This window comes from Mustela nivalis, assembly GCF_964662115.1.
Source record: "Mustela nivalis genome assembly, chromosome: 14".
NCBI classification, from domain to species: domain Eukaryota; kingdom Metazoa; phylum Chordata; class Mammalia; order Carnivora; family Mustelidae; genus Mustela; species Mustela nivalis.
Window position 1 is genome coordinate 22,895,647 of NC_139033.1, and position 144,179 is coordinate 23,039,825.

Below are 144,179 nucleotides of genomic sequence, written 5' to 3' on the forward strand. Positions count from 1 at the left end.
GTCTAAAAACATTAGGAGTGAGAAATCACAGTCGTAAACTTCTGCTGAGCTTGGCAGTGGACCTGGTTTTGCATGATTTAATGGGCAGGTGGCAGGGGTCTGCTGGCCAGGAAGTTGACAAGAAACCTGGTCTGAAATGAATGACATCTGTAGGGCTCTGGAAAAGGGAATCCAAACCACATCCCAGGGATGATGCTGCAAGCCTAGGGCACATGAAAATTTCGTAGAAAACAGGATGGTACCGGGGGACTCCTGGTCCAAAATCACACAGCAGGACAAGAACCATGTCAGCAAGCATAGTCAGCAGATATGACACACGGGAGAATTCATACCCGGGAACAAGTTTACTTTAAAAGAATAGGTTTAAAACTCTCAATAAAATAGAGGAAGGACTACAGACCATAAATTAGAAACACAACATTATGGTAAAACAAATGATTAGAAAAGTCCTAAGAAAATGTAGTCATTGAAAAATCCAGAAATTGAGCCTGCAGAATCAATGGTAATATCAACCTATTCTCATATAAGTGTTCTCTCAGCATTGTACATATATCTAAATTGATTTCCTTCTCATACCAAGCCTATGAGATTAGTATATGCTATTTTATTCCCATTTTTTGTATGGAGAAACTGAGGCACAAAAGTGAAGTGGCTTGCCCCAGATCACACAAAGTAAGTGGGAGAAGCTGTGATTCACATGCAAAAGTCTGGATCCCAGGTCTCAACCCTGCACCAGCAGGTTTTACCTCCTCTCAAGTTATTATAGAAGAATAAAGAGAGAACTGAAGGGGAAAACTGGGACTTGGGAATTGGACAAAAGAGCTAGAGAAGATTCAGAATGCAGCTGAGAAATATACAGAAATAGAAAAGAGAGGGAGGGAAACATGGAGAACACAAAGAAATGAGCCATTAAGTCTGGGAGCTCCAAAAGCAAACACAGAAGAAGAAGAAGAAAAGGCAATTATCAGAAGGGTGATCAGGTTGGAACTGGCCAAAAAGGTCATGGCTATTCCTGTTGAGAAAATAGTACTGGTCCAAGCCGAGTAAATAAGCCTATACCCAGATACACCTTAGTGCAATTCCAAACGTCGAAGCACACGAAACTATCTTAAAAACTACTGGGAAGGAAAAAACCCAGAATATCATCAAAAAGCGAAGGAAATTCACATGTATGAACTACAATACATGCCCGAGGAACATGGAACCATATTTTTTTTAATTTAAATTTATTTATTTGTTTGACAGAGAGAGAGAGAGCATAAGTCAGGACAGGGGCAGAGGGAGAGGGAACAGGAAGCCCAAGGTGGGACTTGATCCCAGGATCCTGGGATCATGACCTGAGCTGAATGCAGATGCTTAATGACTGAGACACTCAGGCATGCCTGGAACCACATTTTAAAAGTGCTGGTAGAAAAATATGCCAACCCAGAATTCAGTACCTAGCTGAATATCATAAATAGGAATATAAAATTCTATGTATAACTGAAGACAAAACTTTTTCACACGTGATAGGTTCTTCCAGTCACACACACACTGAAAAAACTACTGCAGGACGAAGTTCAGACAACACGAAACTGAATCCAAACAAGGAAGAGCCACACACAGAGCAAAGGTATGCAAAAAAATTGGTAAACATTTTGACAAACCTGTCAGAAGCACTGATAGCAGAAAATAACATCTATTTTGGCAAGGTAAAAATAAGACAATGAAAATGCTGAGGACAAAAACATGAAAGACAAAGATGGCAGTTAAGAGTTAAAGCTTTCTAAATGTCCTCATCTTGTTTAGGGGGAAGATAGAGAAATAATTAAGTTTAAATTCCAATAACTCAGTTTCATTTCTAATGTTTTATTGCTTAAAATAGATCTTGAGCAAAAAATGACAAATTTTTAGCATTTGTTAATGCTTCTTATATTGCATTATGGGTGTTTGTTATATTGCCTCTGTACTCTTTTCTATTTTGAAATTTGTGTAATTAAAAAAAATCCCTTTCACATTAACTGAAAGGCAAATTAAGTCTTCTAGACAATTATTTCACACCTTCCTCTCCCCACAAACTTTCAACACCTCCTCCCCCTTCTCCCTCTCGGCTGATGACCTTGTTTCTCACTCCACTGAGAACACTGAAATGATCAGAAGGGCATTCCACAGACTCCCCCCCTGTCTCTGCACTGCCAGCCACGGTAGCCCACTGCCTGGCAGGTGCAGCCTGTGGTCCCCGTCAGGGATGTCTCTCAGCTGATGGAATGACTGAGTGCCCCTTGCCTCCCCAGGACAACACCCAGCACCTAGCCCCCCTGCATCATCTCCCCTGTTATTTATCCATTAAAAGCAAAAGCAACTTTCTCTTGCCTACACGTTCCCACCTGCTACTGCTCCATTTCTCTTCTGTCTTTTGCTGTAAAACTTGACATAGTTGTTCCCACTGCCACCCCTCATAACCCTCCTCCCACTGTCTTTAAACAGTTCAGCGCGCCCTTAATCCCCACCGCTGTACTGTTCCCGCTGTGCCCATGCCCGGGGGTGACCTCCATTTGGTGAATTCCAAAACTCGGCCTCCATTCTCACTGAATGTGTGCCTGTCCCATATCCCTCTCCTGGCTTCTGGTGGCTTCGAGCAATCCTTGCTGTTCCTCAGCTCATAGACCCATGCTGATCTCTGTGTCCATCAGCACATGACACCCCCTTCTCCCCCACCCCCTCCCCCTCTGTGGGTCTTCCTCTCCTCTAACAAGGACACCAGCAATAGGACCCCACTCCACCCTACCCCTCATCTTGCTTACACCTGCAGAGACCCGGTTTCTTAATGAGCTCACTTTCATGGTACAGAGGGTAAGATTTGAATATACGTTTTTGAGGACATAATTCAATTCATAGCATATGGCTCCTAGATATTTTAAATTTAACTTGTCCAAACTGAGGTTCTGGTTTTCCAATTCAAACATGTCCCACTGGCAATTCCTCTTCCCATTTAATGTCAGGCCTACTTACCAGTTATGTAAAAATCTTGGCATCATCTGTCATTTCTCTCTTTTCTCACATCTCTTATCTAGTCTTTAAAGAAATCACACACACACACACACACACACACACACACACACACACACATACACACATACACACACATATACACAGTATCCGACACCCTTCTCAACACCTCTATTGTGATTACCTCAGTTCCAGACCCAGTGTTTGTAGTTATTACCACACATCTGACTGTGCTCCGGAACTATAGTGTATACAAGTGTCCTAATGGCCAACTCCCACTCCCTGCAATTTTTCACTATTATAAACAGCCTTGCAATGATCATCCTCATGCTAACATTTTTGTGCCTGAAAGCAATTATTTCCTTCAAGTTAAATCCTAGAAGTGGGACTGTAGAGTCAAAGGTAGCATATTTTACAGTTTGTTTTATCTCGTGCAATTGTTTTTTAGAAAGGTTTTGTGAACTGGTCCCTTTTAAATGATCAGCAATTCATTTTGCTTTGTACTATGGATCTCAATTTTTGAGAGAAGTCAAGTCATTTGCTTCTTCTATTTACTTTAAACTAATATTTAGTGTGTGCCCACCAGGCACCAGACACTGCTGCAGACACAGAATCCTGCCTTCTGGAGCTTTAATTCTAGCTGGGAAGACAGACTATAAATATAAGCATAGCAAACAAATGAACCAGCATGTCATACAAAAGAAAGTTATCGAATTAAGTGCACTCAGCATTCAGAAGGTGTCTACGTTCTCCCTTGTCTTGCTTCCTGGTTGCCTCGAATTCAAAGTTCCCAGCCAACTTCTCTGCCTCCCTTTGTACGTGTGGACATGGCTGCAAACCTAAAGAAACTCCCACCACCCAACCCCTCAGGCACCGTCTGTTACCTAGAGCCCATCCTTCTCTACTCACACTCCCCTGCACTCTCACGCTGGCACACACACTGCTGGCTACAGAGTCCTGTGAGGCACAGTCATATCCCATGCCTTCAGACTCATAGTTCATGTGCTGTGACCTGGAGTGAAAGCCTTCTCTGCAAGGCAGCACTTGCCCCCAGAATCAGCTGTCGATCAGCGTGTCACGTGTGCTGCCACAGGTGCCTGCCTTGCTGGGGGGATTGCTGCTCTTGCAATTCCTAGTAACCTCCTGAGCCTCAGTGGTGCCTGCCACATCACAGGGGAGCCACCAAAGCAGTCGAGATGTGAAAGTGCATCTAGGCTCAGGAGGAAAGAGTGTGGGTGTGCGTCTGTGCAGTCCTTAGGACCCCAAGACAGCCCCATGATCACAGTGTGTCTTTCCCTAGAAAGTTCATGTGCTAAGAAGGCAGAGGACCCTGATTGAGGACAAGGGGTGGTGGTGGGTGGGGTGAAGACGCAGGTGGACAGATCCTGGGTGCTGAAGGAGGACTGTGGGGTAGGGGTGACATTTAGCAATGTTGTGCTGGGACTTTTTTCCAGACATGGGTACGTGAGCTGAGACCACCAGAAGCAGTGAGGGGCCAAGCCCAGGAGTAAATGACTAATCCAAACTGGCCTCCATATACCAGACATCTGGTCTGTGGGCTTTTGAGAGCTGGGGATGTGGAAACTACTGTTACAATATCAGCACATCGACAGAAAACAAAAACAAAAACAAAAAAGCAAAAACCCAAGCTTAAAGAAACGATATTGTAGGAAGCAAGCTAGTGAGCCACACCCTAGCGAGGTTTCCGTTTCTGTGGAGGAATTGGCCAGGGAAGCCGTGATAGGGCAGATCAACCCATGTTCTTCAAGGGGATGCTTCCTGAGACCTCTCAGGAACAGGGACCACAGCAAGTGAGTATCACATCACTAAAATGTGTCAGGCATGGGGCATAGCACACCAGACTTCTTGCAGTCACACGGGACAGTGGGGAGGAAGGGCAGAAGAGTCTGTTTAGTGCCAAAGGTCCCAGAGGACATCTAATGCCACGAGGCAAGGGGGTTCCCCATCTGAATCATGCCCTGGTCGGTACAAGCGGGAGACCCAGGCACCATGGCCCTCAGCCTGCATCTCTGGGCCAATTTTTAGCACTGTGGTCCAGGGGACCTTTTAGACATGCAGGGAGGGGGGGACAGCAGTGTCTGTTCCATTTACATGCCAAGGTGAAAAGAGAGAGAAAACACGGCTGTGTCAATCATTTTCATCCAGAAACAGTGTCACACGGGGAGACTAAATTACACCTTAGTGTCAGAACAACATAGGCAGTGGAGGGCCAGCCTGGGAAGCTGGCCATCAAGATTTGGGGAGAAATGTCCTTTCTACATCTCCAAGAAGTGGCTCCTAAGTCAGCATCTCCAGCACAATCCTCAAATAAGATTGTCCCTGCCCAGAAGAGGAACTTCAAGGGCAATGTTCCTCGGGTTTGTGGTCAGAAACTCTGATTTATGTCTCATTCACACCCTCCCAAGTGTTGAGACTTGGGAAAACAGTCCCCTTGGGTAAGGGTTGTGTTGGAGTCAGGAGTGAGAGAGGGCATCACCGCTGTCCTGACGTAAGCAACCGTGGTGTAGAGATAACTTTTCAGTCCACAGATTTGAATCTTTGTTCCATGACTCACCACCAACCCAAGTTGTTAAGGTGGTAAATTCACGGTTGTGGATTGCTGTTTGCAGGAATTCTTCCCCCCATAAAATACAGCATACAAGGGTTATAAACACACAATACAGATTATCAGACTATAAAAAGGCATAACAATACAATATGATTCATTGCTGGCATGGGCACAATATTTTGCTGGAAGATTAAAGACTATGTGACTTAAATAACTTTTATTGTAATGCTTTCAACAGATCTTCTAACAGGGAAAACAAACGGATTCTGCCTAGTGATATGACTGGTGAGTAGTACCCAGTAAAATCCCGGGAGGGCTATTCATCTCTCCAGTCTAGCTGAGGTGGTTGCGCTTTGGTGCACGTTTCCCATCCAGACCCCGCAGCGTCTGGGCCCCGCGGTAATATACCCGTCTCCGAGGATGCGCGGGTTTGGCTAAATCTAGCGCGTGTCCTCCCAGTAACGCGCCTGACGGCGAGTAACTGATGCTCCCAGTCTCCTGCACAGACTCTGTTGGTCCCGTCCAGGAATTAATTTGCAGTAATCTGGTCCCCAAATAAATAACTTTGGTCTTTATAGGGCACTTTGAGTTTCACAAGGAGCACTGTGCAGCGCGACTACGGGCACTTTGCGCAGGACCGTGGGGAGACCCTGCTCGGCGCATCTACAATGGAAATGCAGGGGTGAGGGCTGAATTCATCAGTCTGTCCTGTCTGCGGAGCTGGAGGAGGGGCTTTCGGCACTGCCCCCGAAGAAGATCTGGAAACAGTGACAAGTGGGGAGTCCTGATGTCCTTCCTCCTCGGGCTTGACGGACAGGCTGCTGGCAGTGCGTCCATCAGATCAGAGATGCGCTGTGTCCGTGGAGCGGCGCCCTGTCTGCTCCAGCCCCTGGATTGGCTGAGCCCGGGAACAGGGCGAACGCCGAGTTCCCCAGAGTTGCTGGCAGCCTCCTGCTCTTTGTTCTGCAGAATGTGAAAATAGTGTAAATAGCAGCATCTGCGGCTGCTCCTGCTGCTCCGACCGCCAGCCAAATCTTCTTTCTGTTCTCCCTGTCGAGACATCCACATGCTGCACACACGCGTGAACTGCCGAGCGGGCGCAGTGTGCAGACCTCAGGAGCGCGGCGAGGACACGGGCCAGTGCGTCTTTCCCCCAGCAGGACCATGTCAGGAGGGTGGGGGGCAACTCCTGCTCCTGGACTGGGCGTCCCCAGCCCTGGGTATCAAACCACGGACCATGCTGGCATCTACCAGGTGACCACAAGATGCGCGCTTGCCCCTTCTCCCCCCAGCATCCTGCAGAAGGGCCACACCTCATTCCTCAGTAGCTGTGGGAACCCCAGTTGAATTGCATGCTTTGGAATTTTTCAAGAGAGGATGAGTCTTCTTCACTGGCCCTCTGACGACACTGAAAGGAGCCCTGGCATGAACGACTCAAGGAATTCTGCTGTCCGTGGCCACCAAGAAATATCACATTTTTTCCAGAATCTTTCCATGTGGCCAGCCCCAAAGTGTTCATTTTTCTGGGATGTGATAATTTCCTTTCTCTCTCCCATCTCTGTTAACTGACAAAAGAAAAGACTGTTATTTTCAGTATGTCAAAAGAATCTGCATTGTTTTCCTATCTAAGTGACAGATGTCACCGGACTGTGAATTGTATCCTAAAGTTCTCAACAGCCTGATCAAAATGAATGTCGTCTTGATTTTAGAAATAAGTTGTCACAGGGTTAGTGAGATAGCTTTATATTATTATAACTTCCATAGCTTCCCGAGCCTCACTCCAAGACAGCCTTAGCATAAAAATGCAGAATTCCCATCTATATTTATCCCTTGTTTTTTTTAATGTGTATCTTTCTAGTACATGTCAACCCCAAGGACATAAAATGCTTGTCTCTGAGGAGCAGGCTGTAATTGTGTTTAAAAAATACACACCAGTAACTCTTCTGTGCATAGAAAATTCTGCACACTGCTGGTGAAGTATGTGTGCGCAAAATGGCAATCTGTACTGTGGTCATTAAAGGTTAAACCTGGCATAGACCTGAAATGTTCTAGGACTAAAGCAAGTAGAGGTGTATTTTCAAGCTAGTAGTAAATGATAGTCCTCAGAATTCCAGCCAGGCACACCTGGCTGGCTCAGTCAGTAGAGTATGCAACTCTTAATCTTAGGGTTGTGAGTTTGAACCCTACTAGGGCGTAGAGATTACCTTTAAGGAAATGTAGCAGAATTTTAAGAAAGTCAATGCAGTCTCTTCGTTAAACTCCTTCGTTTCTTTGTGTGTGTGTGTGTGTGTGTGTGTGTTGTTGTTGTTGTTGTTGTTGTTACTGTTCTGTATAATTTTCTATAGTTTTGCCATCCCAAGCTAGTAAGGGTTTGGATTTTTATGGTATATATGTTATAGGGGTAGAAAATTAGAAATGGTTCAGGAAATCATATTTTTCATGAATTCTCAAACAGATGGGAGACTGCTGAGGAGAATGAAGGGAAAAGCAAAGATCCTGAGAGACACAAGGCCAAGAACGTTCTTGATGCGGTCAGCCTCACCCCTGACAGACCAAGGCCACTGCCGCCTTGCCCAGAGGCTCTGAGGAAACCCCACAGCCGACCAGCAAAATATTTATTGATTGACTTACAGATCCTGGCTGCAGCACCAAGTCAGCCAGACTGTAAAATGTTTGCTTACGTAGGCTCTGCTCCCAGCCACTATGAAGAGATCTTTCTGCTCTCATGATCAGACCATGAGGACTGTTTCAGATACTTTTTCCTCTCCTGTTTCTTGCTTCCTGTAGGAAGCGAGTCCTGAGAAGGGGAATCTCTCCTCTCCCAGAACTTCAAGTCTAGAGTATCCCTTCTAGGCTGTAGGTAGACCAGTTGGGAGATACACCCAGAGACCCACTGGCACTGAGCCTAGAAGTAGGGTATAGGGCGGTAACCAAACTCCCTAGACCTGCTCTGTCCCATGTCTACAGGACAGAGATTATAAATGTGGTTTCAGAGTGTGATGGGTCAACTTTACATGTATATGTCAACTTGACTAAGCTAACAGATGCCCAAATAGTTGGCACATTGTTTCTGGGTGTGCCTGTGAGGGTGTTTCTAGAAGGGGTGAGCAATCCAATCAGAAGACAGAGTAAGAGCACACTCACCAATGCACGTGGGCAATGTCCAGTCCATTTAGGTCCTACATCAAACAGAAAGGCAGAGGGAAGGTGAGTTCTTCTCTGTGTGAGCTGGAGCACCCACCCACTGCGCTTGGACCTCCATGTTCCTGATTCTCGGGCTTACAGAGGCAGATGGCACTCTGCCACCATCTCTCCTGGTTCTCCAGCTTGCGAATGGTGCATCTTGGGACTTCTCAGCCTCCACATGAGCTTACCTGTAATAATCTTCTCATATATATCTACACATGTCCTGTTGGTCCTGTTTCTCTGGAGAACTCGGGCTCCTCTGCAGAGACACTGGCCAGAAGTGCAGCCGTTCAAGGATGCTCACTACTCCTTTGCCTGACATATTCTCCATAGCTGACCTGACTGGATTTAATAGAGAAACAAAGAGGAAGAAGAGGTTGGTTCATGTAAAAAAGTCAACGTAGCATGGGTGATGCCCTCAAGAGGCAAGCAAGTCCTTTACCACCAAGACGCTAGTGTTCCCATGGCCACCTAATGACAGCAGAACAGACAAGTTGACTATTGCGGAATTAGATGTAAAGACAAAATCTATCAGTCTGACTGGCAAGGGTAGACCAAGCAATGGTTATAGAAATGACTCGCTTTAGAGGGAAGTGTGCACCAGGAACTCATGGAATGGATAGGGGAGTATTTGGGGGCAGCAGGGTAAGGAGATGATTAATGGAAACTGGTATCTGTTCGTGTCAGCACAGAGATTGTATGTTTTTCATTAAAAGTAGAAATTAGAGGGTATAAAGGGTTCAGAGAAATCCTCCTTGAACCTTAGACCCCGCCCCAAAGCCCTTCCTATTAGAAGACTTCCCAGTATCACCCATTTCCTGGACTACGCTCCCTAAACCCTGACTGTCTCAGCATTCTGTCCCCACCTCACTTGCTCAGGGTCATGTGTGTGCTTTGTCCCCTTGCCAGAGGTAGATTCCTTGAGGAAGAGACTCCATCTTTTCCACCTTTATACTCCCAGAGAAAACTAACTCAGGGCTTCACATAAGAAAGCTACTCCACAAGTGTTGATTGGTATCAATAATAATTTGTAATGATATGAACAAGTTTTATAATATTTTGAAATATTAAAACACCTCAACATGAACTTAGACACCAATAAAACATTGAAGAAGAGATTCTTCTCAAACATGATCAATCATAGAAGATGATGTTGTGGATTCTAATATTCCCCCACCCACTACATTCTGTAACTACATCCCAAGGCTATTTCCCTGCTCCACAGTCCCAGTAGAACTGAATAAAAAGGGAATGAAACAGGGGCGCCTGGGTGGCTCAGTGGGTTAAAGCCTCCGCTTTCGGCTCAGGTCATGATCCCAGGGTCCTGGGATCAAGCCCCGCATCGGGCTCTCTGCTCAGCGGGGAGACTGCTTCCTCCTCTCTCCCTCTGCCTGCCTCTCTGCCTACTTGTGATCTCTGCCTGTCAAATAAATAAATAAAATCTTTAAAAAAAAAGAGAGAGAGAGAGAGAATGAAACAGAGAGACAACACTGCATAACCAAAAAGATAAGATACATGCCTGTAAGAGAGTTTGCTTTGCTCCTAGAGGGACACACTGTCAGCTAGGAGAGGGGGTCATGGGGTACTGAGAGAAGAAGGGAGGTCTTGCAGAAGTCCACCAGGAGCACTGTAGGCTGGATGCAACTGACGTAACACCAAACAGTGCAATTTGCCACCAAGAGCACCTCCAGTTGCCTGCAACTTGCTTGTCGAGTCAGCCATGTGTTCATTGGGAATCAGGTTTGTTGGATGCTCTGGGCTCTGGACACTGCCGAACACAGACCCACAGGGCACCATCCCATAGGGACCAGCCTCTTTTCCTAAGTTCCAGACAATATAAAGTCCCAGAACTGAAGTCTGGAACTTGGACATCTCATGACTTGAAGGCAGTATGAGGGAAAACTTCAGCCCAGCAAAGACGGAAGATGGGACTGACTAACAGTCCAGGCTCATGCTAATACACACTGAAATTACTCTATTAGGAGAGGTGCATGAATAAGGCTCTACTGTCTGGACAGATTCCCATAAGTGTGAGATTTCTATGATGTTTATAAATTCGTAAGTTTTATATGCTCATCCATATATAATGAATATATGTTTGTGGATTTCCCAAAAACCTTCAAGTGAAATTGAATCTTTAGTAAGAGGAGCTATTTTCATCTTGTATCCATGGCATTCTTCTTCTACCTCCTCCTTCCATAAGAACAGTTATAGAGAAAGGATGTATAGAGTTCTAGGCTGTAGTTCAAGAAAAATTCAAGAGAATGGGTGCTACATGGGTGGGCAGCTCGGTGAGATGTAAGAGTAGGGAGGTTGGACCATGGACCACCAAGAGCATACTTTGCCCAACTTAGACCAGGCACATGGTCTATCACACAGATCACCTCAATTGAATCAGTGTTCCAATTAGAACAAATCAGTTCATCAAACCCAAAAGTACTTCACATGACTTTTTAAAATCTGGCCAAATGTATTAGATTAGTATATGTGTGTGTGTGTGTGTGTGTGTGTACATGCTACATGCATACACATATGTATGTATAGCATCAAAGCATCTTGCTTTAGAATCATATTTTATAGTTTAAAAAATCTCAATGAGACTGAAAATACTCTGTATGATACTATGATAATGGAGATGTGACATCATACAGTTTTCCAAACCCATAAAACATACCTGTCATCAAGAGTGCAGCATAATGCACATTATGGACTCGGGGTGACTTTGAGGGGGGCATATGCAGATTCATCAGCTAAAACACTTGTACCATTCAGGTGGGAACCCTGATAATGAAGGAGGCTGTGTATGTGTGGGGGAAGGGTGCATGTGAAAATCTCTGTACCACCCTTCAATCTTGCTGTGAACCTAAAACTACTCTAAAAATATAGCCTTTAAAATATTTTTTTAAAACATCTATGGGCATATGCCATCTAGTCTGGTTTTCATAATCCCCTCCTCAGGTGGTCAGCTTGTATACCACCGATGTCTTTCAGAGATTAATAAATAAGAGTAAGTGGTCTCCTGAAATGGAAGTGACAGGGCACACCTCAGATATTCCAAATACATCATGCCCTTTGTGCCTTCCCTGCTTGCAACCGTTGGTCCAGGTAGAAAACCCCTCACTATGGACATAGTGCAATCAGAAGAACCTTCTGGAAAAAGCTGTAGAGATGTTAGTGATTACAATAGGGAGGGAAACCCAACGAATTACAAAGGAGTTATGTGTCCAGACTGGTATGTATACAATGGGAGGTTGATACTTCATCACTTCAATAACAAAGTTGGAATAGCTTCCCATCAAAATCAAGGAGCCAGATCCACACCAGTGCTTCTCTGTGGATGATAAATGTGCTACTTTAAAACATAGTTTCCACACCCTCTTTGCACATAAATATTAGTCATGGCAGGACCATGATGGTTAGTCAAGAGACTCGTCACCCACCATCCAGGCCAAGAGAAACAAGGTGTTCTGTGTGCTTTCTACTCACAGAGGAGATAGGTGGCCAACTGAATTGTATTTCTAAACTTTTTGTTTAATTATAGGTTTCCAGAATAAATAGGTAGATATTGCATCTACTGATTGAGAACTAAGGCCTAACATAAAGATATTGGTTATCCAGACTGGACTGATTTCAGGAAATAAATGTATAGCCCATGACCATGTGGACTCTACACAAAACATTTTACTTGTCTTTGAAGACTTTTATTTCTAGGCCAGGTCTTGTGTTACATAAATCTCCCACATGGAGTAATTCCTGCCTCCCACAGGCCACTGTGTGTCTTCTCTGTCCTCTCCTTGGAACTTCATAGATGGCAATTATACTGTTGTTTTACCCACAGTTCGAGAGTTTCTTTTTAGGTCACTAGTTAAGATGAGGCCAAGGCCATCAACAGGGGAAACCTTCGTAAAGCAGCTGGTCTGCTTTCCAGAGCCACATGGTGGGGCTTCTCTGGAGGGCTCCCTGAGCTACCTGGAGGAAAACTGGGGCTCTCCCCTGATCACTCAGCCACACCCATGGTGATTGTTGGCTGGGTTAGTGTTGCTGGTACTGTCCTGGGGCCAGAATCTTCAGGTATTCTCAATACCTGGGCCCTGAGACTGGTTTTCCCTCCAGCCAGCCTGTTGTATGATTAAATCTGTGAGCCTATCCATTGGCTATGCAGGCCAATGCATTCCAAATGGACCCAGAGAATCCTTCTTGGACCTGTTTGTGGGGGACAAGTGCATTTCCGCTCCAGTGTTTAGCCAGGATAAAGAGCTGGAAGTGGGGGACGGAGCAGAAAATTGAGTCCTGTTTAACGGGCAGCAGGTGGACCCTGCAACGGCAGGTGCTCTTTATTCAGTGTTGCCAGCACTTGTCCAGCTCCTCAAGAAGATTTCTATGTGCCACCAGAAGGTGTGACGTGGCTTTGTGAACATGGAGAGGACCACTTTCTAGCTTAGTGAGCCAGAGGTTGATCAAGAATACAACCACGGCTCCACTCTGGTCCTCCGTAAGCCATAATTCACATGTCAGCAGAATGAGCAATATGGGGGTTTTCCAGGATAAAACTTGATGTTTACTGAGCAGTTATTATCCTCTATGCATTCATATGAGCCTTTCATATGTCTTCATTTTAGAGCAACAACAACACTATGAAGTCACTTCTATTATTTTTAATCCTACTTGTACAACTGTGTGTATGGAAGCACAGCGACTAAGTTGACACAAAGGGAAATATCTATAAGCAGCAGAGCTGAGACTTGCACCCAGGTGTTTCCTTGCCTCTACGAAACACACTGGAAATGGAAAGTTGCGTAAGTGACTATTGTTCCATGGGGCCAGAGGTGGGGTAAGGACAGCCCTGGGATACTGAAATTATTTCTCCATTTTATAAGTGACAAACTGGGGAATTTGTCCCATTCTTGTGAAGCCTGTTTCTGTCTAGTCAGACACCACCTGGTCTTGTAGAGTTCAACTGTCTTGTCAAGGTCAGTTATCCACCAATTGGGAGATGGTGGGATACAGGGTCACAGAGAGGAGGAGGACTGGTCAGAGCGGAGGCGGGGCTGTCCGTGCACACACCCCTCCAGGTGTGGGGTCAGGGCTCTCTTTTTGGTGCCACATATGGAAAGCTGAGCCCTGAGCTCTCAGCCTGCTATGGGAAACAAAGGAAATCACACAGTGCTTGCTTATGAGTCTTCCTATGGCTGCCATGACCCGTCATCATGTACTAATGGCTTTAAAACCACAGAACTGTGTTCTCTCACATCTGGAGGCCACACTCCCTCCAAAGGTGCTGGCAATCCCAGAAAATCAGCTGTGGCTATATCTCTCCTACCTCAACCTCTTCCTCAGAGTCTCTGTGTGTCTTTTCTTCTTAGAAGGACACCAGTCCTTGGGTTAGGGCCCACCCCACTCCAGCATGACTTCACCCTAACTACATCTGCAAGGACCCTATCGCCAAACTAGCTCATGTTCTGAGGTTGAAGGTGGGCAGGAAGGTAACATTCAACCTAGTAACCCACACATGATGACGATGTCCTAGCTTCCTGAGATCAGCAACAGAGAATTCAAGAAAGGGAGGTGGAGATGACTCGTCACCAGAGCAAGCATTACGTTCAAGAAGCAGGGAGGACTAGGGGCCATTCAGGAGGATCAGTCTTCCTTCAGGAATGTCCGAAGTGATCGTCCTGGCTGTTCTTGCTCAAGGAGAGCAGTTAGCTTGCAGGGAGAGAGTAGGGTTTAGAAACGGAGTCACTTGCAAATTCTGCCAGGCCACCTCCTCCCTGTAGGCACTGACAGCTGTTCCTGGGCTCCCCACACAGCCTCGGCCATGGCCTCTCCACTCCCAGGCAAGGTGCAGTGCAGCCTTGCAGCCTGCCCACTGCTCCTGCCAATGCAGACGCCATGTGCAGACCTCAGGTGGGTGCGGGAGAGACTGTGCTGAGTGTGAAACATGCATGCAAGAAACTAAACCTATCAACTATAAAATGTCAATGAAGAAGTGAATACATAACAACATTCATATAATTAATGATGCTTTTAAGGATCAAATTCCAAGAGCAAATATACGACATTTTAAGACAGTTTATCAGTTTGTATTTCTACCCCTCCAAATTGCCTCCATTCTGGAGATTTTGGCGGCACATTAGTCAAATTTCTACCACCAAAAGATGAAAGGCCCATGGAAAGGGAAATTTTAAAAAAAAGCTAACTGGCTAGAAATAGAAGGGAAACCACAACCACTGAGTTGGAAAACAGTAACACAATTTGTTAGTTATGGAAACATATAACTATGTCACTCTATAACACACTCACTTCCTTCATTAAAGAAATACTTTGTGGCTCAAGTAACAATATTATAATTTTTTTTATTAGGGAAAAATGCCAATGTTGTACCAAAGCTCCAAGTCCTGTTTAAAAAAAAAAAATGTCTTAAATTCCAGTTTAGTGGAAATTACTAAATTTTTCTACAAGGGTAACACAATGAATGAATTCATTTGATTTCCTTTTCTTTCCATCTAAAATACACCTAGAAGTCATAAAAATAAATTTGGGGCCAACATTGTCAACTAAGAAAAATGAACTCATAATACAATTCTGCCATTATTAGAACTTTAGATTCTGTGAATTCTGAGTCCTTCTGCCTGGGAGCCAGTGTCCTCCTGTCCGGAAGCCCCACCTCCTCCCCGGGGAGGAGCGGCTCTCGGGGCTTCTGCGCGGTCCTCGGCGAACGCGCCCTTCCGTCCGCTCCTTTCCCTCTTCCAGCATTTCTCCCCCGTGAGCTGCACCCCCCGCAGGCCGCGTTGCCCCTTCCCATTCCCAGAGGCTCCAGAAGCCTTCTCCTGACACTCGCCTGTGTTGGAGGAGGAATTCTGCGAAGGTACGGAGGGAAGACAGCCTGAAGAGACAGGATGAACTGGCTGCCCCCAGCCTGGGAATGAAGGCCTGCAGCCGTCACTCCCTCACGGTGCCTGGGGAAGGCTCCCAGGCAGCCTGCAGGGAGCTGGGGCTATCTGGGTGCAGTCCCGGGTCCAGCAGACTCCTGGGAGCTACCCGAGACACAATTGTGGAGCACCTGTGTCGTGCTGTGCCCACGGGCAGAAACAGAGGCCCTTGCAGTCTTCAAGATGAGCCCACTGTGGTGAAAGCAGGCTTGCAAATCCATTGTGACCCTGAGGGATGAGATCAGATCTACAGCAGGGAAGAACACTGAGGGAACTCCTCTTCCTCTAAGGCCACCAGTTACATTGAATTAGGACCACCCCAGGATCTCACTTTAACTTAATTACCTCTTCAGTGACTGTCTCCAAATGCAGTCCCATTCCGGTGTCTTGAGGTCCAGGATTGAACAGAGGCATTGGTGTGGGGTGGGGGGTACCAATTCCACCTGTGACTCCCACCTCCCTCCCCGAAGAATGTGCTTTCTTTTGTCACAGAAATCCTGCTGTTCTTAGATTTCTGTTTATTTGCTTGCTTTTCATTCTGGAGACTCCTGGCTTGGTCTGTCTGCTGGAGGAATTTAATCACCGACCTTTTAAGACCATTTTTCACCGCCTTCAACGGAGTCGCCCCCGCGTCGAATAAGTGCTCTTCATTTCATGTTTTTCCCTTTACTTCCCGTTTCAAACCTGGGTCCGAAGCTCTTCCACATGGCACGCAAAATGCTTGTGCGCTGCAGGCTCCAGGCCCTTAAATTTACAAATTATTGTCTCCTTGAAAGCAAGGCTAACCAGACCTGGTTTCCAGGCATTCCCGATGAGCATGACGCCACAGACATACAATAAAAAATGCCCAGCGAGTTCCAAGCCTTCTATGGAGTGCTCGGAAAGGCAGCCACTTAGGTTTGCTTTTTAAATTTTTTTTTTTTTTCTTGCTGAGAAGGATCATACAGACTCAACCCACTAAAAAAGAATTGTCGTAAAATCTCACACCATTGACTTGTAAATGGAATTGAATCTGTAGTGTCTACATAATGATACTATCAAAAAGGAAAAAACTATCACATCCATATAACAGATGAGATATGAAATGACTACCATGGCAGATGAACACCCCAGAGGTATTTTCCTTTATTCTGCTCACTGCGTTTATATCCCCAGTTTCTCTAATTTTAGTTATTTTTTTCCTCAGGTCTCAAGACAAGAGAAAAAGACTTTTTTTTTTCTTTTTTTTTTCCTCCTAACAAATTACCCCATACAGAAGTCAATAATATAAATACTTACGTTTCTGGGGTCAGGGCTGGGGCTTTATTAAAACTGATTTTTCAAAATGTATTTCTGTTGTTAGTGCTGCTACAGGGAAGCCGTCCCTTGAGATGCTCCTCCTCCCTCCCACAGCCGGAGCCTGAGCCGTGTGCGGGGCGCGGACCCCGAGGGGGTGGGGGATGCACGCGGGGCGGCCGAGGGTGCTGGGGTCAGCCCCCTGGTCGGGTGGTCCTGGAGCTGAGCATCAGAGGGAGGTCTTCCCAGGTCCTTCCACCCCTGCTGGGCTCCTGCGGCCTAACTGCTCAGTCGCTCCATGACCGCCCAGGGTCATCAGCAAGCATCCTTCAAGAGAGTCCCACTAGAAGCTAAAAGGCAGTGTCCCCAGAGATGAAAAGTCATCCGAAACATGGACACAAGGTTTGCTTTCTGCTGCCAGAGGGATCTCTTCGGAGAGTGGAGACCTTGACCCAGACCCTCTGCCCTGAACCCCCGGGGTGGCAGGGGAGGGTGTCCCACTTAGTCTCATTAGGGCCAGCGCCTGGCCTGGGCTGTGGTCCCAGGTTCTGAGCCCGGGGACACCCCAGTCACACAGCCAGCACCCCGTGCGCTCTCCCTCGCCCTCCGTGAGTCATCGGGTTCCCGCGGTCTCCAGGCTGGAGGGGCCTGGTGAGACCCTGTGCCTGGGCCTGTTAACTACCGCGGCCTGGGAACAGCTGAGCCGGGGCTCACTGCCGCGCAGTGCGGTCCGCGCTCCGACCGTGGGGACCGTGGCTGGTGAAGGGCAGGCAGAGTTTCTTGCGGGGAAGCGGCGCCGGGGCTGCTGTGCGCTCCCGGCTCCCAGGGCGCGCGAGGCCAGGGCAGCTCCAGTGCGCAGCGGGAGCGCGGGCCGCAGCAGGAGCCCGTCCACACCGCGCGGCGCAAAACCAAGTGTGTCTAGAGCAGCGAGGAGGCCTCGGCCACACCATCCACAAACGAGTAATAAACACGCGGAGAATGAGTGTCCCCACGGCGTAAGAGCGCGCGTGCGGGGACACCGGTCCCTCCTTCGGGTTTCTCGTGCCTTTGCGGTCCAGCCCGGCTCTGGTGCGGCTTCGGCGACACCTTAATTATATTTATGCACCAAACCTCTCTCTGTTCGTCGGGGCTTGAAGGTGGCTCGTTTTCCTTGTAGTTTTCCAAGAGAGTTGCCGGGGAAAAAAATAAAAACTAAAACCACATATGCCTTAAGAAGAGCTTGCAAAGTGATCATATCTTTTTCCCAACCCCCCCCTTTTTTTTTGGAGTAGAAAAGCAACACATGTTCATTGGGCAAAATTTAGAAAATGCAAAAACTACAAAGAAGGTAAAATTGATCCGCTATTCTTCCTCCCAGAAATGGCCAGAGTTGTATTCTAGAAAATTTTTTCTTATGTTTATTATAGATGATCTAAAACAACAATAAAGGTAAATGGGAAAACAATTTTATTTTATGAAGTTGAGATCGTTCTGTATACACTACCGTACACTGTGTTTATAAACTTATGTTGTAAGAATATTAATATGGCACTAAGTATTCTTTGGAAGTGTGCTTTTTAACACCTATGAAATAGATTTTAATGTGTGTACTATAATTTCTCTGTTTCTCTGTTTTTGGGTATTTCGACAATTTCTGGTTTTCTCTCATAAGTCGTGCTGCAATGACTATCCCTGTACATAAACCTTTGAACACATTTCTTGTAATTTCTTAAGGATGCATTCCTTAGCGGTGTGAAATTATTAAGCTAAAGAGAGACAACATTCTTGAGACAACGTCTCCATATTGCAAATTTACCCTGTCCCCCGACATGTGTGAAATGTCCCTCTCTCTGCTCCCTCACCAGGAAGGAGGGTTCCCTCAAAATTTACAATTTTTTCCAATTTATGCCTTTTTTATAGGTGAACATATGATTTTTGATTTAATTTAATACTAAAGAGATGAACACTGTTAATATATAATGTGTTGAATTTGGACTTGCAATTTGCATGTTGCTGTATATTAAAAAAAGGCCGTTAATATTTTTTTTTACAGATTTAGAAACTGTCTTTGTGTTATTGAGGTTAACAGTATTTTACTGTCATCAAGGCAATATTTTTTCCCAGTTTCTAAGTTGTCATAATTTCATTCATGACATTTGTTGATATTTGAAACAGCCTTGATGATATAAATCGTTAGAGCCAGATCTATTACTCACTTCCTTTCTTATTTGTTCTACTTCATTTATTCTTTGGAAGTTCTTCACCCTCTCAAAATAATTTTATATAGTCATCAGAAAAAAAAAAAGATCTTGTGTTTTGATGTCTTTTCATATTTTTAACTTATTAATGTCTTGAAAACATAAGTCAGCATATAGAGCAAAGAGAAACCCTACCTTGGTTTTCCCCTCAATTAGCCAAGTTAGCGGCACAACTGTTTGAGCAATCCATTGTTTCCACAGATTTCAACAAAATCTGATATATCCTAGGGTTTTTTTCTGGATACTATATTCTCTTCTATAAATCTGTTTGCATATTGTTATAGATTAATAAATTCATTTAATTGTTATATTAGTTCTACAATATGATTTGTAATATATATACTATATATAGTATATAAATATATATTTATTAATATATAATATATACAATATATAATATTTATATTATTATATTATTAATTAGTATATATTTATATAATATAATAAATCCAATATATTAGCTTTGTTGTTTCCCATTTTTTTAAATATATATTTTTAAAATCATTTTCACAAACCGGTGCAGGTCTTTTGGAAAAGTTTGTCAGTTTCTCAAAGTGTTAAACCTAGATTTATGTATGACTAACAATTCCAATCCTCAGTACCTACCCAAAGAAAGAAAGCATATGTTGACACAAGACTGGTATGCAAATGTCTATAGAGCATAATGCATAATAGCCAAAAAAAAAAAAAAATAGAAACAACACAAATGTCTATTCAACTGGAATGAAAAAACAGGATGTGGTAATCCCACAGAACAGACATTATTCAGACAAATAAAGGAGTTCTACACCACAATGGGAATGAACCCGGAACATATTATGCTAAGTAAGAAAGTCAGACATGAAAGGCCGCATAGTCTATGATTCCAAGGACAGGAAATGTCCAGAACAGAAATCCTCAACAACCGGAAGTAGGGTAGCGACCTCCTAGACAAAGTGCCTGCAGTGGGCATGCCCTCCCTCCTGCTACACGGTGGGGACAGTTAAACAAGTCTGTAAATACGCTCGACACCATTGAATTGTGCACTTAAAATGAGAGAATTTTATGGTATGTAAAGTAGACCTCAATAAAGCTGTCAAGAACCATTTTCACTATTTCTTTTTCAGATTATGTTAGGATCATTTGTTGAGTCTCCCCCCAAATTCCTTCAGTATCACACTAAAACTTAACTGTGGAAAACTGTTATATTTGAACTGATAATTTGCTATCTAGATACATCATATGTATTCTATTTCTTTTTTGTTATATGAATGGAATCATATGGTAGGTAACCACCTGGGTATCCCATTAAATTCTCTTTTTATTGCTTTAAGGGTCACATTCTCCATTTACTTCACCAAATTTTTTCTTAAGGTTAGACTTACTCATTTTCTTCTTATTAATGTTATAAATGGTTTTTTGCCATAAATATTTCAAGCCTCTTATTACTGGTGTATTTTTGAAAGCATTTTTATATTTATTTATATTTATAAATATATTTTTATATTTATATATAAAAATATTTATATATAAAATATTTATATATAAATATATTTATAAATATATTTATATGTATTTAACTTTATTTCACTTTTATTTAACCTTATATCACTTTTTTAATTTCAAGGATTTTTAGATAATTTGGTATGAGAGGTATACAATTGTAGAGACTTAAGACATTTTGTTCGAATATTTTTTTTCCCCATCCTCTGTACCAGCTGGAACTTCCTGCATGAATTAGGAGTTTGTTGTTGATAACAAATGAAATGGTCTTGTTCTTTATTTTAATGCGAATTTTTCCAGTGTTTCACCATTAAATATGATGTTGAGTTTTGGTATGTGTGTGTGTGTGTAACTTATTTATTTTGAAATGATTATAAATTCACGAAAAGTTACAAAAATAATATGGTGGTCCTGCGTACCCTTTGCCCAGCTTCTCCTGTCAACTACATTTTCCCAAACTATCACATGACATTGAAAGCAGGGAATCTGCATTAGTACTGTGCGCACACGTGTGTGTGTGTGTGTGTGTGTGTGTGTGTGTGTGTGTGCAATCCCTTGTCATCTGTCATGTACTCGTGTGTGTAGATTTGCATAACCCCCCTTGCAATCGGGACACAGGACTGCTCATCACCACACAGACCTCCCCTCTGCTACCCCTTAGAACCAAACCGTTCCGTCCTGGACCATCCTTAACCCCGACAACCTCTACATTCTCTGCGACCCGCTATCGTTTGAGTATGGTATATGTGTTATATAATGTATAACTTTTCAGTTGGCTTTTTTTTTTTTTTTTTAGATTGTATTTATTTGCGAGAGAGGAAGAGAAAGAGAGAGCATGAGCAGGGTGGAGAGGGAGAAGCACACCCCCCGCTGAGCAGGGAGCCCTATGCGGGACTCGATCTTAGCACCCTGGGATCATGACCCAAGCTGAAGGCAGATGCTTAACCGACTGAGCCATCCAGTAGCCCCTCAGTCCAACTCACCAAACCATCTTTGAGATCAAGCAAGTTGCTATGCATCAGTAACTTCTTTTTATTGTTGCTCTATTGCCGGGGGGGACGGATGGAAGGTTTTCCACTCACCCACGGTTGGAAATTTCGGTTGTTTCCAGGGTGTACCTATTACCTGTCAATTGCCACCTACTGAGTTTTTGCATAATTACAAGATTCTTAAAATAAACATTATTGCTATCATCATTAACTCCTAGATTTAATTAATGGCCTATGGAGTACACAATTTGAAAAGCCAAATCATTAGAGGGTTTAAAAGGAGCTAAAAAAACAAAAAAAAAAACAAAAAACTTGAACAAAACTGTCATTTAATACATGTACACGTATTAATTAAGAGTGACTAAGTAAATCTTCTCTCTTGGTGACATTGAGCATAAAGACAGTAAAAGACAGAGTAAGAATGAGGAAGAAAAGAGGGAGGGAGACCTACAGGCCTGGAGAAACAGGAGGAGGAGCGAAAAAGAGGCCGTGTCCCAGAGTGGGACCCCACGCTATCCAGTTTCTTACCAAAGGTGAGGTCACCCTCAGCCTAGAGAATTCCGTCCTGGGAAACGTCCCGGTGTGTCCTGGTGGGTGAAGGATGGGGTCTCAGTTTTCAGTCAATGAACACTCCGGGATTTGGAGGTTTGAGCCACCTCATTAATGTTACTTTAACTTTATTTTTGGCGCAAGAGTGGATTTCTTTTTTTCATTCGTTTCTGATATTTGCTTAACAGAGACAGAAAATGAGAAATTTCCCTGAGGTGAGGAGGACATTTGAGACAGGGTAGACAAAAGACTTTTCCTGCTCCAAAGACCATCCAAGACACAAAGACAGAAGTTAGAGGCCATCGCTCAAATAGAAGAGAGATTTTAAAAGCCCTGATTATCTCAGGAACATACATTGGAGGACCTTCCACAAATATAATTCAATCTGAAAGGCTTTTTCAAGGTTAATGAATATCAGTGAAAGTTATAAATTAGATGTTTTTAAATGTAAACTTGACTGTTTTTAATCAAGTTAAAAGAGCTATTTCAATTTCTTATGAAAATGAGTGCTAAGATGATCTTAAGTCCAGAATAATCGCAACATCTAAATTTGCACAACGCACTCCCCCTCTGCAGTGACGATTTAGCATGACCCTAACCATTAATCCTCCATTAATACTGCATTAATAATCTCAGTACTCACGGAATATGGCCATGCCCACAGAGAGACGGGCTCTGTATGTGCATGCCCACGCTGACAGTCTTTGTGTAGACCTGACCTAGGAAATGAATTGGTAATGAAATCCAAAAACAGTGTCAAAACTGAAATCTGCATTTCCTTAACTCAGTCAGCTGTAATGACAGGAGGCTCTTCCACACCATTTGGGTTCACTCTGGCATGCCCATTTTATTTGGGTTCAAAGTGAAAAGAGAACTTCAGGGCCAATGGTGGGGTCTGAAGGCAGAAACAAGGGTTTCTCGGGGGACGCCTCTCTGGTTAACATTCCTTGCTTTTCATGCAGTACATGGAATAATTACTGAAATAAAAGAAAGAAGTTCAAGCATTTACTAGCTCCTAGCTCCTAGCTCCTGGCCCTGTGCAAAGTGGTCCCCACGGCCGTTAGCAGAGTGCCAGCATCTTCCATATCTCATATCGTCACTGTGAGGATGAACAATACACTCCTGGAAATGCCCAGCCGAGCACCTGGCTTGGGGCAAGCACTTAAGGCACATTTGTTAGTTTGCCGTTTCATCGTCCTTGCCAGAAAGAGTTTCCACCAGCTGGGAAAGCACTGTATCATGCACGGAAGAGTAGTGCTTCTGTAAATAAAACTCAGTGCTAGAATCTCTGGTAGAGACAACAGAGTTCGTACCGAGCCCCACTGATCATGATGTTGACCATCTAGCACATTACAGACGCTGGGCTGAGCACCGCACGGAGAGAGGACACACATCTCAGTGTGTTGTTGGAAAGACACTGAGGTCCTTCTAAGGTAGGATTGTCACCTGAAGCTTAAGTGACATGAAATCTGCTTCCAAAAGTAGTCATTCAGGTCCCACCTCCAGTTCTCCTTTGTCCACCAAACCTGAGGAATATTTAAAGATGAACGGCGTAATCCTAATAATTAATCATTATCGTCATCATTTTAGTTGAAAAAAGCAGGATCACCTCTACCAAAATGCAAAACAGCTTTTGAATCCAACGTTCCCAACCTCCCCACTTTTACTTTGTTTGCAAATCCGGGACACTAACACATCCTAACTGATTTTATTCCTGCACTTTGTTAAAGGGATTTGACCCCAAGCTGGGACCTCATCTGCCCCACACTGAAAGCACAGAAAACTTCACCAGCCTGGTTTTGAACTTACAGAAACACTAGCTCGTAACGGAGACGCTGGCAGACCCTTAAGTGTAGCAACGTGAATGACACCAGCGACAGTAAATATGCGGAGTGATTCCCAACCGAAGCCAGGCAAATAGTTACCCAGCTGCTACAGAAATAGCAAGACAGAATTAAAAAAAAAAAAAAAGAAAGAAAGAAAGAAAGAAAGAAAGAAAGAAAGAAAGAAAGAAAGAAAGAAAGAAAAGAAAAAGAGAGAAAAGAAATTAAATGAAATGGATATTAGCTGGAAACATCTGTGTTCACCACAGAGCAAAATGCATATTCAGCAGCCGGTTTATTGGCTCTTTAGAGGATGTGAATGGTGCGTTGTAAATAATGACCCGCCTGTAATAAATTCCCAGGAAAAAAGAGAGGGGCCTCTGTGTGCTCCTCCTACAATTCGCATTTCTGGGTCCCTGCTGTGAGTGATGATTCACAGCAGTCACAAATTCCTGTTTTCAAAATGCTATTGTATACTCCAGGGCTTTCATTAAGTTTTACACTAGCTGGGGAAATTTAAAACTTGAGAGCGCGCGGGGGAGCCGAGCGGGGCTGCCCGGCGGCGGCGGGGGCGCTGGACCCGCGGTCCAGGGCGGCGGTGATGGATGAGAGCGGGCGCGCCGCCCCGTCCGCGCGAATGGCTGCGCGTCCTTCCTGCCCCTGGAAACCCGTGACAAACGGAGACAGCGAGGATCGGGGACTTCCTTCTGCCCTGGGAAAGGAAACAGGCCAGCGGGGATGGCCGCTGAGTTCCGAGAGGCAGCTGGCAAGGAGCGTGAGGAGCAGGGCGCCGCGGGCGGGGGTCCACGGGGGCTCCGTCGGCCTGGGCCGTCCCGCGGCGACGTGCGAGAGGCCGCGGCCCTGCTCCACCGAGTCCACCGAGTCCACCGAGTCCACCGAGTCCACCGAGTGCGGCCCGCACATACGAGACTCGGGGCCGCGCGCCTTGCGCGCAGAGTCCACCTGGTGAGTGTGCGCACGTGCCCGGGGCGCGGGGTTTGGTGTGGGGGAGCCTGACACTCCGAGAAGAAACCGTCCGGGCCGGGCGCAAGGTGGCCTCTCCAGCTGAGCGTCGGCGCAAAGGAATAAATGCCCTCGTCCAGCTCAGCCACTTTTTTTTTTTTTTTTTTTTTTTTTTTTTTTTTTTTTGGCTCTTGATTGTCTTTCCTAAAAGTTTGGTGGGAACAAGGACAAATGAACACCTCGGCGGTTTTCTCGTTGAGATACAATCGGAGTATGACATTATACGGTTTCAGGTGAACAACACGGTGTCGATGTCTGCATAAACCGTGAAACCCAGTGACTGTGGAAGACTCAAGTGCGCGGTGCTTGTCGCCTGGCTCGTAGCCACCCATCGGAGGGGACCGGTCCCCCACGCAGCCGGCCACCATAGGACAGGCTTTCCATTCTGTCAGACTCTTCCCTGCCAAATGGCCTGCAGCCGAGCAAAGTAGACCCCCGAGAAGACCGTCCGGTCTGGAGGCTCCAGCGCTCGCAGTGCTCAGGAGCGCAGGGTCTGGGGCCTCCTCTGCCCACACGTCTGAGGAACCAGCTCTTCCCCAGGTCTCAGAGCTGCTGATGCCCGGGGCTGGGGCCCGCCGCGATCCTGATGCCACCGACCCTACGGAAGCATCCCTGTGTCCCCAGGGTCAGCCAGGCCGCGTGAGAAGGGTTTTTTCACCGAAGGTAGCTGAGAAGTGTGTCTGCGGGTGTCCACACCGCACCGGGACAGGCTTCGCGCGTCTCTTCCCAGATGCTCTGACGGATCTGCACACAGCAAACCCCCAAGTCGTCTTCTACAACAAACACAGTTACTCCTCACTCCGTGTTTTCTCTTCTATTGTCTTTCCAAATAAGCCGGCCCTTTCCAAGTAAGCCAGTGGTAGAACCACAGGCAGCTCTTTTAAAGATACATTTCTGTGAGAGGAAACTCATACAGCATTCCAGTAATTCCAGAATTTCTATTATTGCTTTTTTCTCCAAGGGGTACTTAGGATTTTCCAAGTCAGGCTTAAAGTGAAGAAAGTTCACTTTATAGCCACCATTTCCTGTTTTTAGCAGTCACAGAAGTGGACATGGGACTCGCCTCCACTGTTCTGTCTTCCACACTCAGAAAAGGGGGTCTGAGGCGGGTCTTGGTAGCCTTGACCTGCCCTGGCTGAAGTGTTGTACCTTGTGAAGGCCAGCTGGTGTGCAATGAGGTGAACCCCCAGAGGCAACTGGGCAGTGGCCTCTGCTGATTATGGAACACCTCAGTCTTTAAAAAGAGAAGCATCTCAGCAAAGATGAAAAAAATCGTTGAGGAAAGCTCTTCTCTTTCTGGAAAGAGGAGGGAAGATTCTCAATACTAGTTATCGAATCAATCAATCAATTTAAATCAGCAAACCTGCCTTGTGCACCAATTATCCACAGGCTATGTGCTAGGCTTTATGAGACAGTCTCGGTGACTAAGGCATGGTCACCACTTTCTAACAGCAGAAAGATGCCTGCATGTCACAATTAACCATAAAACAAAGAAAAGAGGGATCCAAAAAAAAAAAAAAATGAGTGGATATAATATGGACTTTAGAATACTAACCGAAATGGGTAGAGTAAACTCAGACACTGTGAATCCAAGGACATGAGAGCATCAATTTAATTTATTTTTATTTTTATTATTTATTTATTTTTTTTAAAAGATTTTATTTATTTATTTGACAGAGAGAAATCACAAGTAGTCGGAGAGGCAGGCAGAGAGAGAGGGGGAGGGAAGCAGGCTCCCCACTGAGCAGAGAGCCCAATGCGGGACTTGATCCCAAGACCCTGAGATCATGACCTGAGCTGAAGGCAGCAGCTGAACCCACTGAGCCACCCAGGCGCCCCCATCAATTTAATTTTTGAATCTGAAAGAAAGGGGAAATGGGAGAACGATATTATCTCACATAGCCAGTAAAGTGTCGCCCAATGCCTCCAAAAAGTAGCAAAGCTAAAAAACAGTATCGAGAAGGGGATAGATCCATCTGGAATAACAGATCCACGTTAGTCACCTAAGGAAGGCAGAGACATTTTGGATACAGCCCTACTGTCCGATTGAACATGCACTAATGTTATTCCCATGGGTCGGATAAAACAAAAAATGTCCCGTTGGTTTCTGGACAGACATATGGGAGGGCTCCATCCCTCGTGGGTGGCCGCTGTCACAATATGGGTCGTGCTGCATTGCTAGCTCCCAGCACAGACACGAAAACAAGTGCATATCACGTCTGATGCCCACGGTCGTCCTTTGAATGGTAAGGCCCTCCGTGGGCTAGGTGCACGAGCCTCTCAGCTATGCCTGGGCTACCGTAGTCCACATATAACCCATGTCCATGTTCTCATCGAAGTGGATCCCAAAACTAAAACAAGACAGTAAGCCCTGCTTCTGAGTGAACCCAGTCAACAAGTTTTATAAAAACAGAAAGAGAAAATAAGGTCCTTGGAGAAGCTCAGTTGAGCACCATCCAAGTGCTGATCCCTTTCTCAAGACCATCCCTGCCTGCAGAGCCCTGTGCTCAGCGCACCTGTTAGATTCTGCCTCCTGCAGATCCAGACCTCCCGTTGAGACCATCCTGCCCACATGACATCTCTGTTTCAGAGTGAGGCACAATTACTTTAGGCTGATTCCTAAATCAGACCAGTTCAGATGAATATATCAAGAAGGCTTACTAGTTAGTATGTTGCTAAAAATAAAAATAAAACATGGCAAAAAGCACTGTGTGAATAGTAAGTCTAATTCTATAAAAGAAATAGATATTTGTATGCTTATTGCAGTATCATAGGGTTTTGATTTATTATCAGTGTTTTCACTCGGGACGATCAGGTTACGAGTGCTATCTGGTTTTTGACTTTGTTTCCTTTTCTTTGTTCCACAAGTTTTCTGCTCTAGAGGTTGAGGACATGATCTGTATATAAAGCAAGTTCTTAAAAGGTAAAATTATAACAACAGATAGAAAATGAGCATGTGTTAAATATTTTACTTAATCAATGAGAAAACAAACTGGATATCATAACTGGTACAAAGAAGAAATTTTCAAAACATAAATATTTATGAAGTGACAGAATGTTGGAATAAATGTGCAAATGAAAGCAAAACTGGTTTTTCCACAAGGAGAAGATATGATTCAATTGAACCTCTTTAGAAAGAATTTGTGAGTCTATAGAAAGAATTATTTTGCATTGCTATCAGTATCTACAACTCAGAAGTTTTAAAGTAATTCCCACAGAAGCAAAATAACTCGGAGTTCTCCTCTAGACTCCTTTAGAGTATTACACTAAATTTTTTTCTAAATTCAAAATTTTTCACTAAAACACAAATTTTCCCCTACACTATTTAGTTCACTTCTCTTCCCAGATCTTAAGTCTTCCCAGTCCCAAAGGAGAACTACTTGATAAATACTTAAAGTGTGAGTAAATGTATATCTTTTATAATTAGGATAATTTTATTTCAAGGTTTTTTAAATTTTTAAAATTTTATTTATTTATTTAATAGTGCAGCCTTATCCTTGGAGAGTGCATAGAATTGGGAAATTCAAAAATTCCCCTCCCAGGAGAGTCACAGTACGGTTGTTCAGGCTCTGCACTGAGCAACCATGGGAGGTATCGTACACATTGTAGTCTGTAAATATGGCTCATGTTGTTCAGAACGCCAGGCGCTGGAGTCAGGAATGTGTGTGAGGAACAGAGGGAGAAGAGAAGCTGAGAGCATAGCTTTGGTTCAGGAAACAAGTTGGTTCTCCCCACTCTGTGTGGGCTGGGGCATAGCTGTTCATTTACTGCTGTGTCCCCCACCACACAAGGTAACCAGGAGACATGGTGAAGCAGGGCAGAAAGAAGTTCCCCAGCAGCACAAGGAGAAACATTTTTTGGAAAATCTTTTTAGGATAGAAAGTTTTGTTTGAGGGAAAAAGAACAGCAGACCACCTCGTTTTAGAGAGGTCTATCTGCACCTGCCCGCTGCCCGCGTGGGACATGGGAGCGATTACTCACTTTCACTCCTCTTGCAGAAAAGCCATTTGCTGACGTGATGTTAACACGTGATCACTTTTTAAAGCATCCTATGGTTTGTAACAGAGCCGACTTCCAAAATGATTCTTTTCCTCAGGATTCTATTTCATGCCCTAGAAAGCCAGCATTCCCTGGAAGCCCCTCCTCCAGGCACCTTTGGGCCCAATTACTTCCACTGGGGTGGGAGCCACATTCCGTTGTGACTTTCATTACCCTGTTTGCGAGCCTCAGCTCTGCTGCTGTGACTCTCCAAGGGTGCATTGCACTCTGGGAGCCACCAGCCACGTGGGGATTCAGGGTTCTGTCACCCTGGGAGGCCTGCGGCACAGCACCAACCTTCCCTCCCCAGGCTGCCTCACTCAGAACCCACTCCACCGGCACCCTACAGGCAAGTTGTAGCCAGAGAACCTATTCCCCCTGCCCATGTGCCCAAGCCCCTGCACTTCTGCCCCAGGGTGGGGCCGGCTCCCTGCAGCCATCCTTGCCCTGGTCCCCTCGGCCATCCCTGTGCATCCAGTGGAAGGCAGAGCCCCGAAACTCGGCCAGCGCTCACCGGCACATCGGATGACTCAAAATACTTAAGTCTGATAAAGACAAGATCTGCTTTATTAGATTTTTGCAGGTTCCCTGTAATGACTTTCCTGCTCTGTGCTCCAATCCAAGCCCTCTCCTCACGCGCGCACACACACGCACACACGCGGATTCTGGAGGCTCAGGAAAACAGGAGGGAAGAGGAGAGGCAAGCACAAACAGGGCTCTCCTCCGCCTGTCCCCTCGCCAGCACGCAGAGTTGGTTTCCTCCCGGTGATGGCTGTCTTACCACCAGGAGTGAAGGGTGGGTTTCCATCAGCCCAAGAGTGAGTCAACGTCAAATACCAAAGCTAAACTAAAAAGATACCTGCTATAATACTATATTTTATCATTACATTTATAGCTACAGTATCATAGTAAAATATTATCATATCACTAAAAAACATAGACGCTGGAACGACTTCCCGAGGGGAGAAAGCCGCAGGGACCCATCTTCCATGGTGGGAGCTGTGGCGGCACTTGCCGGGTCCTTGTGATACGTGGAAACTGTTCCCTTGATAACTTCAAATCACTCTCTTATTTGTGGAGATACAACGCACCTATAATATATTAATTTTAGGCATGCAATATACTGATTAAATATTTGTAATTAAAAAACATTCTTTTTTGAAACATGTCTGATTTAGGAGCCTCAGTGGCATATGGTGCCGGACTGGGCTCATGCACAGAAGCCACTCACCTGTGCAAGTTGCATTGGTCACGTGTTCAGCCAACACACCAGCATCAATGTGGGCAGGGGATTTGCTTTGTGATTATCAAATACAATTTATTTTTCAAGTGCAAAAATCACAAGAGACGAAGGCATCCTTTAATAGTGACAATCTGACTTGAGATGTCTGGAAGAATGTGCAGTGTGAAAATGAATTATGAGTGTGCAAGAATCACTCCCAAGTACTGAGCTGAACTGTCACAATTTACTGGCTTACTAAGGGCCGTGTCCCCGTTTGGTTATGTGAGTGCTCACGAGGAGGGTGTCTCTATCCCAACATTCCGTGTCCGACTGGGGAGGAAGTGAGAGGTACCTGGATTTTGTGGGTCATGGGTCACAGATTGCTAGATTAAGAAGCCCTAAGTCTGACCAGAGATCGACTTCAAGCCTGACACCAGGATGGAACAAGACTTCTGTGGGCCCTGCAGGCAGGAGCATGTTTTGCATGTGGGAGGCCCACTGCTGTGACTCACCTCTGCCTCCTGCATCTACAGAAAAGTTCCACTTTTAGATCACGATCCTCACTCCATGTTCCGTCTGCCTGCGAGGCTGATGGGGCACCATTCACTGCCCTGCATGCCCTCACCCAGAACAACTCCACCTCTGAAATCCTAAATTCAGACATCCTACCCTGTAACCCAAAGCCCCTCTCCTTCTAGAGTGTGTACTCTATCCTGACTTTACCTCTTCCTAATGTCTCTGAAACCTCTACTGCCCTCCCTTTGCTTTCCCTCCTGAGTGCCCTACACCATTGCTTGATCTGTTAACCAGTTTTTGCCAGTGCACAAATGTCTTGTCTCCTTGTCCTTTCGTTATATCTCCCAAGAAAACAAAAACCCAATTTTAGATCAATCCAGACGTCGTCTTTCTCTGTTCCTGTGCTGGGGCTATTGAGGATTGGAAGGAATCTGCCATTATAATAGGAATCACTCCAGATACAACTTCTCGGACCTCATCCACAACCTCCATGTGGCCTCGTGGCTGTCCTTTGGGTCTGGAGACAGGTAGGAGGTCTCAGGTGAGAGAGGGGTGCTATAAAGTAAGGGACACCAAAATAGCTTACACATAGGTGTCAGAAGGAAGGAATGGTAGAGTTAATTGGCTTCAAAATTTCTCCCCAAATGAATACTCACTCAATCAATAAGTTTGATTGACTGAATGTCTTGGACATGCAAACATATTTGATTGGTCACAATCAACTCATTCTGTTTTTGTTTTTCCTCTATCATTTCTCCCCAAAAAGAGGGACTTCAGTCTCCATTCAGTATAGGCACTTGGAGTTTCTACATATCTTTGAATAAACAAGCATATACGGAGCACCTCCTGCGTGCCTGTGCAATGCTGAGATTTACACAAAATAGAAAGCAGTCTTCAAAGGCTTATAATCCAGGAGAAGGGATAAAATCAACATATTGAAAGCACCTGAAAAATAGTTACAGGGAGAGTCTGTTGTACTTACATTGACTGACATAGAAAGAAATCCAAGAATGGGAGAGAGAGTCATCATGGGGCTTAGGACGTGGGCTCCACTTTGAAGGAAGACTGTCATGTAGATTAACCGAGGAGGCAGAATTCCCCACCACATTCGCCGTCTTCTCCCAACTGTAATTGCCCTCCTTAGTGATTGTGGAGCACAACCTCCACAGCAGAACACACCAGCGGGTAGGTGTGACAGGATCTTGAAGTGACAATGGCATCTCTTGTCCTAACCTGTCTCTTACCAACTGCCTTCAGGATTCACACATGGTGTGGAACTCTCTTACCCCAGATTGTCTGAGAATTCTCCCTGAGGGGAGATCAAACCTTTAGGCTATCCTATGATAATTCCTAAACTCACTCCTCTGGGCCCCAAGCCAGAATCTACGTGAGGCCCCTCAGTTCAAACCCAATGGGACCCCCTTGCACCTTGGAGACCTCCCTGTGCCTTCTGCATGCTCAGCAGGAAGACATGGGACCGGGGGGGGGGGAACTGAGCTAGGGGATGGGGAGAAGGGCCGCCTGAATCTTAGCCCCTCACACCCACATGCATTCAGAGAGGGGCATGGGCTCAGTCAATCCCAAGGTCAACAGTGAAGGTCATCCCCACGGTCAACAGTGAAGGGAGCTTCTGGACCATCCCTGCAGCAGAGTGAGACACCTTCTTTTGGTTGGGCAGTTACTCTGCCTGCTGTATTAGAGTACGTATCATTGAGTTCCCTAGACACAACTTTATTTGTAAATAAGTCTCTTATTCTAAAACTTGTCCATGCTTAAAATAGAATCTCATTATAAGTCTGAATATTACACTCTATTAAGAGGGCAGAAAAGTACAGAACGTGGCTCATTTCCAATTCAATTTTTTTTTTTTTTTTTAGAGAGAGAGACAGAAAGATACAGAGAAAGAGAGAGTTGGGGAGAGGCAGAGAGAGAATCTCAAGCAGACTCTGTGCTGAGCAGCCCAGAGCTGGAACAAGGGCTCAATCCCACGACCCTGAGATGCTGACCTGAGCTGAGATCATGAGTTGGATCCTTAACAGCGTGAGGATTCTTAATTCTTAAATTAAGAATTTTCCAATTCTTAAAATATTTGAAAAAGGTGTTCTCTCATTGACTCCACATTATTTTAGTAAATTAGTGATTTGGTTAATTTAATAATTTAGTAAATTATTCACAATATTACCATATTGATCTGCTGATTATTTTATTTTTGGAATATAATCCACTATAAAACCGATGAGTACAAAATGCCATCAAAATATGTGATAGTTTTTTGAAGAAAACAATCCAGTTGTTTTTCCACAATCAACTGTAATGATACAGTCACATTCTGTTTTGTTGTTTTGGTTTAGTTTGATTTTTTTAAAAAGATTTTTATTTATTTATTTGACAGAGAGAGATCAAGTAGGCAGAGAGGCAGGCAGAGAGAGAGGAAGGGAAGCAGGCTCCCCGCCGAGCAGAGAGCCCAATGCGGGGCTTGATCCCAGGACCCTGGGATCATGACCCGAGCCAAAGGCAGAGGCCTAACCCACTGAGCCACCCAGGTGCCCCTAGTTTGATTTTTGTTTAGATTTTTTATTCATCTGACATTATTAAAAGTTTTAAAGAAATTAAGAATGGAAAGAGAATAAAATTGGCAATTATATGGGCAGGAATGATTGAAAATATTATATTTACAAAGAAAAACAGATTCATTTTCTGGAGAATGTGCCCAGTCTCCCAAATGTAACATGTAGGTATCTATGAAGATTGTGGCAAGTGAAGTAGATATCCCACATAGAATTCTGCCATGTGCATTCTCAGGATTTACAATGTTGAGGGCTTCAGGGGATAAAGGTGTATCAAAATAAGTGGTGAAGCTTTAGCAATTAACGTAACAAAATGGCGACATAGAAATAGACCAATCATCTTTATTTTTAAAAATCTGTAATTATGTTAATGTTGCAAACTAAGGGGTTAATGATTGACATGGAAAGTCAAGTGCATGTACAACATGCATCCACATACGTAACTGTGTGCGTGTGTAACATGTATGTGCACAGGCACATACGTACAGAGAGGACTAGAAGTTTCCATACCTGGGGTGTCCACAGTGGTCATCTCAAAGCGGCAGAGTCTCGCATGTGGTAGTTTTGTTTCTTGCTTTTTTGTACTGTGATTGTTTAACAAACATATTAAAGCTATTTTCAACAGAGGAAAAAACAAAGGTCAACAAAGTCATCCTCACACCATGTCACTCACCAGCTCCCAGTTCCAGTTTTGGTCACAGCTCTTGCTGTCACTGTATGAATTACTTCTACTGCTTCTGTTGGGTGCCCTTCAGCACCCGGAGGCTAAGGGAGGAAGCCGTGGGTGCTACTTTTCACCAGTCAAACTTTGGCTTCAACAGCAGCAACAATAACACAATCAGAGATTTAATAGTGTGGTCTACATGTGACTTTTCCAGAATTGGCCTAGGATTAATTTATTGCAGCATGTGACCATGCCTCTTTGCTTTTGGAATGAACAAAAATGTATCAACTGGTGTGGCTAAGAGGTGGCGTTCCCTTTACATTCACAGGGTTGCTGTATAACCATATCCGTTTCTGTCCACACATTTCTCCCCCGACATCAAGGTCCAAGCTGTCCATGATAGCTCACAGAGGAGTGGAGAATAGTGAAGGAGAGGAGAAGAAAGGAGATGATAGGGGAAAACCCTAACTGCAACGCCCATTCTAACTAGGGACAGATGGATTTAGTCACTGTTAACAGTATGGCAAAATGGTGCCATGAAAACCCAAACTCAACAAGAACGTGTATATGTGCCACCTGTCATCGACTCCTAATGACATATGACTTCCCCAGGTTGTGCTCTGCAGAAGGTTTTTGTGGGGAAGGGACAGGTGGAAGATGAGGTTGGACATGACAGTGCTTCCATCTGGACTGTCTTTCTCCAATTTTCACCAATGTGAGAAGCTGGCACTTTCTAATTTGCCCAGATACACTCTAGAGTCGGCGGCCTTAATTCCTCCATTTCTAAAACAATTCAGTAGCAAAATAAGTGATATAATAAGTTAATCATATGAAAGTAAATAGGACAGCCTTTGTTTTTGTGATGAGGTAGAAGACTTCCTATTCTTACCCTCCTTGGACGATGGGGTATCATGACAGAATAGAAGACAAAAATATCCCAACCCAACAAGAAGAAAACCATTTCTGTGGGTTGAAAGTTTCTTTTTTTTTTATTAACTTAAAATTTGCATTCAGTTATTTAAGCCTGATCCTTCTTTTCCACAAAATTAGTGAATATCTCTTCTTTATCTCGAAACCCTAACTTTACATACGGACATACCATTACATACTAACATACTAACATAATGTTACAGACTAACCTTAGTCAGTATGTAATTAAAATAATCCCTTAGGAAGTACACGGGAAGGAAATCATGGAAGAAGGACAACTAGCAAGAAGGAAATTAAAATGACGGCAGGTGGATTATCAAAGCACCAACATTCTACCTGAAGCAGGTTCTCTGCTGCATGTTGACATGCATGTCCACAGGGGAGTATGTTGATGTTGTGTGTGTGTGTGTGTGTGTGTGTGTGTGCACGCACGTGCCATGACAGGTGAGTGGATTTGAGAGGCAGTGAACTAGAGGGCGCCCATCCCTGTATGGAGGGAAATTATTTTGTTTTGTTATGCCCGCCTCTTAAAAACACTAATATTTTATACTTCAGCTTTCTATAGGAAAGCTGTATTTTAATCTCAGCTTTTTTTAGCCTTCTCATCAAATAATATTTAGGCTTCTACACAGATTTCTCTAATTTCTTTCTTTTTTATAGGGCTCTAAACTCAGAGTTGTAGTATAAAACAAAAATTGAGAAGTTCCAGAAAGATCATGATGTTAAATAATAATAAATGACTTGTTTAGTGGTAAAGATATAAGTATCTTTAATGGTAAATATAGACATGACTTCTGTTTTGATTATCAAGGTAGTATGAGTAGATGATTACAGAAGTAGCTTGCAGAGATTTTTTTTAGCTGGGGAAAAAAAAAACAACTAAAATGTTCTCCTGTGTTTTGAAGTTTTTTCAGAAAAAGAAGTTATTAAACAAAAAACTAAAATCATTTTTTTAAGGCAACACACTAGTGCAACAGAGGAAAGAAAAATATAAAGAGAGTAATGAATAATTTAAAATTTATGTTTAAGGAAAAGGAGAGAATTCATCTTAGGTTCTTTATCAAATAAGAGCAAAAAGATCAAGTGAATTTTAATATATGCATTCAAAAACCATATTTACCAATGTTTTAGTCAGATCTTGCAAAAAATGTGATGCATGTAGACTGATCCAAAAGCTTACATAAGACTTTCACTTATTGGTTGAAAATTACACTTAGAACAATTTGTCAAACAAATTTCCAAGAACATTAAAACTCATGCAAGAAAGAAATTAATATCATGCATCTCAGCATCACTTAAGAGCTGCATAGATCAGAGATTCGTTTTGGTGCCATGAAGGTCTGACTTTGACTTTCAAACAAGATGAGAGTGTGAACCACATGATAAGACAGGAGCATGATGAGCTAATTTCTAAGGATTCCATCAAATTATAAGTAGAACACACTGTAAAGAGAGGCAGCCCCAAGCTGGTTGCAGAGAGGTCTGCAGACCACAAACAAGCATGTTGTTAATGCCTACATGCATGTATCATATCTGACAGAAAAGCTAAATCTTCCTTTTTCTATTATTTTCTAAAGGTAAAAGTGTTCTTCATTCTCCCTAAAGCATTAATGAAGAAGCCCACGGTTTTGAATGGATGAGAAGCAATTTCTCAGTTATATCGACAGCAGTATTGCAATTTGCTGCTTTCTGCCATTTACCTGTAGAATGTTCCATTGAGCCTTGTTCAGGACATTTTAACAATATTAGCATACTGAGAATGGCATTAATTCTTTACTCCCATTTGTACATAATTTTTGATGGAGTCATGTGCATCCTTTCCAAAAAAGTGAAAAGAGAGGGTATAATATCTAGGTATGTATTTATTTTATCAGGAAATATTCCAAGCTTCAATTAAAAAAAACAAAACACACATGTAGGGAACAGGAATCCTGAGGGTTTACGAGTGAAACGGCAAGTGCTTGAAATCACTGTGTTTGCTCCAGAATCAGGACTTAACCCCTCATGAAATCACAAGGCTTCATGTCATCCCTCTCTAGTTACTTAAGTCAGTAAAGCTCGGTATCATGAAATGGAAATGCGTCACACGTGCACACACTTTGATGGGTCCTTGATGCTTCAACCAAGAGGGCCTTAGGCATCTTCGCAAACACTGGGATGCATGAATCAGTCTGCTAGCACACTCGCAGGGTGGCGACCACATGTCTGCACCCCCTGGGCAAGTCCATCAGAATGGTCAGAGCATCTCTGGGCATACGGAGGCAGACTGAGAAGACAAAGGGAAACATACCAACCAAGCTGGTGCTGTGGTCTTGTGAGCACAGGAAAGGCTTTTGTTCTTTATTTTTAAAAAGATTTTATTTATTTATTTATTTATTTTTAAAGACAGAGGGAGAGAGCGAGAGCCGAAGGTTGGGAATGAGATTCTGAAGGCAAGGGAGGAGCAGACTCCCCATGAACAGGGAGCCTGACACAGGACTCGATCCCAGGACCCTGGGAACAAGCCCTCAACTGAAGGCAGATGCTTAACTGACTGAGCCACCCAGGAGCCCCCAGAAAAGGACTTTAAAATGATATTTCTCCTGAAGAGAGTAGAATCTACTGTTATTCTAGTATAAAGAAATACTTTATCCACGGAACATGGAAAATTTCCAAAAATGTTTATTTCTAAGTGGCTGTAAGGATGACAGATCTCTTATAAAGAAAGAGTCTTCGTTCGTAAGCTACAATGTTGGCACCATGTTAGTGTTGATGCTCTTCAGGAATAGAAGACTCTTCTCCTTTGGTCTAGGCATTTAGACATAAGAGAAACAGTAAATATATTTCCTGCATTCAAAAACTTTATCCTGTACAAGAAAGATAAGCAAGAAATTATATAGCTTTTATTTATTTTTCATTTTATTTTATTTCAATTCAATTAATTAACATGTAATTTATATTCAGTTTCAGAGATAGAATTTAGTGATTCATCAGTTGTGTGTAACACCCAGTGCTCAGTCCTTCACATGTCCTCAGAATGCCCGTCCCCCAGTTCACCCATCCCTCCACCCCCTTCCCTCCAGCAACCCTAGGTCTGTTTCCTAGAGCTAAGAGTCTCTTATGGCTTGTCTCCCTCTCCGTTTTCATCTTAAGATAAATTAGAATAGCTTTTAAAACATCTTACATTATTAAGTCAAACTCAATAAAAAGTACCAAAAACATAGAAATAATATTTAAAAAAATGAATCTCATTGTCTATTAACCCGGCTGCATAGCCATACAGAGAGGTGACTCCCTGCTATTGGCCATGAAGGAGTGACGGGGACCAGACTTGCCCTCCCGTCTGAAATAGCCACACCACTGGATACAAGGTTGCTTGAGACATTGGACATCAGATAGCGAAGGACGGGACCTCCACGGGCTGGGAAATCCGTGAAGTGAGCAGCAAACCCACCCCAGCCTCCTGCCTGGAGAGGAGGGTGGGAGGGCCTGGTGGTCTTCCCAAGCTGAGGAGCTGGAGGAGGGGCTTTAGGTGCCTGTGTGAGTTTCCCACTGATGTGTTAACAAATCACCATGAATATACCAACTTAATACAAAACAAATTTATCATTTACCATTCCTGGAGCCAGAAGTCCAAAATGGGATACCAAGATTGTGTTCTTCCTGGGGTCTGTAAGAAAACATCTCTCTTGTCCTTTCCAGCTCTGGAGCCTTCCTCAATCCCCTGGCTCTCAGCTCCTTCCTCCATCTTTAAAGTCAGCATCATAGTCTTTTGAATCTCTCCTCTGTCAGCAATCCTGTAGCCATCCTCTTACAAGGACCCGTGGAATTAACTGGGCCCACTCAGAAAATCCAGAATAATCTCCCCATCTCAATATCCTTAGGTTAATCACATCTGCAAAGTCCCTTTTGCTTTAATAGGTAACATCTTCTCAGATTCTGGGTCTTAGGATTCAAACATTTTGAAGGGTGGGTAATCATAATTCGATCGATCACAAAATCCAAGGCAGCTAGAATTTGCAGAATGGAGTCACAGAGAAAACAGATGCACAGAATGAGAATGTCGTAGGTCTGGAGAGGAGCCCTAAAGTGTTCAGCAGGGCCTCCTGCTTGAGTGTTCAGCGAAGTGTTGATCACCACATGCATACAACAAAATTATCCAGGGCTAAGGGGAAAAAATCTCAACAGGATCAGAGGGGACAATCCTAGGGGCTCATTCAGGACTGATCCGTCAGCCTGAGTAGAAAATCTCAAAATTCATGGCCACTGGATAGAGTACTTAGGAAGGATTCTTGCCTCAGTGGTAAGGCAAAAACAACCCTAGATTTAACAGCCCTCTAGTCCTCTCAGTCAAAGCTTAAATGCAAGGATCACAAGGATCAAAGTATTTCCAAGTAACTTAAGCAGATAGCAGAACAAAGCTCGAGAATATTTTTAGGAAAACAAACAATACCCAGCACCCAAACATGAAAAATTCACGGTGAAAGGCATTCAATAAAACATTGCCACATATGCAGAGAAGAAAGAAAATACAGTCCATAACTGGGAAAAAAATAAATCAATCAAGGATGACCCAGAAATGATTCAGATGATAGAGTTGCTAAACAAAGATATTAAAAGAACTATGATAATTCTATTCAATGTGTTCAAGAAGCTAGAGAAAACCTGAAATCAAGACATGGAAGATAATTTTAAAAATCCAAATTAAATTCTAAAGTGAAAACATTATTTGAGATTTTTAAAAACTACATTTTATACATGCAGAAAAGATTAGCAAACTTGAAGACATAAGAACATAGTTCTAAAATGAAACATACAAAAATGATTTTAAAACATGGAAAGAGTATCAGCAAGCTAATCAGTAGCATAACCTAATATGCATGTTTTTTGAGTTCCCAGAAGAGATGGGACAAGGCGAGGAAGAAAGATTTGAAAAAATGATGACTGCAAGTTTTTTCAGATTTGATTCAAATATAAACCCATAGATCTGAGAAGGTGAACAAGTGAGGGCACAAGAAACATGAAAATAACTACACCAAGGCACATCTTAATCAAATGCTTACCTCCAGATATAAATAGAAAATATTAAATTCAGAGGAGGAAAAGGCACATTACATGAGTAGGAACAAAAATGGAAATTCCTAGATATTTCTCACTGGGAAGCATGTAAGCTAGAAGACAGTAGTGTGACATCTTCAAAGTACTGAGAATAAAAAGTGTCAACTTGGAATTCTTTACTTCAAAAACTTTTTTAGGTATTATATTGTTGGTGGCACTTTTTATATTGTTATTCTGAAATTCTTGTATTTGTATAGTCATCTAAAGCAAATGAGTCATCATGTTGGTGTCACTAAGAACAAGAACAGCCAGCATTAGAGACAGAAGATATAGATGTTACAGATGAGCTTGAGCAAAAATTTTGTGCTGAACTTGAAGTATTAATAAGAGTTCATGATGCATTTTGTTAAAAAAATACATATTTATATCATGCTTAACAAAAAGGCTTAGATCAACAAAATAGATTTGAAAGTCCAGAAGTTATCTATAGATTGATCATCAACTGATTTTTGACAATTCCCATACAATGGGAAAAGAACAGTCTTCTTTTTTCTTTTCTTTTTTTTTTTCATTTAAATTCAATTAGCCAATATATAATACATTATTAGTTTTGGATGTAGTGTACAAGAATTCATTAGTTGTATATAACAGCCAGTGCTCTTCACATCACATGCCTTCCTTAATGTCTATCACCCAGGGACTCCAACCCCCTCACCCACCTGCCCTTCCTGCACTCTTGGTTTGTTTCCCAGGGTCAAGAGTCTCTCATGGTTTGTCTCATTCTCTGGTTTCTTTCCATTCAGTTTTCCCTCTCTTCCCCATGGTCCTCTGCACTATCTCTTACATTACACATGTAAAATAAACCATATGATAATTGTCTTTCTTTGATCAACTTACTTAATTTAGCACAATACCCTCCAGTTCCATCTACATTGATGTAAAAGGTAGGTATTCATCTTTCCTGATGGCTGAGTAATATTCTATTGTATATATGAACCACGTCTTCTTTATCCCTTCATCTTTGGAGGGATATCTCAGTTCCTTCCACAATTTGGCTATTGTGAACATTGCTGCTATGAACATTGGGGTGCCCTTTCTTTTCACTATGTCTGTATCTTTGGAGGAAATACTCAGTAGTGCAATTGCTGGGTCCTAGGTTAGCTCTATTTTTAACTTCTTGAGGAACCTCCATGCTGTTTCCCAGAGTGGCTGTACCAGCTTCCATTCCCACCAACAGTGTAAGAGGGTTCCCCTTTCTCCACATCCTCCCCAATATTTGTTCTTTCCTGTCTTGTTAATTTTAGCCATTTTCATTGGTATAAGATGGAATCTCATAGTGGTTTTGATTTGTATTTCCCTGATGACAAGTGATGTAGGACATTTTTCATGTGTCTGTTGGCCATTTGTATGTCTTCTTTGGAGAAATGTCTGTGTCTTCTGCCAATTTCTTGAATGGATTATTTGTTTTTTGGATGTTGGGTTTGATAAGTTCTTTATATATCTTGGATACCAGCCCTTTATCTGATATGTCATTTGCAAATATCTTCACCCATTCTATAGGTTGCCTTTTACTTTTGCTGACTGTCTCCTTTGCTGTGTGGAAGCTTTTTATCTTGATGAAGTCCCAATACTTCATTTTTGCTTTTGTTTCTCTTGCCTTTAGGGATGTGTCTTTTAAGAAGTTGCTGCAGCTGAAGTCAAAGAGGTTACTGCCTATGTTCTCCTCTAGGATTTTGATGGATTCCTGTCTCACATTTAGGTCTTTTATCTGTTCTGAGTTTATCTTTTTGTATGATGTAAGAGTTTGATGTCCACTTTCATTCTTGTGCATGTGGCTAATTTTCCCAGCACCATTTATTGAAGAGAGTCTTTTTTCCACTGGATATTCTTTCCTGCTTTGTTGAAGATTATTTGACCATTGAATTGAGGATTTATTTCTAGGCTCTCTGCTCTGTTCTCTTGATCTATGTGTCTGTTTTTATGCCAGTACCATGCTGTCTTGATGATCACACTTTTGTAATATTGCTTGAAGTCAAGCATTGTGATGCCTCCCACTTTGGTTTTCTTTTTCAACATTGCCCTGGCTATTCAGGATCTTTTCTGAGTTTATACAAATGTTAGGATTGCTTGTTCCATCTCTGTGAGAAATGTCAATTGTATTTTGATAGGAATTGCATTGAATGAGTAGGTTTCTCTGGACAGCATAGACATTTTAACAATATTTACTCTTCCAATCCATCAGCATGGAGTGTTTTTCTATTTCTTTGTGTCTTCCTCAATTTCTTTCATAAGTACTCTGTAGTTTTTAGAGTACAGATCCTTTACATCTTTGGTTTCATTTATTCCTAGTTACTTTATGGTTTTTGGTGCAATTGTAAATGGGATTGATTCCTTAATTTCTCTTTCTTCAGTCACATTGTTAGTGTATAGAAATGCAACTGATTCTGTGCATTGATTTTGTATCCTTCCACATTGCTGAATTGCTTCATGATTTTTAGCAATTTTGAGGTGGAGTCTTTGGTCTTCTAATTAAAGTATCATGTCATCTCTAAAGAGTGAGAGTTTGACTTCTTCTTTGTCAGTTTTAATGCCTTTTATTTCTTTTTGTTGTCTGCTTTTTCTAGGACTTCTAGTACTATGTTGAACAACAGTGGTGAGAGTTGGCATCCCTGTTGTGTTCCTGATCTTAGTGGAACAGTTCTTAGTTTTTCCCCATTGAGAATGATATGCTCTGTGGGCCGTTGACTCTGAGATTTTCATAGATGGCTTTTATAATATCAAGACATCGTCCCTTTATGCCTACACTTTGAAGAGTTTTAATCAAGAACAATCTTTTCAACAGATGGTGCTGGGGCAACTGTATATCCATATGCAAAAGAATGAAGATGAATTCCTGCTTCAGGAATATACAAAGATAAATTCAAAATGGGTTTAAGCATAAATCTGGATGACCTTGTATTAATCATTAGTTTCTTAGACATGACACCAGAAGCATAAGCAAGCATGGAAAAAAATGAGATAAATTGGATTTCATCAAAACAAAAACTTTTGTGCTTTAAAGGATACCAAAAGAGTGAGAAGGCAGCCCAAAGAATGGGAGAAAATATTTGCAAATTCCATATTTGATAAGGGCCAAGAGTCCAGGATATATAAAGAACTCTTGCAACTCAACAATGAAAAACAACCCAGTGGGGGAAAAAATGGGCAAAAGATCTAAATAGATGTTTCAGATAAATGAACAAAAGTAAATGGCCCATTTTGCCCATTTTAAATCAGTTAATTGACAATAATAAATGGCTCATTTCCCCCTTTTTTAACAACTGACAAATGGACAAAAGGATCTAAATTGTCTTTCTACAATTCTCCATAGAAAAATATACAAATGGCCAATAATGACATGAAAAGAGCCTCAATGTCAATAGCCATCAGGAACGTACATCACGACCACAGTGAGGTACCACTTCACATCCACTAGAATGGCTATAATACTAAAGAAATCATAATAGGAAATAGATAGTGTTCATGAGAATGTGAAGAAACTGGAAACTTTCACATTGTTTGCCAGAATCTAAAATGGTATAGCCACTATGGATAACAATCTGATGGTTCCTCTTCAGTTAAACATAGAACTACCATATGTTTTTAAACATAAAACTTACTGTATAAAATTCCAAAAATTTCACTTATAGGTATATTGGAGTTAGAAACAGGTATTCAAATAAAAACCTGTCTACAAATGTCACCGCAGCTCCGATCACAACAGCCAAACAGTAGAAATGATCCAATGCCTACCAGCCAATGAATGAACAAGAGGAGGTCCATTCACACAGTGCAGTATTACTCAGCCATAAAAAGGAATGAGGTGCTGACACCTGCTGAAATGTAGACGAACCCTGAAAACATACTGAGTGATTGGGACACCTGGGTGGCTCAGTCAGTTAAGTCCCACATTGGGTTTTGGCTCTGGTTGTGATTTCATGGGTTGTGAGATCAAGCCCCACAACAGGCTCTATGCTCAGTGGGGAGTCTGCTTGAGAATCTTTCTCCTCCCGCTGTCCATCTGGTTCATGATCACCCACTCTCACTCTATTTCTTTCTCAAATAAATAAATAAATCTTTTAAGAAAAAAAGTAAAGAAAGCATACCGAATGAGAGAAGCCAGACACCAAAGACCACATATCTTATGGTTCAATTTATATAAAATGTCCAGAGTCATCAAATCCATAGGGACAAAAAACAGATTTGTTGTTCCTAGGAGTTTAGGGAGGCAAGAATGAGTGAATATTATAATTTTCCTACAGACAGAGTTTTTAAAAATCTGTAGAGAGAAGGACGCCTGGGTGGCTCCGCTGGTTATGTGTCTCCCTTCCGCTCAGGTCATGATCCCAGGGTCCTGAGATTGAGTCCTGCATTGGGCTCCTTGCTTGGAGCCTCCTTCTCTGTCTGCCGTTCCCCCAGCTTGTGAGTGCTCTCTCTCACTCTCTGACAAATAAATTAGTAAAATCTTCAAAAAAGTCTTTAGAGAAGGTAGGTACAAGATACAGGTGATGTGGGGGGGGTCACGGGTTGATCGTTGTGGAAGACGGGTGAGTGATACACATGGAGTTTTTTTGCACTAATCTCTCTATTTGTATTAATGTGTCTATATTAAAAATATATACACAAATACACAGAAACATTAAAAATTGTATCAAGGCATCAGTGAATTTTGTTGATTTTTCTTGATGTAATAAGTAATGAAGGATAGATCCCTGAAAAGAGGCTTGCATGGGCTATGACTTTAATATACTTTCATTATGGTTTTATAGGTTATTTTCCAATAAGTCAAGCAGAGAGAGTCAATTATCATATGGTCTCACTTACTTGTGGAGCATAAGGAATAACACGGAAGAAGATGGAGAGGAGAAGGGAGTTGGGGGAACTTGGAAGGGAAGACGAACCATGGGAGACTGTAGACTCTGAAAAATAATCTGAGGATTTGGGAGGGGAGAAGGTGGGGGCTGGGTGAGCCTGGACGTGGGTATTGGGGAGGGCACGGATTGCATGGAGCACTGGGTGTGCTGCATAAACAGTGAATTCTGAACACTGAAAAGAAATTTTAAAAATTATAAAGTATTATTTGACAATACCTCAAAATTAAAAGTACAAAATGGTTAGTATCCTGCTGAGTGATTAGTGATTTCTAAGTATAGGTGTCTTAAAATTATGCAGTGCCTCATACAGCAAACCCTCAACAAATACTGTTTTCGAACCTGATGAATGTTCCAGTATGTGTGCTGGGTCCTAAAACGTACAGGATTGTTGTGAATAAATGAGTAATGTTAATTCTAGGGGATGCATGTTTCCTCATGAGGAATGCAGTCACAACTTTAAGTACTTTCAACAAATTAATTGATAAAAAATAAATCTGTGCTTTTAAAAACATCTGACAAGCTATTCAAGTCAAAATAAGTTGTTGAACTAATTGTCGACATCAAACCAATTCAAATGTGTGGAACCGATCCGATGCTTAGATATCATGCAGCTATAACCCTGTAATTTAATTCCTAATTAAGATTTCAATGTTCATCAAATTCATTCAATTTGGGGGTAAAAAAAAAAAGTGTACCCATCTTAAATTAAATCAATTTATTTTTCCATTTAAATATATTTTCTGTATTCAGCCCGGCAAATCATTCAAAGACCAGAGCTCTTTGCTATGGTTAAACTCTACTGCTCCCAATCTCCATGATGCTGGGGTTCACCTTCTACCCCGCACACACCGTGCGCCAACTTAGATCAACACGGAGACAAATCTAGCTCTGCAGCCTCCGCCCAGCTTGCTCCCTCAAGCCTGCCTGTCCTTCTACCTGTGTCCTTCCAAAATGGGTGATGCCCTTCTGCTTCTACTACTTTCTTCTCTTTCCAAAGTAACTTCCCATTAGTTTCCTGACCTGTTCATCTCTGGTCACCTCCGGCTTCTCCTGAGCTAGAGAACATGGTTTTACATGGTCTATAGGATTACCTGGGATTCCCTTCAGCCATTCAGGACCCAAGTCATTTGTTTATCTTAAAACAACGAGAACTCTAATTTCTTATAAATGGCTGGCAACTGACATACACCAAATGCATAACTTGCACACTTAATTACTAATGATACAAACTAATGTTACATTCTATCTACATTTGCTTGAGAAATGACTAGTTGGGGGAAAGGCCACATGGGGAGCATGTGAGAAGCGTGCATGGAAGATGAAACCCCTTGGAGTTGTCTAGAATGTTCCACCCTCACTGCCTGGCCCAAGGTGGAGGTCCGCCCTCCACCAGCCATCCATCAGCTGCCATCATGCAAAAGGACTACAGAGGGTTGAACGGCCCATTCATTCTCTGCTGGGCGCTAAATATTGGATGTGTCATTCTGAAGACTTTGCAAGAAGGCTCTTTTCCCTTAGAACCCAAAGAAATGTGGCTAACTCCTTCCAGCTTAGAAAAAAGAAAAAGGAGCGAAGGAAAGATCCCACTGTCTATAATCACATCGGGTAAATAAACACTGAACATGCGTTTGCTTCTACCCTGGATTCTGGGTAGCGATTTCCATACACACACAATGTGAAGATGCTGTTGAGTATTAGTACAATGCTTTAGCATGACTTGGTTCAGACTAAAAATAAAATTTTTCTCCCCCATATTTCATCGTGGTACAATTTCCTGTCTTAAAGAAAGATGGAAACTTTTACTTGGAAGATATATAGTTAGAATTTCCTGTAAGACTGAATTAGCTCCAGTCAAAATGAACTATTTTACACTGCCATTATTACTCACTTACCAAAAATACTTTGTTCTGGGTTTAATATTTTCTTAATACTTTTAACTTTCCTAAGCACTTTCTCATCAAATATCTCTCAAAGCTCACAATAAGCCTCAGAGTCAGGGCAAGTGTGGAGAACAGCAAGTGGAAGTGAACGGTGACAGAATTAAGATTGTGATCCACGTCTCCTTACTTGTGGTTCCAAGCTTTTGGGGGAAAAAATTAACAAAACAAAACACTGTTTCATCACATAGCAAATCAAATATCTAAGTAGGATATTTTTAAGTGACAGAGGCAAATGTTATTTGTTTATGATGACTCTGTTTGCCTTGACACTTTTTAAAAATACTTCAGTAAAAATTACATTAAAAATCACATAAAAGGTTCTTTTAATACCGTACCTTGACAATAGACATGTCCATGCAAAGCTATGAGGCTCCGTTACATTTTTATTATGATATGATTATGATGTCAATGCAAATTTCTAAAAAGCTCCATCTAACTGTAATTTCAAGACAGCTTCATTGCATTAAGAAACAAAACAGTCAACATAACGTTGCATTAATTTGGGGGTTTTGACAGAAAGCCGTAAAACAAAGGAATGTGCCAGATCAAGTCAACCTAGAATTTGGCTTGTCTTGGCGTGGGGAGCATTATGGAAGTTCATGGTTCTAAATATAGAGACCAGTAGGAGATGCAAAATGGAGCCGGCGAACTTGGGCACGCTGGCTGGAATTAATTAACGTGCGCGCAGAGCCTCACGTCTGCTCGCCTTGATGCTGCTGACTCTCTGGATTATGGGATCCGGCTCTCACAATGATCTGGAGCCCTTTTGTGCTACCCTACTATTGAAGCCAAGGGGAGTGGTGCTGGCAGCCTTTCCCGTTCTCTACTTTGGTATTTTTATGCAACCCTGTATATTTATGGGGTTTTTAAATACTATCTTTTCCTGTTTACCATATGTCAAATTCTACATGAACTGATAAAAACATGCAAAGGCCTCATCACTCTAATCTCCTAAAATAGACTTTACGCCCTCCTACCTCCTACACTTCATCAAGCCCCTAAGTACTAATTACTAAAATCTAAAATGCTCATCTGACCGAATTGCATTATGTGTCCATTTTTAAAGACCTCAATTCAATTATCCACACTGATGTGGGCACCCAGAAAAAAACCAAAACCAAAAAAAAGCTCCTGTCTGTATTTTTCCATGATGCAGCGACTCAGTTCTGGGACGGTTCTGCCTGAAGATGGGTCCCCCTCGGTTAGAACATGTTCCTCTTAAAGCAAGCCAGCACCCTCCTTGAAGGAGTGTGCGTGACGCCTGTATCGACACCGCAGCAGGCCGTCTCCATCAGAGCCTGCTGTGATGCTTCTAACCCCACACTCCAGGGAGTGCTTCCCCGCTTGATGCTGGTAGCAGATTAAAGCTGTTCTAATTTTCCACCCAAGCCAAATAGATGCATAAGCAAGCTGTTAGATTGTCTCAGGATCGCACGGGACACCATCGCCCTGCTCTTTGGTGGTCTACTGTAGTTAGCATATCGGGGAACATTTGCAAGTAAAATCACAAGGGGAGGGCCGGGAGGGAGGAAATGGAAGGCAGAGGTGTGAGAAAACCACTCCCCGGTCCAAGTGCACATTCCAGCTGGAGTGGCAGGAGGGGTCAGAGCCCACTCGCTGGAAGGGAGTAAAACCTGCTTGCAGCCAACAGTAAGGATCGTGTCTATTGAAAGACGAGGAGGAGCGAGTGATGGTGGGTCATCTCCCCCCCACTGACAGCCAGAAATGGTTGTCACGCTGTGTTCAGTGCAGGAGACTGTCCAAACAGACAAAGGGGAGAAAGAGAGCTGGGAGCAGACAGTGGTCACAGGCTGGAGAAGACCGAAGGCTGTGGGGCGAAGCCACCCGTCGCCCGATTCAGGTTGCAAATCGCAGGCGAACTGTCTCCCAGCCCCTTAGCCCAATAACATGCGCAGCAGAGTTGCCAGGGAAAGTAAAGATCATCTATGGGAGTTCGATAAACATCCATTGTGTGAGAAAATGTGGGTGTGACACATCGGCAGACGGCAGAAAAAGGTAAGAACCAATGTGGAAAAATGCAGGAAGCCGAAGGAACCTTCCAACAACAGAAGCATGAGGGGCGCGCCTGGAGCTCACAGTGCAGAGTCAGCGACGTGAACATGAGAGGGAAATAATTGCATGCCTTGTTGGAACTAGTTTTTATCATCATTGTGTTAAAAATTTATAATAGAAGCCCAGGTGCACACAGCATTCTGCTGAGTGTGGTTTAGAACACGATATACAGACCCTCCTTACTCCTTGTAAGAGTTTCTATAAAACGAGGTAGAAATAGAAAACATAAAAATACTAGCTGTGAAAAAAAGGACCTATCTAATCATGGATGATTGGGCCGCATATAAGGAGATTTTTCTTGCACGTGTGTAATATGAGCTCCTCCTGAAATGTTTTCGTAGTTTTAAAGAGAAGGAGACCCTACCTACAAAGATTTTACACCAATATAAATCACGGGTATTACTCTCTAAGTGAAGGAAATACGTACACACAGTCTTCCTGGGTGGCAGTGTGTCCCACTGCCGCAGACCCACTCAAGTCCTCACCCACCATACCAGTGAGTGTGACCTTATTTGGAAATAGGATCTTTGCAGATGCCGTCAAAGTAAGATGATGTCAGACTGGACTGGGATGGGCACTAATCCAGTGACCAGTGTCCTTATGAAAAAGAGACACTTGAACACCAGGACGCCTAAGCCTCTGGTGATAGAGACAGACCGCAGTGACACAGCCCTGAAGGCCAAGGATGGCCAAGGGTCGCCGGGAACCATCCCGAGCCTCATAATCCAAGGAAGGAATCTCCACCAGAGCCTACCAGAACCTCTGATTTTGGACTTTTAACCTCAAGATCTGAGAGGAAACAAACTTACGTTGTTTTAAGGCACTGAGTTTGTGGAGACCTGTAATGGTAGCCACAGGAAACAAATACCTAGGTAGGTCCAAAGCAGACCCTCATTCTGCAAATTTACCACATACTCAAAGTGTTTCAATTATATCTGATCTGAGACGTTTTCTGAATGTTGAAGAAATTGTGTTCCAGTGCAGATAAAGACATGAGCACATGTTTTCTGTGGCAGCTGAGCTTTTCCCATCCTTTCCAATCAAGCACCCTTTCCCGCCACAGTGAGCACACAGCACGCCCGTGAGCCACCCTGACCCCTGTGCCCTGGGCCAGCGGGGCCCGGCGCTGTCTCCGCCCCCGCTCAGGGCCCCGGCTCAGGCTCTCTCCTCTTCTGCTTCTTGCTTCACGCTTAGATGCTCCCTTTTGTCTGTTCCTCTCAGTCCTACTGCCAGGGCTAGCGAGGGCATAAGGAAATGAAAATCTCTCGAAATTTTGGAAAAACGTAAATGTACATTTTTCTGGAAAACAGTAAGATGAAGCAAGAGCCTTAAATAGATACATTTTTTGAGGTCCAATAATTTTAATCCTAGGAATGCGCCTGGAAGCATCAAACAGCTCTGCAAAGATGTGCATTTCAGCGTTACTTGTTTCATGTCTACATCTTTGGTCTGAGACTTCCTGCTAATGCAGAATTCTAATGCTGAGCAAAATCTGTTCCCATTATTTTGGGGAGTCGCGAGTGGCATCTCTCATTTGCTTTGTGAACTCATCTACTCAATCATGCACACATCTCTGTTTCTGTCCCGTTGCCCTGGGTCCTCCTGCGGACGTTTCCCAGGTATCAAGGGTTGTCTCAACACCACCCCTTAGCTACTGCGGAATCCCAGCATCGCTGTCCTCTGGCCAGACGTCCTGCTTCAGCCGGGTGCGGCAGCAACACAAGGCAGCCACGCCCACCGTGGGGTCCTCTGTCCACCAATGCCATTTCCACAGAGAATGACCTCGAAGGTATTGTTGTCCCATGGGGTCATGACTGGCAGGAGTCCTCGGCAGAAGTAGGAAATAGGTTCATCTTAACCATTTTGGATTATACTTTATTAATCGGGTCTTACAGAGCCATGTGGGAAAGCCTTTCTGTTAAGGCTCTACACAGTCGCCTTTGTCCCACAACACAAGCACGGGTCCATGATAGGTGATATGTGCTGCCTGTGACAGACCATCCTCCAGACCATGGTCTGGACCCTGAGTGAAGCATTTGGCCCTTTGTGGAAGTGAATGGCGGCCACACACAGGGTGGCTCCCCTTTGGGCTCTTGGCAGGACAGTCACACGCTTGCAACGAGAGCCAGAAAAGGTATCATAGGAAATAGGTTAATTAAAATCACATAATTGAATATCCTACAGCTGCCACAGTAACTGTTTTTTTAATAAAGGAAAATGTCCCTGTTATTATCTTATGTGAAGGCGGATTTCAGTAGTGTGATCTCACAAGGAGATAGATCGATCGATTGGTGGATGTATTATGTATAGACCGATTAGGAGGAAAACACCCAAATGCTGACACTATCCCTAAGTGAGACTCATAATGATTTTTAATTGTTCTTTAATTTTCAGGTTTTTTTTCAAATCTATCAGGAATTATAGATGGATATGCATGCGTTTTTGATCAAAAAGAAAACAGAATGCATGAAAAATATGCAACCACTGCCCAAATGTCAGAGTATACAAGAGTCTGAGGGCAGCAGGTAGGACCACCTGGCCACCCCAAGGACCACCAGTGCCCCCCCCAGCCTCCCCCCAGGGGGTGCCCCGGGCCCTTGCCGAGCCTGGGATCCGGGAACAGCTTTCCGAGCGACGTGCCGGAGTCGGGCCGGCCTCCCAAAGCAAACGGAACATCTGTGCCCATAAGCCTTAGCACGTGCCAGGCAACGGCCCGAAGAGGGCATGCCTCCTTGCCGCAGAGGTTTCGGTCCCTTGTAAATCTGAAAAAAAAAAAAAAAAAAAAAGAATGCCCTTTTCTTCTCCCGCTACCCTCAGTCCTTCCCTCTCTCCCCAGCCATCATCTCCTCTGACTACAGGCTTTTCACAAACTCGGAGTCGTCTTCCAGCACAGCCGGTCTTGGGTCCCTGCAAAAGTCCTGGAATAAGAAATTACTCCGATAATTCTGGTGAGGATATGAAGAGGACAAATACCGAGGTAAACAAACAGAAATAAAAACCCCAACGAACAATACTGCCACCTTATTGTGATGATGCGTTAAAATGTGTTTTTCGAGTCAAACGGAAAGAAAATAAACCGAGGGAAATAGGAACTCCAAATCACAGGGCTGGAGAGAGACGGGGTTGTGTCTACCCAGAGTCACGGAAAATGGGGCTTATCCTGACCACAGGCTGGCAGAACCGCCGCCACGCCAGAGGTCAGGTTTATTTTCCTAACTCAGCGTGACAGCCGTGCATGCCTTCAACCTTAGGTGGTTAAACGGACCAGCAACATATAATTTTCAAGTAAAGATGCTATTTTTTTGGTGAAACCAATATGAACATTACTTTGATGACTTTGCGTCTTGGTTTCTTTAGCATTTTCTGGCTTTGATGGGGGTGGGGTGTGATTTCAAAGGTGCAACCTCTTTAAGGATGTGGATCCAGGCACATGAACCTTTGGCGTTCACGCACCGTGCTGCGCTCGGAGGAGGCCAGCTGGGGCCAGTTTCCTTCTGCAGGTTTGAGACCGCAGTGATGTGCAAGGACTGACCCAGCGAGCGCGGCCCTGGGGATTCCTGTGGGCGACACAAACATCCCAGCCTGCCCAGCTCTATTTCCATTCAAAGTGGAAGTTTGAAGGACGCTCCAAGTACATGAGCATGAAAAGAAAATCAGGAAAAGAACTGACCTGTGAACCCTCCCACAGCAGCCCTTTCAGAAAGATTTTGTGAAGAAGGAAAAGCACATACAACGATAGCTCGGACTGATTGGGAATTAGAAAGGAAACATGTTTCAAATGCGCTGTAAAATATGCTAAGAATCCACCTGGTCTTCGCGGTGACGCCCCTTCCGCCAGGCGTGGGGACTCAGGGTTGGGGGCGTGTGGCCCATCCTGTATGTCCCCGGACTTCACGGGATGATTGCTCAGCCTCCACTCGGGCGATAGGCATTAAGCCGTGGTTTGCCAATTCTCTTCATCATCAATCATACTTTGTGGCAGTGATGCCCCTTGGTCTCTCTTCAGTCTTCAACAAGAAGCTACAGCTGAGAAATCCTCTGCTTTCTTTGTTAGCCACGACCGCTGCTGATGTCCCCGTAGCTGTGCTGTCTTGTGCTGTCATCCCAGGCCCCCACCAGTTTGGAGAGAGTATTTCACCACTGTCCTCCCATATTCGACTAAAAACACAGAAGTTGGGCGCCTGGGTGGCTCAGTGGGTTAAGCCGCTGCCTTCGGCTCAGGTCATGATCTCAGGGTCCTGGGATCGAGCCCCACATCAGGCTCTCTGCTCAGCAGGGAGCCTGCTTCCTCCTCTCTCTCTCTCTGCCTGCCTCTCTGCCTACTTGTGATCTCTCTCTGTCAAATAAATAAATAAAATCTTTAAAAAATAATAAAAAAATAAAAATAAAAAATAAAAACACAGAAGTTTTTGGCTTGGGTGCAAACTTATTAGGATTATTCTGAAAAACAAACCAAAAAAAAAAAAAACAAACTTAGATTAGTTAAACCTGTGTTGAATTAGGTCATAATAAAAGAATCGTCTCTGATGGATTTTAGTTGTGGTTTGGCAAACATTCTAGACACACACAGAAACTAAAAAGCCTTTCTTATAAAAGCAAAGTCACTTTAGAGTGTGGCAGTCCTCAATAAAGGGGACAATAATCTCATCTGTTGCTTTTTAAAATAAGTTTCTGTGATATTTCAATTTGCAAATACCCTCAGCTATGCTCAGCAGTTCCATGTCTTCCCTCGGGAGGCTCTTCCGCATTAGACCAACGTTCAATTCACCGGCTACGAGCAAGACTTATATCTGAAAGAAGGAACCACTGGGGGAGGGGGGAATTGTCCACGCCAACTGTAAACCTGTCGACAATGAGTTGTTTTAATAGAAAATGATTCCATTAAATTTAAACATTTTAGAAACAGTAACTAAGGTTCTGAAACAAGACAGAATGGACATAGGGGCAATGTCTCGGAATTCACGTGATTCTAGCCACACCCAACCCCCCATCCTCCTGCTGATCATACACTGTGAGCTCCCCTTGAGATATAAGCTCATTGTAACTGCCTAATTTGCATGGTGCCCCCAACATATCGTATCATTGGATACCTAGGCACAGATAGAATATTTGTAAAACAGATACTATTCCATGTAAAAATGTAAGGAAAGTCAAACTCACTGAGCTGAACTACCCAAGGTTATAAAACTGGTAAAAGAAAGTAAACCTTGATTTTTCTGACTCACAATATGAGTTTTGAAAATTTGAAAACCTCTACCATATCTTCCCGTGTTTAAAATCTTAACTGCAAAGATGGGCTCCCTTCGAACCCCCATGAAAATCAAGCCTGATTCCACATACCCCTCCACGCTGTGGGCACACCTTCAGGGCCAGCTGGAGCAGACACATTTGCAGTGGAGATGAAACTGTCTTCCTTCTCAGATTCTTGTGTGGACTCATTTTATTGCTAGTGGATGGCATGAAATTAAGCAACACCACAGCAGCCATCCTCTGACCAGAGAGACGGGCATCAACTTGAGTGCTGAAATGACCAAGAGACATAGGGGCAATGTCATCAGTCCTCTATGGAGGAATAATAATAATAATAATAATGAAGCAAATATAAGGCATATAGACTACAGATGAAGAGCAGGAGGTTGATTCTCCTCTTCAGGACAAGAGATGAAGGAAGATAAGGACTCAGCATAGGGAGCAGCTAGCACTGGGGAGGAAGGGACATTCCTAAAATGGTCTTTAATAAAAATATTAATGATAACACCCTGTAAGTTTCTAACCAAAGGCGCAGGAAGCTAGCTATGTGGAGAATAATAATAAGAGTAATGATAAAAAATAATTATTCATAGCTTACTATTAGATATTCAACAAAGTGTTTATCTACTAATTCCGTAAAATCTTACCAACACCCATAAGCTGTATGTATTTTCCCCATTTTATAGGTGGGGAAACTGAGGAGCAAATAATTTATATAGCTTTGTTAATGTCAAAAAACTGATAGTAAGAGGATTTGGGACTAGTTCTGTTTAATCTGGAGCCCATGCTTATAATCCTAATGCTGTCCTGGGGCTTATGGTAGAAACAGTATTCTAAGGGTTATACAGAGAATTTTACAACACCAGAACTTTTCCCCACAAAGTTTTTTCAGTCTCGAATCTTCACTGTCCATTATTTACTTATGTACCTTTGTTTTTTCCCTGCTTAAAAAAAAAAAATGCCCCAAATTAAGCCTCATCGTGCCTTAGTGTGAATTAATTTCTCAGTGGGCTTTGGTTGGGTAAGTGAGAGACAGGACCCGTGGGAGCCAGGAGGACTTACTGGAGAAGCTGTAGAGGGGCAAGGAGCCATGGAAGAAAGGGTGCTCAGAAGGAAAATGGAAGGTAAACATCACCTTTCTGATCAGGCAGGATGGGCTGGTGTTTGTGGAAATAACCGCATTGTCTCAATAGCTTGACAGGATATGGTTTTATTTCTTACTCATGTGATATGCTTTTCATAGGTGCAAGGTGGGGCCGGACTCATTTTATTCCCCCCTTCCACGTCAGGCTGACACACTCTCAAACATGCCCACTACTGTGGTGGAAGCAGAGAGAACTGCGGGGGTCCACACAGGCAAGTGAGTGCAAGGGAGTGTTCTGTTCACACTGCATTGACCAGAACGGATCCTGTGTTGACACCCAGTCACAGAGGGGCCAGGAAGTGCCAACCTCCTGTGTGCACAGACCCCAGGAGGCCAGAAAACTTCATGAAAGCACTCGCAAAAATTCTGTCAATGGATCTCTCTCAATATTTACCTACTTCTCCACATGGCCCATGTTTGACATCCCTTATGCTCAGTAGCACACCTGCCTTTCAAAAACATTTCAGCTCACTGCTCCCTATTGCTTTCTAAAGCCACGGTGTTTTCAGAAGGTCAGCTTCTGTTCCATCACACCGATGTACCATAGAAACAAAAGTAAGTCAGGAACATACCTTTTAAGCATGTTTGGGATAAGAAATGGCACAGTGAATGATGGGTTCCATATTTGCAATGTGAGGGTTTTGTCATCTTTATCAAAGAAAGTCTTGTCTGCTACTTCAATTATGTTCTTTCCTTATACATTATCTTATCAGAGGCATTGTATGAGATCTTAAAATCATGAATTTCTGACTGATGTGAATGATTCATCTTATTGTAATTTCCTGTGAATATTATGATAGCCAAGAGGAAAGGAAAATTCATTTGTATGCTGTGAGATCTTTGAAAATCAAACTTTACTTTAAAAATAAATTTTATTGCCATAAGGTATTCTTTATGTGTCATTTCTAACCTTAACGAGAATGTGATGGACCCTTCCTGATGAGTAGTATCTGAATCATGCTGGAGATGTCAAAATAAAATGAAGATTTCAAAAAAGTAAAGCTTCCCCTAATTTTGCAAAAAAGGGGGAGCATATTATCTCAATTTTAGTAAGCAAATATTTCACTTTCTGTAAGTTATATATACTTATGCAATCATTTATAGTTTGTTAAAGTGAGTCAGTAACTTCGTTGACACTCTAATGTGGTCTACTTCGACTATGCATGTACTTCACACAATGAAAAACAAGGATTATAAGAAACTATCTCAACCTCCTGGGATCTTACATCCTGTCCAAGATCAGGCCTGTCAGAGCAGAACTTGAGGTAAGAATGCATGAGCAATGATCTGCTTGTGAAGGAAGTGGTCCCAGAGAAGCTGAGGAGAGCAAACAAAACAGAGTAGAATAGGGAAAGGCCAGGCAAGGGTGTGATTTCAGGCAAAATCTTGCAGCAAGTAGCACCAGCCTGATCCCTAGGGTGATCGTGAAGTGTAAGTTACAACTAATGGTTGTCTTGATCTAAGACAAAGGTGATGGATTTTCATACTCTTGGACATCACAGTAATTCCATCAAGCGGAGGTAAACTCCTGGGTACTTCCAGCTGTCTGCATATGCAATCAAAATGGTCCCAGCAGCCCAAGGACAGTCATCCAAAGGAATATTGTAGATAGTGGCCATTGAAGTCACAAGCATTGCTGCTGGAAAGGGGCCCGTCGGGAAGGCACCCGGGAATCCAGGAGAAGCACCAGAAATACCAATTACAGTCCACCCCTTCCTTCTTTCAAACCCACTAGCAGCAAGCTCACTTTATCCTGCATGACCTCTCCAAAAGGACAGTTAGGGGACCATTTCAGGGGACATGCAAGCAGGGGGTTAGTGGGTGGTTTCTAGTTCCTGTGGCTGCTGTGAATCCCAAGGCTGCACTTACCACCACTGGGCACTGTGGTGTCCCTTCTGGCTTCCATGAAAATTCTTACCCGAGTTTTCCCTTCATTTCCCTTCACTGGTTCTATATTTCAAATGTGAGTAACAGCCAATAGATTCAGACTTCCAGCTTATACTTTCAGTTGTCCCCCATTCTTTGTCTTTCTAAGGAAGACCTCATCTACACCAAAATGTCTAAGATGTTGCTTATAGAAAAGATGGCTGGCAGATATATGGCTACATTTGACCTCATGATGCCTCCAAAATATCCAAAGTAAGAATATCTGTTTTTGCTGTTTATTCGTCCAAAACCACATACTGAGTGCTTACTAGATGCCATGCCCCATGCCAGCAACAAACAAGGCAGGTGAGTTCCATCACAGAGAGGACTCACGGTGCCTCTCCTTGCACACCTGCTCCTCAGCACTGCCCTTTCACCCGCTGGAGCCCTCTGTAGGCACAAATACATCTGGGAAGACTGCTCTGAGCTTCCAGCCTATGTGGATAAGTTGTCTCAGAAGGATGATGTCCCTCCTCTCCTACTGCATTTATCAGGCAGCCGTGTCATATGTGGAGATCGGGGACACAGCCCAGAGGGGAAAAAGCATCAGGAGGTCAGGGAGATGAGGTGGGTATGAACCAGAGTCTCTTCTTCTTGCTCACACTGAGCAACAAATCTTCCCTAGAAATCTAAGCCACTTGTTGGGATTGGTCCATAATATAAACAGAGAATAATAAAATATAACTTAACTATAGCATTAACTACATTATAATATAGATATAGATCTTATGATCTGATTAGTATTAATAACTCTGTCTTGTCAGTTTGTGGATTAAATGGATATATCTGGGCTAACTAAGGAAAACTGTACCTTGTATATTTTTGTTTCTATGAGAAAATAAATTCAGGTCCTAAATAATTCAATCACAAATTCACTCTGGCAACTGAGGCTTTCATAAGTCAGGGATTGCTTGTACTATCCTGTGGCATTAGTTACGAGGTGCCAAGGTTATTCACGCCTCTTTCTCTCTATCTCTGCTTTAAAAGTGTCCATGAATTAGGATTCAGTTCCCAGACCAACCGGAAATGGAGAGCAGCAGTTTTAAACAGTCATGCGTCGGTAGGAGTGGTGGGGAGGGACTCCTGCAGAGGATGAGTCTCATCTTCTAGACCCAATATCACCGCCCACTCTCCCTTAACTTTAGTTACAACACCATCTCACCTTCACAAGGCAAAAGCCCCAAACCTCATAGGCTGGCGTGTGTGTTTGCTGGTGATGTGGGTTCCCCCAATCAGAATAGAAAGGGAGACAGGTAGACGCAGCTGCAAACACAGGAACCCACCATCTGTCAGGTATGGAGGCAGTGTTTTAAGGTGTGTCTACTCTCCACTCCTGAGATCTTTGAAGCTAAAGGGACAGTGACCGTGGTCTCTACTCCAGGTCCCTTCAATGAGCTAGGGTGCTGCTCTTGGCTGTTCCTCTGGAACTCCCAGTGAACTGTAAACCACCTTTTAAAATACTTTTTTTTTTTTTTGATACTAGAATATGTTATGTGTATGATACCAAGTTCCAATAGTGTAGCCCCAGGCAAGCCTTCTCCCACCCCAGGACTGTCCACACATCCCATCGCTCCTCACAAGGAAGGGCAGGGGCTCCCCTGGGTGCTTGCCAACCCCAAGAACAAAACTCTTCTCTTCACTCACAGCCCAGCGCGGAAGAACTACCGAAGACCCTGACCCTTCTGGTCATCCAAGGTCCACCAGCGCTGGATTCCCCTTACTGAGTTCTCACTTACTGGAACCTCTGACCTCATTCAGGCCAATGCTGGCCATGTTGGCTACACTCTGACTAGGGTTATGGACATCCCCTTGGCCAATTCTAACTCACCTTTGCAGGGACTGTCAGCCACCAACTCTGCCCCTTGGGCCCCCTTAGGCAAGTGAAAGCCCATGACCTCAGTGACAAGTTCATTGCTGTCCCAGTGCACCTCAACTAAGGTGCTCGACATAGCAGATAGAGCTCACTTACCAAGGACAGGAAGTCTTTAAAAGACCTAGCCCCAGTCACACAACAACTACCACTCTGGTAGCCTATAGATCTGTGCGTAAAAAAATAATAATGAGAAATAATCACATTTTAAATTTCTCTGGTTGTTGGGTGCCTCGGTGGCTCAGTTCGTGAAGTGGTTGGCTCCTGGTTTCAGTTCAGGTTCCAGTCTCGGGGCTCTGGGATCAAGCCCTGTGTGACTCCCCACACTCCGCAGGAGGTCCGCTTCAGGGTTTTCCTCTTCCCCTCCCATTGGCCTTCACCCTCCCCCAAGCTCTCTCCAAATAAATAAATTAATCTTAAAATGAAATGAAATAAAAGTATCTGGTTGTTGTTTTGTTTTAGGGTTTGCCTTGTGTTTTATTCCTTTTTCTTGGAAGGAGCTCTGAAAACGAGCTCTAAGTGGACAGAACTTGGTCCTGGTAAGGGGACGGTTAGTATGCACCGGAGAAGGGAAGGAGCGGAGAACGTGTGCAGTCAGCATGGTGTGGACATTGCCTAAAATAAGAAGATATAGCTAGATGAAAGGGAAGAGCCAGGATGGCAGAGAGAAGAGGGAGTTAGGGTGGGAACATTGCCCCCAACCTGAGTCTAGGTCCCTCTCACCCCGGCCAGCACCACACAGCTAGCAGGAAGGGGTGAGGCTACACAGCCAGTGCAGGAGAGGTCAAGAGGTAGGAGACCTGAACAGTCTCTAGTAGGGGAGACGCAACACCTGCCCACAACAAAGGAAAAATGGACAGGGAATGAATAGGACGTGCTCCCAGGTTTGAAGATAAGTGAGCTCTTGTCCACATGTCTAATCTGTTTTGTAAACTTATAAACAAGTCTATCCACTGTGTGCTTTTCAGTTTTCCGTAAACTCTTCTGAACTCAGTGATTTCAGTTATTTTAGAAACCAAAATACCTCGACACTAGTAGACCCTAGGTCCACCAGGACCTGTGACAGAGGGGGAAACCCACGAGGCTCAGGGAGAGCTTTCATGCCACAGGGTACGTGGAACCCGTGCTCCCCTAGGTCTGTTGCTGGTGGTCGTGCTCACAGGGATGGATGAGCGGAACACTCTATCTTGTGGACGGAACCACGTCCCAGAAAACCTCGTTGCTGTCCTGACCCCGAAGCCTCAGAATGTGACCTTACTTAGAAATAGGGTCATGGCAGAGGTAGTTAAGATGAGGCCCCACTGGAGTGGGGTGGACCCCGATGGCAGTGGGACTGGTGTCCCTGAGGAGGACAGACACAGAGAACGGACTTCGCATGACGATGAAGGGGGACTGGACAGGACACAGCTAGATGCCGAGGTCAGCGGCGCGCGGCCAGAGGAGGAAGAAGCAAGCATGTTCTCCATCAGGAACACGGCCCTCGTAACCGTGACCTCCAGCCTCCCCAACTCTGAGAGAACAAGGGTCCGATGTTTTACGTGGCCCCCACCCCGCCCGGTTTGTGGTGATTTGTCGCAGCCGCCCTAGAAAATGAACACGCCTGAATGAGGACATTTCAGAGCCTCTGATAATGCAACGCATGAATTCAGATTTGGGGTAACACAAACCAGAGAAGTAGATGATATTACTTTTTCTAGCTTAATATTTGAGTCTATAATTTCTCTTACAAGCAGTTAAATTGCATACTGTTGTTTCCTGAATTTTCCCCCCAAAACCATTTTTTATTGTTCTTGTGGTGTCGGTAGCCATCAAAGAGGCTGTCACCAGGAAGCGGATGTTAAACAAACAAACAAAATGTAAAGAGACAAACATGATTTTGAACGAACTTCCCCCAAATGACCACTGCATGTGACTATAGAGATTCAAAAGGGAACCAAAGCATTAGTGACAAACCACAGGGCCTTGGCACGTGCTCCAATTTCACGAAGGCCCAGGGACTGCCAGGTTATGATTTGATTCCTGTCCCTCTCCATCTCAAGTAGCTAATCTCTAAGAAAAGGGGAAAACAGAGGCCGGCAGCTACAATCAAGAGTATCAAGTGGATCCATCTGCCAGTACCCATGGGCAGTGAAGTAAAACCCAAGTATCCGTCTGTCATGGCCTCCTATGAGAAGGTGGAAGAAGCGATGGAGACGATGCAGCACTCAAGAAGGAGCAGAAGGGGCGGGGAGTGTCAGTGGTGTTCTGTTGGCAGGATGCAGAGCCGTAAACACCACCAAGAACCTGCATCTGGAAAGCGGCATTCAGAAGCCCCAACCGCAGCTGTTCAAAGCCCATCCAAACCACACTGTAATGAACATAAACACAGTATCAGAAGGAGGCACATGGATCTGAAAAGTAGAAAATTACAGTATACCTACATTCTAAATGAAGAGCTCAATTTATTTCTGCATTTTTTTTAAACACAACCTGAAAATTAAGGGGTTGACTTCCATTCAGAATATAATGTTCTATTCTTTTCACTCATTTTCCAGTTCCCAGTTAGCCAGATATCACGTATTTTACTCAGAAATCCTCTGGATGATTGTGCATTCAGTAATTCGGGGGCAGCTCTTCCTCATGGGGACCCCAGAGTCCGGGTTAGTGAATGGAAAGTCCTCTCCGGAAAGAGGTTCCGGAGTCCCTTCCTTCCCCCACTTTGGGTCTGTGACTGGGCAGCCTCCAGCTTTCATGGGGTGTCCATGTTGTGTTGGTTTGCCTCCCTTGATCCCAGCCACTAGAGCCCTCACATTAAAGAAAGGCTGTCCTCTGCATGCCGGCAATTTCTTTGTGAACTTGTGCTTGCTCAGGGAACAGCCTCGCTCTGGTCTGGGGAGCCCCTGCCTCTCACTGCACCAGCCCCCTGTAAGCCGAGTGCCAACCAAGCCGACACACCCAGGATGAAGTGCCATCCCCAAGTGGTTTGGACAATTCAAGACCTGAGAAGCAGGGAACACTTCAGCAATAATCCCCCTAACCCTCCCCTTGATATCCACATCACTAGTTCCCCACAAAACCTCCCAATAATCATCACTGCCTGATCCGAACACATAGCGGCAATTTCAAGAATAGAAGAAGAAGGAGGAGGAGGAGAGGAGGAGGAGGAGGAGGAGGAGAAGAGGAGGAGGAGGAGGAGGAGGAGGGAGAAGAAGAAGAAAAGAAAAACTGAAGACCTTATGGAAAATAAGAAAGACCCTTTTTTCCTGCTTTATTTTTAACCTGATGTGTTGCAGAGTACTGAATGTCACCAGATTGTCATTAATGTCACTTTTCCTCATGTTCCATATGTGATGTGACATATCGTCTGACTAATGAAACTCGATGAACAATATGTCAACATAAAGAAGCACGCTGGGTCACAAATATGCTTGGAGAACATTAAATTGCAAGGAAATGCATATCGAACGTGTTTTCCATAGGAATAAAATGGAGTTGCATAGTTAACATATCACATTTAAGTATAATACCTTGGAGACCCGAAGAACCAACATACATGGCTGAAAGACTTATAAAATGCACATGATCAGCACATATTGATAGCACAGTGAGGCAGACGAATACAAACCAGTAACAAGAAGAATTACAACAGGAAATGATGCTTTCTCTAAGAAGGTAAATAATTGTGGAAATGAACCAAGCCACATTAATAAAAAATATTGAAAATAGAAGAATACCTCATTATTTTGATTTAAACATTAATACTGTCTCCTAGCACTCTTTTGTCCTCCCCCACTCGCGCACGGTACATTGTTATATGAAAGTGTGGTTCTTGAGCAAACCCCTTGGGGCTGTGGGTCTGGCCTCCTGGACCTGTCCTCACTCAGGGTGACCACCGCCTGGGCTGTCCCCTCAGCCCCCAGGACAGTGACCTGCTGGCATCCATGCAGCTGGCCGCACCATACTTTATGCGGTCCGTCTCCGGGGCTCTGCTGACTTCTCAGAGCGTCGTACACTCCCTTCAGAACTAAACCTTGTCCAATAATTTTACTTCCTACTCTACCGAAGGAGAAGGTGCGCTGTCCTAACCGGCAGTGCTAGCCTCCCTCCGTCTCATAGCGGCCCCTACTGTTATCCTCTCCCCTCTCTCTCACCCTCTCTTTTCTGATCACTCTACTGATGGAATGTTCCAAATTCTTGCCCACTCCTCTTCCCTAGGCTTCACCGACTCGCATGCGTCGCTGACTCTTTCCTATCAGTCGTCTTCTCTCCTTCATCCTCTCCCCTCCCACTTGATGAATTTAGGTATTTCACAACCAGGTGTTGACCCGCATCCCCCCTGCCTGTGAATACTTCACTTACTCCACGGCATTACATACCCCCTCCGGGGGTAGAGAACGCTGACGTCATCACGAAAACCTCTGAGTCTGCACCCCACACCACCCACGAGGTTCAGCATTGCACCCACGAGGTGCACCCACGAGGTCTACTGGACTGCAGCCTGGACAGCAAACATGTAACTTGCAATGTCAGAGGCCAGATGATCCAGTCCCCCTAAGCCACATGGACTGAAGGGGGGGTTATCTGGGAGGAATCATAATGTGACTTACCTCTTATAAAGGTGATGCTGGATAAATTGTCAGAGTTGGCTAAAATGGAATGCATGGAGGTCAATCAGCTGCTGTGAGGGTCATCGAGATGTGTGAGGGCGGCTTCTTCCTGAACTAAGGATGCAGCAATGGGAACAAAAAGAAACAGATGCAAGATATTTGAGGAAGGAAAAACAAACTAGAGTTGATGTTTCCTTGGTTGTGAGGGAATGGGACCGAGCCAGTCTCAGGAGAAAGCCCTCCATCTGACTGGGACCACAATAAGGATGATAGTGCCACCGGCCAGAGTAATATGGTGAGAAGAACACTTTGGGAAGAGGAAATGGTACAAGTCCTTCCTACGGTTTTGGTAATTTATGCTTACGTCATGTCCCCTGAGCATCAAGGGAGAACTCTGGCCCTCGGCATTTTGGACCGGTGGTTGCTAGCACAGTGCTTCTCATTCCACAGAACACAGTCCAGTGGAAACAAGCCCAGTTGAAGCAAAAGCTACAGGGGGACACCATCCTAGTTTTCCCATCGTGGAGGGCTTTCTCGACTTTGTACTGTATAAAGATAGGGAAAGGATTCGTCTTACTCCATCCGGGATGCCATAGCAAAGCCCCGCAGATTGGGCGGTTTATACACTACAGAAATTTGTTTCAGTCTGGAGGCCAGAAATCCAAGATCAGGATGCCAATATAGTCATTTAGTCACTGCCCTTTGCTGAGCAACAGACTTCTTGCTATGTAGTGACAAGGGGGAAGGGGTGAGAGAGCTCTCTGGACCTCTCTTATGAGGGCACTAATCCCATTGCTGAGGGCTCCACCCGTATGACCTCTCACCTCCCACAGGTCCCACCTCCAAATACTATCCTTGGGAGTTAGAATTTCAAGGAATTTCAAAGAAGGTGATACAAACTTTCAGACTCTAGCAAGATACATTAAGAATAACTGAACGGCCTTGCTGGAATTAGAAACAGGAATATTTTTTATACATAAGACTTCATCATAACTATATCCAGCAAAATATAAAACCATTCAATGGGACTCTAGCATTATTCTGACCACATGATGGGGAGGACCCTAAGCCAGCAAGACTGAGATCATGATAACCTCTTCCAACCCAACCAGAACCTTTTAATTGCCCTCACTTTAGTACACATCTTAATGAGCCCCTCGTCCCGGTTCCATCCTTGGATTGCTGCTTCCACCTCACTGTTCGTCAACTGCTGTGGGCTCTGCATTTGCAGAAATTTGCAATTCCCGGCAAATAAGCCTCTACAGACCTTTTCTTTCCTTCCCTCCATTTGGCCAGTCCTGAAGCTCTCCCTCTTGGTATTTGGTTCTGCTTACTCTCCCCGCTTTGTTTTCCCCCAGAATCTGTGTATTGTGGTAATGGGAGCAATATTTAAAGCGCCTTTTGGTAGAAATAATTAATTCTGGCTTAACATCTGGTTGGGTAAAATCATTAAAATTGTTATGCGACTCCCACGGACAGCTCCTTGGCAGTAAGAATCAAAGATATTACTGTTTAACATTAACAAATTGTCCATAATGTATCGGATACATTTACATGTATCAGAAATAATTGTCATGTGATGGACACTGTACCTTTGTTATCTGTTGAAACTTTGTTGCACTCTAGGTACTGTTCTCCCCATTTCACATGTCCAGAGGGGTTCACTCATAGAGCAGCTGAGTTGGAGTGTGATCTGAACCCAATTGTGCATGATTTTGTACTCTTGAGCTTTCTACCCCAACACAGTGCTGGGGCCTTTGGGGATAATAATCATCCTTAAATACAGTCTTCTGGAAGCCAATCTTCTCTCTACAGCACTATCAATCTGTATTTTATTAGAATAAAAAAAATTGCTGATTAGAGCCATTGAGCACTTTTACGAGGTCACTTCTGGTTTGACGATAGTTCACCATTTCCTTGTGCTCGTTCGTCTGTCACTAACAAGCTTGGGGATGCATTCCTTTTGTGACAAGACTTCAGAACAGCGACTCCAGCAATTTGCCATGTTGTCCTATGTGCAACCTACACCACAGTTACCATTGTACTTAATAGAATTACCAGGCGGTTACTATGTTATTATTGGGAAATAATGTTGGGTATTTTGCAGTGAGTCCATCAATAACCCATGTCTTCAATACACCTACCATTTATCCCTGTAATTAAGATATTGTTGACTTCAATACACTTGTTTAAATAACAAAAAAATAGGACACTATATTTTTAAATGATGTTTCATTTAACTGAACCGAGCAAATTTATAACCTCAGATACCTGAGTTTTTGTAAATGATCTGCCAGCCCCAGAAGGAGATGCTAGAATTTATGTCAAATCATCATAATGGATACTTTGTTGTTCCAAACAGCTCGAAAACAGATGTATTTACAGTTCCGGCAGCTGCAGACCCACTATTAGAAAGCCAGATTTGTACTTCCTATTATATTTGTACTTCCTTGGTTAAATCCCAGCTCTCACTCCTGAAACAGAAGTTGTAAAATACAGAAAGGAAAGCTGTATCCTAATGGAGAAGGCTCCAGATAACACATTTTCGTCTGAGAATGCCATTGCAAAACACTGAAGGAGCTGGTCTGGCCACTCGTGAGCATGAAGAATTCTGGTTTTCAGGGGTAAAACTACTTTCTGTGATGTTATAAAAAGTGGCAACTGATGATTTAATACCTCTCCCCCACCAAGTTACATTAGAAATTGTACAAAATATGGTTTCAACCACCCTACCGACTGACTGATGGTTCCAGAGAACATAAAATAAAACAAAACAAAACAAAGTGGTATCTCCATAACCCTTTGGGAGACTGTTAACTGTTCCTTTATTTTATGGTAATTGAATTTTTGGTTAATCATATGGTTATCCAGAATGAAAATTATGCTGCCTTTCAGCTAGGTATGGCCATATGTGGTAGCTCTGACCAAAGGAATACGGCAGGAGTAGTGTATGGCCTTCTGATTGTTCTTCCTTCTAGCTCTGGAACACAGAAACTGTAGGTAGGAGAGATGAACCTTGTGGGCCAGGTCATGAAGGGTGGACCTTGCTGGCCATCTGGGGGACATAGAGCAACAAGGTAGAGTCTGCTCCTGGTAATTCCACAGTCAGAGCAGCCACATCAACATGGACATACTTGTCTTGCTTACCCACTATGATTCTGGATTTCTACCCATGCTTACAAACTGGTATCCTAATCCATAAAAACACTTATCAAAAGAATAATTCTAGAAAAAGAGGTGTAATGAATGAGAAAGATAGTTGGATTTTTATTCATCTGCCTGTGTTTCTGACAATTCCAGAATCCTAAGAAACAAATGGGCAAAAATTCTCCAGAAGGAGTTTTTCATTATTCAAGAATATGATTAGATGAGTGTATTTTTCCTTCTTGGTGAAAGTTTGTTAAATGTGTAGAAATCTTTGACTACTTGTGTCACGGCCTCCATTGGTGAATGAGGCAGACCCGCCGCCAGTTCTCCATGTTGTTAAGTCTTTCCCCTTTTGAGTGTCCAGTAGATGTAACTGGCTAATTGGTAGACTAGACTGCCCTGAATTACCTAGGAGATTTGCTAATGTGTAGAAGTTCTGAAAAGAGCCCCCATCTTTTTAATATGTTTAAGAGATAAGCATTATGTGTGTCACTTCATGAAAAATCATAACCTGACCAATGATTAATAAGAACATTTTCTGAACCCAAATTCTGGCTGTGTTGTCTATACCCATTTCCAAGAAAGGGAGGCAGAGGTTGTGACCTTCAGAGAGAGCACAAGTTTGGGACCATCGCTTTCAGAGCAGCAGTGCTTTCGGTGGGACATCACTGGACAGGATCACAGACTCGGTTCTTTCTCAACTCACGCAACACTTTTGTATTGAACTTCAGATGTCACCAGAAATGGCACAGTCAGGAACACTGAGCCATAGGGCCCACGTGTTGAAGATGTCAGAGACACCTGCTGAAATAACCTAAAATTAGTTGATGAGACTTTACAAGGGCTACCAAATATATTATATAGAGAGAGTATACATTATATACATATTATATAATATCTTCAGGAAAATGAGGGATAAATCCTTTCTGGTTTGCCAGACCTCCCATAAGCCAATTATTTGACGTCTTTTCTACCTAACTTTTCAGTGGTGATGCAGATTCCACACAAATGGAGAATAAAATGAGACAACCAAATTTATTTGTACTTATGGACCTGAGCCAGAGCTTAAATGACTGCAGCACCGGCACTTCCTTCCCTTGGGAGCCTATTGTCTAGTCTAATAGATCTCGCTGTTAGGAAATTTCTCTTATAATTCAGCATAAATTGTCCCTTGCTGAATTCCATCCCATTATTCCTGGTTAGATGTCCTTGGGCTACCTTACACAGTGAGCCCTCTTCTCTCAGGCCTGTCCACTCCTCGGCAGGAGGGGGAGATGGAGAGGAGGCGAAAAGATGGGAGGGGTGATGAGGAAGAATGGAGTCAAATCTACCAAGTCTGCCCTGCCTTGTGTCTCATCAGCGAACATTTCAGCCACAAACTGTTACCTATGGATGCAGACAGCCAATTTATTAACAATGGGATTGTATAATCTCAGAAAAATCTTTAATTTTCAGCTAACTCGACATCTACCTCTTTATAATTTCTCTGTAGGTGAGATAGGTCAAAGTCATAATGTTAAAGACCAAGGCTACAGGAAAGATAAAGTTAAAGATTAAAGAGATCTGTCTGCGAGTTTGAAAACCATAGATTTGACTCTGTTTTTGCTTATTGAATTCTTCTCCTTTCCCTCCTAGTGCCTAGTCTTTTTAATAAAGGACACTGTTCTCTGAGGTGCTTTAAAACATTATACTCATTAGATCATTGACCACTCACAACATGGTGCCGATGGCATGGCTCGCACAAGACCCTTCAGTCAAGAGTCACCTGAATGCCCCCACGGTGGCAGTGGGAGGAGCCATGATACAGTGTGGCCAGACACCAGCTACAGTGGATCAGTGGAAGGGAAAAGCTGACCAACGAGTTCTTCCCAGAAATGTGCTTGATTTGGGCCTGAAAAGGTCAACTCAGTCTCTCTTTGTGTGTCTGGTCTGAAATATGTATAATACCTCAAGATAGAAGCTTGGAAATAGTGAGCTGTCATGTCTTCTGTTGGGTGGACCACAGCAGGACAGAAGGCTCATCTGCAAAGGTGAGGGGCACCAAGGAAGAAAGCAGACTCACCAGGGATGAAAGGCGGGGCCACCTGAGTCCCAGGCCCTACCCCGTTTGTTTTGCAGTCTTGGTAGCATCCTGTATTTTGGTTTCATGAAGAAGTTCAGAATCTTTAGAGCATTTGATGCCATGTAGACTGTGTTATGTTCTCGACAACACAGAGTTTCAGCTTCTGGCTGAGGACACTGCTCAGCTGTTCGCACAGGAGCAGGGATTCTCGTCCAAGTCTTCTTCACTCCAAGCCAAGAATTTTGTCATCACAGTGTACCCACTGTCTCCAGGACCTTGCAGCACACATTCTACCAGCATATGAGGGGGTTGAGGGAGGGAGAATCTGTGAACACCCAAGTCTTAAAGCAAGACTGAAATTGACTTAGGTATACCTTAAGCAACCCAAGAAGCCCTGACCAGCCCATTGGTCAAAATACTTTCACCAACTGCTTCTTGTGGGTGAGGTTTGTGTGTTGTTCATGGTGGGGTTAATGTCATACTCCTGAGGAATCTTTTAAATTACTTACATCAAAACAACGTTTGCTCTCTACTATGCTTGGACTGAATTTGTATTTTATAATACAGAACACCTCCCGTAAGCATCCAGGATATCAATATACATAAGAAACACCAAAATGGGAATTCCACAACTATGCGGACAACGATGGAAGGCATAGCCATAACCAAGCCATGTCTAACATCCAAAAATACAGAGGAAAAGAATACCCATTAGGTTGTCTCTAACCATTGGCCTCTTTTCCCCAAAATTTCCCTCCGTATTCATTTGGCAAGATTCTTTGCAATGCTGTATTCACAATATATACACTGGTTAAGGGAAATAGATTTCTCTGTTGTCTCACTTTATAATCAGATGAGACTCTTAGAAAAGACATTCCATCCAAAGCTGTCTTGAGAGGAAACCAGCTTCTTCCCACTGGCCAGTCAATTTCCTGGCTTTCTGCCAGTTGGCCATGCTGTGTTGTACTGCATCCTATCGCGGTTCCCTCTTCCTGCTGGAGCTGGACCCTATTGCATTCCTACAGGATGGACCCAGGTCTATTAACCAGCAAACATGAAAGCTACAAATTTTTTCCCAACTCCATGTATGAAGTCTGCAAATGTTATTCTTTGGAAGGTGCTGATCATGGCAAATTATGAATTAACATGTCAGACACTGAGATCTGAAAAGTTATAACTGTGTTTACCATGTAAGAGGCCCCAAGTGAAATAAAAAAATCAGGGATAACAGAAAAATCAGGGATCTAGTGCTTGAGAAGTTTGCCAACATCAGATTTCTGCCTTTCTGTCAACAGCTCCGCCAGCATGGGAACACTCTCATGCATGTACATGCGCACACACGCAAATACACATGTGCACATGGTAAAGCAGAGGATAGGCACATGCACCAGAGACAACTGGAACAATAGCTTCTGGTCCTTCTGGTCTGGGCTTCTTGGCCAATTTCATTACCACAAGTTTGCTGATTCAGATCACTCCTTTGTCATTCTCTTCACAAGAATGAATGAGGCCCCCACATGCACCAGGCACTAGTGGGCAGGGCTGAAAAGATGGTAAAGAAGGTGGAGGTAAGCGCTTCGCCCTGAGACCACTTGCCTTGAAGTACTGCAATTCTAAGTATGGCCTGGACCAGCAGCATCTGCAAGCTTGGAAGAAATGCACGTTCTCAGGTCCCACCCACACACCTTGAATCAGAATTTCTGCTTGGGAGACCCAGGAAGCTTTGTTGGAACAAAGTCTCCAGATGATTCTTAAGCACGCTGAAGCTGTTAAGTACTGAGACTATAGCACCAATATTTTAAGAACATTGGCAGATCCATTTTGGTAAACGGAAGTCCAGGGGTTTTATAACAACTCTTTCAGCCTGTGTAGATTCCAAACGCTTAGCCACTGCTGTATGGGAGTTAAGCTGCAGTTAAGGAGTCTTCTGAAATTTGATCAGCAGAGGATCCCAGGCAATATGAAAAAAAAAAAAATCCTTTAAAAAATACTATAGTAATATTGGTTACACATCTCTGCTAAAGATTTGTGTGGCTCCCATTAAATTACATTTCCACCAGGAAGGGACCCAGTGAAACAAAAGTTTTCGTCAATCTCTGATCACATTACAGTTATTCTTTAAAAGGAAAAAACGTGATTATATGCTGAGCACATAGTCAATTGCAGAACAAATCGTTTTTTATTTGAGGAGAGTTGCTGGTCAATATAGAAAGGAATGATGCCCTTCATTTTCTTCTTCGGCAATAGATCAACATGGAATTGGCAGTGTCTCGTTCCCAGGTAAGAACGCTTCCAGGTGAGAAAGACAATATTTAAGGTTTCAAATATAAGGAAACCAAGTTCCTTTATTAAGTACTTTCTGATACGAAGGTGAGGCTAGGGGCCATGTTTTCATTTTTAATGACTGTTTTGAACGTAAGTTTCATGTTCCTTCAAGCGCATCTGCCTGGTGGTTTCCCGGTTCCTAGGAGATCCAGTGAAAGTGAAGCACAAGCTAATTATGAGATCGTCTTCTTGCACAGAGCATCTGCTCCAGGTCTCTGTCTCCTTCCTGCACAGCTGAAGTGGATTTCCCGCTACAGAAACCCGGGGAAGGCCTTTCCCTTTTGTGTGGACCCACACCTCTGTTTTTCTGACCACCGGGTCTAATCTGCAATGGCTTTCATTAATCCTTACTACGTGCAGACACTGGATTAAGTGTGCCCATACCACTTCTCCACTGATCCTTACTGCAGGCCAAGAGTAAATGCTACCACACTCCCCATAATACAGCCAAGCAAACCGAGTCACAGAAGATGAGTTATCGCCAGAGAGCAAGAGGACTAAGTGATAGAGTAAGGATCTGAAAGGGGGTCACCTGGCTTGTGCCCTGCTCTGGTAGGCCACCTTCTCCTTCTTCCTTTTCCACACCACCCTGCAGTTCTCCACACTGAACGGAGCCTGTAGGTGATGTGTGGATCCACTGCTGTTCCACGCTCCCATTACTAGGTGGAAACTTTCTTAAACCCCAATATGTGGAGCCTACTAGACAATATAGAGAACGCAATAGAACATAGTTGACACTCATTATTCACGGTGGTTCCATGAAGCCTATATACAGTTGTCTAAAGTCATCTTGGAAGCTGAGCTAGTAGAGCCAAAAGCATCACTTCTAGGAGAAATACAAGGTTGGGTTCCAGCAACACTCCCGTCACAGCATTTCATGAGCCAACCCATATACAGCCTTGCTTTGTATGTGTTTTTGGTTAAAGACACCTTATTCGATATATTATTGATTCATTAACATTGAACTCACTGCCAACAACACTCTAACTCATGCCTCAATGATACTCACCTAACACTGCTCATCACAGTCACGTTAGAAACACCAGACAACACTTAAGAATTGTTTCAGGGCCATGGAGGGGGGGCATTTTAAACAGCAAAATTACTGCACATAAACCCCGCAAAAAATAAGGAAAATATTGGCAAATAAGGAATCCATGAGTACTGAGGATCTGTGGTACCAGTCTTATTCCTCAGCTATCCTGCCTCTCTGCTGATGTTCATAGGAACATCTGTGTCGTTCCTACGAACCAGGAACATTGGTTCTTCATAGAAAGGACCAATTACTTGAATGTTCTTGGTCTGATTGACATTTTCCAGTCCTTTTCTGCTCGATGTCTGTTCTTCAGTGAATGCAGTAGGTCACCCCCTTCTCCATACACATTGCAAACATCACAGTATGCCCGCTCTTTGCTTGTCTGCTACTGCCTGATAGTCTCATTTCTTTCCCATCCTTTCTTCAGTCTTAGAATTTCTCTCACCAGGAACACTTCTGAGCTTCTCACTCCCTGCCGGCTTCCTACATGAGGATGCCCTTGACTTCAGTGGTAAAAGCTAGGGAAGCTCATGCTGCCTCCTACTCAACTGCCTTTGTGTTTCTTGTTCTTGGAAGGTTCTCCCTTGATAGTCACATAAAAATTCACTTCCTCTTTTCCTTCTTGGTCCCCAAGATTCCTGCCCCTGATGTACACACACCTATGATCCTCTCCCTGGATAAAAGAGACCTCTAAATGCAAGGGGATGGTCACTCCTTGATTGGTAATGCTAACAAAGTGATGGGATAGCCACACCTGCCGTAGCAGACTGGACAGAGATTTCCCTGCAGGCTTTGAAGTGGGCTGCCATGTTGTGAGAATGCCATGTGTCAAGGACCTGAGGAGCCTACAGAGCTGAATCCTCCCAGCAATCAGGATAATCCTGGGAGAGGACCCCAAGCCCCAGACAAGCAGACGTGGCCAACACTTGGATTTCAGCCTGTGAGACGCTGAGCAGTGAGCTCAGCGAATGGGTGCCCAGACTCCTGAACCACAGACTCTTAGACAATAAATTGGTTTTGTTTGAGCTACTAAGATTTTGATAACTAGTTACACAGCCATAGATACATGATCCTTTAAAACGTAAGCTCCATGTGGGCAGGGAGCCCATCTGTTTTGCTCACTGCTTTCTCCTCAGTCTGAATACAGGCCCTCAGCACATGGCTGGAGCACAATAATGAGAATGGGCTTGCGCTGTGTGGCCCCATTTCTCCTGGGGTCCAGAGCCCACCCAAAGATTTCTACAAACTCCCACCTTCCTCCTTCCTGCATCTTTCTGGCTACCATCTTTCTGGTGCTTCAGTTTAGGCAGTAAATGACGTGAGTGTGATGAGTGTGTTCTCCAGACCCCAGTAGAACCAGGTGTGCAGATGCTGGGAATCTGGAAGGGTCATCTCCCAAGGGGAGGGCCAGGACACAAAGTGCACTGCCTTCTCCGCCTTAGAGACAGCTCTGCTCATGGCCAGATTCTTTCAGCTTTCAATGTGGAACTCATGGGGCCCTCTCAAGGAATTCTTTCTAAATAAACCTGGTGTCTTTCTTGGGAGCCTTATGGGGACAGCTGTTAATACAGTGACATTTTCTACATCATTTAATCTATGCTGATAAATTCTACTTCAGACTCTCCACTGAGCATCACATGCATTTATCCATCTGCCTGCTGGTTACCTATGCTTGGAAGTCTCACAGGCACTACAAATTCAACATGTCCAAAAACTGAACTAACCATTTCATTCCTGAAACCTTCTTCTCCAGGGTTCCATATCTCATTGCCTGGCATTTCCACCTGGTTGTCCAAGCTGTAAACCTTGGAATCACTTCTGAGGAGCCCTCACCTTTATCCTGTGGGTCTGATCAGTCATTCAGAGGGTCAGACCTATTTTGTCTCCTTTGGAAATGGCTCTAGCCTCCATCACTTTGCTACAATGTCATCATGATCATCTGAGGCCAGGCCACCATCACCACCTTAGTCCTGCTTAAGAAAGCATAGCAGGGACTCCTCTGTCCTTCAGCCTTACAGTTCATTTTCCACAGTGCAGCCATCAATCTCCTAATACAGCTAAAGTAATGCCCCACGCTGTGCATGCCTTTTCATGGGTTCTCTGGGTCCCCAATGCCCTCACTGCACTGGGCTAATGAGGCTCACCCAACTACTCATTTCCTTCCACCACTGTCTTTACCAGGCTCCCTATAACTTCCCCACAGCATTATCTCATGTATGTTCTTAGTTCCTCAGAAACTCCCTGCTCTTTTCACACCCCCTTGTTCTTTGCTTATGTGTCTGCCTGGAAGGACCTGTTTTCCCCAGGACCAACAGACTTGTCCCTACCCTTCAGGTCTCTTTTGCGTTACTTCCTTTAGACTCAGAGTGCCCTGTTATTTGCTTTTGAACCTATCAATATGGTCATCCTACTGCATTAGAACTGACAATCCAATGCCTGACTCTCTACCAGGACAGAAAGGGCACAGGGCAGAAATTACATCATCTCGTTGGAAGCTGTGTTCCAGTGACCAGCACAGTATAAGACAACAGATGGTGCTTAATAATGACAGTCAGTGAATAAGAGAATGATGAGAAGACGCAGATGCTGGCCTCCAGAAGCTCGCCAGCATGTTGCAGGGTTTACACATGAGCATGTGAAAGTTAGCTATCCAATAGCAAAATCAGAACGCAAGGTCATGTTAGAGGCTATGGAGCTATATTGATGAACTTGGGTGAGAATCACAGAGGGGGACCTGCCAGGAGTTCAGAGACACATGGGAGGCCTCTGAGTAGGGAATATTTCACCAAGAAGTCACACCATGAGCTGAGTCCTGGTCAAGGCAGAGAACTGACAGAGAGGAAAACAGGGAACGTCTCTCTGAAAGAGGGGAAACGTATAAGAAAGGTTCCTAGGAGTGGGGTGGCGAGGTGGGTAACAGAGGCCACACCCAAGACAGTTTCCTTGGAAATGGTTCAGCGTGGAAGCAACGTGATAAAGTATGGGGATCCGCAGATAAACAGGATGGTGCGGCACCCAAGGTCTGGGAACTGGCAGAGCCCTTACTATGGTACTACAGCAAGCTTTGGAGGGATGAGGAGAGGACATGGGCTCCCCGGCCTGTGCCTCAGGGAGCTGTGCAGATGAGGACCTCAAGGTCACCACCAGCACCATGCTCCCACCCCTCGCTTGCCTCGCCACAGGAGCTGGGGGGAGAAAGCCCAAGGGAGAGAGTGGCTGGGGGCAAGAAAGCACAGAGCTGGGTGAGGGCTGGGCAGGGGGTGCAAATGAGAAATCATCCGAATCCCAAGTCATCCGTGTAACACTGCAGCAGAAATACTCTACAGAATCAGGGCATCTGGCGGGATTCTGCCAGATTCTGCAGGACCTAGCAGGTTCCCGGTCCTCATTTGAGGGGTCACTGAACGAACGAATGGATGGATGGATGAGCGGGAACGGACGCTGTGTACCTGCCGTGCCTTCCGCATACCAACGATGTCAGACCAAAGCAGTGAGTCCCGACATCACTGCATCACAGGGGGCAGCTGAGTAAGGCTTACAGCAGCAGAGTGGCAAAATAAAATTCATCCAGAGGGCTCTAGGTGAATTAAGCTCAGCAGTGGGACATTGGGAGAACAGAAGGGCGAGAGTCTGGATGCAGACAAATTAAGAGGCTCCTGGTGGTTATGACGTTGGGAGCTATAATAAGAAGAATTTACTGAGTGTTTTCCATCGACCTGGTACCCGTGGCACACGCTTCAGAAACACCATCGTTCCCCTGCACACAACTCCACGCTTGGAGGCGGGTACTAACATCCCCTCGTTTTACAGGTGAGGAAACGGAGGCTCTGAGAAGTTCAGAAACTTGCCGCTGGGCCATGGCGGGTAACTGGTCGTGCTCCAATTCACTTGACGTCAGAGCCCAGGTGGGCCACCCCTGGGCAGAGGGCCATGCGGGGTAAGAAGTGCCAGCAGGTGCAGTCAGTAGGCCCAGGGAGAGCAAGTTTAGCCTGTGCTGGTCTTGAGGACCGTCCCATGTCCTAAGAACACGCTCCCAGTTCCCCTCACAAAAGGACATGAAGTTCACTCACAGGCCTCATGGGGCTGCTCCCAGCACCCAGGTGTCCACAGCAGAGCAGAGAAGACCCGACACATTCAGTGAGCATTTTCAGTCCACAACCAAATTGTTCCATGTCCACCTGAGCCGGGGGAAGCGTGCTGCTTTGGGACAGCTCTGCCTACCCTTCAGAAGAGTGTCTCGGTGAGGCCAAGTCAGTATGATAAAGTTCCCAACCAAGAACATCCCTTCTGAACCCTTCAGACGGACACTCCATCCCCACCATCCTTGATTCCCCATGAAATAAACCGATAAACGGAACGAGGGGTAGAGTCCAACAAGAAGACGAACCGAAACAACGGGGAAAGAAAAGGACTGTTGAGATAAGACTCAGAGTTTTGTTGTGTTATTTTTCATTTTTGTTGTTAATTTTGGCTGTTTGGGAGACACCCCCAAGAAGAGGAAGGTTGGAATACAGTATGTGTTCCTTGAGAATGAGGGTTAGCCTGAGATTTCAGAAAATCCAAGTCCGTCACAGCACTGACATTAGAAAGCTGGGCGTATGAGGCAAGCCTCATTGTAACTCTTAATGCCTCTGTGCATAATTCCAAATCAAACATATTCACATTATTAACTTTTTAAAGTTTATTAGTCTCAGTGCTAATGAACTCATTCATCCTTGGCGAATGCACATGGCTCCCTAATGAAACGTCGATAGATAGATCGGCAGTGAAGTGAGCACATCTACCGGCTGGTGCCAAATTCCGCTTGGCTGTAAGGACTGGAAAGACAAGATCCCTTCCAAAGAGACACTGGGACTCGGTATCGTGGAATGGGAAAAGCACCAGAACGGATGTCTGCAGACCGGGGTTCTACACCTGGCTCCGCCACTTGGTGGCTGGGTCACCTTGAGCAAGTCTTCTGCAAGAAAAGGAGAGTGGGCTGGCTTATCCCCAACATCCTCCCTGGGTCTGTAGTTAAATCCCCTGCTTCCCCACCCGGCACACCCCTCCCCTTCTAAGAGTTCCCGGTGTGTACGTACGTTCCATCGCATGCCATCGTATACTCAGACATCTGTCTCATTAAACAATGGTTCATCTTTGCAGATGAAATTAAAACTTGGCTCTTCGAGGGACAGCATGCCACAGGTTATGGGTTTTAATTTCTGACCCGTTGGAACATTGCACAAGTTCAAAGTTGTAATGAGTTTCCTAACCTGCGCTGGTTTGTGTCAGCCTCTGTGACAGTGTGTTGAGCACGCCACGGGAGATAGAAAATGGAACGGCCTTTATAAAAAATCGAGGCAAGCCTCCTTTTCTCTCAATTATCAGTTTTGAAAAGTAGCCTGAACACGGGTGCTCTTCTGTTTGGAGGTTTCTGAACTGCTAGCATGAATTCTCCAGGGTAAACTTCCTGTCTTCAAGCAATGATTGGGTTTTTTTCTTCCTTTCCCTCAGATCTTTAAAATTGCAGCGCAGCTAGGGAGTCAGGATGGCTTTCCCTCAATGCTTCATGGAAAGAGGCTGCTTTATTATTGAGCGAAAGCAAAAATAATAATCGTGAAAAGCTTTTGCTTCTGGACCGCATAAATTATCTCCAATTTTCCTCATTATTTTCTTCTGCAGGGTATAAAGAGATTGCCTGCGGTAAAATATGTATCAGTACAAAACAAATAAAAAACAGTTTAAACCACTGAAGTATTTACCTTTTTTATTAAAAAAAAGACATTTTAATCCTATTAACGGTAAATTATATTACCTATTGTGGAAGCAGACATGAAAGAAATATTTGAAGCATGCAGTTAATTATGATACCAAGTGACATAGAATATTTATGCTCCTCTTGTATGGCCTCCACGGTGTCTCTCTCGCTAAGTGTGAGTCACACACTGATTGAAGTCTTGAAGCCGGCGCGGAGCCCGACCCACAGACACATCTGCAGTGGATGCCTCATTCTGTAGCTAATTAATGGTACAAGAAATAGCCATTGTTTATTCTCTTACAGTCCTGATTTCACATAGAGGGAAAAATTCTCTACCCTAATCCTTTTATTTCAATTCTCCAACTCAGCATATTTATCAACTGCCCATGTGGGCCTCGGAAAGCGGGGAGTTTGCAAACGAACATCTGCGCCTCTGTGAGGCTGCTGGGCTTTCTGAAACTCCAAGATGTTCCTAAAGGACCGGCTCCCCTTGAGGGACGTGTGCGACCCATCTGAATAAGTCAGGTGTTTCAGACGTTTTGAATGTATTTCCATACAATTGGAATAAAATATAAAATATTGGCTGGAGTTAGGAAGTCATATTCCTGTTTGATGACAACACAGTGATCTTGCCAAGCTATGTCAGAGAAACAGGGAACAGGTTCCTGCTGCCTGACTTTCCAATCCAGGATGGGCCAGTTCCAGGGGGACCACTCTTGAGGATGGAGGGTTTAGGACCCACCCGCTGGTTTATGCTGCAACCTGCCAGCGTCTCAAGCAGCAAAATGTATCTCCTTCTTACACATAGACAGCTAAGGTGTTTTACAACAGTGGTGGACACCCAATTTTCTTCTATCAGAGTCCCAGTCTATGTTCCACTATTTCCAGCAGTGGTGACCTGTTTTATTTGAACTACCCCATTGTCAACTGTGAATCATGTAGGCATTTCACTTACACTCTGGTTTCATGACTACTTGCAACTCCCAACTGGATTGAGTGGAAACCCCATTGGCTATGGAAGTCTATAGTGGACCATAAGACATTCCCACTACTAGATGGAACCTTTTTCTTTTTTTTTTTCCAGCTCAGGAAATTCTTTTTATTATTTTTTTATTTTATTTTTTATTTATTATTTACTTTTTATTGTGTTATGTTAGTCACCATACAATACATTATTAGTTGTTGGGTTTTTTTTAAGATTTTTTTGACAAAGAGAGAGAGGGTGCACAAGCAGGGGAACTGGGAGATGGAGAAGCAGACTCCCTATTGAGCAGGGAGCCCGATGTGGAACTTGATCCCAGGACTCTGGGATCATGACCTGAGCCAAAGGCAGATGCTTAACCAACTGAGCCACCCAGGTGCCCCACATTATTAGGTTTTAATTTAGTGTTCCAAGATTCATTGTTTACCTATAACACCCAGTGCTCCATGCAATATGTGCCCTCCTTAATACCCACCACCAGCCTCACCCATCCCCCAAAGGTATCTTAGGACAAGGAGCCAATATAATCCTAAGAATAAGAACTTTTACTCACCTATTTTTCCCCATTAGATTTCCATTAGATTAATTAATTTTTATATTATAACATAAATGTCAGAAATGTCTATGATTTGAAATAGCAGGAGCCATCCAGCCTGTTGAAGACCTATTACATACTAAGTGCTTTGCATATGTTTTTCTTTACCCTCGCAATAAATTTGCGAAGTCAACACTAAGATTCACTTCGGTCAATGTAGAAATCGAGGCTGAAAGAAGTAAAGTAACTTGCTGAAAGCCAAGAGCCCATACATGGAAGAAACACAAATCAAACGCAATCAAGTACTTGGTCCTCACCTCCACTTACTTCTCCTTTAAATAGTTTGGTACTACAAAATTATTATACAAATATTAACAACTGAGTGAAAGCATTTAAATTTAAATTCAATATCCATTATGAGTTAGAGAAATAATTCCACTAGACTTCATTGAGCTACAAAATATTCAGAACATTTCATCCAATTTTCAAATTATAATGAGATCACTTTTTTTTTTTTGCTGAGGTATAATTTGCATTTTCTGAAATGCACAGATCTCAAGTGTACAGTTTGATAAGTTTTGACAAATGCATACATCTGTGTAACCCAAGGCTCTGTCAAGACAAAAAGTGTTTCCATCACACCAGAGCATTCTGTCATGCTTGTTCCTGACCAGTCACCACCCAACCACATGGGCCCACACTGTTCTGCTTTGTTTCAAATGTTTTTCACCTGTTCTTAACTTCATGCAGACTCATATAGTAGCATGTTGGTTTTCTATTGCTTCCACAAACTTAGCTAATTGTACTTACACTCATTCACATGCGTGTGTTTAGTTCTATACAATTTCACCACATGTGTAGGTCCCTGTTTCCACCACTACAGTCAAAATACTGAATGGACATCACCACAAGGGTCTCAGCTGTGGCCATGTAATAGCCACACCTACCTCCTCCTGTCCTCTCCTTCCATATCTAGCTATTAGAAACTACTCATCTTTTATCTATTTCCAAAATTTTGTCATTTAAAAATATTTATATAGATGGAGTCATACAGTATGTAACATTTTAGATTGGCTTTTGTCATTAATCATAATTACCTAGATAGTCATCTAAATTCTTTTATGTATTAACATCTTGTTTATTTTATTCCAGAGTAGTATTCCATGAGATATATGTGCCACAGTTTGTTTAACCATATCCTTACTGAGGAATATCTGGGCTGTTTCCAGTCTGTGGCTCTTCAAAAAACAAAGGAAATATGAATATTTATGGACAGCTCTTTTTACCAACATTTTTTTTTCATTTCTCTGAGATAACTGCAGAATATTTCAATTGCTAAGTTGTGTGGTAATTTCATACCTAGCTTTAAAAGAAAAACTCTGCAAAACTCATTTCCGGGGTGGCACCATTTTTACATTTCTACAAGCATGTATGATTCACATCTTCACCAGCATTTGATATTATCATTATTTTTAATGTTAGTCTTTCTCATAGACATGTAATGACAGCTTATTATTTTAATTTGTGTTTAACTAATGGCTAATAATGCTGAGCATTAATTAATATGCTTATTTGACATTTATAATATCTTCTTCAGTAAAATGTCTGCTTGGGTTTTTGTCTATTTTCTAATTGGATTGCTTGCTTTTTTACTGCTGAGTTGTGAGAGTTCTTTTTATATCCTAATTACTAGTCCTTTGTGGGATATTCAAATATTTTCTAACAGCCTGTAGTTTGGTTTTTTATCCTTTTCATATGAGATTTTGAAGAGCAAAAGATTTTAATTTTGATAAGAATGAATAAATCAGTTTTTTTTTTCTTTTATGAATTGAGTTTTTAGTGTCAAGTCTAAGAACTCTTGGTCTATACCTAGATTCTAAAGATTTTCTTCTATAAAGAAGTTCTACAATTTTGTGTATTACATTAAGTCCATAATCTGTTTTAGGTTAATTCTTATACAAGGTATGAGACTTAAGTCAAAACCTTTTTTTATGGCCTATGGTTGTTCAGTTGTTCAAGCAACTTTTTGAAAAGTCTATCCTTCCTCCACTGAATTGCTTTTCTACCTTCAGAACTAAGTTAAGTCTATATTTGTGGTTCTAAGTTTTCTATTCTGTTCCATGTAGTATGTGTCTATCCCTCCACTAACTCCTATTTGGGTATTGGATAGTTATTCTTCTTACTGTATTGTTCTTTGTCAATATTTTTTAGCTATTCAAAAGCCTGGACCTTTCTACATAAATCTTAGAATAATTTTTCCTGTATCTGCAAAAAATCTTGCTGAGATTTTGATAGGAATTTCATTAAACCCAAGGATGAATTGGGGATACGTAACATTTTACTATGTTGAGTTGACTAATCCATAACGTAGTATGGTTTTTCACTTATATGGTTATTTACTCCTTTGACTTCTTTCATCAGCATTTTTAACATGTAAGATACAGACCCTGTACACGTTTTGTTTGATGGCTAGTTTGTTTGATGTTGGGGGGGGGAATTATAAATGGTATTTATCTTTAATTTAGATTTCAGTGTGTTCATTCCTAGTATAGAGAAATGTGTTTTGATCTTATGTTCTACAAACTTGTTGAATTCAATTATTGTAGAAGTTCATGTATATGCATAAATTCCTTGAAATTTTCTACATAGGCAATCATTCATCTTCAAATAGAGATATTTTAGTTTCTTCTTTACTAATCTGAATGTCTTTTGTTTCTTTTTCTTGTCTTGTTACAGTGGAAAGTATTGCCAGTACTATGTAGAATAAGAGGGGTGAGAACATATGTCTTTGCCTTTTTTATGATCTTAGGAGGAAAGCATTAAGTCACCACGAAGTATGATGTTAGCTGTTTAAGTTTCATATTCATGCTTTTTATCAAGATGAGGTAATTTCTTTCTATTTCAAACTTGCTGTGAGCATTTTTAAAAATCATGAATAATGTTACATTTTGTCAAATGTGGGTGTTTTGTTTTTTGGGTTTTTTTTTTTTTTGCATCAATTGACATGATCAAATGATGGTTCTTTAGATTGTTAGTATGGTAAGATGCCTTAATTGATTTTCAAAAGCTAAACTAGCCTAGAATAACACTCCACATCCACTCTATGAATCTCTGATTTTGTATTACTGCAGTTAGTCTGTATACATTTTAGTGATTATTGATATGTTAGAGATTAAGCCTGCCATTTTTTTAAATTTGTTTAATATTTCTTTGGTCCTTGTTCCTGTTTCTCTTTTCTTGACTTATTATAAGTTTTACTTTTTTTTTCAGAAATGCAACTCAAATTATTTATAGTGTTGGGTTTTTTTTTTAAGATTTTATTTATTTATTTGACAGAGATCACAAGCAGGCAGAGAGGTAGCAAAGAGAGAGAGGGTGTGAAGCAGGCTCCCTGCTGAGCAGAGAGCCCGATGCGGGACTCCATCCCAGGACTCTGGGATCATGACCTGAGCCGAAGGCAGAGGCTTTAATCCACTGAGCCACCCAGGTGCCCCTATAGTGTTTTTCATTTATCTCTTTTTATAGTTCTTGTAGTCGTCATTCTGGGTTTTAAAATACAAATATGTGAAATCACAGTCTGGTGATGATACTGGTATCAACATCATATCTCTTTAACGGGAGGAAATCCACCTCTATTTAGGTCCTTTTAACCTTCCACACTTTAAAATACCATTGTCTTCAATAACAGATGACATTAAAATTTCCATTTCAACCATGAAATAAGGTTTATAAAACCTTTGAGAAAAAATAATCTATTGTATGTATCCATATTGCGGCTCATTCTGTTGTTCATTCCTCCTTCCACATGATCTAAGACTTTTTTCAAATTTTCTCTTTGTCTGAAGAACTTCCTCTGGTCAATATTTAAGGGTAGGCCTTCTAACAACAAAATCTTCTAGTTTTTCAATTCTTTGAGCATATATTTATTTCCCTTGTATTCTTAAAAGACAGTTTTCCTGGATATAAAATTCTAGGTTGACAGTTTCATTTCACAATTGAAAATTTTTTTTCTACTTTCTTCTGGAATCCATGATTTTAGATGAGGATTGGAAGAGTTTTCAGAATGCTTTTTTGCTAGTATTGGGGAAAATGGTACAATAAATTCTACTAGAATTCTACTTAACAAAGATAAGAATATAAAGGGGATAAGAATCAGACTGTTTTAAAGTAACTTTAGTACACTGAGAATAAAGCTCAAGAATGTTTATAGGGATGCAAAAACATCCAGCACTCAACTCAGTAAAATTACATTATATTTTACCTAATAAAAAAAAAATACCAGTCAAGAAAAACAGCTATATAATATGACCAAGCATATTAAGATGAAATTTCACACAATCAAAACCTAGAAATGACACAAATGGTAAAAACAATAGATAGATAATGACAGAAAGTTACTATAACTATATTCCATATGTTAAAGGAGCAAAAGAAAGATTGCGCATATTAAATAGAGACATTGATATTATAATAAAATTCTAAATAATACTTCTAGAACTTCTAGAACTTCTAAAACTTCAGAGTGTCTGAAATTAGAAATACATTATGTGGAATTAACAACCAATTAGATATTTCAGAAGAGAAAAACAATACACTTGAAGGCACAGTGAGAAACAATCAAAAATAAAGCACATAGAGGAAATAGATCTTTTTTTTAAATGACAAGAGCATTGGTAGTTCTGAAACAATGTACAGAAGATCAAAGATAAGAACTAATACCAAGTTCTTGTCAAAAACAATGCAAGCCAGAAGATAGTGTAGGAGCATTTTTTAAAGTATAGAAAAGCAAAGAAAAAAAGAACATAAATAAAGAAAGACATGGTCAACCTAGAGCCTTCAAAAACAATGATGACACACTGTTTTTTTTTTCCCCCCAGGAATACATAGATTGAAAGAATTCAGTTATGTTAAAGTGAGTCTTTCAAGTAGAAAGAAAATGATCCCAGGTGGAAATCTATATATTAAGGTTTCTTTACTGTAGCACTACTAATCTTTGAAACAGAAAATAGTCTATTATGGAGGATTTCTGTTGACTATAGGTGGCTTTGCAGTATCCCTGTCCTCTACCCACTAGATGTCAGAAACACTTCCCTTTCCCCAGTTGTGACCACCAAATATTTATCAGTTGTCCCTGGAGGTGGAAAAATTGTTCAAGTGGAGAATTACTGGTCAACACAAAAAAATAAAGACTACTGGAAATGATTACTATGTGAGTAAATATGAAAGACATTTTTCTTATTATTTAAATCTCTTTAAAGATAATTGACTGTTTAAAGCAAAAATAATAATGTAGTCAGAGAATTACAATATACATAGAAATAAAATACATGGCAATAATAACACAAGGCTGGCAAGAAAAAAATTATACTTTTATAAAATTCTTATACTATATATAAAGTGAAAAAATATTCCTTGAAGGTAAACTTTATAAGCTAAAGATATATACCTCAAATCCTGTAACAACCACAAAAAAGAGAGCAAAGTATTATAATTAATAAACCAGCAAAAGAAATAAAATAGAATAATAAAAAATGCCCCATAGTCCAAAAGAAGACAGAAGAAGACAATAAAAGGGGAAAAATGATGAAAAGTATAACAGAAAACAAATGGCACAATGGTCGATTTAAACTCAGCCATGTCAGTGATTATATTAAGTATAAATGATCTTAATACTCCAGTTAAAAGACAGAGATTGTCAGATAAAATAATAAAAAGAACCTCACCCAACTATATTCTGCTGACAAAAAATTCAGCTGAAATATAAAGACCAAAACTGGGGAAGTTTAAAAATGGAGAGAGATAAATCATACAAACATTAATTTTTTAGAAGCTGGAGTGACCATATTAATATCATACAGAGTATATTTTAGAACAAAATGTTTTGGGAAATAGTCATTTTATAATAATAAAGAGACTGAGTCATCAAGAGGATATAAGAATCCTAAATGTTTATATACCTAAAGATTTTTTTAAAAGATTTTTTTAAATTTATTTATTTGACAGACTGAGATCACAGGTAGGCAGAGAGGCAGGCAGAGAAAAAGGAGGGGAAGCAGGTTTCCTGCTGAGCAGAGAGCCCGATGAGGGGCTCAATCCCAGGACCCTGAGATCATGACCTGAGCCTGAGGAAGAGGCTTTAACCTACTGAGCCATCCAGGCACCCCATATATACCTAATAATAGAGTTTCAAATACATGAAGCAAACACTAATAGAACTGTCTGGAGAAATAGACAAATCCACAATTATAACTAGAGATTTCAACACCCCATCTCAGTAACTGATAGAATATAGACCCCAAAAAATCAATTATACGGAAGACTTGGCCTACATTATCAACTAAATTGACTTAATTGGCATTATCAAAGTAGAATACACATTTTTTCTAATGTGCACAAACATTTACTCAGAGAAATCAAATTCTGGTACATAAAACAAACTAAGAACAAAAGAACACTTCATCAAACTGATAAAGTACATCTATTTAAAATATACAGCTAATCTCAGACCTAACAGTAGAAAATAGAATACTTTCCTCTTAAGATTAGTAACAAGAAAAGAATATTCACTCTCATCATTTCTATTCAATATTGTACTGGAAGTAATAAAAATCATAAAGCAATAAAAAGAAGTAGAAGCCACCCAAATTAGAAAGGGAAAATTAAGATTGCGCTTATGTACAGATAACATGAAAGTTTATATATATTTCTATATTCTCTCTATATATTTCTATATATTCTATATATTTCTATATTCTTATAGAATCTAAAATAAATAAAGAAATAAAGCCCACTAGAACTAATAAGTCAGTTTAGTTAGATCACAGGATATGAAATAAATATACAAAAGGCAATTGTACTTCTATATACTAGCAACAGGTATTAGAAATTAAAATTAAAACAATTTTTAATAATGCTAAGAAATATAAAATACTTCAAGTCTGACAAGAGAAATTCAAGATGGGTAGACTGACAACTATAAGATACCATAAAGAAAAATTAAATATATTATCAGTTAAAAAAAGAGATATGCCTTTATAAAAAAATCAACAGTCTTTTGTAGAAATTGACAGAAAGTTTCTAAATTTCAAAGCTGCAAGCTTTACATTATCTCATTTCAAGACTTATTATAAAGCTGCAGTAATCAAAACAATGTGGTATTGACCCAAAGATAGACAAATTGACCAGTGGAACAAATCTATACATATACATCTATAGCAAACTGGTTTTCAGCAGAGAAAAGATGGTATGATTAGATTGGAAGGCCATACCGAAAAAGAGAGATTTTTTTCATACCTTAGACTATTTACAAAAAGATAAATCCAATTAGATCATGTATCTAAATATAAGACCTAAAATTATAAAATTTTCAAAAGAAAACAGAATAAAATCTTTCAACTCTTCAGTTACAAGACAGTACTTAATTACAATACCAAAAGCATGATCCATGAAAGAAAAACATATATCACTAAATTGCACTCATTGAAATTAAGAACTTCTAGTCTTTTAAATAAATTGCTTAGAGAATTAGAAAACAAGCCACAGTTTGGGATAAAAATTTTTCAAATTACATAATTCTTCAAGGTCTTGTCCAAAACATACTTTTAAAAAAAATAAAATTCTTAAAAGTCAATAATAAGAACACAAATAATCCTATTTAAAATAATAGCGAAAGATTTGGACAGATACTTTACAAAGAAGATAATACAGAAAGCAAATGTGTGCATGGAAAGAAGTTCAGCATCATTCATCATTAGGCCACACTGAACCACAGAGAGACACTACTGCGTCCTTATTAGAATTGACCACGCCAAGAGTTCTTAAGGATGAGAGCAACACAAAGTCTAATACATGCCCAGTGGGAATGTAAAATGGTATAATAACTTTGGAAAGCAGTTTGGCACTTTCTTCAAAGTTAAACCTATACTTCTCATATGACTCCTCCAGGAGAAATAAAAACATATGCCTACCCGAAGAACGATATATGAATGTTTACAGCAGCTTGAATCATAGTTGCCAAAAACTAGAAACAACCCAAATGTTTATCATCAGATCAACGGATATGAATTCATGGCACATCCACACAACGGAATAGTACTGAGCACTAAAGAGAAATCCACTATTAATACATGCAACACCATGGATGAATTTCAAAAGCATTATGCAAAGTGAAAAGAGCCAGACCTGAAAGGTTACATGTTATATGATCTGTTTATACGACATTCTGAAACAAGAAAAACTCTAAGTACAAGGATCAGATCAGTGGGTGCCTGGGCCTGTGGATGGGAAAGAAGAGGGAACGTTGGCGAACTACACACATTCATGAAAAGTCATGCAGCTAGAAAAGTGAATTAAACTGTAGTCTGTCTCAATAAACTTGACTTGTAAAATTAAAAACAAATTAAAAGATTGAGTCTTTTTATCCATCCTTCACCGGCAGTTGACTCACAATAAACATTCTGTAAACAAATATTGAACAAATGGTAAAGGTGCTTTCTCCTTCTCTGAAAGGACAATATCAACCGAATCTCTTTCTGTCTCCACCTCTACTACGAATCCCAAGATAATAGTGCTCAGTCTCCCTTACGGATTGGGTCAAGAATCGAACAAGGTGATGGTGTGAAATGCCATGGCAGACATCGTCCAGCTTCACGCGTTGTATACTGTGGCCCATTTGCTCTCGGGAGCCAAAGCACCTCCCAGGTGGAAGATTCCGATCCTGTGTCTGGCAGTCATTGCAGCCACCTTTTCACCAGTCCCACTGAGTTTCTCCTGCCAGCCCTCCACCCCCGCCCCCCGCCAGATATCCACTTCGGAAATGCGGAGAAAGGCACAGAGTTTGTCCAAATGCTGCTGAGCGTGGGCTAGTATTCTTCTTGGGGAATCCTTCAAGCCTGCTTGAGACTCCCCCAAAAGGGAGCATACAGTGGTGCAGGTCCCAACGATTGACTGAAAAATAGAAGGAATACCCTCAAATTAAATATTTTAGTACTTACTTTGACGGAGGGGGACATCAGGTCGATTTGGGTTTTCAGAGGCTCAAAATTCAGAGGAAGGTTGAACCAATTTAGTCCGGTCACATCTTATTAAGGAAAGTCCTTTATGGGTCACATGGTAATAACGTGAGTACACGGAACCTCATAGTACGCATTCCCTCTGCAAGTGCGGCCTGAGGGCTTCCTGGGCACAGGTGTTTTTCCAGGAAACGTGGTGCCAGTAAAAAAAGGGGAGGTCACCTACCCCTGCAGAGCATATGTTCTTTAAATGATTATTGGAATAGATCAAGTTAGAAATGTATTGTATCCAATGTTTGTTTGTTTGCTCATTGTTTTGAAATGTTACTGTTTTGGCAAAACGAGCAAAGCATAGGAAAGACAACAAAATCATCCAGTCATCTTCAAAGGCCCAAATTATAACAAAAAGCATTAGTGTCTTCAATGTTTGCTCTGGTTGACCATATGGCCAAGTCCAATAAGAATCACCATAGGAAGAAAGAATTTCCCTCATAAACCTACCACATGGGCTAGTTGGGGGGCATGAGCAGGTGATGTGCACAGAGGAGAGTGACCCGGGCAAGCGGTAAGGTCCTTCACCTGCAAGCTTGTCCTGATGTCATGTTACAGGGAATACCTTCACACCCTGAGTTTGAGGAACCATCCAAAACTATCACTAGAAAAACTACAAAAAATCACAGAGCAAATTTTTAAGTATTTTTTAAGTATACTTAGGGTATAAATAGGGGTATATGTGTTGTTATTTGAATATCTGTATATAATACATATATAGCATATATAATGACAAAGCAAAGCTATAGAAGACATACACACTTGATACTTTTTCTAAGGCCATTTGGGTTTTGATGGTGTTTTTAATCTTGAGACTAAGTAGAGTGAGCAGGCATTTTTTGAAAAGGTACTAATATAATTAATATTCAGGATCTGATCACAATGTTCTAATATCTAGCTATTAGAGAGTGACCGCCTCCAAGGACTCTTTCTTTTTAAAAAAAGACTTTATTTGTTTATTTAAGAGAAGCAGAGCACACACATGAGAGAGAACACGAGCAGAGAGAGATGGAGAAGCAGGCTCCTCGCTGATCAGGGAGCCCCATGTGGGGCTCGATCCCAGGACCCCGAGATCATGATCTGAGCTGAAGGCGGACGGTTCACTGACTAAGCCACCCAGGTGTCCGCTGCAAGGGCTTTTTCAACACCCACACTGTGCAGTGCCTTTGCAGTCACAGAATCTTGGCAGTCCCCACGTAGGAAGCCTTCAGAGGCTCACTCCCCTAAACCCTCCTTCAACCACAGACCGAGAAATCCGCACAGGAGCGGAGACTGGAAAAATCTGTCATCTGTCCCTCTATTGCTCAGAACATGAATTACTTGAACTCACTTTCCTTTTTACCAATAATTTTGTTTATTATTTGCTTCTCTCAGTCTGGCGGAAACAATCTGTTCCTTTTCTATTCCCTGCTAATATCATCTTGTCATATTTGGGTTCAGTGGTAATATTCCTGTGTTCAGATCTCCCAAAACTACCTGAGAATATTCCATCACAGAGTGATCTTCACTCAATTTTTTTAAAATGTACTTTCTCTCCATCTCTCTCAAACACACACACATCGGTTTCAATGTTTCACAATCGGCAGACACTCGATACCTGCATTTTTGAATCATGAGTGGATTTTTATGACCTATTATTGACCAAACCCTAAAACAAAGGAAAAATTATCTGAAACTATATTTTTTGCAATGTGTAGTTAAGCATAAATATTTGAATTCATTTGTGCCATTTTCTATTCTGCATCATACCATTGACTGAAAGAAAAAAAACTATTTATTAAACTTCATTGATATCATTTTTTTCTATAACCAATATTAACTGGTTATGGTGTGCAATAGATCCAGAAGTGTGTCAACAGAGATTGTTAAAACACACAGACACACACATTCACACACACAAACAACTAAACTAAAGGGAAACCTAGGTGGCTTAGTCAGTTAGGTGGCCAACTCTGAATTTTTTCTCATGATCTCAGGGTTGGGCCCCACACTCAGTGTGGAGTCTGCTTGAGGTTCTCTCTCTGCCTCTCCCTCTGCTCCTCCCCCGAACTAAAGTAAATAAAGAACTCTTAAAAGGAAAAAAAAAAAAAACCTAAAAATTGGGGACATATGACATATTTCGGGATCATTAAGATCATTCCTTATTAAGATACCAGGGGGCATTCCCAACAAAAGAAGAATGCCTCAAGTCAATACCATCCTCTGTTCCCTTTATGTACGTGAAACTCTCGTTACGTCCAATCTGTGTATCTGTCTACATGGGGAGGAGGGACCAAAATTCCCTCCGCAGCTCTTGACCGGATTCCTCAAGCTCATTATTCAAAGGGCCTCCACCCTCCTAACCCCACATATTTAAACCAGCACAGACATGCTGGAGGGTGATGTGGGTTATGACTCTGTGCGGCGCCCTGCCCCATGGATTCCTCCCGTTTGCCCTATGAAAACTAATGGACGTGTCCATGGGAGATAAGAAGCTGGCCTGTGGCAGGCAGCTCCAGATTTCCATATGGAATCCACTATTTAATGTAGGTGTTCTTAATGGCTGCTTAATGAGTAAACTCAGACGATCACACTCGACTCGGGTCCCTGCGCGAGCCTCTCATTCCAGCAGTAAACTTGCATCTGGCTCAGCACTGCCGGCGCGGCACCCTGTCTCCTGGCAGCTCGGGGTTATTGGGTTTGGGTGAGGGTTTCAGCTGTTCATTACTGGGTTTTTCATGCCTGTATTTACCAAGTCTGTTCCTGGCTTGGTTTCCCTCCACCCTCTCCGGGCCCGGCCGTCCGTGGGTCCTTGACCTTGTGGGACCACCGTCTTGCCCAGGTTCTCCCCCACACGACCATCCGTCATTCCCTCCACTTCAGCACAAGCTCTGACACCCTTGGCAAGTAGGCGCAGCTGCTCTGCCATCTACAGGGACTCACACTTCACCTGCTCCAAGCCCTCTGTTGTCACTGGCTTAAAAGGCCAGACAGCTAGAATGTCTGGATAAACTCCGATCTGCTCGCGATCATCATGGCCTCGAGCCAGCCGCAAATCCTATGTGTTTTCAAGGGAGGTCACAAAGATTTCTAGGATTTGGCTCTTCCCGCGGCTTAGAAATTTCTTTCACCTTCCCTTTCTGTTTTAGAATGAAAACAAAACAAAATAAAACAAAAATCCCTTCTCAGTTCAACAATAGGAGAGAGAAAATGTACTTAAACCCAGTATGTGAAATACTCCAGATACAGTGTAAGTTACAAATCAAATATTAAACAACAAGGCAAATATTCGCTCTGAAAGAGTTACGCCCATGTTGATGGCTTGCCTTCTCCACAAACTGGTAAATTAGTCTCTGTCGAACTCACAAATACTTCTGCTTCGCTGTCTTACTTTGCTGAAAGCACATGCAAACCATTTCCGAAGCCCAAAGCATGACATCAGAAAGGCCGAATTTGATGTTTGATCTCTGTTTCACCCAAAACAATTTTCTCCCACACTGCAAAACCTTCTAGATGTTCAGTGAGATTTTCCTGGGCTTGACCTGAGTGCAGATATCCTGACATGTTTCAGGAGGTCTTAAAAAACTTTTTTTTTTCCCTTTTGCCCAAAATACACAGAGGAAATGTGTTCTGTGCCTCTCCTCCAGCTTCACTCTCACACTTTGCTTTACTCACTTCCTTAATTTGATTACATTTCTTCTGCCTTTTTTTCAAATGCGGGCAGACGCTGAGTGACAGGTGCAATATGTCGGCCATGGTGTCCAGGCCTCACAGCCCTACAAGCATTCAGTGCAGACCCGTGACCTCCTCCCCGGGTGTGCAGCATGTGGACCCTGCATTTCAACAGCTCATGCAACCAGATGGAATTCCTGTGTCCTGCGGCAGGAACTGCCTTCTTCGCCCATTACCGATGGCAGGTCAGGCAAACCAAAGGCACAACCCTTTTTCCTTTGTGTCTGAGCTGAAGGACAACCTTCTGGAAATGATAAGAATGCCTTAAGATATCAGTGTTGAAAGAGTGATGAAGCATGAAGCATCCTCACCACAAACACTCTCTACCTCGTGGGTCAACGGCATCCAACAACTAGGCAGCCCAACCCCCACGACGTGCAGCTTTCCCAAGTAATGCCCATGCAGATGCCAGTGTTGCCCTTTGTTCCCATTCGACAGCTGAGAAAATTAAGGCAGATGGGATCAACCAACCTGGAGAGTCTAGAGCAGAAAGCTATACGTTTAGTGGCCACACCAGCTGACGGAACATCCAGTAGGATTTGTGCAAGACATGTGATCAGTGAGTTCCCTTCTAAAGGCTGAAAATTGAGCAACTTTCACAGCTGCCTTTCTCTATCTTGAAGCAACATTTACCTGAAAAATCACAGCAAGCTGACTGTGGGCAGGGTTATGGCTCGATTTAGAGCCCTCAGGCAATGGTTACATTGTCACTGCCTAGAACACTGTGTGGTTTAGATCTTGTTTGGAGGGACTGTCTGATTACACAGTTAGTTCAATTTTTTTTTTCTTTTGAGGAGTCAATTCACTGGCAATTTTGATCCAGTTTAGAATAAATACTAAATTAGCAGTGAATTCAGAGTTGAAAGTTCTTCTAAATAAATCAGTATTAGGGAAAAGCAGGTAGTCTTTTAATCGCCAAGACTGTAAAGAGGTTTTTTGTTGTTTTTTTTTTTATCTAAATATATGCCCACAATGACATCTGTTAAATCAAGGAAAATAGGGTTGACCTCTCTCATGGGTCCTTGCAAGAAACAGTCAATAAAAATGTATTATGCAGAATTCTTAATCCAATTTTATCCCTTTGCACAACATTTCCAAATTTTTAAGCTGCTAATAATGTTCCAAAAATAAACCTTCCATCAGTTCAAGCTAGCACCTTTGTCTGAGAAAAAAATAATAAATGCATCGCCTACAAGCAGTTAAAAAATCAAAACTACAGCAAGCTCAGGAAGCATCTCTATAGGGAGTCCTTGCAAATGGTAACATAAGTCCCCATGCAAATCCACTTCTGTCAGCTATGTCACAGATGCCAAAAAAAGCAGGCACAATAAATATGGAGGATATAGATATAAAACGGCAATGATGTCACGCTGGAGGGTTTATAAGCGCCTCCGTTCCTTGCTTAGAATGTGGACAATACAAAAGCCTTTAAACAATTCTATCTTCTTACAGGGTCGTCGGACATCACAAAAGCAAATATTTTTTGTTTGTGTCGGTGATGGGTTAAAAAAAAAAAAACCCTCTTTCAAAAAAGCAACCGCCGTTTGCATTATCTATAGCACGTTGGTATTCAAAGACCGAGCCTTCAAAAGAGAAAAGTAGATATCAGAGTTGCCATCTGGCAGAGTCCCCGTCCAAGTCGCCCCAGAATCCTGTGTGAGCATTAGTTACATCGCAGAGCTGCACGCTTGGGGCACCGTCCTCGGGACCCCGCCTCTGAGCTTGGACCCAACCATGTGCCGATGGCCCTCGTGAGCCACGGGGCGTCCACCTCTAGGGTTTTGGTGCAGTGTGCCCTCGCCACCAGCTCCCGACATCCTTCTCTTGAGCACCTACGTCCCCCATTCTCCCCACCCCTGGCCCCAGGGAGTGCTCATTCCCTTGCGTGCGCCAAGCCTCCGCCCAGCAGCCTGGCTGTTCTTGGCAGGGTCTCTGTGCCCCCCTGTCCTGGGTGTCCCATCCAGTGGGCACGCTGACCAGCCTCCGATTCCCCCTTTTATGGGAGCCCTTCTCTCGGGCTTGTCTCCAGGGCAGGGACTGAAAGAAAGGCTGGCCCACACCGCCGACCTGGCCCCTCTTGAACATCTATTGAAACTGATTGATCTCTTGCCTCACATCTGCCAAGCTGTCATTCAAGCCGGGGGGGATTTGGACGGAGGCAAGGCGAGCATCGTAAAAATGACTTTGTGATCTAGTTTATGAAGCTCGTCTTGAACTCCTAGGTACAGGCAGGGCAGAAAACCTTGTTTCCTTCGCATAAATGGGAAAAGGCGCTATATAAGAAACAGTGAATATTTTCCCTTGATTTGTGCCTGAAACATAAGAGGGGGGGTGAATATCCCAGCTGTCTACTGCATTGTGTGAACATATACATGCATTTAAATTACTTATATCATTACTTACAGATGTAATTGTGAAATATGTTCTTTTTGCATTCAGAATGAGGGACTGAACAGATGGCAAACGCTCGGTTTAAAGCAATATGTCCATTAAAATAACCCGCACTGTTGGTGTTTCGTGTAACCATAGCAGTGAGTTCATTGTCACAAGATCCTGCCCGTGCGCACGAGCAGGAGAGCCCGGAAAGGCTCCACTACCCAGTGACACCGGGTCCCAGCCGGGCCACGCTCCCACAGCTGCCCGGCCACCCGCCGAGGGCTTACAGAGTCCAACTCCAGTTGTTTTGCTTTCGTATTTTGCTTCCAAATAGGAAAGTCAATAAACAGCTGACATTTACCAATGCCTTGCTTCTGGGTTATTTTTTTCTCTACTCTCCAGATGTGCTGAAATGTGTGGCTCCAGATGCATCACCTCCAACAGGATAATCCTGCTCCCGCCAGGAGTAATTGTCTCGCCTAATGAGCCTGGGTCAGGCGGATGGGCTAACAACACAGTGAAGAGCTCATCTCTCTTTCTGAGGCTCAGCAAGGACCACCAGGAAGCAAGGTGTCTGCTGAATGGCGGGAAGAGCTCCCCAGCCTAGTGCTGCCTTCCCAGACCCACCCTGACAACAGCCCGCACGCCCTGGACCCCTCCTCGTGCCGGTAGTCTATTAAAAAAAGGGAAACAACCACCCTCCCTTCAAACCCCCTACGATTTCCATTCTGGCAACAGGGCCAGCGGCGAATGTCCTCTAGAAAACCATTCATAAATAAGACGGAGAAATGCTAAATGTGATCTGAGCTCCCAGAGTAGGAAAGAAAGTGAGAAAATTCTCGCTGTGTGGCCTTGGATAAATCTGTTACAGATCGAGTCAATTTCTCCAGTGTTCAAATGGGACCTGATGGCTACTGTGCTTCCTTCCCATGACAGAGAACAGCCAAGTGTGCTTCCTGGGGGTGGCGGAGTTGCACGAAACTCACATACGCAGCACCTGGGGAGGCTGAGGGGGAGGAGGGGGAAGGGCATGGTCTGAGGCTGCACCTTCCAGAGCTCAGAGGGAAGCCAGGCCGGGGGCAGCACAGCCAGCAGTAGCAGCCACTGACCAGTGGAAGGTGACATACAAAGACAGATGAACTTTCCTCACAGTGGGCCAGAGAAGGGTGGGCTTATGAGCCAGGTTCAGAGGGAATACGGAAGGAGAAGGACATGAAGAAAAACATTCTGGCAGAAGGAGAGGAGTGGGAGGAGAAGCAGTCACGTTCTGAGATGCTCCCACACCAGAGGGTAAGGAAAGGTAGAAGAAATGTCTTCCCTTTGCAGGGAGTGGAGGGACGTGCACCTGAATTTATCTGATGGAGGTGTCCACGTGTCTACTACTGTATGTCCTCATTTTCTCTTTGCTGCCACAGGAAAGGGCAGAAGGGAGAGAGAGAGAGTGGGTTCAGCTTTCAGGAGGACAGGTGGTAACAGATAGATCCCTTTGAAGGTCATCTTTGTGGAAGCATCACTAGGAACAAAGGAGGTAAATAGGATCAGCTAGAGGGAGTTAATGTCATTTGCAGGGATCAATAATTGCTCTTTACCACCGTCACCTGTAAAGGACACTCATGGACAGACACGTGGACCCACTGAAGACCTACAGAGTCAGAACTTTTGGAAGTAGGGCCCGGGTATTTTGATTTCTAGAATTCCCCTTAGGCTATTCTATTGAGCGGGCAGAGCAGAAAAGGCAGGTCTGAGTCTTGGAACAAGGATACATGCCTCCAGAAGGGGTTCTGTGACCCATCCTGTGAGATGCCCCTCACCTGGGAGATAGCCACCTGCCCAGAGCATGCATAGAGTATCATCACCCAGCCCTGCTCGGTCCCAGCGCCCAGCCTTCCATTGGCTACCTCCTTCCCCCCATGCCTCTCTCCTGCTCCAGACCCTTTGCTGGTCCAGAAGTTTGCTATGCATCTTCATAAGCATATGGTCTTGCTAATTCTCTTTCTAGAGTTTCCTTGCGCCCCTTGCCTCCCTGGTGAGCTGTTACTCACCCTTCAAGGTCATGTTTCAACCTCAGCTCTCTTTGTATCTCTTCTGGATGTTGCCGCCACCATGGCAATGGTGGCATCAACCAATTGCTCCCTCATTGGTTGTGGCAATCGAGCCATATTTAACATCTACGGTGCACAGAGATCCCTGCAGTTCTTGTACCCAGGCGGACACTGGAGTATGGCCCCTAATACAATTCAGACACTAGATGTTTGCTTCCCAAGCTTCCAGGTGATGCAGTAGGGCTCCAAGAATACTGCAAAGCAGAAAAAATATCCAGTGGAAAAAAGACGTCTCTTCAATAAATGGTGCTAGGAAAATTGGACAGCTGTGTATGGAAGAATGAAACTCGACCCTTCTCTTACACCATACACAAAGATAAACTCGAAATGGATGAAAGACCTCCATGTGAGGCGGGAATCTATCAAAACCCTAAAGGATAACATAGACAGTAATCTCTTTGACATCCACCATAGCAACTTCTTTCGAGACACGTCTCCAAAGGCAAAGGAAACAAAAATAAAAATGAACTTTTGGGACTTCATCAAGATATAAAGCTTCTGCACCGCAAAGGAAACAGTCAACAAAGCAAAGAGGCAACCCTATGGAATGGAAAAAGAGATTCGCAAATGACAGTACAGACAAAGGGCTGATATCCAGGATCTATAAAGATCTCCTCAAACTCAACACACACAAAACAGATAATCATATCAAAAAATGGGCAGAAGATATGAACAGACACTTCTCCAATGAAGACATACAAATGACTAACAGACACATGAAAAAATGTTCATCATCACTAGCCATCAGGGAGATTCAAATCAAAACCACATTGAGATACCACCTTACACCAGTTAGAATGGCCAAAATTAACAAGACAGGAAACAACATGTGTTGGAGAGGATGTGGAGAAAGGGGAACCCTCCTACACTGTTGGTGGGAATGCAAGTTGGTGCAGCCACTTTGGAAAACAGTGTGGAGATTCCTCAAGGAATTAAAAGTAGAGCTTCCCTGTGACCCTGCAATTGCTCTGCAGGGTATTTACCCCAAAGATAGAGATGTAGTGAAAAGAAGGGACATCTGTAGCCCAATGTTTATAGCAGCAATGGCCATGGTCGCCAAACTGTGGAAAGAGCCAAGATGCCCTTTAGTGGACAAATGGATAAAGATGTGGTCCATATATACAATGGAATACTACACAGCCCATCAGAGAGGATGAATGCCCAACTTTTGTATCATCATGGATGGGACCAGAGGAGATTATGCTGAGTGAAATAAGTCAAGCAGAGAGTCAATTATCATATGGTTTCACTTACTTTTGAAGCACAAGGAATAACATGGAGGACATTCAGAGAAAGAAAGGAAAAATGAGTTCGGGGAAATCAGAGGGGGAGATGAACCATGAGAGGCTGTAGACTCTGAGAAACAAACTGAGGGTTTTGGAGGGGAAAGGAATGGGGGGGTTGGGCGAGCCTGGTGGTGGGTATTAAGGAGGACACGTATTGCGTGGAGCACTGGGTGTTGTGCATAAACAATGAATCTTGAAACACTAAAAAAAGTAAATAAATAAAATAAAATAAAATAAAATAAAATAAAATAAAAAGAACTACAAAGCTCACTACTTTTCAGAGCCTCCCTTGTGCCTGGCAATGGGTCTATGCCCCTCGGAGGCATTCTGAGCCTGGCATCCAGGTCTTCTTCATCTTTGACTGCAGGGTCTTGCCAGCACAGTGCCCGACACATAGTAGGGGTGGGAAATGTTTGGTGAATAAATAATCATTGAGACCAGCACAGATGGTCTGGTGTTAAGTACCAAAGGCAAAGGGGAAATAAAAGAAATAAGCTGGTAACACCTGCCAAGATAAATAAATGAAGGGAAGTCACCTGGGGCCGTGAACGGGGAGGAAGCAGTGAGACAGTGAGATGGGGATCAGGGGAAGCAGAAGCTGTGGACTCAAACCCAAGAACTGGACAAAAGCAGTGCGGCTACCCTGAGCTGGGGCGCAGTGGGGAAACGGCAGGGGAGACTGGGGAAGCGTGACTCAACAAGAAATCATTTTCTCTGAAGTCCTCGGAAGGGAAAAGCAAGGACTCGGCGTAAGTGAAAAAGCCAAAGCAATGACAGGTCCTGGCAGGTGTTAGAGGCTGAAAGCTGTCCCTCGAGATGCGGATGTCAAACCCCCTCAGGACCTCAGAACGGGGCTGCGTTTGGAAACCAGGCCTTCAGAGAGATCATTCCATTAAAATGAGGTCACTGGGGTGCTCTTGTGAGGAGAAGAGATTAGGACTCGGACCCACATGGGGGGCTGGTCCCATGAGGGCCCCGAGAGATGGCTCAGGAGGAACAAGCTTCGCCTTGGACGTCCAGCCTCCAGAACTGGGAGCAAATAAATAAATTTGTGTTCTTTCAGTGGCCTGGTCTGGGTGCTTTGCAGCAGGTCCAATGGGAAAAGGAAGCAGATGTGCCCATAGGAATGAAGGGTTTGCAGCAGAGAGTAAGGGGTTCTCACGTCAGAATCCTCTCTCTGCCATGGTGGACGTCTGCACCTCTTTCCCTAGGGCCGCTGCTCCCTCAGGCAGGTGCCAGCCCCAGGGAAAGGCTCCCAGCAGGCATGAATCGGAATAGACAGGCAGACCCATGATGGCTCCCACAGGGACGGTGGGTAGAGATGAGGGGTCATGTCTAGGGGGCACACAGCTGAGTCTGGTTTTGAGGGATACATGGGAATTGGAGTAGAAGGGAGAAGGACGTTCCACATAAAAGGAGCTGTGTGGGCAAATCCAGAGGTGGGAGAGCCAGGAACCCCCACGAGAACCAAAGGTCCCACATGTCTGGATCATGAGGGACCTGAGACCCACAGAGAAATGTTCTGTTTACACAGCAGGCACCGGGACCCCCATGAGGCTTCTGTTCTAGCCAGGGGGACTTGCTTCCCGGAGTGGGTGCACGCCTGAGTTTCTATCTTCCCATTCGGTCTCTGATCATTCTGGATACTTCCCTCATGTGTGACTCATACAGACATCGTCCTGGACCAGGACAGACTTCTCTCTGCAGTGTGAGCTTCTACTCAACCTTGTAAGGCCCTACCCAGCTCAGCCATTACTTCTTTTCTAAAGCAATCTCCCAAACCACAAGTTCTTCCATCCTGTTCCCCATAGCATGAGTATGTGGAGGACAACTTGATTAAAACACTCGTTGTGATGGGCTACGCTTGTGTGTGAATATTGCGTCCCTTCCCCACTCTCTCTGTGTAGAACCAGGAATCCCAGGTTCTACAGGTATTGGAGAGGGACTGAGTATGTGAGGAGACGGACAAAAGACGCAGGGGGCACATCGTTAGCTGGGAACAGGGGGAGCTGGAGACGGAGTCCACGTGACGACGTGCGCACAGGTCTGGCCTCTCCCTTCCTGGAGGAGAAGTTTGCAGCCCAGGATGTCCCCCGCCTTCTCTCTGTGGCCAAGCCTACACCACCAGCTCCAGGAGAGGCCAGAGCCCTCCACGAGCCCCTGGGCTCTTCGTTCCAAATGCTTTCCTTCTCATCTCCAAGGCTGCAGGTTGGAGAGAGGCAGCTGATGGCCATGAAAAGTCAGGACTTTGCAGGGAGAAGCGGGAAGGAGGCCAGCATGCCGGCCAGGTCCGTGCGCGGGAGGAAAGCCCGGACGCACAGGGTGGGGGGACAGTGCCTTCTCTGCTTACACGATGGCAAAGCTGTAATCAGTTTTTCAGAAGCCAGAAAAAAATGGCCAAAGTGTTCAGAAGATGAGAAAATTCCAGTTCAAAAAGTAAGAAATAAGGATAAGAACTAAGAACTAAGGAGCAGAATGGTAAAGCAGCCGCTTCCCATTCCAGAGGTCAGTGAAGCAGGATTTATGACAAAGAATGGAAAAAAAAAAAAAATCACTGTTGATAACAGGAAAAATAATGCTTCACAATGACAGAGCACATGTGCAGTGTTTTAGGCAAAATTGATACAGAACTGCTTGTGACAAAGGACAATGCCACACACATTGGGCGGCTAACATCACAGGAAACCCCGAAGACTAACAAGAGAATGTGTCTGAAAACACCACGCGCAGAGAGCACAGAGACACAGGGACACAGGGACCACACACCTAATAAGGCTCGGGCTTCACACGCGAGCTGCTCCCTGCGGGCGCTTCCTCCCGCGCGGTGAACTCAGGAAGGCGAGAAAGGGTCTCTTCGCGTCAGCTACAGGGCGTCCCTGCGAGCTGACCCGAGGCTCCCATACAGCGACGTCCCCTTGGGTGGCCTCCAGCACTGTTGACTTGGAAGGAGCAGAAGATTCTCTCTATGAATGAGTTGCATTCACGTAAAGCGCAGCGAAGAAACTGGTAGGAGCCAGGGGTGGTTATAGTGGCAGATAGTCTAGAAGATTCTAAGCGGCCTCACTGGGTGGAACACGGCAGCTCATTGCAAGAAGGAAGAAAACGGTACCAGTAGAAGAAAATCCTGATGTTCATGTGCCACTGGCCTGCGTCCGTAGCTACACGTCTTAAACTCTACCAATAAATCAATAGGACTTATACAGATGCTTATGTGATTCTCTCCTCATAAAATACATATTTATTGTTAAACAAGAAGTACAGAAATTATAAAGAATGGAATTTGTGAATACCTACAATTTCATCTACTGCATGTAAATACTTTCAACACTTCTGGTGCATTTTCTTCCAGACCTTCCATGCGCCGAATGTTTAATGAAATTAGCATAACACTGTACATACACTTTTTATTCTGCTTTTAAAACAACCTTTCCTTTTGAATGTCGCCTACCACGATTAAACATTACTTTAAACGCTCTCTTAATGCCGTGCAATGTTCAGTCTCATGGATAGCTTGGCTAACTGAGCCAACAAGTAATCCACCTTCATGAGGTACCGGGTCCTGAGCTGGGCTCCGGAGCCAGTGCCCAGGACAAGGAGAAGCAGAGGCCAGAGAGAGGAGAGAACGAGGAACTGTACAAAACCCCTTGAGGGTGCTGTTGCTGGAAGAGGTCAGGGTTGAGGGAGAGCAAGGAGTACTTACCTGGTCCCATTTCTGGGAGTGGGGTAGATGGGCCTGGGAAGCACAGCCCCATGAACTTGAACTTGACCCTGACTCCCAACAGGTGTCCACAGAGAAAGCTGCTGTCGGGAGGGCCTCTTGGAACAGGTGCCACCGTGCCCCCCCGGGGTCCAAGCTGTAAGCCTTCGAGGGAGACTGTGTCCCTGGCCGGACAGCAGCGTTCCCTCAGGGGAGCCGCATCAGCAGGCAAGGGCCGCGATGGCATGCTGCCTTCCAGATGCCTCTTGAGCACAGGAGAAAGCAGAGGCTTTGTGGTCTCCATGGTAACTGTGACTGTGGCTCTTAGCTGGTTCTGTGCAGGTTTTCTGGGGTCTTGAAGGAATAATTGCTAGTGGAAGGTGCTTTGCACGGGCTGGAGGTTGTATGCAGGTGGCGTGTGAGCAGGTCTAGGCAGGGCTGCTCCTGCTTGGGCGGCCAGGCCGTAGGGGAGGTTGCGATACCTGAGGAGTGGGTTTGCTGGACCTGCAGGTATGCACCACATCTGGTTCTGAACACACTTGACCACATCACTTCCAGCTGTGTTGCAGCAGCTTGTCTACACGTCCACAGCCAAGCAGCGGAATGCCTGTCCCCCACACCCACTCTGGCCCCAAGGGTCTTTAGTGTCTCCTCTTGGCCACTTTGATGAGTTTATGGCATGCTGTTTCCATTTCCCTAAAGGATGGTGTTCCACTTATTAATAAATTCCCATTTTGGGGGGCGCCTGGGTGGCGTAGTGGGTTAAGCCTCTGCCTTCCGCTCGGGTCATGATCTCAGGGTCCTGGGATTGAGCCCTACATCGGGCTCTCTGCTTGGCAGGGAGCCTGCTTGCCCCTCCCCCTCTGTCTGCCTCTTTGCCTACTTGTGATTTCTGTCAAATAAATACATAAAATCTTTAAAAAAATAAATTCCCATTTTCTTCTCTGGGAAAATAACAATTCATGTCTCTTTTTTAAAAAATGGTTGTTTTCCCTGTGGATTGCTATCTATATATTACAGATATTGAGTCAGTTTTCTTTATGAGTCATGTGTGTTTACTTTGGCTTCTGATGTTCAAAGTAATTATTCTTCACACAATCAAATTATCATTCTTTCATTGTATCCTTTAATTACGTGATAAAAAGTCTTTCCCTATCCTGCACCTAGCTAAATAGTTAACATATTTTTCATATATTTGTATGTTTTTTTTTCTTTAATCCTGAATTTATCAGAAATATTTTGGAGTGTGGTTTATAGGGAAGAAGACAGGACTTTGTTTGTTACCCCTCAACTGCTAATTTCTCAATGCCTTTTGTTGGATAATCCCTGTTTTCTCTTCCTTTACAATGCATCCTTTACCATAGTTTAGATCTTCATTTAAATTTCTCAAGTTCAGTTTTTTTAATCTGTTTACCGAAAAAGAAGTTTCCATTGTGATGTTAATTCTTGATTTATGGAGCACTTCAACTAATGGGGACATCTCTTGTTTGTCTTCCAGCTGCACTTTTGAATTATCTTCCAGAGCTCCAAAAATAATTCTGGGAGTATCTGGTGCACTACATATTGTTTTGTTTAATCTCCAAAGGTCTGTGGAAAGCATATTTTATAATTTTCCCTTTGCAGTCGGAGAAATGTAAAGTCAGAAACATAACAGGGCGTGCCAAAGCCTCTAGTAAGCGCACGCGGGCCAAGCTGGTAGACCAGAACCCCACAGGGCTCCGTCTGCGGTGAAGTGCCAATCCTCCGCCGGGCACGAGGTGTTCCTGGACTCCAATGCTTCCCTTTGCCCAGTAATCCTCCCATTATTCCTCTGAAAGTACTTTTGTTGTGAAGAATGAATGAAAGATGTGATCAAAAGAGAAGCAGGAGATGAAAAGGCCAGGAGGGCTTCCTGGGAGCCTTGACTGTGCCGTCCCCGGGCGGCACTTGGTTCTCCCAGCTTGTGGCTCCAGACCGCGGCTCTCCGGCACCGCAGACTTCCAAACACCACCCTTCCAACAGCTCACTGCTCTCTCTTCCCTTCCTTCTCAACACCCTGGGGCCAAGGAGTGGTTGTTATGAATCAAAATAGCTTCTGTGGGCCGGGTACAAAGTGGAGTGATTGTTTATCACCTATGGGAGAGCAAAGAATTTGCAGTACTTTCCAGAGTCGCTGCCAAAACCGGGGTAGCAGGTGAAATTGTGAGTTCATTTGTCACCTGAAATTTAAATTGCGGTGTCTAACTTAGGGACAGTGCTCTGTGCATCCTGAGTATTCTTTTCCTGTAGGGGGAAAAAAAATAATACCTCAGTGGTTTCTTTAGTTTTACAATTTGAGTAATTTGCAATTTTCAAAGAAAAACAGTTTCAACTGGGTTGAAAGGAAATATGGCTGATGTTGGAATCATGGCAAGGACTGAATTCCCTCTGCCTAAACTAGGGAGTTCTGTTTTAACAGCTCAACCTTACCAAAGGAACAGGAGTTAAATGTTTATCGGAAAGCTAAACTCTCATATAGGAAGTCCATGGCAAAGACTGAAATTTATTTTATTACTATTTCTTCCAAGATTTCTAACACTGTTTGGCGATAACAATATGAAGAAAAACGCATCTATGTGGATTTTCTTCTACATAAATGCTTCTGTCCTCAAAATTATGAAAGAAATCCCCCCTCCCTTGAACGGTGCTATCTTTCATTCACTCTGCAAACTCCAGCAACTCCCGCTGCAGTTCATTGTTCTACCAAATCCATTTGCCACATGAGCCTAAAGGATTTTTTTCCTCCCTTGAAGGTGGAGCTATTTTATTCCCAAGTAACCAAATACACTTAAAGTATCTAACGGAAATAAATGGTGCATTTTCTCTCAAACCTTAAAATGCTTTCAATTAAAAAGCATTTCCAGAGAGAGAGGAAAATTGCCAATGCTGGGTTTCCTGCAGTAATTGTATTCATTGTGAAATGTGATAGATATTAGGTATTGTGGCAGATTGTGAGGTAATATTCATCTCCCTTGTAAAACATACATTCCCATGAGGTATATTGAAAGTATTAGATGTTTCGTCCAGAATAAAGTGTATTCCATTTCCAGGAGATTTTTCTGATCAGAGCTTTTGTGCAGACCTTGAATTAAGCACACACATCCTCCTCCAGTCTTTGTGAACTGCTCATGTGATGATTCTGGGGATGTGACTAACCACCTCCATGCCGTGACTGCATAGACACAGTCCCCGATATCAGGCTGCTGGGGGGAGTGTTTCATGGGGAGAATTCAGTAATATATTGCACCCCCAAACACAGAATTTTCAGAAAGTCCCCTACTTGCCTGATGGAATGTTGAACCGGATTTCTGATATGGGGCATGTTGTGCTACCAAACACATCTATTGCTTTTCTAGAAAAATAGAAAAATCTCAGTTCATTCCCAAGTGCTACATTTCGGCATGAATGGTCACTCTTTTTAAGTGAACGTACGGGGAGAATGAGATTGTTGCCGCGTTTCCAAGGAGAATCCAGGATTTGCTTTCTGGCTCTGCACATCTCAGAATCAATGTCCCTCATCTCACCCACCCTGTCACCAGGTCACTGTGGTCCTGGAGGAGAGGACAAAGTGCAATGCAAGCATCCCTCTGCGTTCTGAGGGAGGACAGCGCCCAGCCACCAGCCTCTCGGACCGAACCCCAGGCTCACCCCACATGCGTCTGCACAGTCTCAGGGGAGCGCCCTCTGCACTCAGTCCCAGCCTCTGGGTGAACCGTCCTTGCCCTGGGGCTGCCAAACCAGACCTGCACCCACATCAGTTGCAGGGTCATCCTGAGAAAGCAAAGCAGCAGTGGCCATGCCACGGCTCCACGGTGAGTGTATGTTCATCTCTGACTAGGGCAGGAAGGTCTCCAGCAAGCCGCAGCTCCCAGACGGCTCCGCTCACTCAGGTTACAAGTGGAAGAGTCAGCAGAGGCAGGGTGCTCAGAGCTCTGGTCCTGATGGCTCAAATCCACAAGGTGGTGTGGCCCTATTTTGAGACATTGAACCGATTCAGGATACATTTTGAACAGTGGAGATCATGGTGACCTTGGGGTCAACCTATCAACAGAGTCCCGTAGGCTGACACGTGTGGGCGGAGCCTTGGTCATGGGTTGGGCTGGAATCCCTCTTTCTCAGACAACAGAGCTCACCATGGACTGCGATCCTAGGGATTAAGAGCTGCTCTCCTCTTACGGCCATAGCCATGAGCATCCCACTGCTGTGGCTTAGAAAGAACTTACTCTCTTCTGGAAAATATATACTTAGCTCTCTTTTCTGGACCATCAAGTTCCCAATGCAGAGGAATTAGGCATAGTCTCAAAGGGAATGGCAGTTCAGGCCACAGTAACTTACTAAGAAGTGGAAGATCATGGTCACCCAGGAAAGAGTTGAAGTCCTCCGAGCCCAGTGACACGTGGTCAGGTGGGTGCACTGCTTGGAGGGGTTTCTGTTCGAGCGCTGCTAGGCAGGACATCCCTCACACCCCACCTCACCACCAGCCCAACTATTTCCTCCTGAACTGCTCCAGGCTTGTCGCTCCTGTCTGTGATTTGTCCGGCCCTGGGAGGCCTTCAAGACGGTGGTCTTTGGAAGGAAGCATCAATAGTCGCTGACTGCAGGCGAGAATGACTGACAGGCTGAGCAAGTCCTAGAATCTCTACTTAACCCCCTTCCTTAATGGATGTAGTACGAAATGCCTGACTCTTCATGTATACACTGCCCCATATAATTTCATGGTGAGAGTGCCTGGCCCCAAATTCAGATATAACCGAGATTCCAGAAGTACTGTGGACCGAGGGATGCCCCACAGAATGACAAGGGGAGCTGTGCGAGCGCCTGCCCTTGTGGATGGGTTAGGTCGCTAAGGCTGTCCTCTGCCCTGTGAATTGCTCTTCCATATCAAGCTCTGGCACACCAGCATCTGGCCACAATTTCTTCCATCCACCCTGACCCCACTCTTTCATTGTTTCCCCAAGTTTGACTTTGAGAACATGCCTCTTTCCCTTTTTCCTCGCAGTCTTTTTTTTTTTTAATTTTTTATTTTTTATAAACATATATTTTTATCCCCAGGGGTACAGGTCTGTGAATCGCCAGGTTTACACACTTCACAGCACTCACCAAAGCACATACCCTCCCCAGTGTCCATAATCCCACCCCCTTTTCCCAAACCCCCTCCCCCCCAGCAACCCTCAGTTTGTTTTGTGAGATTAAGAGTCACTTGTGCTTTGTCTCCCTCCCAATCCCATCTTGTTTCATATATTCTTCTCGTACCCACTTAAGCCCCCATGTTGCATCACAACTTGCACTATTGGGTATTTACCCTAAAGATACAAACGTAGTGATCCAAAGGGGCACGTGCACCCGAATGCTTATAGCAGCAATGTCCACAACAGCCAAACTATGGAAAGAACCTCGCAGTCTTTTGACACAGAGCTTCACGCCCTTACCTTTCAGATGGCCACGCTGCACGGAGCCCTTTGCCTGCCGTCACCCCAGAGCCCTTCCCGTAGGTTTCCCCACCGCACACCAGACCCCGTGCCTGAATTCCATCCATGGTCCTCATCCTCAGGCCTGGGCTCCTGGTTCTGCAGACGAAATCAGTCAGCACAGCCACTGTCCGCCCTCAGAGGCCGTCAGCTCTGCCACCACCTGGAAAATGGCCTGACTGCCATGTGTCCAAGGAAAGCGAGCAAACCAGCCCTGAGTTCCCTCAGTGGGCTGCCTGCCACACCCTACCTCTCGAGGAGGGGCCACCCTCTGCGAAGGCCGAACCCTCCATGTGCTTGACTGCATTTCCTTCCTTTCCATCTTAGATGTTGTGCCATGAGTTATTTCCAATATTTTCAACGCCTTCCCTCTCCAATGCCCGTTTTCTGAAAGCCTGTGAATCTGACAACAGTTAGCGGTGTCCTAGAGCCCCCCCTCCACCCTCATCACCTGAGACCCTGCTCTGTCCTACTGCTTCCCTTCACCACCAGTCAAATGATGGGGAAATCAAACAGTCACTGTTTAATTTGAGGTGGTTTTTTTTTTGAAAATAATACTTTTTGAAAATAACACTACCTATTGCTGACTTTTTTCTGAATACAAAAAAAGGACACATTCCTTATAAAACATTTGGAAAATATAGCAAATCACATGGAAAGGAAATAAAAATCACATGTAATCCTACAACTTGGAGGCAACTAGTAATTTTAATCCTTAGGTGCACTTTTTTTAAGTGTTCACTTTTAAAGAATAAAATGAGGATGACACTTTTGTTTTCTGTTATTTCTACCTAATGCTAAATCATGAACCTTGTCAAAACATGTCAGAAACATGTCAAAAACAGGGGTGCCAGGTGGCTCAGTGGGTTAAGCCTCTGCCTTTGGATCACATTATGATCTCAGGGTCCTGGGATCCAGCCCCACGTTGGGATCTCTGCTCAGCGGGGAGCCTGCTTCCCCCTCTCTCTCTGCCTGCTTCTCTGCCTATTTGTCAAATAAATAAGTAAATTTTTTAAAAAAATAAATTAAGTTAAATTGAATTTTAAAAAGTCAAAACATGATTTATAAGGGCTTCTTGGTATCCTATCCTATGTATATGCCAAGACTTACTTGGCCATATCCTCACCGCTGTGCATTCCCGGCATTTAGATTTTTGTAGATCCACTAACTAATAAGATGAGCTTCATGGACCACCAGGCCTTATGTACATACTGATTCCTTATGTGAGTTCAATGCCAATTAAAAACACCAGACCAAATGATATGCACATTTTAAGGCTCCTGAATCATATTGCCAAATTATTTTTAAAAAGATGGTTGAATCAACTGGTACTACCAAGAGCAGCACGCAACATTATCCATTTCACTATATTCTTGCCAAGTCATAGCTATTTTGCTAAGTGAACAGTTCAGCATTTTAATTCTGTGTCACTGTGTTTGCATTTGCCACTGGTCTCTTTCCCTTTGTCAAAGTCTGTTTGTGCCTTCTCACTTTTCTTCTAAAGTGTTTATCTTTTTCTTATGTGCTCACTACAAAAACAAAAAGAAAAAACTTCATGCATTAAGAATAATAACTCTTTTCCAGATTATTGGTTAAGAGTACATTTGTCATTTTTCACTGCTTTTCCATTTCTTATCGATGGGAGTGATTTTTAAAAATTTGTACAGGATCAAACCTATCAATATTTTTTCCTTCTTTTCACCGTTCCTTTCCCCCCGTCGTTTTTCTACTCCCTGCACGGAGTCTTCTCCCCAGATGTGCTGTTCGCACCATTCTGCAAAGCCTAGCGACCAACAGCCCTACTTGCCCCTAAACCAAAAAATCTCCATGGCCATTTGCTGCTGCCTGCTTCCCCTGGGAACCACCCTTTCCTTGTTTTCCTGCCACATTCATTCATTCATCATAATAGATGTTCCTGTAGAGCAGTTTTAGGTTCTCGGCAACACTGAGAGGAGGGCACAGAAATGGCGCCACAGACCCCTGCTTCCAGGACTTGCTACCAGGGACGGACCTGCAAGGATATATCATGGCTGGACTGTTTCTCTTGGCCTTTGACACGGGTGTTGTCCAGGCTCTACTTCGGGCCCTGTTCTCTTCCCATTCTACCACTTCTCTGAGAGGGCTGCGCACTTCCACAAACGATGTGCTGTCCACTCAAGCACCGTATCTTCAGTTCATCCTCTCTCATGGCTCCAGATCTCCAGCCCCCAGCTGCTCACTCTGTATCTTCATAAAGATGTCCCACAGGCACCCGGACCCATCTGCTTCCCTTTCTGTACTCTCTCTTTTGAAGGGAACAAGCATCTTCTGCCCTGTTCCGTAATCCAGAGACTCTAGAGCCTTCACAGACACAGTGCCTTCTCCACACCCACGTAACAAATGTGACCAGTGGGCATGTCTGGCTGCTTCTTCCTTCTCCCTTTCCCATATGGAATGACCCCCTCCTCCACCACCATGCTGAAATTCAGACCCATGTTTACCCCAGCTTCACAATGAGGAGATTCATTTCCCAGTTAAGAGTTCATTGTTTCCTGACTTGTTAATTTTAGCCATTCTGACTGGTGTAAGGTGTTATCTCATTGTGGTTTTGATTTGTGTTTCCCTGATGCTGAGTGATGGGGAGCACTTTTCCATGTGTCTGTTGGCCATCTGGATGTCTTCTTTGCAGAAACGTCTCTCATGTCTTCTGCCCATTTCTTGATTAGATTATTTGTTCTTTGGGTGTTGAGTTTGATTAGTTCTTGATAGATTTTGGATACCAGCCTTTTATCTGATATATCATTTGCGAATATCTTCTCCCATTCTGTCAGTTGTCTTTTGGTTTGTGGACTGTTTCCTTTGATGTGCAAGAAAAGCTTTTGATCTTGATGAAGTCCCAATGGTTCATTTTTGCCCTTGCTTCCCTAGCCTTTGGCAATGTTTCTAGGAAGAAGTTGCTGTAGCTGAGGTCAAAGAGGTTGCTCTCTGTGTTGTCCTCAAGGATTTTGATGGATTCCTGTCTCACATTAAGGTCTTTCATCCATTTTGAGTCTATTTTTGTGTGAGGGAGAAGGAAATGGTCCAGTTTCATCTTGTGCATGTGGCTGTCCAATTATCCCAACACCATTTGTTGAAGAGACTTTTTTCCATTGGACATTCTTCCTTGCTTTGTTGAAGATTAGTTGATCATAGAGTTGGTGAAGATGTGGAGAAAGAACCTTCCTACACTGTTGGTGGGAATGTAGCCACTCTGGAAAACAACATGGAAGCTCCTCAGAAAGTTGAAAATAGAGCTACCCTATGACCCAGCAATCGTATTTACCCCAAAGATACAAGTGTACTGATTTGCAGGGGCATGTGCTCCTGAATGTTTATAGAAGCAATGTCCACAATAGCCAAAGTATGGAAAGAGACCAGATGTCCATCAACAGATGAACAGTTAAAAAAGCTGTGGTATATATATACAATGGAATGTCATGCAGGCATCGAGAGAAATGAAATCTTGCCATTTGCAACAACATGGTTGGAACTAGAGAGTATTAGGCTGAGCTAAATAAGTCAATCAGAGAAAGACAATTATCATATGATATCTCTGATATGAGGAATTTAAGAGGTAGGGTGGGGGATTTTGGCTGGTAGGGAAGAAAAAAAATGATACAAGATGGGATTGAGAGGGAGACAAATCATAAGAGACTTAATCTCATGAAACAAACTGAGGGTTGCTAGGGATTGGGGGGATGGGGATAGGGTGGTTGGGTGATGGACATTGGGGAGGGTACATACTATGGTGAATGCTGTGAAATGTGTAAACCTGATGATTCACAGACCTGTACCCCTTGGGAAAATAATACATTATATGTTAATTTTAAAAAAATAGTTCACTTTAGCCAGTGAACAGAGTTCAGTTTTGATCCCCAGTTATGTCACCTGTAAAACAAAAGTTCATTTGAGCACTTGCTCATGTGATTGCTTTGAGGATTAAATTAGATGACACTGGTAAGGTACTTCACAGGGTTCCTGGCATATAGTATAGTATTGTCCAGTAGATGTCAACTATTATAATTATTTATCATACTGCTTCTGGTTTCACGCATCCACAAAGCCAATTGTCACTGCTGCCGTAATTCTTTCCCTAAAATGCAAATCAGATCACTGCTTTTCTCCCTGATTTGGTCTCCTTTACTGCAGGAGTGGTCTAAATACACGTGTATAGCACAAGGCTATCCATGACTAGGCTGCTTACCCTCTAGCATGATTTCAGGTTTGTTTCAGCCTGGCAGGATGCAGCTGTCAGCTCTTGCCTTAGTAACACCATGCAACAGCCATCCCCATGTTTACAGGTTTGTGGGTTCACTCTGATTTATTCATCCTAACCTCCATGGGTTGGGATAGCCTTGACTGATATGTGGGCTCCAAACTGAAGTTTGGATGTAAATTTGCTCCATTTGTGTGTGCTCTGGGGCCCAGGCTCACAATGTGGTGTCTGCTCTTTTCATGGCTGATCACTGCAGCACAGGAGACACGCCAAACTGAGCAAGCATATTTAACACCTCTTCCCACATCACATCTGCTAATCTACCGGCCAAAGCAAGTCACATGGCCAAACCCAGGATCTGTGAAGGAGGAAAATACACTCTGCCCATAGTGGGAAAGGTGCAGAAGGGATATTGGTTAAGTAATAATCCAAACAATGACGCTATTGCATCCCTCAGCACCCCATGCTGCCTCACACTCCTGAGCATTTGCCCTGCAGCCATTTCTGGGGACACCTTGGTCTCCTGTCCCACTTTTTTCCAATCAACAAATGTGCATCTGCCTTGTAAGGCTCCACTTAGCTTTCACCTCTTCAATAAAGCCTTCCTACTTTCCCCAGATAGACTGTCCTTCAGTCTCCCCTGGGCACTCACCATGACCTGTGCATAAGCAGTCTTGCTATCCTCTGGGCCTGGCAGAGGACACTTAGAAATTTCTATTGGGGTTCAATTGGTGAATATGTAACTGGTATAGTAAATTTTTCTAAAATTCAGCCACTGTAATGTTGGCTTTTTTTCAAATAATTCTTTTTCTTTAAAAAAAAAAAAAGTCTGAAATTAAAGAACTCCATTATGTATTACAAACCAGACATCCTATGGATACCAGTATTTCAAACCAGATATTCTCCGATAACCATCGGGTCACGTCTGATTATTTAAAGAGGGACCCTGGATTGCATTGGTCAGAGCAAAGTTTACACAAGAAGCAGGTTGATAATTAACAATCTCAAACCTGGATAAAAAGGATAAAACTCCTTCATGCTCATGGGACCACAGGCAGCCCAAGCCTTGCACTCTGGCATCAGCCAGGTGGCATATACATCCCTGTGGGGATGCTGTGTTAGTTCACTTCCCATGAGTGCCTAGGCCTGCTCTTATTCCCATGACACAATACATGGGGATCTTATCAAATCCAGGAAAGATAGACACAGAGAGACCTTGTTTTGTAGAAAAACTCATGCTGGTTTAGACTTAAGGCATGAGACATTCTCAGTAGAAATATTTTGAAGACAAAATAAATAAAAAAGAAAAAGTGGAAAAGAGTCAAACAGGCAATTATTCGTAATAGAAAAAACTATTGATTTTCCTTTTTTGATACATAGTCTAAATTATCCCTCAAGAAAAGTAGTAATGCATCTTTAAATAGATTTATTGGTTCTAGGAGGGAAAAAATGTATTATTTAACTTCAATGCTATTGGATTTTTCTTTTATGTTGGATATAGAAATTGTGCAGATGCACAGAAATGGGACAGGGAAACTCTTTCAAGGATCATAGTTATTTTGGATCCCAAGGTAAGATGCCTTAGTATTTCCTTCAAAGCAGTAAGGGTTCATAAACAAAAGATCATTTTTCTAAATAAATGACATCACACATTTACAATAAGAACATTTTCCACAAGATTTAAAGTCCCCATGGGTGGAATGAACAAACCACGTTGGATCCCTGAGAACTACTCGGATCAGGCTCTTCGTTGCAAAGGATTTTTGCCCCAGGCACAATCCTGGAGCTAGAATCCCGTTCTCCGAACTGCCAAGTTCGCACTTCTCCCTCTCACTCACACTCCTGAGATCAGAAGGCACAGTAACCTGCCTTGTAGGGAGACTTCTCTCATTCTATACAATGAACTTGGAGTTGACAGGAAGAACAATGCCATGCTCTTCCCAGCACTGTATCCAATGCCCTCTCAGAAGAGGGACCTTGAGCTCAATGGGACCCAGCCCATTTAGGACCACAGAGACTTTGGACCTGACCCTACATCTCTCTATTTCGCTGTCACAAGACCTTGCAAAGTCCCCTCACCAAGGTGTCACCATCTATCTGTCAGTGGCAATCCTAGCTGACCTCGCTGGATTGTCACAAAGAAAAATTATTCGAAAGGATTGGGGAACATTTTTCAAATGTAGAGTGCTCTAAAAACCATAAATAAATATTTCAAACCACAGCTACAAGCTGAGTCCCTCATCATGTTTATTCTGTACAGTTCAAAACTTCAAGGGTTTGATGTGTTTGTTTTCCGTGTTTAATAACTAGGCTCTTTCAGTAAACTAGGGGCAAATTTACCAGGAGGCAATCTGGAAGAACCTGTAAAGTATAGTTCTCAGAAAGCTTTGGGTCCTAAGTGTAAGAAAGGAAGTCCCCAGACCATCCTCACACCTACCCTCAACCACCCAGCCCTCGCTCACTGGTTTCCAGGTCTGTGAGCTCACATGTTGGCAGAGGACTCGGGATCGGGAAAGGGAAGACACAGTGTTTCATGCTACGCCATGTAGTCATGCTTTCCTCTTCCTAGGATGATTTTGGCGTTCTGGTTCTTCATGTTGAGAATGACATGCCAAGTCTTGGAGGCTGCACTACATTCCCCCTTGGGAACTGTGGATATTTCAATGATAGCGTACCTATGGCCTAGAACATCTCCTTGCCTATAGACGAGCAAGACATAGGCAAGCATTGTTCTGGTTGCCCAACAGCACAGCAAGCACTGAGGGTGTTTCTGGCCACCACCAGCCATAACTACCTGGTACCCACTCTCCTTCTTCCCTGCATCTCCCACATCTAGGTCTCAGCACTTGTACCTACAAAACTCTGTAGGTGTCTACCCAGGACCCAAAGGTACATCCCAGCCTATATTTCAACACATGTATTTGGAGAGACTGGCTCTTTGACAATGAGCCTTAATCACCTTCCTACCACGAGATGGAACCTTTTCTACATGGAACTGTCCTTCAGAAACCAAGCCAACCAAAGCCTGGTCAGAGTTTAGAAAAGCTGACCGCACACAAACAGATTATCTATAAAGACCAGCTGCACACCTTTCTTTGGTCTGAATAAGGAATGCTTTCATTTCGTGAGGCCCCCAAGTTCATGATCAAACCTTTTGGTAAGAAAACAGAGCACAGAGAAATCCGTATTCTCCCCATGTGACAGATGATGTTGTGAATACGGACCCTTCTTTAAAACTCCAGCTAATTCAGGTGGCAGGATGAAGTGTGCCATGTCATAATTAATCCCTCATGTATTGCAAGCAATTTAATGTCAAAATAATCAACAGTAGCTTTTTTTACTCTTTTGTGAGTACATAATAAATACTGTCATTTAGCCGGAGCAAACATTGGATTTCTTGTCTGGTCTTTGAATAACACTATCCGTGAGGCAAATACCAGACCCTTCTCCTCCATCTCCCCTCCCCATGCCCCACCAGCCTCACATATAGATCCTCCTTAGGAAAATAAATCACGGATGTCAAAAGAAAAGTAGTGTGTTTAATTTTCAGTTGGTCTCTCACATCACGATTATTCTTAAAGTCCAAGCACAAGGCAGAAGGGGGAGAATTAAGACCTGAAATGGGGTGGAGTGTGCCCCTCACAGCCGGACCTGGATTCTTCCTGCAGATCGCTGGCAGTGACATGACAGCTGTGATTATTTTTAGGCTTTGCAAGGTTGAGTCACCTCTACTGAGCTGTCTATATTCTTTTGATGATACTCAGTTCACTTTTTACACAAACAGCACTTCTGAAGAGGAGACCAAAAGCTGCCCTCTCTCCCCAAAGGCAGATTATGAAGCACACGGAGTGTAGAGCTTCTTCAGGCAATGCTTCTGTCCAAGAGGTCTTGTGTCACAGAATTTGTGGTGTCCTCCCCATCCAGGGTGCTGGCAGCTCTGCTTTTGGTGGAAGCTCTCTTGTTACAAGACAGTGAGGAGGAGGGGAGCCCCGGGAGGAAGCTCAGTCAGATGGTTGATCTCCAACTGCCTCGTGGGAGCAATGAGTGACTCAAATCCAGGCTCTGAGGTGACACTTCACATCAGGGAGGAAGCCCAAAGAATGACTATGCTGCCTCAACAGATCTTGTGTGAAAATGACTTTTAAAATATTAAAGTGGAAAACTCGATCCCAAGAAGAGCTCCTCATGGACCCAAGTTTCCATGAAACAGCACTATGTTTCACCCTTTGGTATCTTTCCAGCCATTGTTACCAACGACTGTAGGTTTCTCCTTTAGATATTAATGCATGTTTTGTGGATACACAAGAACCTTAAAACTACTTAGTTTCATAGTAAACATTGTCTTCTTTCCACTATTATTTGTTTGTGTTTCACTCACATGGAGTACCCACTTAGCCAAAAGCTCTGGATTGAGGTTCCTGTGATATAAAGATAAAGAAAACATGATTCAAGTCTTCACAAACACATGCGCACACACACACACACACACACACACACACTGACCAATAACCACACTAAAACATAACGCCCCTCTGGATGTTGGCTCCTGAGAGACACAGGCGATTCCTTTCGTTCTGGACCCCCAGGTCCTAGAGCACTTTGCATATGGAAGGTGTCCCATGTTGTCCACCAATGAGAGCATGCACCTTGACAGAACAGGTGAGCTCTAGGCGCAGATTAGATGGTAGGTCGCTCACATGATAACACGGGGAGGGTCTTCGGGCTGCCGGAGAGTACCTCTTTCTTCGGTGTTTTCACAGCTCTGAGGACGTGGCAGGTCTGGAAGGGCACATGGAATCTCTGAGTGGCAGGCTTCAAAGTTCCTATCTATCATGAATACTTCTTTTGAGTAATCTTGTTGGATTCAACAGCCAATTACCCAAGTAGATACCGAGTGGATGGCACACGGGTAGAGTGTGTAGGCTTGGAATGCACTGTGTGGGGGAGTCCAGACCCACATAGCATCCCCGGGGACACAGGGGCTCTGGACTCCCCATGGAGAGACTGAGCATGAAGTGGGGTCCTCCCATAGGCAGAAGGACAGCAAAGACAGCCCTTGACTACGCAACAGCTTTCTGTGGGCTGACTCCATTGGCGTATATTTTCCTTACCAGGAAGTATACCTCTGTCCACACAATCCTCTAGCTCCCTATAAAGTGGCTTCAAATGCTCGCAAAGAAAGGCGGGGGAGCATCACCCAAGAAGGTTTGCAGAAGCAGCATTTAAAACCAGCAAATCAATCTCCCTTGCAGACTTTTCTTTTAAAATAAACTTATCTCTGAAAACTGCCTCTTGAAACTTTAGCTTTAACAGTACAGTTTCACTGGTTTATGAGCCAGCAGTAAAATCCTAAAACCAGAAGCTCCTCAAGGAGGTACTAACACACCATTTACAGAAGTGCTGTGGTCCAAATAGTATGTGGCCATGAAGTCACTATAAATTCACCCGCACTCACACACAAACAACGCATCGAGCCTGTCTTACACTGTTTGCTCTTTATGAGAACAGGTACCAGCACAGACAGAGCCCTCCCTGCCTCCCTTCCCACTCTTGGCCGACCCTCTCCGGACAGCAGCCGCCAAGCAGCAAGGTGGCGGGTGCCTGATCGCTCGGCTCTGGCACAACTGGGCTGTTTGCAAGATAACAGTAGACACAAGAATATTTCACCACTGTCATTGCTTAACAATGTAATATGACAGCATCCATGAAACCGATTAGCATAAATCAACATAATACCCACTTTACAGCATTAGTATTGAAAACTTTCATCTTGAAATAGTAAGAGAAGAAAGACAACGTATGATGAATTGTAATGATTTTGCTGGAATGCTACCAGATGACTAGATATGACGCACATGTCGATGGAGCCACACACTAACACGCATATGTCAACACAATAATTTCAAGCAGCTTTATTTTCATTTCACATACTCCCGAGGACTATATGCCTGGCTTCCCAAATACGGCAAGTAAAAACAAGGCTGGCATCATCGCCGCAATTCAAGATGCTTTGGTGACGGGTGATACATGCGTGTCGCCTGATACGGCAGAGGCCGCTCGAAGAGCCACGCATAGAGTCCCCGGAGTTCACACTACAGATAATTGTGCCTCACAGGGCCAAATTCCAAGCCAAGGAGGAGGACAGAACTGCCTCACTGACTGACATTTTCGGTGGTTGATGGATGAGTTCTACTTTTCAGGGCAACGAAACAAAGGTCACGTGCTCCTCCAACAGCAGTGGAGCAGGTTCCTCCCTCCACTTGAACCTCCTCACTCTGCAAATGCTCCTCCAACAGCAGTGGACATGGTTCCTTCCTCTTCCTCCTTCCACTTGAACCTCCTCACTCTGCAAATGCTCCTCCAACAGCAGTGGAGCAGGTTCCTCCCGCCACTTGAACCTCCTCACTCTGCAAACGATCCATCCAATTATTCCCTTTGAAATGAATTTCTTCGTTTTTGCCAACTGAGAAAATTCCAGAACTTGAAAATCGGCTGGGGACGTTTTTCTTAATACGCCATAAGGCGGGACTGAATTCTGGAGCACATCCCTGAGATCTCTGAGGGTCCAGAAACCTTGGAATGACAGCATGTAGTCTTAATTGTATCAGTGGGATGCCAGGCTTCGGCGGCTGCAGACAAGCCTTATTCAAGGGGCTGGGTGGCACGTGTCCTGGGGTCCTGGGAAGACAATCGTCCATCGCATTCCCTTTCCTTTGCCAACCTGCCCTTGCCGGCCCGGGCAAGGCAATAGTGGACCATGGTGAGTTAGGAGGCACTCACACAGGAGTTTTCTGGCCTCCTCCATGCCCACCTGCTCAGCTGTACAGGAGGGCAGGCAGCGGTCTTGTGCTAGTCTTGTGCACAACTCTGCACACACAAGATAGGTGCTGCTGTATGCGGACCAAACTACATCCCAGCCATAGCCTTAAGCACTTTGATATAGAACTGTTAATCTTTAAAATCAGCCTGTGCTTTGAGCATAGCCCCATTTAATAGATGAGAAAGAAATGTGGCTTAGGGAATTATGTCGCTGTCCCCTCCTCCCCAATATGAATGCCGGCATCGGGACCCAGGAAGGACAGCACTCTGCATTGATGGCCTTCTTCCTCCCAAGGACTCCTGTGCCTCTTTAGCAACAGTAGGCATTAAGCTAAGAGGTGTAATGCAGTTAAGAAGTAATTATTGAATGTCAGCTATGTGCTCAATACGAAAAAGAAAATAATAAGAAGACAATTATACATTATTCACTTTTTCCCTGTTGCTCCTACAACCTTCACTCCCTAACTGGTCACTTTAAGGAGCGGAAAAAAAGAAGTGCTCCCTTTCTCCACTTCAGCAAGAAATTATCCACCAATTATTTTGGTAGTATATTAATACTGAAATTAAGCAAAGAAATATCCAGAAATGGCTCACATGTTTTAATTGGGTAGCCATTTTTATTTAATTTAGACTTGGTCCACACCATCTCAGAGAAGAAAACCTGGCAAGTCTGAACGACAGCTGGCTCTCAACCAAAGCAGCCTCTCTCCATTCTCACTCTATACACCACGGGGGGGGGCGGGGAGGACTGTTGTAAACATAAAGGCATTTTATTCAACTCCTGCAGGTGTTTTCACTTTTGAATTTCTGATGATGGAAATCAGCCCATCCCTTCCATCAAGTCACCCACTGGTAGGAGTTTTGGTTGATCTTGCAATACAACCGATATATTTTTTTCCATCCCTAAATAATCTTTAAATTGCCTAAAGTAACCCATTCAACAATAATGTGCTTACATTCCAACCAGTTGTCTCCATGGGTAGGTCTCTGCTCTCACAGCAGATTCAGCCAAATCACCTTTATGATTCATACAAATTACTACACAACACAGATACCGAAACTAGGATTTATTGTCAAGAGGGCTGAAATAAGGGGCACCTGGGTGGCTCAGTGGGTTAAAGCCTCTGCCTTTGGCTCAGGTCATGATCCCAGGGTCCTGGGATCGAGCCCCACATCGGACTCCCTGCTCAGTGGGGAGCCTGCTTCCTCCACTCTCTCTGCCTGCCTCTCTGCCTACTTGTGATCTCTGTCTGTCCAATAAATAAATAAAATCTTTTAAAAAAAAAAAAAAGAAGGTTGAACTAATCTGATGGATGTGACAGTCGCTGATTTGATGTTTGTATGTACACATACGGACATGATTTTCTTACCAGTTTGGGGAAGAAGTAAATCACTCATAATCCGAGTGCCAGAGATAAAACTAATCAAGTTATTAGGGTAATCATTTCAATCACCTAGAAAGTTCATTATACCCAGTTTTAAGATTTGTAAAAGTTACAATGACAGAATTGATAATTTATGAGTTATTGGCTATCAAACAAGGATAATGAAAATAAATGCATTGATTTGTGAATATGTATGCCAGTTTTACGCATATAAATAGACTTTAAAAATCCTATTGTGTTTTATGTCTGCACATAAATAACAAAACAACCTCATGACTTGGAAATAGGGCATGTGCATCTTAAACGTTCCAATCAGACAACTTGGTTTCTCCATTAAATTCTGCCGTTAATGACAGTATCTGGGTGAAAGTGTCCCTGCCAGGGAAAATACAAAAGGAAGTGAGATCAGTGCTTCCAACCATGAATGTGCTCAGGAGTCACCCAGGAATCTTGTTGAAATGCATGTTCCGATGCTGTGGAGCCAGAGTGGGGCTGCCAGCCTCTGTTTTTCTCCATCCTCCCGGTGATGCTGATGCCGTTGGCTCATGGACCACCCTTTGGGCAGAAAAGATTGGACTTCTCCGTGCCCCCTAAGGTCTCACCTCCAACCGAGTCTTTGATGGGATGATTCAGACACAGAAGAGAAGACCGAGCCACTAAGGCTGAGAAAGCATTAGGATATGCATGATGTCTGAAGAATATGTTCAAGGAAGCATGGTTTAAATAAAGCACGATAAGCACTTTTTTGGTAATTGCAAGGTTTCGTGATGTTTGCCTGACTCTGGAACCTCGGTTCTGTGAGCTTTCTTACTCACCCCTTCATCTTTCAGAGAGCAGGCGCTCCAGATCAGATGAACGGACTTGTATGATAAAAGCTACGTTTACTCATCCACCAAAATGGCCCTAAAATATATGTCACTGGAAACCAAGGAGAATGTTTGATTCGTCTCTTCGTCCTTTCCTCCCCTCCTACTCTTCTTGTGTCTTCTTCAGGCAGGAAGTGTTTTCTAATTGAAACTCCCCGACAGGACCTTTCTGAGGGTATCAGTGTGTGAATTACCGGATGTACTCACCAGGTGACCACACTGTGTCAAACACCGCCGAGGGATGCCGAGGCCAAGGGAGTCCCGCTCAGACACCGCTACCTTCTCGAAACCAACAGCAGCACTGTCACCAAAACATGGAGCTCCCCAAAAGACACATCTGAAATCCATAAACCAGTCAGACTATCAATCCATTTATTAGAAAATCACAGGTAAGCCTAGAGATATGTTGTCTTTATAAAATGTTGCATAAGCACCTTCTCATTTAATTTTAACTCTATTCCATTCTTTGTTTCAAAATGACCTGTGCCGAATTTTCATAGAGAAAGGGCAATGTTAACATGTTTTCTCTCCCCCGACTATAAAACAACTTAACATCAAGGCCCCGTTTCCAAGAATCAGCTACCAAGGGCAGGCAAATAATTTCGTTAAAAATGTGCTCACTGATCTTATTAATTCAAAACTTCAAACCAGTATTTTATGAAATCTGTAGCTACAAACACTCAACTCGGACATGGCGGGCCTCCTTTTCTGAACGACTACAACCCTACTGAGAAAAGCATTTCTAAAGGCACAGGCTGCACAAAACAAGGAAAGATTTATATTCAATTTTAAAGTAGCAAACTACCTATAAATCTCAAATTTCCAAAGCCACTAAATGAATCATATTGGTTCAACTTTGGCAATACCCACATTTTATTCACAAAACACACACACAGACATTAATTTAAAATAAGGTATAATTTAAAATATTGAACTTTTGCAAATGAATACTGATATAAAATTTGGTTAGTGTTTGAGAAACCAAGAAGAGTAAATAATATTACACTCTGCTTTCTTAATCCTAGTTTAAGAAACCATATTTTTATTATAGCCCTAAATTTTTTCCAACTCATGGGTAAAATTTCATTATTTCTTTAACATCCTCAAATGTATTTATTTCATAAAGTTTTTTTTTCTAAAAGTCTTCCCTTTCCATCTTAAAATGCATGAGTGCCAGGAAGTTCCAATTTTATCTCAGTATTGGCTTTTATGTTGATGAATATGCTTCTCTTTCTCTTCTCCTTTATTTGTATAGAAATCACATGATGTTGTTTTCCTTTCTTTCTGATTAAAATATTATATTTGATTTTCCAGGAATAAGGAGCTCACACAAACCAAAGTAAGATAAAATTTTGAATCTGCAAAGTAGCCAGATGGACCAACCAAGCAATATAGAAAAGCTCTAAATCAGCAGTAGCCATAAATCAGTCCTGCCGTTCAAATTCACATTTGTAATGCAATTTATTTTTTGAGAGAATTTATAACTATCCAAGCTTCCCTATTTACTAGGTAAGCCAGGGACCTGAGTGAAGTATTTATGTCTTATTAATTCCTTTCATAACCTATTAATTCAGACAGCTTACAACATATCAACACTATCAGCTGCATTATCTAAACCTGGCAAGTCGTTCTGTGCGTCCGACGCTGAGCTGGGTGGCGAAATGCTGGCTTTTACCATCCTTTCCAGCCCAGAAACACTCAGGTGGGATCAGGGTGCTCCAGTGGTACCGAGGGGCACCCTGGCAGCCTGAAAGAGTCAGTGGGATGTTTAGAATGGCCCTCGTTCCCACAGAAAACTTTACACTCGGAGAAACCAGAGAACTGTACCATGTTGTTATGCTATCTTTCTTATCTTATTCCATTCAAAACTAAACCTACAGTCATTGTCTTTTTAGTAAAATTTAGGCATGTGTTCACCTTTCTAAATTCTGTTTCTCCAGCACAATTCCATTATTCTTTACCCAAGTGTCGTCTGGTTGAGGTTATTATACACTAAAATAGACTCACAATAATGGCAGGAGCAATTTCTTCCTTGAAGATGGGCGGCCATCAGCTGGGGTGAGGCGCCTTCCTGGATGCCGAGATACAGCACAGGTAATTTTTGGAAATAGCTTCTATTTCTTTAACCCATGTCACATTTTATATTTAATGTTCTTTATGTATAAAGTTTTCATAGCAGAGTGGAACAAATGAAACGTGATGTTGCCTGACCATTTTCTTGGGTTTCTAACAAAATGAATTTACACTGTGCTGTTTTGTTCTATCGGTGAGACGAAAGAAGGAATGTTTGGTGTTTAATTATATACATGTGATATTCAGCAGGTACTGGGAGTGATATTTTAAGCTCCCTCAGCTTTGTTTCAAGGTTTGAGTGTATTAATTCCTATGCAAATCATTCTGTGGCAGAGTTCACTGTCACACTGATGCTGGAAAAAAGAGACTTCCATGTATTAGTAGAAAGAAAAGAGAAATTCTGGAAGGACATATGAAGATTCAGAGAGCATGTCAAGGCAAGGCCTATGCTAGTGCCCCAAGTCTTTTAACCCCAAATCTTGTAATGCTAAACAACATGGAACGAACTCATTGTGTAAGGGTGCTTGTGACTAAGGTCACATAAGAAATGCACAGCCTGGGCCGAGTTCTCAGAATCATGGAGGACAGCTACTAAGAGGCCCACCCTGCTAGAGGTGATGCGACCTTGTGTCTGCCCCACACCAGGCGGCCGTCCATGAAGCGGACATGGGTGTTCATTTCTGACATACCATTTTGGGAGGAAAACAGGGAAATATACAGAGAGGTGTGAGTAGCTTATTAGGATAATTAGCTTATTAGTCATTCCTACATACATAATCAGAGAAAAGAGTACTTCCGGGGCCTTCGAAGACCGTGAGGTTTATAGATGTTGTTTGTTTGTTCATCTCCTATTGACCTTAACACATATACACAGTCTCAATCCTAGAATCAATGATTGACTAAGCAAGACTTTTGGGCCTTGAAATGATAAGCAGGACTAAAATTTTAGCAAACTCTGCCAGTGTCAGACAGACGTAAATTGAGATGAGAGAATGGGTGGGGAGGATGGGAGGAGGAAGGGGCCCAGGAAGACGGCAGAACGAGAGCAGGTGGACACCCGCTTCTTCAGGCCATCCTTCTGCTCCCAGAAGCCCTTCCGCCAAATCCTCTGCCGCAGTCATGGCTGAAAGGAGTCTATAGCTCCAGAAAATCCTTCACCGGAAGCTTTGATGGAATCACCAAATTAGGGCACGTGATGTGATGGGTACTGGGTGTTACACGCAACTGGTAAATTATTGAGCACGAACATCTGAGACTAATGACCTACTACATGTTGGTTCTTTGAATTTAAATAAATGTTGAAAAACAGGAATCACCAAGTTAAGCATGTTGGCTTCTACAATGAGAGGAAGTATTTGGACACCAAAGGTGTGATCAATTCCATTTTTCTTCTGTTCAGGGACCTTTCAGGGAAGTGGAAGGAGCTCACCTGTGCGAATGAGAGGTCTTCCTGTGTGTCCCTGAACAAACGAACCTGCTATAAACTCAGCCATTATACGTTTCAGAAACCGCCACTGATTTAGTGCAATGGTGGTCTATATGATGCTGTTTTAAAAAACAGTAATTATGTTTGTGAAAATAAGATGATTCCTCCCTTGTGAACATTTATATGGCTGCCCTCTATTCAGCTCTAACAGCTGAGGGAAAAACAAATGCTTTTTTTTTTTGTTTCATTTTTCTATTCCAAAGTAATTTATGACCCTTCTGCATTGCCTGAATAACAAGTGACTTTTCAGAGGCAAAAATAAAAATATGGGTTTTTTTTAAGCCATTAGTATTTCCAAGAAACAACTTGGAAACAGAGATGTAGTTAATGCCAGGGACATCTATTTCCCAACTTCTTTACTTTGGTCTGAAACTTACATAAAAGAAGCCATATTTTCCATTTTAAAGGAGTTGTTGGCCTCGGGTAATATTTCCTCCAACCAGAAGGTCATTTCCTACATGCTCTCCCAACACCCTCTGTCCCTGACTCAGTGTCCACTGCTTACGGGGTCCGTACCAGGAAGAGCAAGCATAAAAGTCAGTGCCAAAGGGCATCAGGCTGAAAAGAGAGCCCTGCCTTGGTACAAGACCAAACAGATAAAACGGTCTTTCTTTGGCCACCTGGGTACCCCCGGAGCTCGTTGTGGATGGACCTGCTCGTGCTAGTCATAGGTTCCCTGTAAGGTCATGTTACCGAAGGAGACAGTGGTTCTAGCGGAAAGGCGGTAAGGTCAAGTTCCTCAGGGACTTTCCCAGACCCACAGAACGAGCAGAGTTTTAGAGAATATTGACATTTACCATTCACAGGCCGTATTTACACCCTAATAGGTAGGGTAATTTTGTGTAAAAGATGGCTACATGCCAACCCAGTGAGAGTCCATTTACTTAAATAAATTTCACCATAGAAAGACCCTGAGGAAAAAAATTGTAAAAGTCTAATAAATTAAGCAAATATAGTATCAGTATAATAGAATGGAGCCCACTGAGTATGTGGCACAGAAATGTCTCTTTAAATGTTTGCCAGTGCATTAACCTTCTGAGCATTTATAATTAAAAAATAATTATACTTTAATACAAAAGAGAAGAATAAAATCCCAAATTTTTTGTGGTTATAAAAACAAACTATAAATATATGAAAATGCATAGTCTTTAGTATTAACTTTCAATGTCAAAATAATTTAAAACTAAATTTTAAAGTAAAATCAATGTAAAATTTTCTATCATTCTTCCATAACCGTCTGGAATCCTTTGGAATTTAATAATTGGGTGTCGAGTGATCAGTCTGCATATCCCCTTCTAAAAGAACACGTACCTAAAATCCAAGGCCACTATACATTTTATCATTCAATTAACAAATTTGAAGCATGACATGGACATAACATGATAATATTATAAACACGCTAAAAATGTGGTCTTCAAACGGGATCGCCCTCTTTACTTAGTGGAAGCTAGAGACTGGGTTTTGTTTTTGCAATTCGGGAAAGCATGAAGAATCACGGATTGTCCTTTGCTACCCCTAGGTGTAAACGAGGAGCTATTTACATCCCGATGAATGGTCTGTGACAGACAGTGAAGAGTTAAATAAACACTCCGCCAGAATTCTGAGTTGCAGGGTTTATGGTCAGTGCATTTTTCAGTGCTTCCTGGGATTCACTACATGCATGAAACGCATGTGTATCTCCAAGGTCACAAAGTTTAATTTATTTTATAAATAATTCTGGATAAACCCAATCCTAATAGAATTTCTCATTGTATTGCACACTTTATTTTGCACATTCTTACTATTGGCTGATCTCAAAGGAATTGAAATAGGTCACTTCCTGCAAACAAAACGTAGACTGGCATCAAAAGCCAGGTGAGACCCATGGAATTATATTTTTCCATATTCCTGTCTGGTAACTTAAACTTGCAGTATGCCGAGATAAATGACCCAGATCAACAAGGGCACTCTGGCTAACGAACCCTTGGTTTGAACTTAGGGGATTGTTTAGAAGTGGGGAGTTAATAAGGTTCTTGAATATTCTCACTCAAAAGCCTGTTTTTCCAAACGTCCTTCCTTAGGAACCTGCAAGTATGCAACCCTTTCTACCCTCAGAAAGCAGCCCTCAGATGATCTGTTCCGTTGGCCTGCCCGCCTGAACTGAGCCAGGGAATACTGAGAAGAGTGAACCGCGCATTTTGGAGGGAATTCTTCCCTCTGTCATTTATCAACCTCCTGCTTGGTCTAGATGACGCCCTAGTATTCACACAGTACTAGCACATTCTCATGGATTTGAAAAAGAAGTCAGTTTGCCAGGGATAAATAGATAAGTCTTCACCCAGAACCCTGGGAGTTGATGGGCTTATATCTCTCTGTGTGCCCAGGTGCATGGAAAATGTATGTATGTCTGCTGTAATAGGACAGCCAAACAATACCAACCTGAACTTTCCCACCATGATTTGCTACCTGTCCCCCAAAAACCTAGAAACCTGGGCTCTGGCCAGAAGTAAATGAGCAGAACAAATGAAAGAAAGAAATAATGTCTTTGTAGTATTTATAGTCCGTAGTCTAAGTGGAAGCAGGAAATACCAGAAATTTCCAAGAGAGGGGCTGTTTCCAGGAGATTTTTCAGACTAATTTTGCATAACCGCATTTGCTTATCCAAGAGACTTAGACAGCTTGAATTAAGCATCTGAACTTCTGGGTGCTCATTTGAACCAAAGCCAAACTCTGAACTTTTCAGGTTTCCCTGTCATTAATCAAAATTTCGAAGATCAATGGCATGCAATGAATCAAGGATAATGGCCACCATCAATTGGGAGAGCAAGGAGCAGCACCGGGGGATGGCCAGAACACTGCACTGGGTAAAAATCTGGCTGACTTGGAATACCAAGTGAATCAACACTGCGACCTGGTAGGGGAAAGCTGACAGCGTGTGAGAGGCATTCTGCCACGGAGAAGGAAGGAGAGCAGGCCAAAGCACGCTGGGCACCGACCTCGAGACACAAGGGCAGGTAATACTGTAAGCCCTAAAGTTTCACATGCCGCCCTAACACCTTTGAGTCTCACAGGGCACTAAAAATTTAACCATGAGCTCACCGGCCCTCACCAGATATGACCTCCACCCAGCAGGAAAACCCCCTACCCAGAGAGTTCCTCTATCACCTGACCCCGCTGCACCGAGCCCCAGTCCTCAACTAACAGGCTCCCCTCCTTGCCTGCCCACAGAGTTACTCCAACAAACACATGACGTCCTCCCACAGGAACCAGGGGCACCTTACGCTTTTGTCACTACGAAGCCTGCTTCATGCAGTCCCTGCGGCTTCTTGCTGCTCAATGGCGTAACCTCCATGTGGCTTCCGTGGCATTCAGTGTGTCCTGCTGGGGCTGTGACGCTTCATCAATAAACTTCATTTGACTTCATCTGTGCCGTCTTGAGCATCTTGTACTTGGCCGTCTGACACTATGGAGGGTGGGGGACCCTTCCCTCCCCAGTGGGGTGAAGAGGAAGCAAGCAAACTAGATGGAGGTGTCAGTAGGGGACATTTTTAAGGACATTTATAAAACATTCCAGAAATAAAAGCTAGAGAAAATGATTTACCAAAGAGTATTTAACATGTGTCTCAAATCTGTGTGTGTGTGTGTGTGTGTGTGTGTGTGTGAGCGCGCACGCGCGCGCGCGAAGCATACACAGAGGAAACCACACGTCATCAGGGAACAGAGTCTGAGTCAGGCGTACATGTACCGCATTCCATACCTGGATGCATAGGCGATTTGGGGTGTGGTGGAAAAATGCAGCTGTAGTCAGACAAGCGGGAGAAATGCTGACTTGAACACACTTAGACAAGTTTTTTATTAATGTACATTTTAAACCATCAAATTTATTTGAGGTCTAATGTTCCAGAATGATAATCAGGTAAATGACAGTCTACATAATGATGTCTGTGCTTAAAATAATTTTTAAAAAGTCATACAACATATTCTTGACCCTGTCCCCATAACTTCCCATAAATAACATACTTATTTGTTTGACATAAATAAAATAGGAAGTAAACACTAAGACCTTGTAAGGTGTTCCTGAAGAGTCTATTCTTCCTCCCCGCTGCTGCTCCCTCACAAGCTGCCATTCCCTGCCAGTTTGGTTACAATGAATCCCCAAATAATGAACATTTCTTTCTCTCTTTCGGTACATTTTTCTCAGTGATAGCTATATGAATACCTGTGGACTTATAGTAGGCCCAGTAGAAGCCAAAAATAATTGAGCAGGAACTTAAGAGTTTTGCCTAATGAAAACATGATCTATAGACAGACACAGATGCATGGTAAAAAATATCTTAATATCTGATTTAGAAATTCCAGTCTATTCTTATTCAAAATATACAACTCATCCTATGGCTCTTGCTTACGGTGAGATTACAGAATGCTCATTTTAAAACATCATGATCCTAGAATTTTCCAAGAGAATATTCTGGAGAATTTCCCTACCAAAACAATGTTGAAGTCACAGACCGGTGAGATAGATGATGAAGATGATGATAGACAGGTAGAGAGAGACAGAGAGAGAGCGAGATGGCAAAGAATTGGAACCGTGTAAGGTGGGGAAGGTGAGTTCGATACGGTAGACCACACCGAGACCCACTGATTGTCAAGATAAGTACCATTTTTTCTAAGGAGCTCTAAGGACCATTTTGTCCAAATTTTATCAGTTTAATTTTCAATAAATTTGTGTGCTTTTAGTGATTAAATTTAAATTGATGTTTTATTAGTTTGTATCCTTGCTATCAGGAACATAATGCATACAGCAGAATTATACGGTTTATAAGAGCGTTTTACAGCAACAATAATGCAATCATTCAGAAATCACTAAGCAAATACTCTTACACATATATTATGCTGGATACCAGGGACAAAGTTGTGATTCAGACATGTCCCTTTCTTCAAAGAATTTGTAATCTATTCATATACTATAGAAAAAAAATCCATCTTATTTCAAATACATCATATTTGAAGTTGAGTCAAAGGAAAACTTCTTCCTTAAACAATTTAAGAAACATATAACTCCAAATTTATGTTAAGCAATAGATCTGGTGTCTTGTTTTAACCAGTGGTTTATACAGAGCCATTCCAAATATATTTTTACCTGGACAAGAAAGGAAGAGGCCAAATGCAAAAGGTGACATCAGTAAATTCTTACTCATTGAGATTGTCTCTGAGTCACTACCACAATAAGGAAATAACCAACAATTTCAGCATCCTTTGGCTGTAGCCCAGGGTTGGGATTTTCACGAATACTATCTTACTAGCAAACCAGGAACTTTGACGCGTTTCTAGCAGAGTGCATCAAAGTCACACACACACACACACACACACACACACACATCACAAGACTAATGAAGACAAAGGAAGGATGAGGACAAAGGAAGATGCGGCTCATGCAACATCAAGGAAAAGTCTTCTCAAAAGGTGGGTCTTCCACTCAGCTGCCTCCAAACTTGGAAATCGCTTTTAGGGACAGCAAGAGCAGGTTGGAGGAAGTGTGTAGGGCTCACAGACCACGATCAGGATTAAGTGGAAGTGTGTATGCCCTCATCCGCATATCTGTCTCACTTGCCCTAAAAGACTAGGAGCTCTGGGATGAAGGGTGAATGAACACATAGTGAAAAAAACAACAGTGACAGAAAATAAAAGCTAAACAAGAGATTGAGAAACATTAATAACTTCGACTTTACCCAAGTGGTATGTCGTCAATCACCCACCCACGGAAGTTCTGCTGTGCCAGGCGTTGCTGGCAGGGGTCCTGCAATGCTAGGCTGAGGGGGTGCTAGGGACAGGGTGGTTTCTGCTCGGTGGTTTCTGCTGGGACAGGGACCTCTGAGAGTGTGCAGGGAACACAGCACCCCAATAACCCAAGGAAAGGGTGGGAAGCCCCAGGCAGCTCTCACTTATCTCCTCCGGCTTCCTGTCTTCTACTTCTCCCTCTCAGGTAAGGGCTGGGATCCCACGTTCCCCTGGGTTTCAACTCATGGGACTTTTGGCCTCCCCATGACTACTCAACTTGTACTTCTGGGCATCAGCACTGTGGCAACACAGAATGTCCCGGACTCCCTTGATAGCTGCTGGCAGCACTGACCTCCTCCCCTGTTCTCGCGCCCCCGTCTCAGGGCAGGACGAACATGGAGCTGCATGTCTGTAAGCTGTCAGCCTCGGTGGACACCGTCAGTATTCCTATCAGCTCCCAGAGGTTCGGAGCCGTTGTCGAAGGTGAAGGCTGAAATGTTTGTCAAGATGTCTGCAATATTATTGTCAGTAATGACAGGAACAGATGTAAATGTGCGGATTGGGATTTCTACGTTGCTGACCGACATAAATTTTGTCAACAACCCCAACTCTGTCACAGGACCCTTATTAATGCAAATTAGTTTCTGATACTTCAGTCCACCATTACATGGCTAATATAGGCTTTAACATCCTCAGACAAAAAGAAAAAAAAAAACTTGCAAAAATGTGAGTTCATTGAAATGGCTAAAATATATTGTCATTAATTTTGATAGGAATGATTTCCAGTGGGCTGAATCTAGGGAAATGGTTGATTAAGTAGGAAAGATAACAGAAAAAAAATATGTCTAAGTTGATATATTATGAGAAAGGACATGGAGGGGAAATATAGGAAGAAAGAAGAGGTTTATTGCTACAAAATCAGACTTTTCATCTTAATTCTTTGTGCAAATTCCCTCTGCCCAGGGTTATGGGGAAAATGAACTGCCATCAGGACTGGCCTCAATGTCCAGCCTCATCAGAATTCTGAGGGAGACTGACATAATAATAATTGCCAGGGTAGATTCCGGTGCTCACCACGCTTGTAAGCACTTGACGTACAAAACCACTATTTTTTCCGGCTATCATGTTTTGCCTTTAATTCTTTCTCATCCACTTTATTTCTTAGAGCAGTTGTATGTTCACACCAAAATTAAGCCGAAGGTACAGAGATTTCCCTCCGACGCCCCTGCCCCAGTCCACACGTGTATCCTCCCGAGGGGTCACCGGCCCCCAGCAGAGCGGGACATTTGTTACAATCAATGAACCTGTGTTGACACATCATTATCACCCAAAGTCCACAGCTGGCTTACAGTGGGGTCCACTCTTGGTGTTACACATTCTGTGTGTTTGGACAAAGGTATAATGACAGGTATCCACAATTACAGTACCATGCCCAGTAATTTCACTGCCCTAAAAATCCTCTGTGCCCACCTGTTCATCCCTCAGTCCTCACGGACCCCCGGCAACCACGGAGCCTTTTACTGTCTCCGTAGTTTTGTCTTTTCCTGAATGTCACGGTGGGGGTTGTATACTATGTGGCCTGTTCACTTTTGACCCTTTCACTTCGCGATGTCCACTTAAGTTTCCTTTATGTCTTTTCATGGCTTGATGGCTCATTTCCTTTCAGCACTGAATAATATTCCATGGGCTGGATGGACCGCGGTTTACTTATCCATTCACCTACTGAAGGACATCCTGCTTGCTTCCAAGTTTTGGCAATTATGAATAAAGTTCCTATAAATCTCTATGTGAAGGCTTTTGTGTGGACATAAGTTTTCAAATCCTTTGGGCAAATGCCAGAGAGCCTGACTTCTGGGTTGTCTGGTAAGACTGTTTCTTTTTGTAGGAAATTTCAAGGTTGTCTTCCATAGTGTCTGTAGCATTCTGTAATCTCGGCAGCAGTGAATAAGGCTTTCAGATGTTCAAGGTCCTTACCAGTGGTAGGTAGTGGTAATGGTAGTGGTAGTGGTCCTTACCAGTCTATACCAGCGGAGGTATTAGCATTTCAGATGTTGGCCATTCTACCAGGTGTACGAGATATCTCATTGTTTCAGTCTTCAGCCTCCTGAGAACATATGATGTAGGACATATTTCAATATGCTTATTTGCCACGTGTATATCTTCTTTGGTGAGGTGACTGTTCAGATTTTTTGCTCATTTTTTTAAAATTGTGTTGTTTATTTTTGCATATTTTGAATAATAGTCATTCATCAGATTTGTCACTTATAAATACGTTTTTCTAAGTTTTTCATTTCAGTGACGTCCAGTGTATCCATTTTTCCGTTCATGGATTGTACCTCTGGTGTTGTGTCTAAAGTCATCACCCATCACCCGTCACCCGTCACCCGTCACCCGTCACCCGTCACCCGTCACCCATCACCCGTGGTTATCTAGGTTTTCCCCTGTAGATCCTTCCAGGAGTGTTACAGTTTTTCAACTTCAATTTAAGTCTATGATCCATTCTGAGCTCATTTTTGGGGTGAACACAAGGTCTTGTGTAGATTTTTTTTTTTTTTTTTTTTTGCTTTTTTGTATGCTGATGCCCAGTCGCAGCTCGATTTGTGGAGAAAACTCTCCTGTTTTCATTTTGTTACCTGTGTTCCTTCGTCAAAATGAGTTGACATATCTCTGGGCTTGCTGTTCTCTTCCATTGATCCAACACGAGGCTGCCTTGATTACTGTAGCTTTACACCAAGCCTTGAAGTCAGATTGTGTCAATCTTCCAACTTTGTTTTTCTCCTTCAACAATGAGTTGGTTATTCGGTGTCTCCTCCCTCTCCGTATAAACTTAAAAGTCACTTTGTCAATATCCACAAAATAATTTGCTGGAATTTTGAATTAGGATTGTGTTGAATCTATAGATCAACTTGGGAAGAACCGACATTTTAACAATATTGATTCTTCTTATCTATAATTATTTAATTCTTTATTTCTTTCAAGTTTTGCAGTTTTTTGTGTACATTTTTTAACATATTTTGCTAGATTTACATCGTTTTGAGGCGATGCTAATGTGCATGGCATTGTGTTTTAAATTTCAAATTTCACTTCTTCATCCCTGGTAATATTGGAAAACAAGTTACTGTTGTATATTAACCTTGTATCCTGGAACCATGTTATAATTGCTTATTAGTTCCAGTTTTCTTATTTATTCCTTCAGATCTACTACACAGATGATCATGTCACCTTTGGATCAAAATGGTTTTTTATTTTCCCTCCCTTCCCAATCTGTATATCTTTTATTTCCTTCTCTTGCCATAATATACAGCGAGGAATTCCAAGACAATGTTGAAATGGAGTGGTAAGAGGGGAATCCTTGTCTTGTTCCTGATTGTAGCAAAAAAAAAAAAAAAAAAACCTTCTAGTAAATTACCATTAAATATGAATGTAGCAGCAGGATTTTTATAATGTTCCTTATCAAGTTGAGTGAGTTTCCTTGTTCTTAGTTTGTAGGGCTTTTAATCATGATTAGGTGTAGGGTTTTTGTCAAATGTTTTTTCTGCACCTATAGTATGGTATGAGCATGTGAGTTTTCTTATTTACTGTTGATATAATGAGTACATTAATTGGTTTTTTAGTGTTGAACTAGTCTTGAATTCCTGCAGTAAATTCCATTTGGTCATGGTGCATAATTCTTGTTATTCCTTGTTGCATTTGGCTTGCTAATATTTGGGGGATGGATTTGTGCATCTATGCTCATAAGACATATCGGTCTGTTATTTTCTTTTCTTGTAATGTCTTTGTCTGATTTTGATGTTAGGGTAATGTTCATCTCCTAGAATGAGTTAGGAAGTATTCCCTCTGCTTCTTTCTTCTGAAAGAAACTGTACAGAATTGGTATAATTTCTTCCTTAAATAGAAATGGTAGAAATTACCAGTGCACTCATCTTAGCCTGGTGCTTTTTGCTTTTACTTTTGCTTTTGCTTTTGCATAATTATCGATCCAATTTTTTTTAATATATGTAGGCTTATTCAGATGGCATATTTTTCCTCATGTGAGTTTTGGCGTAATCTGTTATGCAAGGAATTGGTCTATTTCATCTAGGTTACCAAATTTGTGGAGAGATATCATAGTGTCCCTTTCTTATCTCTTTAATGTCCACAGAATCTGAAGTGAGGTCCTTTCATTTCTGATATTAGTAATTTATACTCTCTCTTTCTTGGTTAGCAGAAGCTTATCAATTTCATTTATCTTTTCAAAGAACCAGTTTTTTTTTTAATTTTCTCTATTGATTTCCTGTTTTCAATTTCATTATATTCAGGATATATATATATATATTACAAGATTTTATTTATTTATTTGACATAGAGAGAGATCACAAGTAGGCAGAGAGGCAGGCGGAGAGAGAGGGGGAAGCAGGCTCCCTGCTGAGCAGAGAGCCTGCTACGGGACTAGATCCCAGGACCCTGAGGTCATGACCTGAGCCAAAGGCAGCGGCTTAACCCACTGAGCCACCCAGGCGCCCTCAGGATATATTTTAAAAAAAAAAAACAAAAAACTCTTAAAATGTAATAAGAATAAGCTAAACATGGTGATGGTGACGGTGATTTTCATGGTGAACATTTATGAATGTATGTAAATGCTGAATCAGTGTACTGTATGCCTGAAATTAATACAATACTGGATGTCAACTATACTCTATTAATTTTTTTAAAAAGAATAACCCAACTATAAAATGGGCAAAGGTTTTGAACAGACATTTCTCCAAAGATATATAAGTGATGAGAAAGGACATGAAAAGATATTCAACGTCGTTACCTAGTAGAGAAATACAAATCAAAACCACAATAAGACACATGCATGCATCCATTAGAAAGACTGTAATTAAAAAAAAAAAAAAGCCAGTAACAAATGTTGGCAATGATGTGGAGAAATTAGAACCCACCTTACTGGTGAGTAGAGTCACACTGGAAAACAGTTTGACTGTATCTCACAATGTGAAATATAGAGACACCATATATGCCAGCAAATCCACGCCTAGTAACTACGCAAGGAAAATGAGAGCATATGTCGGTGCAAAGACTCAGAATGAATGTCCCTAACAGTTATTCGTTATAACCAAAAAGTGGACACAACCCAAATATCCATTAACTGTTAGATGCATAAGCAAAATGTGGTATGTCCATACAATGGAATACTATTCAGCAATACAAAAAAGAAAAGAAGGAGGAGGAGGAGGAGAAATGAAGCAGGTGTATGTACTACAAAGATAAACAAACAATATGTCATGAAAAGAACACAGTTACAAAAGTTCAAATATATATTATTCCGTTTATATGGAATACCCAGTATAGGTGAATCCATAGAGACAGAAGTAGGTCAGTATCTGGCTGGGGCTGGCGAGGAGGTTTGGGGGAGTGAGAGGACAAAAGGTGTGTCCCCTAATGGGTACAGAGTTTCTTCTGGAGAACACGAAATTTTCTAAAATTAGATTGTGGTGATCACGACACAATTCTGTAAATCAAGGAAGCACACCGAACTGTGTATTCTCAGTGGGAGAATTTTATGGCACATGAATCACATCTCAATAAATATCATATCTCAAAAAAAGTTCAGACACAAAAGATTACTAAAAACAGCCTTTCTTCACATAGATCTGGCATTTTTACCCAGCTCACCACATCACATGCTTCTCCAGATGCTTCCTTTAGTTTCTCTACTTGGGGGTTCTTACGATAACGCATTTTTCGTCAACCTCTACAACTTTATGTAGATCATGTGAAATATTCCCAAATAATAAAGAGAATTTACATCTACAGATCTGAAGGACATGTCTTCCTCATAACACTACAAACACAAAACCTTAAATGGTTTCACGGACAGTCTGACGGAACAATAGGACTTCAATAGTTAACTCATTTGTCTTCTCCTCCAGGACAATAACTTCAGTTTTAAAAACGTCCTCTGCTGTATTTTTCCCCCAAAAGTATGCATTCAAAATGGCTTGTGAAATGTATGTTAAATAAATCTTTTTCACTATGTTGAAAGTTTAAGTGATTTAATAAAAATAGAATCCAACATTTTACAACTTGAACAAGCTTTCGAACGCCACATTACTAAACTCCATTCTTTCCATGATGGAATCATCTGACAGTTCAGCCTGAGACAGGCTCACCTCCTACGTAACTCCAGAGGAACTGTGTGGGATGTGAGCCTGGCCCTGTAACCTGGGAAGGCCATGAAAGCTTAATTAATTTTCAGAAGACAAAGTGATTTGCATGGTCTAATTAGCCAACATTTCTTCGACGTAGCCCAAACAAAGCTAAGTGAGATAGTTTTATGCAAACAAACAATAAAACCTGATCCTTCCCCACACTCAGACACCGTCATTATTATAGTTGTTCAACCTTTTTTAACTCTCCATTGCTTGGAATAATAATAACCTGCTAGAACTTTGAAATGAAAATCTTTCTACCTGACAAATGCTGATGTTTTTAAGTATTTCAAAAGCCAATGTCAAACAGGCTTCTTTTGATTTTCATCTAGGTCTTTGCTTGAGCATTAGTGAAGTGATGGAGAGCTCAGGGCCTCAGGTGGGCCCCTCCTCCACGATTCCCCGATGTCAATCAGCAGGGGGAGCTCTCCTATTATCTAAGTGACCACAAACAAAGCACAGAAGCAATTCCAGAGACTTTCCTGGGGACAATGGCGAGGGATTTTTAAGATGGATGTTATAATCTGAGAGCCTTAATGCAATGGCTTGTTCATAGTTGGAAGATGTACGTCATTCAGGGTCAAGAACGCATGTCCTAAAACAGCCTTGCAAATTAATGAGGATGTGGAAGTTGTGGGCCTATAGCAAACTGTCCCATTCCGAGAAGGGATCACATCCCATCACTTAACCGGAATACAACTTAATTGCATCAGAATCTTAATGGCCATAATGAGCATCTTCATCTCCTTGATATGATGGAATGTTTAGAAAGGTGAAAAAAAGATAAATTCAGACTTACAGATTTTTAGACTTTGAAAAAGGGGGATTTCATCTATGCGTTATAATGCAGGGTGTACGAAGTAAAAAGAGCCTCGGAAAGTTTTAGACTCTTGAAAACACTTTGAGATTTTGCGGTTAAGTTAAATAAAATGTCATGGTAATGAAATGAATGAATGAAAAAGCTTTTCATGTAATTTACTAAAATAATACCTTCACAATTAGAGATCTGTGTGATTCTTAATGAAAACTTCTGCGTTAAGACAGCAATACTCCCGTAGATGTTGCATGGAATGTACCATTGTATGGTCAGCTGAAGACCACAAAACACAGGTCTTAGTTACCAGAGGGAACAACAGCAAGAGCTTCCTGTCTCAATGGGATACCTCCTCCAGCATCCTACAGCTGAATGTGGCAGAAACCACGGATGGACCCAAGTGCCGATTTGCTCCTCCTTCCTCGTATTAATGGAATTAGTGAAATTTGGCTTCTCAGAGGAGGAACTACAATTCCTAGGCTTCCTCGAAGCTAGTAGAAGGCAGATGGCTGCGTTCTGGCGTACAAGGTAAGAGTGGAAGTCCAGTGATACGAGTGAAAGGGACACAAATGGTAGGGGACACATTGGGAAACAGAATGTGCTCACACCTACCTGTCCCCCTCCCACTGGCAAGAAACTAGATATGACCATGAGTCGTCTCAGATCACGTGGAGAAGAAAATACCAGGGAGTAAGAAGTAAAGAAGTAAGATCAGAGAAGCTTGAGCTCCACACAACCTCAAGGGCCTTCTTTTTACTCTCAGAGAGCCCTGATTTGAACAAGGACAATATATGATATGGTCACTCTTTGCTTTGGTGTCTATGATAAACCCTTACCATCGGATACCTGGAGCTTGACTTTGTGTCTGAAAACCTGAAAGAGCCGATCAGCAGAATGTGAATACACTCTGAGAGAGAACAGTGTCATGGTATAAGAAACGTCAGGAGAGACAGCAAAAGTGAAAGAATATAAAATGAAAATCATCTAAGAAAAAGAATATTGTGGGCAAAATAGTAAAAAGGTATTTGATTTCACCAAATCAAAATTAGAAGAAAAAATCTTGGTAGAAATGTTTTTAAATAAGCTCAAATGAGAAAATGGCAAAAAGCTCAGGAGGGAGCCCTGGAGAAGGTAGACTGGGCAGGGTCACAGGAAGACGCCCAGCGGGCACACGGGGAGGTCTGGGCAGCAGGACCCCATGGGGCAGTCTCTCACATCAGTGCTTGCCTTCTAGAGCATCAGCTGTATGATAACCAGTAGTAAATTACAGCGTGAAACATGCACAGAAAGTCTGTATTATTCCCATCTCTGACCTGGTAGTAACATATCCAAATCACTCTACTCTAATGTGAAACTAGGGAGGAACATCAGAAGAATATAAAGTGGATAAGCTTTTTTGTTGTTTTTAAGAAAAGACTGTGGAGACTGAGTGGCTCAGTTGGTTGAGAGTCAGACTCGTGATTTTGGCTCAGGTCATGATCTTAGGGCTGTGGGATAGAGCCCCACGTTGGGCTCTGTGTTGGCTAAGAGTCTGATGGAAATTCTCTTTCCCTCTCCTTCTGCCCCTATCCACCCTACTCACGCACACACAGTCTCTCTCTCTCCCTCAAATAAATAAAAAAATCTTTATAGAAAAGAGATACATCCTTAGCCTAATTGTACATCTCTATATTTCTTATGAATTCACAAAATGGCAGGGCTCCTACTCAGAATTAACATTTGTTCAGCATATGCATGATTAGACTGTTTCATCGGGCCCAAAATACACTGAGGGTAACCAACGCTGGCTCACCTGGCTGTTAGCGAACGTGTACTCCAAGCCAGATGAACGGGCAATGCAGATGGCCGCCATCTTTGTTACTTGTGATTCACAAGTGACCGAGAGGGAGAAAAGGTGAGAAACCACTCACTCCAAGCCCACACTGCACACATAATGTACACATCTCTTTGAATTTAAAAAAAAAAAACATGGCAAATCATTTACTGGGGTATCCTTGAGCCAGAGATGCCAGTTTGTTTGTTTGTTTGTTTGTTTGTTTGTTTTTTAAAGATTTTATTTATTCATTTGACAGGTCACAAGTAGGCAGAGAGGCAGGCAGAGAGAGGAAGGGAAGCAGGCTCCCTGCTGAGCAGAGAGCCGGATGCGGGGCTTGATCCCAGGACCCTGGGACCATGACCCGAGCCGAAAGCAGAGGCTTTAACCCACTGAGCCACCCAGGTGCCCCCAGAGATGCCAGTTTTAAATCGGCTAGCTATAATTTTCCCTAAAACCCAGGAATATCCATGTGTTTATGTATTTGTGTATTATCTTCACAGATTTGTTGGATAATATAAAGCTAATCATTGACAGGGGCACCTGGGTGGCTCAGTTGTTAAATGCCTGCCTTTAGCTCAGGTCATGATCCCAGGGTCTTGGGGTCTAGCCCTGCATTGGGCTCCCTGCTCAGCAGGGAGTCTGCTTCTCCCTCTCCCACTCCCCCTGCTTGTGTTCCCTCTCTCACTGTGTCTCTCTCTGTCAAATAAATAAATAAAATCTTTTTTAGAAAGTTAATTGTTCACACAAAACAAGATTAATTCATGTGATGAGTAGAAGTCATTTGTTCATTTTTATTTTTTGTCTTCTGGATCTTTTGTTTTTGTGTTTCCTTTCTTAACTAATTTATATTTGGAAGCACCAGGAAGTTGGATAAATAGGGCAGAGGCTAGAGAGAGGGAAGACATCTATTCCCAAATATTGTCCAAGCTAGGACCGGCTCCAAGGGCATCTACAGCTGAGACCAGTGGGACATACCAAAGTGGTTTCTTGAAAATGAGAAACCTTTTCCTCCAGGACAGACTGGGCTCAGACGATGGGATGAACTCATGACTTCGTGGCTAGGTGCGGATACATAGCTATGGTCTTCATTATGGTTTAAAGCAATAACCAGAAAAGGCAGTGTGTTTGCTGCTCGGCAGGAATGTGTAAGAAGCACGTAGCTTGCGATGTCAGGAAAAAATAAACTGACCGAATAATTGGAAGTCATCAGAGCCAAGGTCACGTTATTGGAGCGGGTTACATGTTAGGAGATGTTCATTTTTCCTATTGGTAAAAAACTCAGTCTAAAGGACCCCATTTCCAGTAGGAGACGTGGATTCAATGAAAACCACAACAGTGGCTTGTGTCTCCCCAGCCCAGTGTTGGAATACACAAGTCTTCCAAAACCACCCCCTCTGATCTATACACAGATGCAACCTGGCAGAAGAAAGCTTCACTAAAGTTAAAAATCTGTAAAGCATACAAAATTCAGGGAAACAAACTGTGACTAAGAAAAGCCAAGCAGAGTCTGTGAGGCCGTGTCACAAAGGGGCTGACGCTCGTGATCAGAACATAGCACTAGCAAAGTGAGCAAGAGAGGTTCCTACCGAGAAAGCAGCTGAGTCACTGGACCAACATCTCGGGGGCTTGGCTGGAAGTTGTACAGGTAGTTGGAAAATAAGAGAAAAACCACATGATAGAGCAGGCGGACCCAAGGGTAGCAGAGATAATTACCAAAGTCTTCAGTTCGTTCTAAAAAAAAAAAAAAAAAAAAATCATCATTAAGGCATTTAAGGACATTAGGGAATTTCCGGAAACTGATAAGCACAGAACTATATAGTCAGAAGAAATAGAGAAATAGAAGAGTAAAGAGGATTTTTCGGTTGTCAACACATGCGGTAGGATGCCATCTCAGGGGTAAATTCCTTTAATCTGTCGGCATAGTTACATTTTATTTGAAGGCATTAGAACTTCACCCTAGGATGTACGTGGTCTGACACAGAAAGGTTGAGGCTCCCGTTGCTGTGCGTTCTTCACGAAGGTCTGTTGATCCTGGTATAAGGAGCCCCTATAGGGATAGCTGTATTCATTAGATACAATGTAAGTTATTACTTTGTTATTAAAATAGAAGTAAATCTCACCCTCTTCATTAACTTTTCTTCCTTTATTGTTTTACTAAGCATATTTGTCAACAATTCTTAGAAAAACACATAATGGGTTTTTACTATGTTTTAAAATAACTACCCACGTGTTTGGTCCGACTCTTCTCTGGTCCAGTTCCCGGTCCTTGCATGAGCTGACCGATGGGGTGACAGGCCTCCCAGCCTGGCCTTTCCAACATGGCAGAGAGTCTCACACATACTGCTGCATAAGTCCTGTTTTGACGTAATGGTAGGCATAGTTGTTTGTGATGGACTGCATCTGGGTCACTTTGCTTGTCTTTGTAAAGTATGAATTCAGCACAAACTCAGAACTAGCCTCCAGCTGGAGCGCTCGTGAGGGCAAGGGGCTCCCTGATCCCCAGGGCCGCACTGTTCCCAGTCCGCACCTACCACTTGCCTTCTCTTCAACTTCATTGTTTTTATTTCAAGTTTCTCCTAAGACCTTTTCTCATTGAATGCTAGACCAAGAAAGCTTTAATGGTTGTTTTCTCTTTGGCCAAAATTTATCTCGTTTGCTTAGAGAAGTGTAAAAGTTTAGTCTTTTATGCATGTTGAAATTAAATAAATTTGCTTCAGGAGTTCCCCAAACTGAAGTTTTGAGAGAAGATAAGAAATGTGGAAAAACTTATCCTATAAATATTTTTAGTTTTTTTTTCTTTTTTTTTAATTTTGATTTTAGAAAATTATGAGAAAGATTTCAGGATTCATAATTCTACACTGCCCGAGGCATGGACCAAACTGAATAGAAAGGAAAATAGTATCCACCTTCGATATTAAATTCTACAGGTGCGTGGAATATTTGCCTGTTAGGGAGAGAGGATTCTCAGTCTTCTAGAGGATTCTAGACCTGTCAGAAATGGTTACAATGAAAACAATTTTTCCCCCTGAGAAGCAGAAATATGCTAATGCCAAACCAATTGCATTCTTTCAAGTTACATTCAAGCAGGCTAGAAAGCGCCCATCTGAAATTCAGACCTATTTTTTTTTTTTTTACTGCATCTCATTTTTAATTGTCTAGACAAATATGGCAACTTCTAGTTCACTTTTACTGAGGCTATCCAGCGGTAGACTTGCAAAAGCAGCTACCCTTCACAAGGACGTGGCAGCTGTGGGACAACTTGCAGGCACATTCCACTATAATTAAAGCCAAGAAACAGTGGAGAACCATATCCAATTGAATCTGAAAAGAAAATGTTAGTCAGCCAGAACATCCTCACTCAAAATAGAATAGACCAAAAAAAAAAAAAAAAAAAGTCAGTAAACTTTAAGATTTTATCTTTAAAAAAGTCTACCAGAACAATTACTACACTAGAGAGAAAAGTTGCCACTAACTTTGAGGGACACCTCCTAATGAATTTATCAAGCGTTCACGTATATTAAATCATTTGTGTTGTTTGAAATCACAAGGCATCCCAGCTTACTTCAGTGAGAAATGCAAAAGCAAGCTGTTAAATGCCACGTCAGAGTCAGTTTGGGGTTCCAAACTGACCCTGAAGGAAGGCACCGTGTCGAGCATGACCCAGGCACACCTGGACGGAGCCTGCGCAAGAACCTTCTACCTGCCTGGGTGTCCTGAGCCCACATGCAAGGAGACGCACCAGGCAGGAGAAGATACTGTAGCCAGAATCAGGATACAGAGGTTTTTTTTTAGAAACAAGAAGAGAGTTAAATTGTATGTTCAATTTTGGAGTGTCTGGTCAACGTGGCCAACGCGACAGTGGAAAAATGCATGTGGGTCGCGTTCTCAGGTTGCATCGAGGCCAGAGGGGCCCATCTGGGAGACTGAGGAGGAGCACACAGAGCAGGTGTGCAGCCTTTCCTGCCGCTAGCTGGGGGCCCTGCACCCAGAACACAGTTCACCAGCGTCACTGCCTTTGTCATCCTCACAGGTCACATCACACTCTTGTCCGCTTCCAGACACTGGGTCGGAGTTGTTTCACTGAAAAGTGAACCGTATTTTACACTGTTGTCTTTTTATTTCCCAGGTCAATTCTGTACCATACACATGTGAATTATTTGGGTAGATTGTTATTATCAATTTCAGAGGTAGAATTCAGTGATTCATCAGTTGCATACAACACCCAGTGCTCAGTCCGTCACATGCCTGCCTTAATGCCCGTCCCCCAGTTGCCCCATTCCCCAGCCCCCCACCCCTCCAGCAACCCTCACTTTGTTTCCTAGAGTTAAACATTTCTTATGGTTTGTCTCCCTCTCAATTTTCGGCTTATTTTATTTTTCCTTCCCTTCCCCTATGTTCATCTGTTTTGTTTCTTAAATTCCACTTTGAGTGGGATCATATGAGAATTGTCTTTCTCTGATTGATTTCATTTAGCATCGTGTCCTTTAGTTCCACCCACATCATGCAAATGGCAAGGTACCATTCTTTTTGATGGCTGAGTAATATTCCACTGTGTTTGTATACTATTAGGCAGCCACAAGCGGAAGAATGAAACTGGATGATTTCCTTACACTATCCACAAAAATAAATTCAAAATGCATGAAAGACCTAAATGTGAGACAGGAGTCCATCAAAATCCTTTTTGCTAGACACGTCTCCAGAATAAAGGGAAACAAAAGCAGAAACCAACTCTTGGGACTTCATCCAGATAAAAAAAGCTTTTGCACCGCAAATGAGTGCTTTGTTTTAAAGGTATCTGTTCAAGTCAGAAGAGCCTACAGCAGTGCTCAGGAAACACAGCAGAGGAACACAACCAGATACGTACTCAGTCGGCTACTGGGAGACCCAGAGCCTGACGATGAACCCCAGCTACTGTGGTGTGAAACGGCAGTTCACTGTAGCTCTGTGGCCTCATGTCGTCAGCGGCAAACTAAAAGACACTGAATTAAAATCCAGCGTCTCTTCTACTCATAAAAAGGTAATGGCCTTTCTCGGATTGACCTATTTCACTAAGCATAATATCCTCTAGTTCCATCCATGTCATGGCAAATGGCAAGATTTCATTTCTTTTGATGGCTGCATAGTATTCCATTGTGTATATAGACCACATCTTCTTGATCCATTCATCTGTTGATGGACATCTAGGTTCTGTCTGAGTTTGGCTATTGTGGACATTGCTGCTATGAACATTTGGGTGCTTGTGCCCCTTTGGATCACTTGATCTCCCAGATATGAGGAATTTGAGAGACAGAGTTGTGGGGGGGTTGGGGGCCAGGAAAGGAAAAAAGTGAAACAAGATGGGATCGGGAGGGAGACAAACCATAAGAGACTCTAAATCTCACAAAAGAAACTGAGGGTTGCTGGAGGTGGGGGTATAAGGGTAGGGATAGGGTGGCTGGGGGATGGACATTGGGGAAAGTATGGGCTAT